The sequence below is a fragment of the Malaya genurostris genome, chromosome 3 (assembly GCF_030247185.1).
Source record: "Malaya genurostris strain Urasoe2022 chromosome 3, Malgen_1.1, whole genome shotgun sequence".
Taxonomy (NCBI): domain Eukaryota; kingdom Metazoa; phylum Arthropoda; class Insecta; order Diptera; family Culicidae; genus Malaya; species Malaya genurostris.
Window position 1 is genome coordinate 88,447,372 of NC_080572.1, and position 138,713 is coordinate 88,586,084.

At 36.4% G+C, this 138,713-nt stretch overlaps 3 protein-coding genes, 1 long non-coding RNA gene and 2 other non-coding genes across 6 annotated transcripts; all 6 read left to right on the top strand.

Moving 5' to 3' along the window:
• Window positions 1-4,599: 4,599 nt before the first annotated feature.
• On the top strand, window positions 4,600-11,617 carry LOC131435194 (transmembrane protein 198). Its single transcript, XM_058602831.1, has 7 exons — window positions 4,600-6,103; window positions 6,177-6,285; window positions 9,072-9,185; window positions 9,244-9,392; window positions 9,448-9,612; window positions 9,679-9,951; window positions 10,012-11,617. The coding sequence occupies exons 1-7, from the start codon at window positions 5,996-5,998 to the stop codon at window positions 10,198-10,200; spliced, it is 1,107 nt and encodes a 368-aa protein (XP_058458814.1). The 5' UTR covers window positions 4,600-5,995; the 3' UTR covers window positions 10,201-11,617.
• A 17,829-nt stretch (window positions 11,618-29,446) lies between these two features.
• LOC131435193 (homeobox protein six1) lies at window positions 29,447-107,474 on the top strand. The gene is made up of 6 exons (XM_058602830.1): window positions 29,447-30,362; window positions 56,648-56,858; window positions 79,856-79,983; window positions 80,254-80,358; window positions 81,119-81,174; window positions 101,272-107,474. The coding sequence occupies exons 1-6, from the start codon at window positions 30,096-30,098 to the stop codon at window positions 101,696-101,698; spliced, it is 1,194 nt and encodes a 397-aa protein (XP_058458813.1). The 5' UTR covers window positions 29,447-30,095; the 3' UTR covers window positions 101,699-107,474.
• Trnav-aac (transfer RNA valine (anticodon AAC)) lies at window positions 47,825-47,897 on the top strand. Its single transcript has one exon. It is a non-coding gene; the product is annotated as a tRNA-Val (tRNA).
• Window positions 64,555-65,534, top strand: LOC131435198 (uncharacterized). Its single transcript, XR_009230467.1, has 3 exons — window positions 64,555-65,001; window positions 65,072-65,214; window positions 65,282-65,534. It is a non-coding gene; the product is annotated as an uncharacterized LOC131435198 (long non-coding RNA).
• Window positions 107,475-117,176: 9,702 nt separating the features above from the next.
• LOC131439678 (U1 spliceosomal RNA) lies at window positions 117,177-117,340 on the top strand. Its single transcript, XR_009231162.1, has one exon. It is a non-coding gene; the product is annotated as a U1 spliceosomal RNA (small nuclear RNA).
• Window positions 117,341-125,040: 7,700 nt separating this feature from the next.
• Window positions 125,041-127,178, top strand: LOC131435190 (uncharacterized). Its single transcript, XM_058602828.1, has 5 exons — window positions 125,041-125,337; window positions 125,396-125,609; window positions 125,670-126,349; window positions 126,407-126,649; window positions 126,710-127,178. Exons 1-5 carry the CDS (start codon window positions 125,308-125,310, stop codon window positions 127,058-127,060), a joined length of 1,518 nt encoding a protein of 505 aa, XP_058458811.1. The 5' UTR covers window positions 125,041-125,307; the 3' UTR covers window positions 127,061-127,178.
• Window positions 127,179-138,713: the final 11,535 nt, after the last annotated feature.

A 138,713-nucleotide genomic window follows, 5' to 3' on the forward strand; every position in this document is an offset into this window, starting at 1 on the left:
AGCAACTGATCGTCATTTTTGAAACAATGACAACAAAACTACGAAACTGCAGAACGCGGTTAGAGCAAATCAACGCCTTAGGCAAATTCATCATCGAATATGCAATATAATGAGTTGGTTATAGTAAATTGGAATGCTTGCTCACTCAGGAGCAAAACTGCTGAATTGTCCGACTTTCTTCAAGAGAAGAATGCCGATATTGCTATTTTAACTGAAACTCATCTTAAACCTGAAATTTCTATTTTTATTTCCAATTACAGGATTCACAGGCTCGACAGGGCAACTACCAGAGGAGGGGGAGTTGCCATTGCCATTAAACGATCCATTCAGCACAGGCTTCTGTCAGCCTTTAAATTGCAACTCATAGAAGCCATCGGAATTGAGATTACAACGACGATGGGACCCATCATCATCATTGCAGCGTACTGCCCCAAACAAACCAATCTTCGAGATGGTACGTGTGCATCATTGAAGCGAGATCTGGCTATGCTCACTCGACGACAAAACAAATTCATCATTGCTGGGGACCTGAACGCACGGCATGAGCTGTGGGGAAACAGAAGACAGAATCGAAACGGATTCGTACTTGCCGAAGATTACGAAGCTGGACAATACAACATCTTCGCTCCGGATCAACCAACGCGACTTTCCAGATCGGGAGTTCATTCCATTTTGGATATATTCATCAGCAACATCGCTATAGACAGCTCTCCGGTTGTCTTCAACGAGCTCTCTTCTGACCACTTTCCAGTAATATTGACGTTGGGATCTTCACCAGAAACAGTGCCTATTCAACCTCGGAGGAACTATTATCGCACCGATTGGGTCCAATTTCAACATATCGCCGACCAACTTATTAATATCGATTTACCACTTGATTCCCCGATGGAAATCGATGCAGCCCTATCTTCCTTCCAGCATTCAATCACAGTCGCTCGTGATAGGACGGTTCCAGTACAACATATGCCGAGTTCCTCTCTTCAAATCGACAGTGTCACCAAGAAACTCATCCGACTTCGGAATATCTACCGGAGGCAGTATCAACGAACTGGCATCCTAGATAGGAAGACTACTTATAACAACTTAACTAGGATAATCCAGGAAAGGATATCTGAGCTTCGCAACAGGAACTTCCAGCAAAAGCTTCGAGAAATTCTCCCACATTCAAAGCCCTTCTGGTCCTTAACGAAGGTGCTTAAGAAAAAACCGAAGCCTATTCCTCCTCTGATGTCACCCCAGGACGCAGCTGAAGGAATACCTTTAATCACACCAGTAGAGAAGGCAAATGCGCTAGGCCAGCAGTTTGTGTGTTCTCACAATTTAGGACTCAACATTGTTAGTCCATATGAAAGAGCCGTTGCTGATAGCGTAGCTGAGGTTGACCAATCAGACAGCTTAGTTCCTGAGGAAAGTAGAGTCACTGCGAATGAGCTGATGGCTTTTGTGAAAAAATCCAAAAATATGAAGGCCCCCGGTTTCGACAACACATTCAACATTGAGCTGAAACATTTGAGTATTCGCTCATTTGTCTTCTTAGCTAAACTTTTTAACAGGTGCTGGGAGCTTGGTTACTTTCCTTCAATGTGGAAGTTAGCTAAAGTTATCCCAGTTTTGAAACCGGGGAAAGATCCTTCCTTTTCCAAGAGCTATCGGCCCATCAGCTTACTCTCTGCCCTATCCAAGCTGTTTGAAAAGTCAATACAAAGGCGAATTCTTGCTTTTGCAGATGAACAGGATATATTTCTGGAAGAACAGTTTGGGTTCCGGAAAGGAAGATCCACCATCCACCAGCTCACAAGGGTTAACAACGTCATCCAGCAAAACAAATCAGTGTCCAAAACGACTGCCATGGCAATATTGGATATTGAAAAGGCATTCGATAATGTGTGGCACGATGGACTGGTGTTCAAACTGCATCGGTATAATTTTCCCATGTATCTTATTAAAATTATCAAAAATTATCTTGCAGATAGAGCATTCCAGGTTTCTCTGAATAATGCACTTTCAGAAAGATTTACTATTCCTGCTGGTGTACCCCAGGGAAGTATCCTAGGTCCCATTCTATACAACATTTTCACATCAGACATCCCACCTCTTCCAGGTGGTGGTGTTCTGTCACAATTTGCTGATGATACTGCCATTCTTTACAAAGGTCGTGTCATTAATGCTCTGAAAAATAAACTACAGACAGGTCTGGACGCTTTAACGGAATATTTTACAAGCTGGAAAATTGTGATCAATGCAGCAAAAACTCAGGTCATCTTGTTTCCACATTCAAGATCTCCAAAACTTGTTCCATCAGACGAATGCAGAATACGATTCGGTGATGAGGTCATTCAATGGTCCGATGAAGTTATCTATCTAGGACTCACCTTTGACAGACATCTGATATTCAGGTCACATGTTGACAAAATCGTTCAAAAATGTAGCATACTCATCAGGTCTCTGTATCCGCTGATTTGTAGAACATCTAAACTATGCCTGAAGAATCAGATGGCTGTCTATAAACAAATCATCTACCCCGCAATTGAATACGCAGTCCCTGTTTGGCGGGGTTGTGCACGAACACACAAACTTAGGCTTCAACGCATTCAAAGTAAGATCTTAAAGATGATTCTAAATCTACCCCCTTGGACAAGGACTAGTGAAGTACATGAGATGGCCTCCCTGGATATACTAGAACAAAAATTCGAACAATTCTGCACGAAATTTGAAGAGAGGTGCTCAATCTCTGAAATACAAATAATTCAAAATTTGTACGTATTAGGTTAGGGATAGTTATAAGTAGGTAGACATTTTATAAATAATTAAAATAAATATTATGATTAAACATTAGTATGTAAAACAAGAGTAACTAAAACACCTAATATTAATAACGAATCGTATGAACAACAAAGATGAAAGGCCAAAGGGTCAAAACACTTGTACTGTAAAATGTTGATGTAATACACAATAATAAGATTAATAAACAGATATTTATGCAAAAAAAAAAAAAATGCAAAAATTCAATCAGTTTGGATTCTATCGCCACTGCGAGCAGATGTGTTTTGTGTCGTCTGCACAGCTAGTTTCGCTTTCGACAAGAGCGATTACGTCACAGCTGCCAGTCATTAGCATTGGGAAAAAAAACAACGGTGGAGAGCATTGCACAAAATCAGCCGTTCTAATGGCTCTAAAAGTTTTCTAAAGAACTATTAGGATTTGTTGTTCGCAAATCGTAGGGAAATATCCTCAGTTTACTGCAAATCAAGAACAGTTTGCTTAGATTTGTGCACTTTTCGCTGTGTGAAATTCACAGTAAACGAGATCAAGTGAAGCCTTCTTTGTTTTTGCGAAAAATGTTCCAGAGTTTAATGTCGTAGAGAATTACGCAATTTGACCTTTCTGAATGCTAGAAACGAGTCCCTTCAGCATATTGATAGTTTCTTTCAATAAATTATGCAAATCCGAAATGAAATAATCAACATTAAAATTCTGAATGCGGATATTTTTATAGCCGTTAGGACCGCCCATTAGTGAAAAAGCTACAAACGAAATCAGGTAGAAACAAGCCTCTCAATAAAAAGTGAAGCCTTCTTTGTTTTTGCGGAAAATGTGCAAAGGGGAATGCTTGCATAATTCATACAATTGATCAACTAATTGATATTCGGAAGTGTTAAGGAACATGTCAGTTGTTTTCGTATTCACGACATCCAGTTATGTCTCTGACATTACCCACCCGCCTTTTTTTTTATTCGTTCAGAAACACATTTGTCGCCTTGGAAATAAGTTTTTTTAACATTCAGTAAAAAAAACATCGATTTAATAATAATTAAAGAATCAAAAACGATTTTTATAGTAGGGAAAAATGTTTCCCTTGAGCGTTAAGGGGTTAAGAATCTCCATTGCGCACGACTTTGCACTCATGAATTATCATTGTATTAAAGCTGGAACGCAAGAGCCCATAAGAGATTACTGGGCTGCTCGAAGCGCCTCTACTGCAAAATTGCTACTTGGTGATTGCTTTTTAAAACAACCGTTAAATTTTTTTACACAAATTGAAATCTCTACTTGGATGTCTGTTCTCTGTGTTTAAGTGAATACATACTTTTTTAAAAAAGCTGTGTAAAGCATACAAGTGAAGATTCGATAAAATTCACTGTTGTGTAGGATTTCTCATGCATTTAATCATCATTGTAATCATCATTGCAACATCGAACACAAGAGCTCAAATTGCAAATTTCTGGGTTGCTTGAAGCGTCCCTGTAGGCGAATTGCTGATCACCGACGCTTTGCCAAACTACCGTTAAATTTCTTACACACATTGAAATCATTCCTTTGATTCTGTTCTTTGTGATTTCACCGCACGGGACGCGGTCGAATTGTCAATTTCTAACTGTTGGCCTGGATTTTCTCTCACATAATCGCTTGAGAGCATTCCCCATAGGTATTGATATAGGTTTATTTTATTTACTTTTAGGCGAAATTTTGAATTTTCATGTGTGTAGACCAAACGGTTCGTTCAAATTAAGTTCCAAACGAAAAATAATGAACATCCCTTCGAAACATAACTCCGTCAGTGACTCAAAGAAACTGTCAGGATATTGTATTCACAGATGGGGGAGGTTTTCCTTCTGACAGCACGGTCGACCGGAGAGTGCACTAGGATCCACTCGGCAGTGAAATAAAAAAACGACACGATAATCATTACCTTGGGCATGGCACAAGTTGTGAAAAAGTCGAAATTTCCTAAAGTTATCCTCCTACACATTAATTCCTTAGCGAATTTCAATCTGTAAACATCAACTTCTGTGAGATTAAATCGAAATTCAGCAGAATCGTGTCATGTGAGAACAAAAAGTAAAATCCTATTTCGGAAAAGTGAAAAATTCCTCGCGAGTTAGCTAGAATTGTATATCATATGTTATATTTCGTAGAGAATAAAGTTCGGAATATAATTTAACATTAATTCATGAGTCTAAACCTATGTTAAGCCGTCCAATTGCGGAAAGGTAGAAGAAATAAATATAAGTGGCGAACATCGAAAATATTCTTCTTGTACTAGACAAATTTCCGTCTTCCTTATTTTGTCCTGCTGTACAAATCAAATCGAGTCGTAAAGGTCCTTGACTTAGTTGTGCATCGTGCTAATTTTCTATTCGGAAGAAAGAAATGCAATTATTTACGAAGGACTACTGCCAACAATAGCAAAAGCAGACAGTTTCAATGTAAGCAAATGAGTGAAATGATCTGTCGCATTTAAAGAAGTGAGCGGCATTGCTGCGGGCGGTTGACAAAAGAGGTGTGTTTGTTGTGGGGGAAAAAATCGATTTTTCCTTTCTGTTGTTACTGTCACCTTGGGGATCAGATTTAGGTGATGTTAGCTCTGAGTGTTTACCAGCAACTGTTTCATCGAGCGAGCGGATAAGTTGGTCCGATTGGAAGTGGGACCCATTTTAGCTTCACTTCTACTCGTATTTAAATGCAGTTACGATTTGCCCCATGTGCAAGAAAATCCATCAACACTAGCCATGATGTGGGATGATTGTTTTGTATAAATGGCGCAAACTTCCACTCAAACATGTATGCAAATTGAAAAGTAAAGGCCTGTCGCCTGGTTTGTACGGTTAACGCGAGAAGGTATTTATGTGTGAGTGTTGCATAGTGAAAGGCGTAGACAAAGGACAATGAGTGTAAAGTAAATAAGCATTGAAAGTCTAGTGGAAAAGCTTCTTATTTGCAATCAGCTTCCTTTCGTATCCAGTGGTTACGATGTTATAATTTCAACTGATACAAAGGTTGTCTTCATGACAAGAGACAGATTTTCAAAACTTTCAAGTGCTTCCCTTGCTATTCACTGTATGGCCTCAGGCCGTTGGCCCCAGTACACTTTAGGAAAAATGGAAAGTTGTTGTAAAAGCATGCTAAGAGAAGCATTGAGACACTGAAGAAAACAAGTGTTGCTTTATACCGAAGGGAGTTCTACTGTGTGCCCAGCGAGAAAGTAAAAAAAAAGATGCACTACCGCCAGGAAGAAGGAAGGCACTTGCTCCGGAACGCCAGTTCCAGCGCTTCCGTGGATGCCAAGTATGGTCATACGATTGCTTGGCCATTTTTAATACAGGTAACTTCTGGCCGCAACAAAAAATATTGCCAAATGGACAGAAAAATACATTAATTCTCTCATTTCGTTGCAGAATGCCATGGAAAATCCTCTTTGTACTGCCACTACTCCGATTAGCTCGACGCCTTCTGTACTACTTTGGACAACGATAGCAGTGTTTGGGATCGTGTATACTTTACTAGGTAAAATATGTTGCATGAATTTGTAGTTTTGCGAACAAAAATATTCACCAAAGAAGGGAAATCGAATGTTTTATTTGATGTTTCAACACAACTGCGCAGTATGGTGAAATAAGAAGTTTGATTAAGATAATGTTCGTAATAGTAACTTTTTAATAATAACAAATGTTATCGGGCCTTTTGGTTGACTGTTTCCATCGGTCTCGGTCGTGATGTAAATGTCACTCTTCAAACCACAGGAATTGCCTGACATACGAGATATTTCGAAGAGGTCTAGAAATCGACCCCCTATTGTTTGATATAAGTTGTTATTTGAAATATTTACACTAAAAAACTACAAGGATCAGCCCCATGGGGTTGTTCGAGCCATTGATGTGGAACAAGGCAACCAACATTTCTAATGATCGACATTTTCAATTAATGGTCACACTTTTGAATCCGGAAATGCACGAGAGTCTGCTTAGATTGATCTTTATTAGGAACCAACACCGAACACGCGAACCCAGAATATAGACTCTAATTGTCGTGATTTGTATTTGTTTTATAGCCGACGAAATTACATCAATAGCCCAAATGTATGCAATTATATGTTTGTACACGCTTGCGATACGGATATCGATATTTAAGCTTCTCTTCGTCCAGCTTGTGTTCAAGTTTTGTATGGAAGCAATAATTTTTATAGCGTTTCTCTACTATTACTATCCTTCTGCGATTTCGGTTGAAGCGATAAACGACATAACATGGAATTTCATACGATCTTGCATGACACAAGATCAGAGCATACTAATTAAAGCTTCAAATAGTTTTATAGCACTTTTTGTCTTGCTGTCTAGCAACAACCTACCTCTAGCATGCTACGCGAAGGACTGAAACGTTAGCTATAATTTTGCTTTTATTTATCGATTGACCAATCAGAGTGATGTTTTCCCTTTGATATATCGCTTACTCCTTCAAAACCGTCGACTATGGTAGGGAAATCCGGTATGCTGGAGATTTTTTGCAGACAAAATAGGACACTGCTAGCTATTAATCAACATTTCAATGATATACAATTAAAAATACATGGCTATGAACAATCAAATCAATACGTAAAAATATTTCCAATCAAATGGTGACATAATATTAAAAATTGATACAAAATTGACTGAGCTGTAATTGTTCAAAACCTGACCACATTTCTGCGTGTATATTTCTTGAGTTTTTAATTTGCACACCTATATAGAAAACAAAAATGTGTTCCACATTAAAAGTTGTGTTTATTTGACTATCCGCAGAAATTAGTAAGTATTTTACATCAATATTAAAAGAGCAAGAAATTGAATTTTCAAAGGAATTCGTTGATGGGGGTCTGAGGCCCAAGTTAATTTTAGTAAACATAGTTTGGGAACCCCTGGTTTAGATAATTTTCTCCACACGATTTTTCTGTAAAATGTCAATGCTAAATCTTCACGGTGTGTAGCCATTAAACCATTTAAGAGCCCTTACTTCTCGTCTTGGTCGCAACTTAATTTTACCTTGAACTTTTTATTCTTGTATAGATTGACGTACGGGTGTTAGAGTGTTGTTTTTCGCTGATACCGCTACGAACTGATTATCTGGTTGTGTAGTTTTAGCGGCTCCGTAGGATGTTTCTCTTTGTTTTGCAGTGTTTACAAACGGTTTCACATAAGACGTGTTTCTTTTGTAGCTTTGTCCGTCTGGCGTTTCGAAGTCTAAGTTGTGTTTCACTACATTCAGAGTTTTTAAATGGGCAGAACAATTTCTAGGTTTTGTGCGTCTTTCCTCCACGAAACATTTCCTAGCAGCGTCGGGTAATTCATATACATCAGAACTGAACTTCTGGGCCAGGACTGAACGCTGCAACTGGATTCAAGAGCTATAATTTGTTAATTAGTTCAAAAAGACCATTGATGGTTGCTTTACAGTACTTTTATTAAAACTTGAAAGTAACAGCAATAGTTACATTTAACCAGTTCAACAGCTTGGAGACAAAATAGATCTTGTTGGCAGCTTACCATTCCAGTATCACCTTGGAGTAGTGACCGTTGACCAAATCATACCAAAATATGACCTTATCTCTTTGCTTGCAGATGAATGACCATACACGCTTTTCAGGTATTCTTCGATGCAAACTGGGATGTCATAGTCATAGGGGATGTGATGAATGGTCGCGATGTAATATTTTCGGCCGGAAGCTTGCTTTGAATCGAGTTTGAAATATGTTTCGTCATCGATTAAAGTTCAGTCCTAGTGTTTCATCAAAACAAGCGCCTTGCACACTTTTTGGACACGGAATTCTGTTTCGTGTGCCTGTTCGGAGGTTCGTATCCTTCTCTGGCAAGGATGTTCCGCGCCGTTTGAAAATAGATGTTGTATCTTCTGGGCACATCTCGGATCGAAAGATCGGGGTTGGCTTTAACGTACCTCCACACTCCATCGTGCACAGCTGACAATCCCTGGTTCCAGTTTTTTTGTTGGTCCTCTAATTATTTTCCACAATCAGAGTTTTTCTGTAGGTTTCGTCCACTCGACAAATTGTTATTGTCGGCATCTTCAGCACTTTTAAAGCTTGGAACCGGACCTCCGAAATTTCCATGTTTCTGTGCTCAATAGTTTTTGTTCTTTCGAGTTCCATTTGACGGTATTTCTGAATGCGATCGACTACTTTGATTTTACTTGCACCAGTTGTTTTCCAAGGAAGTGTGAACAAACCACTGTGACAGATTTTCGATTCCCAACACTAGAGGCGTGTTAAATTGCACTGAATTAAAAAAAACATTTCATTTTAGGATATCGATGTCTGCGGGCAATAGGATTCCTAACAGGACTCGCGGCCGGTGCCGGATGCATTGTACTGCTACAGACTAGAAATATCACAGAGTTCGGAAATCTGGCTGCGCCTGGTATGCTATATGATGCGTTTTCATAAAACAGATTATATTTGAGGGTTTTATCTTGTAGCACTTGCTGTCATAGCTGGTTTGGTTGGTGCCATCCTGGGTTCGACTCATCCAATCTCATCGACACTGATCGGAGCCTCAGCTGGTGCGTTGGTAGCCGGCGCGATAATTGCAGCCTGTATTGCCACACTACCTCATTATATCTTTGGAGTAAGTGTAACTTATGCGTTGCGAGGGATGCTGTCTGACTTCTTAATATTTGCAGGAAAATGAGCTATTCGTTTCAGTCGTGGGTGGAGCAATCATCTGTTCAATTATCTCACTTTTCTCACCAAAGCTGATGTCCATCATCGCTTCCAGTGTTTTGGGATCGGCTATGATCCTATCTTCCATTGACTTTTTCATGCATGGACTTAACACATTAGACTGGGTAGGTTATGATTTTTTTTCTGGTAGCAAGATGTACATGGATGCTGATATGAACTGATCATTTCAGATTTTTAACATCAAACCAGATCCGATACCTCCACCTTGCTGGGGCGGAGTTATACTCTGTTGTTGGCCTATTACGGCAGTGTTAGGAGTGCTGGTACAAAGCTTCGTCACTGCCTGGAAAATCGATCACCGAAGACAAATGATGCAGCGAAGAAGACGCCACTATAAGGGCCGTCAAGGATCGCGAACTCGAGAAACACGGGAAGAAGCTCGGCAGCGGAAGTATCGCTATCTGTACCAAGTTCGGACCGCCCGAGGGGACATCATTTCACAAGTAAGGTTATACTGTGCTAAGATTCAGCGTTCTTTTTAATGTACGAAACCATTGTTGCAGAACTTTGTATCCGCCCTGCAGAAGCACGTAACGCCCGACTCGGGTCCTCCATCGGAGGTGTCCACGAAGCTGGGATCCAACGATCGCAATACGGTCCGCAGCGATCGAACGCACATGACGAATCTGCCCGACTCCGACATTGACAAGCGGGATTTGAGCTACGAGAAACGTTCACATTCAGCCAAATAGCACTACTATCCCAACAAATATAATCATAGTTACGAGCAGAAGCATGAACGCACTTGTTACTAGTCCAGAAGCCAAGATTAGAGAGTAGGTGAAAGTGCGAAGCACGGTATAGGTTTGTACAGATCGGACAGGGAAACAGCTGTTTTTATACGAAAACAACCGAAAGGGGAGATTGATTATCCAGTAACGTTCTAGGGACGGAAATTTCAAATGCTGATGCAAAAGTATCAATACTGTGGATGAGCGGCATTTGAAAGTATAAAGTAATGATTTTAAACATGCATTGTATCAAAATACGAATACTAACTCAATAACTGAATCAAATTCAATACTATATAAAGATACTTAAGATTTAAACGCTACACTTATTTCGGATTATCTGAAGTAAAACTAATCATTAACCCTGGTTACATTTAAAGTTAAGGTCATTGCAGTTACCAGAGAAACAGCTACCAAAGCACAGAAAAAGGCATAGCGCAAATGTGACAAATGTGATTATTTTCTCGGAGTAAAACCATATACCAACTGCTAAAAGATGCATTTATGAAAAACGTAAAGTCATAGTTCAAAAGAGTTGTTTTTAATTAAGAAACAAAATAGAAGCAGGTATACATAAGTAAAACAAAAAACGTTATTTTGAAAATTGTAATTTGAAATAGATAACCAGTAAACGGACGGACATGTTTAAAGCGCAAAACTATTACGACATAACGCTCCGGCAGAGTGATTACCTTCGGGTTAAAGTGACACAGGTGCTAGTACTTCGAAACTCAAACATTCGTAGAAGCTTACTCAGGTTAGACCGAAGTGAGTAAATTCAAAAATTATATTTTTGATATGTTGAATCTTTACCCCATCTTTGAATAATTTGTTACTTTACTTGTTTATCATATTTTCGTCCTTCTCGTCTCATTATGTTGCTTTTACAAAATTTTTGTTGCCTAAACCAGAGTTACATTTTAATAAAATGTTTTGAATATTTGGCGGGGGTCTAATAAGTTAGAATGAATGAAAAAAGCTAAAAGTAAACAAATGATAAAGCGGAGCGTTGAATTGGGATCAGTTGCAAATACATTTTTTGTGTAACATCATTAAGATAGCTCTATGTTTCAAATGATTATTGTGATGTTTTGCTAAGTGGCGTATATCACCAAATTCCACCTATAGGTAAATTCTAAGGTACAGTAACTCTATTATTGGTATAACCATTCTGCCATGAGATATTACATGTAGTGATGAAATGCAATAGCTGGGTTATTAGTTTTGGAATGTTCAAAAATCCATGTTGTGTGCAATGGTGGGACTCCGAGTATTGATGAAAATAGGATTATATTCCAGACAAGAAAGCTATAATAATTAAATTCGATGTTCTAGGTTAATGAAAAGCTCAAAATATATAAGACGTATTTTGGAATTATTTGATTGTACGCCTTCATATAAATTCAGTATCACAAACATTTCGCTCACTTGCGGTATTATTTGAAAGAGTCGTCGATTTGGCACATTGTTACAAAGCTGATTTACCGGTAGCGACACCTGCCAATGAAAAATGGAACCAAGAAAAGGAGGATTCTTTCGGAAATTTTCATATCAGCAGTAGTGTTTTGCAACATTTTTATCGTTTATTCAATAGTACAAATAGATATCAGCAATAAAAGTACACTCGGAGCAGAAAAAAATCGACTTCAAAGAGATTATTACTATTACTAAATCTTCAGAGATGTGTGAAATTGGGTAAGGTTAGGTATTTTCGGATCAACATTTTTTTGAATAGAAACCAGTGTAATGTTGATTTCTCAAATACTAGAATGTATAGCGATCGAGTACTATTTATTTTGGATACTTTATTTGTTATTTCCAGGCATTTGAAAAATGGTATCAAACCAAGTTTAATGCTCTATTCTGAATAAATGGTAGATTTCGCACAATGAAATAAGATCAACATTAACACTTCAGAGTAAAAACATTTTCTTCAACTTCTACTATGATTTTTCAAATAAATTTGCCCGTTTTCATAAGAAATTGTTGAAAAGGTGAAGTAATTAGAAATTTTCCTACCGATTTGACAGCTCTTACTGAAAGAGTCATCTCTAAACAAGCAGCGCCTCTACATTTCTGTTTTGCGACAATATGCCTTTCAACTCAGTTGTTCTTATATCCATAAAGGCTTTCTTTCTCTCTTTCATACTATTATACATTTCATAGAATATCTATCATATCATACAATGTTAATCACATCACTTGATTTTACCTATTATCGCACGCACAGTGTACACATTAAGATTTAATTCCTAATAATTCAGTAATATTTTACAATAATTATGCAAAATTTTACGTAAATTTTCATTACAGAATTTTGTAAATATATTTATATATATATAAATATATATATTCAGAAAACGATGTTTGAAGTGATTCTGAAATCCAAGATGGCGACTTCCGGTTCTTGGATTTCAGAACCACCTCAAACATCGTTTTCTAACATCTACTCATCAATCCCGTTCTGAAAATACCCACATTGTAAACGTTTTCAAGGAATATCAAGAAACCTGAAGTCACCATCGTGGATTTCAGAACCATCTCAAACATCGTTTTTTGACATCTACTCATCAATCCCGTTCTGAAAATACCCACATTGTAAGGGTTTTAAAGGAATATCAAGAAACCGAAAGTCGCCATCTTGGATTTCAGAACCACCTCAAACATCGTTTTCTGACATCTACTCATCAATCCCGTTCTGAAAATACTAATATTCTTAGGAGTTTACAACAACATTAATAAACCGGAAGCCTCCAACTTGGATTTTGAAATTTGCACTTACTCTTCACATCCGTTTCGAAAATAGCCACATGATGGGCGGTTTCCACATTCATTAAACAAAATTTTTTTTACGAAGTAAATTCCAAATAACGTAAACTTTTTTTACGAGCTACCTCTTTTTACGAACCCCCGTTGAGTTCGTAAATGGAGGTTTCGGTGTAACCATATCTAATATATTCAAAATGTTTCTAAGGACTTTAAAAAATATCGATCTTCGTCAAGTTATACGAATTTTTCCATGACCCCTCCTTGTTAATGACACTTGCTATGCTCCCTCTCCTATAAAAACACGCTTATGACAATCTCTGAAGAGCTAGAAGTACATGTGCCAAGTTTGATAGCAATCCGTTTAGTAGTTCTGGAGTTATGCCATTACAAACATTACACCCCCTTTTTAAAGGCGCTTGCTACATCCACCTCCCGTATAGTCATATCTACGGGAATGAAAATGTTTCTATGGTATTCAAAACGTATCGATTTTAGTGGAGTTATATGAATTTTTTCATGACCCCCATGCTAATGGCACTTGATACTCTCCCTCCCCTATAAAAATACTCCCTGAACCATCTCTGAAATACAAGAAGTATCTGTTCCAGGTTTGGTGGCAATCCGTTCAGTAGTTCCGAAGTTATGGCGTTACAAACATACAAACTTACATCCAATTACCGGAGCAATGAATGTTGTTCTAAGCGTCGTCGTTCATCAGAAACATAATATATTAATAACAAAATGATTCAGATTAAAAGAAATTCAACGTGCTTTTCACTACTTTGCTAATCAAATGCATAGCATTTGAGATATTAGTTAAAATCGAATGAAAAATGCGTTCATTACACCATTCCATTTAATTCATATTTAACAATATATTTATCAGTCCAAATGGATCATGATCCGAGAACTTTCAACGATAACATGAAAATATACTATTTTTTTTTATAAATCATAATTCGTTGCTCTTTTCTAGAATCGGAATTTTGCTCGTGTAGTTCTTTGGATACTAATAAAAAAGTTCAAATGAGGAGCTTGCTACTTAAATATTCTCAGATGTTTGGCTAGAGTAGAGAACGAAAACTTTCAATTCGTGACTGTCCTTAAGGATCAAGAGTAAACCAAGTTAACTTTGGTAATTTGTGTATTACGTACATTTTATTTGGTACGTATGTCATAGATCTATGTATTCATAAATGCAGTGAATCCAGTTAATCAAAGTGGCTTGCACGATTGAGTTTCAAACAATCTTTTTTAGCAAAAATTTATTGTCAAATGAATGTTAAGCCTGACTTTTTGGATGAAATATCAGTTTTGATTAATTTTTCGTTAACGTTTGATGGAAAATTGCTTACATTTTATGAATGTAGATTTTAATTCCCTAATAAAAAAGGTAGCAATACTGCTTCAATGCATTTGTATTGGATTGCGCTACACAAAATAAACAAAACTAAATATTTTCTGTTACAAAAGCAGTTTTCCGGAAAAAATTAATAGTTTTACGATAACATTCCATATCCATTGCCTTTCGCGTGTTAAATTAAAGGTTCCTATTTTGCGGGTTTACTTATAGAAGGTACGTAAATCTTTATATCGTAATAATTTCTGCAAGAGGAAATTCATATAGGAATGTGTTTTGTCGCTAATCAAATGTGTTTGTAGAAGTAAGCTGAAACTGAAGTAATTTTTCTCGAGCAGTTTAAAGGAAAACGGAAGAGTTTCAGACTAAGATTTTCGCTTTTCTTGAATTGCAATTTTAAGCAGAATGAACTGATTTGTATATTTTTTCAACCATACGGAAGATTTATTGATTAAAATCAGGAAAAGAAGCGCCGGAATTAGTTTTTACGCACACATTGTTGACATTACTCATACGTTTGCAAAGAGTGTTGCTCCTTAAGAACATCAGAAATTCAGTTCGATATATTCATCGATGTCTATGTAAAACTGTGTTCGATGCAGCCACCATGCTACTACTTTTCAAAAGACTTTACAGCAAAGCTAGAATTATTTTGATTTTTAATCACTACCATTCCAAACAGCCGATTCGATAGAAAAGTTTCAAACTTCTGGCTCGCTTTATTAATTGTTTTTAATAGGAGTTACTTATTCATTTTCATACAGAAGTCCTTAATTCTAAAATCTACTTGTTATACAACGACAAGAAAATATTCGGTCAATGATTAAGAGATGAAAAAACAAAATTTTCTGATCCGGACAACTCATCTGTTTATGCACATTTCAAAATATGCAATTTGAATGCATCACTTGACGCCAACGCTGGAGCAAAATGCAACGCTTCGCGTATTGTCCGCCGCGCATAACGCTTCTTCAATAGCCGACGCAGTAGGCGTCGTTACGTCTGCAGATAAAAATTTTGTCATTGTTTGTTTGAACTTGAAGAAACCGTGATGTATAAACGCTTGCGGTCAGTGTTTGTGCCACTGGTGATCGTGGCTAGTGTTTTCCTGGCGTTTACTGCTTCCGTAGGACCGGAAGCAGTTCCTAACGATACAGCGTGTGTGTTTCGGAGCGAATCCGGAACGGAAATGAAGACTTCAGACAGTCAAGAGTTAGTTTTCCTTGTTGCAGCCCAATGTGTGGTGACCGATTGGAGGTTAGTAGGTTGGAATATATTAAATATTGTTGAGTTCGATTCTTCGTATTGTTCAGAGCACCTGGTGCTCTATGAGATATGAATCGACCTCTCGTAGGTGTTTAAGATATATTTTTAGGAATGGAGTATATTTGGATGTGGATTCAAGACTACATTATTGGGATACTGGATCTGATAACCTGGACGGCCAGAATATGAGTACAGATGCTACTTCAAAAAACAAACCAAGCCAGTTTTTCATCTAGATTCAAGCGGAGGAACTTCTTATTCAGATTCCGGATTTGAGTGAACGTGCTGATGTGAGAAACTTTTCGCAGTTTCCTGGAAAATCTTTTAATGAGCATTTCTTCGAAAAAACAAAAACCGAACTGACTGAAGATACCAACTGCTCAGGATAATGCAAGCATGCAGGAGTGAATGAAAAATTTTCAGTGCTGTTTTGTTAATTATTCCATCAATTTTTAGTTGCAGTTTATTGTAATAAAGTTAAAGTATTTGCTCTGAACGAATATGATTGTTTCAATTATCTTTTTTTTAATCATTAGGTAAATTAATAGGACTTTGGAAGTCGAGTAATTTTATTCTTATCAGATGTCATTTCAATTAAAAATAAAAGACTACTTGGATGAGCTTAATATTATTATGAACGTCTTGTTGGAAGAATCGGATATTTTTTTACTCTGTAGTGATCTATTCACTGTTTGTGATATTTATAGTAGGTAAAATCAAGTAAAGTGATATGTGAATGAATTAAAGTGCAAGGGACAATGTTAATTAAGGCCACAGAGAGGTGCTTTTTGGTAAAAATATACGTTAATGGTCCATAAGAACAGATCTACGATCAATTGTCATTCCTGTTTCGAGCGTTCAATGATTTATGTCATCATCCGTCTTCGTTAAGTACCGTTATCATTTATTTTAGGTGTGAATCATTAAAAATTTCACATATTTTCTACATTAAGCATCTGAGAAAACAAAAAATCTGAAATGATTTGGAGTGATAAATCTTAATCTAAAGAGAAAATTTATACTAAGCATAATTTAAATTGATGTCTAGCTTAAACACCAATAAGTTGATTTATATCTACCCTTTGGTTTTGGGTCATTATGCATAACAAATTTTGAATTGCACATTTCATTGGTAATTAAATTTGTAATGTATATTTTTCTGTTTTTTTTCTGATAGTGTGAAGTGTTGGGGTACAGTAGGAGTGCAAATGGGTCAGTTCATAAATTTGTTTGAACTGAGGTTTGAAATCGAATTCATAATTGGCTATGATGTAAGTACAATATATTTCAATAAAATGATCTGAAAATCTAACGTTTTTCGTTTGCTACTGACACAGGGTTCATCAAGCGCAAACAATTGTTCAAATACAATTATTAACAGAAATTTGAGTCACTTAGCCAAAGTGGATGAAGATCATGCTGTTTTGACATGGGTAGAGTCGAAACTCAGCAAAGATGATGAAGTTGCTACTTGTCTAGAAGAAAATATACCCTTTCTAGCAAGTAATCCGTATGATGGAGAAAGAGTCTGGAACGATTCAATGGAGATGTCAGTCGCACCACCAGAGCAACAGTTCCCGATCATGAAGACAAATTCGTTCCGTCGTTTATTAGATGCAGTTTTTCAACCGGCATCAAAAATGATAACCCAAACACAATTTGCTTTTCACCACACATATATAGCATTACCAGTTTACTTATTTATAATATATTTTTATTTTCTCTTTTTCAATTATTTAGTTGTGATTGTAAATAGGAAACCATCGTTCGCATCGCAATGTACTAGTTCTGCAGGTAAGAATTTGTCATTATCAGAAATTGTAACACTTGACCATAATTTTTTAAATTCATAGTTCCAGAAAAGCCAGCGGTAGCTTCTGCTAACAACAATATTGGAGTTATCCAACCCATCAAGGTATCAACACACGAAGGTTCAAATCAAAGTAGTAGCGAGGAATTCGAGGATGCGCTTGGCGTTATTCCAGAAAATTGGTGTTTCCCCATTTTGAAACAAGTATCGTCAACAAACGTGGAAAGTGGAGCTGCTCCAACGGCTCGAAATGAACCTACAGACTCGTGTTATCCAACTGATTCCTGCTCTGCTTCGTATAATCCTGTAAGGAAATTTTAATAGTTAATATTCAATATTCAATTCTATTTTTATTACATTCACAGGAATTATCACACAAACATGGAATGAACGTAGACGCCACATTAGTAAATCTTGCCTTTTCCGCCCTAGACCTTGCGAATTCTCGGTCCACTCCGTTTATGTTTAAGGAATTTCATCAAGAATTAGATAAGATTCTACGAGAATTACCAATTATTGAAGCATTGAAGTTTAGCGTAAGCATTTTGGAACAAGGAAATGCGATGAGAGAAAAAAATCAACACCAAGAAGCCTAGATTAGTTATATTATCCAATTTGCTTATTGTTCATTTCATAATTTAGTCAATTTATATGTAATTTGTGTAATAATAAAACATGGTTCCAACGAAAAGCAGTTATGGAAAAAAAATAAAAGCCAAGAAGCCTAAACTAGTTATATTATCCAATTAGCTTATTATTAATTTTATAATTATATGAATATGTAATTTGCTTTGTGTAATAATAAAACATGGAAATGTACATAACATCTTCTTAAGTTTTCATCCAATATCCGAACCGAACTCCATTTTGGTCGATGGCTACATCGTATTATTATATAAATAATGCTTCGCCGTGTTGATTTTCACTGAAATCGAAACCACGTTTGAAGTGTGTCCTACATTTTCAGTTCAAAGTTTCTTTCGGAGAAATTACTGCTTCGGCGAATTATCCCATTCGACGAAAAATGGATGTAGCAAGTGGCTTTGAAACGGGGGGTGTTTGTAACGGCATAACTTCGGCACTACAAAACGGATTGCCACCAAACTTGGCACAAGTACCTTAGAGATGATCATAAAGGTATTTTTATGGAGGAGGGAGCGTAGCAAGTGTGCTTAACAGGGGGTCATGAAAAAAATTTGACGAGAATCAATACTTTCTGAAGACCATAGATACTTTGTGCACAACTATAAGCTGGTTATAAGGGTATTCGTGGGTTTTTTGTTTTAATAAGTGTCACTCAAAAGGGGGGGGGGGAATAGTTTGTAACGGAATAACTCCGGAACTACTGCACGGATTGCTATCAAACTTGCCACAGGTACTTCTTGCTCTTCAGAGATGGGCATAAGAATATTTTTGAGGAAGAGATTGTGTAGCAAGTGTCCTTGACAGGGAGAGAGGGGGTCGTTATGACAAAATTTATCTAATTTGCCGAGAATCAATACTTTCTGAAGACCATTCATGCTTTTCGTAAAACTCAAATAAGATCTAAAGGGCGTTTGTGGGAGGTAGATATAATGAGTGCTTCCAAAAAGCGGGTTCAATGTGGAGTTTACAAAAAGTTTAAAGGATAATTTGTTTATATGATCGAACATAACTCCGAAACAACTCAATAGATTATTGTCTAACTTGGCACAAGTAATTCTTTCTGCTCACAGGTTGCTATAAGGAATATTTCAACGAGAAAAGGGAGGGGGTGTTTGCTAACTGGGGCAATTAGAGGCAAAATGTGATGGATTTTGCGGAGTCGCAATTTTTCGACAGTCAAAGATATTTATTACAACTAAGAGAACATTGTAGATAAATCTATAGGCGTGAAAATATAGCAAGTGTTTCTATTAAAGGAGTTCGAATTGTTTGTATATATATCGACATAATTCCATAAAACCTGTTTTAATCCACCTAGTGGTGTAATGATGCCTTTCTCATGTATAATGTTGTGGTATTCTATTCAAAATTTTTTTCTTCGATTTTTGAAAGAAACCAAGAGATTGTTTGTGCATTAACTAGTATAACATACAGAATAAAACAGTGCTTTCACTGCGTAGGTCATCCTTAAGAAAATGAAGTGGGTTCACTATTATATGCACTTCCGGCACCGGAACCCGAGAACCGGTATAATCAAAGTCGGTTCGTACGGCCACCAACTAACATGACATACAAACTCTACTAGTACGCACTCTAAATTACGATTAAAATGTTTGTTGCATCCGATAATATGCAGTAATTTTTGGTAGGACCATAAGACCTTTAAATTGACCCTATGATTGGGAATAACGGTTTAGAGTCCAGTTTATAACATTTTTCACGTTTTTTGTTCCGCCAGTGTAAGTGACGGTGTACAATATTGAACACACTTTACCCTATAATTCCGGATCCGGAAGTCTGATTCGGATGAAATTCAGGAATTCTGTATGGAACCGGAAGGCCTTTCATTTGAATCTAAGTTTATAGAAATCGGTCAAACCATCGCTGAGAAAAGTGAGTGAGATCCATTTTGGTATATATGACCACTATTTCCGGTACTTCCGGAACCGGGAACCAGGATAGCCGGAATCGGTTTGTTTAGTTGCTTACTGATAATGACTATCGATTTGTGTAGTTTTGAGACCAGTTTAGAATTTTTTTTACGTTTTTTGTTTCGCCGGTTTAAGTGACGGTGTACAATATTGAACACGCTTTACACCACGATAGGTTAAAGCCGGGTATAAATAAATGATATACAATACAATACAACACGCTTTACCCTATAACTCCGGAACCGGAAGTCGGATTATTCTTAAAAATCACACATGAGCATGATTATAACCTTACATTTATAATGACAAAAATTGTCAACGTGAAAATCCAACCAGGCCCGTACCCAGGATTTGGTTTCGGGAGGGGCCCAGAGTGAAAAAATAATGTTACTGAAAATTGCTTAAGTAGATAATTTCCGATGCGCCATTTACTGGTGTTTTTAACAGACACCTTAAACTTTTACACTGAAACTATCATTATTAGATATTTAAATAAAATTTGTGACTATGACCGAGAGAAAGTTATTATATTACATTTCTTAACGTTTAATGTTATGCCATTTCAATCCCACATGTTTAAGACCTTCTAAGGCTGTGAACCATTTTCCGGTTAATTTTAACTGTTGGTTAAAATCTGACACTTGAGTGGTTATTTTGTGTCTAGTAGTTAAGTTTAATTTAAAATTCGGCCCATTTCAAAGTTTGACGGATGGAAAGTTATTTGGGTTTGTTTTGTACTGGAAATGATTTTGACTAAAGAATTGATATTAGAATTTTCTTTGCAAGATTTTTTTCTGTGTCGGAAAATATCCATCGATCTGTCAAAAATAACTATGCTTTCGAGCAAGTTTATTTTTGACAACATCAAAATAACCACTCGAGTGTTAACCAAAAGTTAACCGCGAAATGTTTCACAACCTAAATGTCCATTTGTAGAGCACACAAATCCACAAGACTTGTGATGAATTTTGAGAAGTGGTCCGAGATAGATCCCTTACTTCAATTCGGGGAGAACGGACAGCATCTTCTAAATTTGTAGGTCATATTGGTTGATGGCCATACAAACTTACTTTAGCTATACAGGTTTCGGTATCAGGTTCAGGAAGTAGCGGTCTAAAATTCCAATACGAAATTCACATCGATTTCTCAGAGATGTCTTTAGGTTTGGGAATAGATAACAGTTCGAGTAGACCAAATCAGGTGAACAAGGTGGATGGGCAAATTATTGGAGCACTAAATCGTTGATTTTAACTATGGTAGCGATGCTCTTGTGCTGCATTTATTTATAGATGTTTTAACCTTATGGTCATTCGTCTCTTTGGGGTAGAAAAACTTTCTGATCCTATGTTCGGAGTTGGGAATCGAACCCAGGCGGGCTGCGTGAAAGACATCGACTTACCCATCACGCTATACCCGTCCCCTTACAGAATCTTGCACAACTATGGTAAGCTAGCGTACTTTCATATTCCAGTCATCCAGAATAATTAAGTGTATTTTTAATAGTATTTTTTTTAGATTTTTAGAAGTTTGCTTTATTATTTTTTCCCACCAGTGACTGATATAACAATCATAAAGCGACCCAGTGAAATTTATACGAATGTCCGATCTGATCTTGCCGACAGATCCGGATTTTTATTATTATCTAAAATTTACTGTTGAAAATAGAAGGAATCAATGAAATATGTAAAAATGAAAAAAATATTTCAAGCAACATAAATTTGTTCTTTTGTTTCAGTCAACGATCTGGTAAATTTGAACCTCTAGAAATCTGAACTTAATTTAAAGTTCGTTTATTTCAAATTAGTTCGTATGGTTTAATTTAATACTACATTGTTAACCCGGAAACTGACAGAAACGCATAACAAAAACATTTACTCTCACAAGAGAAATATTAGTCGAAACAAACAAAACTTGAGAAAATTATATTTTGTTACAATTTCGAAAGAATAAATCGCTATGGTAAACCCTAATTTGGTTATTTCTACAATATTTTGCTCTGAGTGGGAAATAAACATCGAAATGGTTCATGGAGCATATTCAGGAGTGTTCTTAGTTCTAGTTGTAGTGTATACCAGTTTTAAATTGGATATGTTTGTTTCAGTTTCAGTTCTATTATCTACCTTCCAAATAAAAATTCTCAGCTTCTGACTTGCTCTTACGGCCTTCAAGAAAACTGCATCGAGAGAAATTCCGTTTAACTCATAATCTAATTCAGGGAAGCAACTCAGGGAAGCAACTCAAGCATGTGAAAATGTTGCCGCTTGAGTGCTAAACCCGGTTGATTTGAATCTAAACGTGTGACAATCGATTGAACATTCCATGAGATGTCGTAGTAAGTTCCACTTTAGAGTTTACGGTTATTTACGGTACTACCAGAACCGGAACCAGCACAACCGAAAACGATTCGTATGGCGATAAAATAATATGACGAAAAAATTGCAATAGTTTTGAGTCCAACTTTGAAGCTTTTTTTGATTGTCATCTTCAATATCGCTATGATTTTCAAAAACTTGTCACCCTGTAATTCCAGAATCGGATAAAATTTATTAATTTTGTATGGGACCATAAATCCTTTAATTTGAATTTATGTTTTTGAAATTCGATTTGGCCTTTTTTGAGAAAACGATTGAGCTTTGAGAAACGATTCGATACTGGAAACGGAATTCTAAAATCGGCATAGCCGAAGTCAGCTTAATCCACCTCAGGAGCTGTATAATTTACATTTGATTCAAACTGTTCAAAAATCAGTGTATCTTCGTGAAATCGTAGTGCGAATTAAATTTTTTGGTACCTTCCGGATCGAAAACTGAAAATCGCTAAAACTGAAATAAGTTTATGTGGTTATCGACTATCCAAATCTACAAACCCGATAAATCTGATAAATTTATGTGAAATGGACATTTTTATACTAATCACCCTGTATCCCCTAAGTCGGAAGTTAGATCTGACTTTTATAGGATCTTAAGACCTTTTATTTTAATCTTTTAATCTTTTATCTCCTAGATTTCATTTGAATCTTACATTGGTTTAGCCATCTACGAGAAAAATCAGTAACACTATTTCAATTTCGTTTCACATGTTACCCTGTAGTTCCGGAATTAGAATTCGGATTCAAACGTAATTCAGGAACCTTGTTTGGGAGGATACAACTTTTCATATAAATCAGAGTTTTTAGAACACGGTTGAGTCATCTTCGAGAAAATTGAGTGAAATTATTTGTCACACACGCGTTTGCTGATCTCGACGAACTGATTCGAATGGTATATGCGTGTTATGTTCTTCCAGCATTTATTTCTGTAAGTAGTTTAAATCAATATAATTATGGAACTGCTTTCAACTCTAAGCACGCGAATCTATAAATAGAAGCAAAATTATAGCCAACGTTTCAGTCCTACGCGTAGCATGCTAGAGGTAGGTTGTTGCTAGACAGCGACAAAAAGTGCCATAAAACGATTTGAAACTTTAATTGGTATGCTCTGATCTTATGTCATGCAAGCTCGGATGAAATTCCATGTTATGTCGTTTCGTCTGAGAAATTGACAACTACCCCAGGGTAGATTTTTAGTGTTTAAGATGTATTTCTAATTTATATAAGATAAACTCGATTGATAATGAGAAAAGGGGCTGGGGTCCACTAGGAGATTGATAGTACCTATTAGCTCTCTCCGGACTGTACCAGCCTAGATGCCGTGTGGAATCCGGCGGAAAAAAATGAACCAAGAATAGATCCACTGGGTTCCTGCTTCCATGTCGTAAAAGGCGATAATTGCAGGAGTTTCTTTTTTCTTTCAGTTATAAGATATTTTCAATGTTTTACTTCTGATTACTCTATTTTACTAAATCATCTCTTTATTCAACCTATCAATTTCCGTCTAGCTTCGGAGAAAAGTTTTATTAGGAATGATTTCTTCTTCCATGTTATTGATTGTCTTTCAGGATTATAAAATGAATGATAAAAATGAACCATTGCGCAAATCCGTTTATATTACAAAGTTAATAACAGAGATAACATATATCGGTATATTGAATACATAGTAAAAAACACTTGATATTAATATTGCAAACAGTAAATTAATATTTTTCTCGGTAGCCGGCTGCCCAGATCAACTAATATAACCAATTAATAATTTCAATAAACAATTCAAATAATAAAAATAATAAAGAATCGGAAATAATAAGGAATCGAGACGCGTGTGAAATCTGTTGACCTTTGTTTTGTGATTTAAAATGATTTTATAATATCTGTTTAGAATATTTCAATGCAATGAATCAACTTTTTTGTCTAAATCCTATTCGCTCGTTTATTTTGTATCACGTAGTTTCATTTATAAAAACGTGCTTAATCCACCTAGCAGTGAGATGATACCTTTTTGCCTTTCTCATATAGAAAGGTTATGCAATCACTTGAAAAACCGACTAGTGAAAATTGGCCCGGAGGGCCAAGTGTCATATACCATTCGACTCAGTTCATCGAGCTGAGCAATGTCTGTGTGTGTGTGTGTGTGTGTGTGTGTGTGTGTGTGTGTGTGTGTGTGTGTGTGTGTGTGTGTGTGTGTGTGTGTGTGTGTGTGTGTGTGTGTGTGTGTGTGTGTGTGTGTGTGTGTGTGTGTGTGTGTGTGTGTGTGTCAAATAATCTCACTAGGTTTTCTCGGAAATGGCTGAACCGATTTTGACAAACTAGGATTCAAATGAAAGGTCTCGTGGTCCCATACGGAATTCCTGAATTTCATTCGGATCCGACTTCCGGTTCCGGAATTATAGGGTAAAGTGTGTTCAATATTGTACACCGTCACTTAAACCGGCGAAACAAAAAACGTGAAAAATTTTCTAAACTGGTCTCAAAACTACACAAATCGATAGTCATTATCAGTAGGCAACTAAACAAACCGATTCCGGCTATCCTGGTTCCCGGTATCCGGTTCCGGAAGTACCGGAAATAGTGGTCATATATACCAAAATAGATCTCACTCACTTTTCTCAGCGATGGTTTGACCGATTTCCACAAACTTAGATTCTAATGAAAGGGCTCATGGTCCCATACGAAATTCCTGAATTTCATCCGGATCCAACTTCCGGTTTCGGAGTTATAGGGTAAAGTGTGTTCAATATTGTACACCGTCACTTAAACCGGCGAAACAAAAAACGTGAAAAATTTTCTAAACTGGACTCAAAACCACACAAATCGGAAGTCATTATCAGTAGGCAACTAAACAAACCGATTCCGGCTATCCTGGTTCCCGGTATCCGGTTCCGGAAGTACCAGAAATAGTGGTCATATATACCAAAATGGATCTAACTCACTTTTCTCAGCGGTGGTTCGACCGATTTCCACAAACTTAGATTCAAATGAAAGGTCTTCCGGTCTTATACGAAATCCCTGAATTTCATCCGGATCCGACTTCCGGTTGCGGAATTATAGGGTAAAGTGTGTTCAATATTGTACACCGTCACTTAAACCGGCGAAACAAAAAACGTGAAAATTTTTCTAAACTGGTCTCAAAACTACACATTTCGATAGTCATTATCAGTAGGCAACTAAACAAATCGATTTTGGTTATCCTGGTTCCCGGTATCCGGTTCCGAAAGTACCGGAAATAGTGGTCATATATACCAAAATGGATCTCACTCTCTTTTGTCGGCGATGGTTTGACCAATTTCCACAAACTTAGATTCAAATGAAAGGTCTTCCGGTCTCATACGAAATTCCTGAATTTCATCCGGATCCAACTTCCGGTTCCGGAGTTATAGGGTAAAGTGTGTTCAATATTGTACACCGTCACTTAAACCGGCGAAACAAAAAACGTGAAAAATTTTCTAAACTGGACTCAAAACTACACAAATCGGAAGTCATTATCAGTAGGCAACTAAACAAACCGATTCCGGCTATCCTGGTTCCCGGTATCCGGTTCCGGAAGTACCAGAAATAGTGGTCATATGTACCAAAATGGATCTCACTCACTTTTCTCAGCGATGGTTGGACCGATTTCCACAAACTTAGATTCAAATGAAAGGTCTCGTGGTCCCATACGGAATTCCTGAATTTCATCCGGATCCGACTTCCGGTTTCGGAACTATAGGGTAAAGTGTGTTCAATATTGTACACCGTCACTTAAACCGGCGAAGCAAAAAACGTGAAAATTTTTCTAAACTGGTCTCAAAACTACACAAATCGATAGTCATTATCAGTAGGCAACTAAATAAACCGATTCCGGCTATCCTGGTTCCCGGTATCCGGTTCCGGAAGTACCAGAAATAGTGGTCATATATACCAAAATGGATCTAACTCACTTTTCTCAGCGATGGTTTGACCGATTTCCACAAACTTAGATTCAAATGAAAGGTCTTCCGGTCTTATACGGAATTCCTGAATTTCATCCGGATCCGACTTCCGGTTCCGGAATTATAGGGTAAAGTGTGTTCAATATTGTACACCGTCACTTAAACCGGCGAAACAAAAAACGTGAAAATTTTTCTAAACTGGTCTCAAAACTACACATTTCGTTAGTCATTATCAGTAGGCAACTAAACAAATCGATTTTGGTTATCCTGGTTCCCGGTATCCGGTTCCGAAAGTACCGGAAATAGTGGTCATATATACCAAAATGGATCTCACTCTCTTTTGTCGGCGATGGTTTGACCAATTTCCACAAACTTAGATTCAAATGAAAGGTCTCCCGGTCTCATACGAAATTCCTGAATTTCATCTGGATCCGACTTCCGAATCCTGAGTTATAGGGTGCGTATTAGAAGAGTTTGTGTGTCATGTTAGTTGGTGGCCGTACGAACCGACTTCGATTATACCGGTTCTTGGGTTCCGGTGCCGGAAGTGCATATAATAGTGAACCCATTTCGTTTTTTTAAGGATGGCTTACGCAATCAAAGCACTGTTTTATTCTGTATGTTATGCATAAACAATCACTTGGTTTCTTTCAAAAATCGAAGAGAAAAGTTTTGAATAGAATACCACAATATTATATGTACATGAGAAAGGCATCATCACACCACTAGGTGGATTAAAACAGGTTTTTTTTTATCAATCGGAATGTTTTTTTTTTGCATGACTAAAAAAACGCGAAAGGTAGATGCATAAACGAGTGACTGCATACTCGACAGCCGGCTGTCCGGAGTTTTGTCAATTTCGGAGATTGACTGTTTCGTGCATTATATTGCCAGCACAAAGTAACACATAAAACGATAATACTTTAAAACATTCTTGGTAGCCGGCTACCCAGAGCAATAAACACATGATAACATTATTAAAACATTTACTAACAAAGTATCCTCTCCTGTGATGCATGTGGGAATGCAGAGGATTCCTCGGTTCTTAGTAGCAACATGCATCGAACTAACAATCCTTTCCCTCCCAAGTAGATCTGCATTCGGACGTGGCCGGCGTCGGTATTGATCAGCATGCATGGTTCAATACAGTTTGCACAGTGTGTGTGTTATTCCCAAACATGTTACTTCAAAAAATCATTTTGCAATCTCAATTGGTCCAGATCAATAACGGAGTAGCAACACACGGGCGGTCTCTAATGCTAATGCTAATGCTAATGATAAACTCGATTGATAATGAGAAAAAGTTTATCGCTGCAACCGAAATCGGAGAATGGTAGAGAAACTTAACGCTATAAAAATAACTGCTTGCATACAAAACTTGAACACAAGCTTGGCGAAGAGAAGCTTTAATATCAAAACCTTATCGCAAGTATGTACAAAGATATAATTGCATACATTTGGGATATTGGTTTAATTTCATCGGCTATAAAACAAACAATGTTCGGTGTTGGTTTCTAATCAAGATCAATCTAAGCAGACTCTCGTGTAATTGCGGATTCAAAATTGTGACGATGATTGAACTGTTTGATTGTATATCATTAGAATTTTTGGTTGCCTTGTTCCACATCAATGGCTCGAACAACCCCATGAAGCTGATCCTTGTAGTTTTTATAACATTGTGAGATAACTAGGCGATACGAAATTTCAAATTATGAAGTCATCCAACATTGAATAGTGGTGTAATAATGTGAAATAATGATCATGTTTTGAGACGAATCAATTAATAAACGTTCAGAAACATGACGAACTGTAAAACTTGAAACGAAAATGTTTCCTAAACTGGAAAGTGAATTTATTTTTTAGTGGAAAAAACGATTGCTGAAGGATTTAATAACATTTCAACCATTTCGCAGTTTGGTTCAGGTACGTTGAAAGATATGATTCATGTTCAAAGTTATGAGGTGAAAGGGTGAAATAAAAATAGGAGCTCAGATAAAATAGGGAGCCGTTACCCTACATTGATTTGAACTGTATTAATTCAAGGTGAATTTTTCAAAGGGCCGCATCAGTAAATGTCAGTCTCTTGTTGCTCACTTTCTCTTTATTTAAAAATTAAGCGTTCTTGCCATAATCTTTCAAATTTTTGTGTAGAATGATATTAGAATCATTTTATTTTCAGTTAGTGCTGAGAAATCAATAAAAAACTTTATAACCAATGCCACAACTATCGAAAGAGAGAGTAAACAAAGGGAAACTGTCACTTGCTGATGCGGTCTGTAGAAAAATTCTCTGTGAATTGGGATGATGAAGCAGAAATGCTGATTATTAAATGCATAACGATCCACACACTTGTTTACACAGAATGCCAGCCTCTACCTCAGGCCCGTACCTAGGATTTCATTTCGGGAGAGGCCCAAAGATTAAAAAACAATGTTACTGAAGATTGCTTATGTACCTAATTTTCGGTGTGCCTTTTACGGGTGTTTTTAACAGACACTTTAATCTTTTCCACTGGAACTGATATTGTATTACATTTCATTACGTTTACTGTCTTGCTATTTCTGTAACACATGTCTGAGACCTTCTAAATAATTATATATCTGTTTTTTATTTCGGGTGGGGCCAGGGCCCCTCGGGCTCCCCCTCTGGTCACGTGACTGAAAGGATTTTGAGTAGGAATATATTTCACCGTTTGTTTCGGAATACGCTACGTATTTATACTCAAGACTTGTTTGACTAGACAAAATGTGTTCCATTATCTCTCCATTAAAATCTCATTGAAAATTGTGCATTTCTGTTCCAATGCAACGTTGCTGCATTAAACCCTACCACACTATACACCATTTCTTCTTCCGGATTGGTGCAAATGAATAGCAGTAATTGCTCTACAGGTAAAAAACCATTGCCGTGGGTATCAAAGCGGAGTTGTTATCTCCGATCCCGAGAGATTTATGATTATTGGCTCCAAGCTCCACCTTCATTTCAAGAGCCACACCCCTCGCTCAAACGAGCATGCGCTGTGTGTTCTCAGCCTTATCGTCGTACCGAACTGATTGAGTGCCGAGCGATGTGTTGGTGAGTGACAACCAGAGTTTGCTGGTAATACACACAAGTTCAACGGTCAGGATCTCAGTATGAGACGATCGCTCGTGGCATTCGGAAGCATCTAAGGTCGGGCATCTCGGGAATGCAATCAACGTGTGACGATCGGTGAAATTGATGGAATTATTCGGTGTTGTCGAGGAGTGCAATGTTGCGGTCAGTGTGATCTCACAGTGGATGGTGTGCAATTTGAGCCAACAGAATCTGCGAAGATTAATGTGTTGATTAATGTTCCTCGCATTGCGCTGCTGTTGCGACTCAGAAAGTATTAGATCAGATCACCGTCGGATTTTGTGACAGAATGTTATGTTGATCAACATTGTACACGGTGTACAATTTTGGCTATTTCAAAAGTCGAGAGTAGAGCTATTTTTAGCCACCGCAATAAAGAGCACGAAACGTCGCGATATTTGACGGGTGAATTTCTGGCCGCGCACGGCTACAGCATGTGAAAATGTAAACAGTGTTCGGCGAAGCATTTTAGTCGGAGTGAAATTCTAGAACGTGTCACCTGGAACGGAAAGGTGATCATCAGCTCGTGCATCTAACAGGCGCATCATATGCTATTACATCGTGCTTTGGTGTGTTTCAACGATTTCGGTGAAAATTAGTGATTAGTTGATTGCGGGAAAAAGTATTGGTAGGCAATAATTAGGTTACCAACTGTAGGATTTGTTACCCAAATCGAGTTAGCATGCTGCAGCATCCGAGTAGTGATTATTATGAGCTATCGGCGGCCAGCAAACAAACGCCCCCAAATTTTAGTCCACAGGGTGCCGTGTTGGCGACGATGGCTGGTGGCGGTAGCGGGAGCGGTGCTGGCGTTGGTGGGTTGAATAATAACAACAACAACAACAATAACAACAACGATAATGATCTGGATTTGATGGGCCAGAATGGAGACCGGGAATCAATGCCCAGTTTTGGATTTACTCAGGAGCAGGTTGCGTGTGTTTGTGAGGTGAGTGTTGACATTTTTCAAGGATCGCTAAACCTTCACATTTCTCTTATTCATAACCAAATTGTTAGCTTGAGTCCTGCCAAATTATTTTTCTTGAATCTGCAAACTGTTTAGCTAGTAGAAGCAAGCAAGTGTTCGCATATTAGCTTGAGTTTTGAAAAAAATTTTTTCGTGAAGATGCAAACTGTATTGCAAGTAAAATATTTGTTGTCTGTTGTAACAAAACTGTGTGTTTTCGAGCAATGGCAATGAAGACAAGCTAAGTAATTTCAAACATATAGTCCAGTATGAAACGAATTGTAAATCTGGAACAGACATGTACTCAAACAGGAATCAATTCTACTAATAACTAAACATTGCATTTTCATGCACATATTCGGAGCAGAAGATTGAATATAAAGTTACTCCTCAAATCTTCACTTTTCAATATACTTTAAAAGCAAAACTAAGCGTAAATTAAAATATGTTGTATAATTCATTGAAAAAGCAAGGCATTCTAATTTACTCTTACATCGATGATGGTTTTCAATCAAATTTTTAATTCAATTGATGTCTATTTCAAAGTATCATGGAATTACATGTCGAGTAAATTTCTTTATTAGTTTCTGTGCAGTTATTAGAAAGAAACAATTATTTAAGTGTTTTATATATTCTTATGTTTTAACAACGAAGACTCAGTTGACATAACAGTGTTTCAATAAAGCGTGTTCGGATTCAAATTGCATCACAAGAAACATTCAGGACATCAAAACGAAGTTATAATTTAACTTTTTCCACATTCACTTAATTCAATTTCAATACTATATCCAAATGCACCAACCATCTTCTTTACACTACTCATAAGGTCTTGTACAACGTTTGGACAAACATTGCGTGGAAATCCACTTTTTCATCATATCTTCCTCCGATTGCACTTTCTTAAGATGTTTCGCCTGCTGTATTATAATCCAGTACTTTTCAATTGGCTACAGATCCGGCGTGTTCGGGTCCTTCTGCCGGAAGTTAGCCTCATTAGTTTCCACTCCAACACATCTCTCGAGTTATGGAACGAGGTGAAATCCAGCCAGAAAAGCGTGTGACCTTAGAAGTGTAAGTAGCCGCTTTTGGAGGCATTCCTTTATGTATTCGTGCCTATTGAGCGTACTGGTTATCACAAGTGGAGTGCTACACTTTCCACAAGAGCAAATTGATTGCCAAATCATGTATTTTTTTGCAATATTTGACACCTTTTGTTTCCTAACGAGCGAGTTGTATGTGATGCATAGCTATTTGCATTAAACTTGTTTTTATTTCCGGCGAACGACCGTAACTAGGTTAAAGTCGGGTATAAATAAACGATTTCGACTTTGGAAAGCTCTCCTATATCCAAAAAATATTTGCGAATGTGTTAATTGTAATATATCTAGCAAATTCACTTACGAATCATTCGATCAATAATTAACGTTGAGTTTTATACGCGTTTTGACTGATATTGGGTTTAGGTTTAACAAATAGCTTTAGTTTATCAAACTAGCCTGGGAAACTCATGTAACCAGTGCGGTAAAACTTCATCTTAATCGAATATTTTTTGATGAAAATTAAATTTATGGCCGTTTACTGTCAGCAAATCCTTTCTCATTCATTTTATCTCTGTTGCCGAAGCTCCCAGAATTCATCGTCAATTGAATAACCGTACCTAGTCACTTGAAGTTTCGCTTGCTCAGTTTGTAGTGCCAGTAGTCTACCTATTTCATTGTCTTCCTTATCTTCACTGTGGGTAGTGAGCAAGTGCAAATGAATAGGCATAAACTTCAACTCGATAACACAAAACTCTCTATAAACGATAAATAGAACTCGACTATAACGATAAATAAAAGGTGGCGGTTCTCATTTGAGTTTTCTATTATCACCAGCAAGTTAAAATCGATAATTTCGACTGTTTGAAATGTATTGAGATGTCTATTTTGAAAATGATAATGTGACTGGTTTACCTTTCATCCTTATCTTGAACCAATTCGAATGTTTACATGAATCTCACTTAAATGCCGCTCTGTCATTCAATTGTGAAAGATATTTTGTTACTTCAAAAGATAAACTGACGGTGGTTAAACTGAGCTTCGGTTGAGAGAGAAACGAATGAAGAGCGGGATGATGCCCATTCGGTGCGAGAATGTGAAGTTTACTGCAGTAGAGTGCTCGTCAGTGTGTGCACACATTCGATTTCAATTGAATTGAATGAAGTTTTACAGCACTGCATGTAACTAAGTTTCTTGACTGACAGTTCTCTCCGCGTTTCTTGACTGACAGTTCTTTCCGCACTTAGCCGAGGAAATCTCCGCAGCTAACGTCTACCCAGTATTATTCGTCGAGGGCGTCGATTCCGTAACATCTAGCTTCTTCAATCTTTTCAAATAAAACTTCCTTTGTGAGAACTTTCCTGACTTGAAATGAACAGACTTGAAATGCACAGACTCTTTTGGTAGCTGCAGCAAAACGGTTTACAAATCCGAAACAAAACATCATCTCGGTGTCCTCGAGCACTGCATGTTTTGGTACGCGGTGGTGTTCAACACGTACTCGATGTAGACAGTCAACGCAACCGACTACTTTGATTGCTGTCAATGTTACTTGTTACTCGATGTACGAAGAATATTTTTCATAACATTGAGTATCCGAGCAAAAAAAAAGTAGCCTGTTGAGCCAATACAAAATGACCTATGATTCTTATGCCGTTTTTCATTGAAAAACACTGGTGGCGTGGATTGCTCTGATTTTGCACTTTCGAGCAGAAATGCAACATTTTGACGGTGTTTCATTGCCATTTCTGCTCGAAAGTGCAAAACCAGAGCAATCCACGCCACCAGTGTTTCTCAATGAAAAACGCCATTAAATGATTTTCGTTTGCAAATGAGGTATCATATCCTTTGTGGTTTAACATCGATCACCAATCGAACCCTTTGTATTCCAAAACTCACCACATCGAGAGTTCTTTCAGATCGAATTTGCAAACTACAATTAGAGATGTAATTAGTCGATCGTCCTGGGACGACTGCATGTTTTGGTAATATTTGTCGTCCGATTTTGTCATCATAGAGTTTAAAGAAATTTAATCTTTCTCTTTAGTCTAGTGATCTTGCATTTGAACAATAAAAGAAAGTTTACAATTTAATTTTAATGATCATACTGCTTGCACGAATCCTAGTCCGTATATCAATTCCAATCATAAACTCCGTGGCACCCAAGGAAGAGTGAGATGAGGCGTCGTACTTCCGCTTAGTGGAAGAAATTTCAATAATTCTTGTCTTCTTTATTTTTATCCTACCGTATGAACGATGGATCACACTAGCACGATGTTGGGTTCGGTCAGTAGAGTTTGAATGGTATTTTGATAAATAATTATAAGGAAACATGATGCAATCAGTGTGTAATTCGTGCAGATCGTCATTACATCACAACACAGTGCAGCAACTCATAAGACAGTTTACTTTTCTTTACGTTTCGTCTCAGACTCGTCAGTACAGAACAGTTCAGATTGAACTGCTTAGTGCAATCTTACACAGTTCAACTTGAACCGCTAAGTAGACTTAAAGTTATTGCTATTTGCAAAACACTTTTTAATTGGCACCGATGTGCCATGTCTTCACTGACGTGCCGAACGAAAACGTTGTTTTCGGCTAATACTGGCCGTTTCAGGTATTGAAATTTAGGGGTTAACTGTTCAAGTTTGCACTAAGCAGTTCAATTTGAACTGCTCTGCACTGTCGAGTCTAAGACGAAGCTCAAAGAAAAGTAAAAACTATTATGTGGCCTAAGCCCAAACTTAGGTTAACCCTGATTATCAAACAGATTTTTTTCTTAGCTTATTCTTCTTTCCTTTTCAAATCTTGTGCGAATCCGAATCAATTATTCTTTTCGATTACGGACTTCACACACCCATTGTTATCAAAAAGCAAGCTTTGGTATTACATTCCTTTTGTGGATTTTGACCTACTGTTTCAACAAACTTCGAAACCGATTCTTAACGTACAGAACCATTGCATGGCTGGTGCTACGATCCTACTGACACAGATGGCGTTTTTCATTGAAAAACACTGGTGGCGTGGTTTGCTCTGGTTTTGCACTTTCGAGCAGAAATGACAATAAAACACCTCAAAAAAACTGCACTTCTGCTCGAAAGTGCAAAACCAAAGCAATTCACGCCACCAGTGTTTTTCAATGAAAAACGGCATGAGAAATCTTCCAGGCCGGGACTCGAGCATATGACAACTGGCTTATAAGACCAACGCCCTATGCATTGAACTACCAAACCGGGCATTGTTATCAACAGGTTATAATTATTGTGAATAGCTGTATTAGGCTTTTTTCATTTATGCACAGATTACAAGGATGCTTAAGAAATCGCAGCCCTGGAGACCCCTTGTGTTACATACCATTCGATTCAGCTTGACGATATTCGAAAATATGAGTGGTTGCATATCTGTGTGCTTTTTCTTACACCTTTTCTATCCACTCAATATTCTCGGAGATGACTAAGTCGATTTCAAGAATTTTAGCTTCGTTCGAAAGCTACTATTCCTTTAGCTTTGACCAAGGTTAAAGATCAAATGAGTGGCAGAATGCAAAAATCGATTGAGTGAAACTTAATGTAGAAATCCATATAAATACAATGAGTGCAAAAACCTTACACGGACTTGCAGTACAAAAAATCGTTTCATAACATTTTAATTGCAATAACCGGACAAGAAGATTAGAATGCTAAAACCGCTTTTTTGTCCAGTTCTTGAGCTTCAGCTTGAGCGACCACCCCTGGTTGCTCATACTGATCGGGATTAGCTGAAATTGTACAGGGAGTTTCTAGATGATCCGACCTGGGACTGGTAAATCATCATTCAATGTACATGTTCTGGTAACTCCAAAATTCATTGATCAGTACCGGAGCCGGCCAGGCCCGAATGTAGATCGCCTAAGGAATGGGAAGGAATGTTAGTCCAACACTTGTTGTTACTAGAGGCCGTATATACTACTGCGCACTCCACAAGTGTCAAGGGAGGAGGATACTTGTTAGTAAAAATTTCAGTATTGGTATTATTCGTGCGCGACTCAGTATGTTCCGGTTTCAAGATGCTTGGATGTACCACTAAACTCACTGACTTCCCGAGTGAACGTTTCAACAATATCAATATTCAATATTGAAGTCCCGGGAAGTCTTGATACTCACATCTTATTCGTATCACATCTCGTTACGAAAAATTCTTTTTTATTTTCTAAATGAAATTACCTGCTACAAAATTAACGAGTGAATAGGATTTAAACAATCATTTAAATTACCAATCATTTTAGATCGTCAAACAAAGGTCAACATATTTCACGCGCGTTTGATTGGTTATAATTTCCACTTAAACACTATTTATGTTTATTATTAAACACGAAAAATTTGTTTTATTATTAATTTGTTATATTGGTTGATCTGGGTAGTCGTCTACCGAGAAAAAATTATTAATTTATCATCAAAACAAGTATCTATATTATTTCTGTTATTACATAATAATATTTACTGGATCTTCGCAATAGTTGATTTTTTTCAACTAGTTTATAACCGTAGAAGACAAGCAATAACATGGAAGAAGAAAAAATACCAAATATCAAACAAAACTTTTCTCAACAGCTAGCCGGAAATTGATAAGTTGAATGAAGTTTAATGAAGAGATAATTTTGTAAAATAGAGTAATCAGATGTATCTGAATAACTGAAGGAAAAAAGACACTCCTGCAATTGTCGACATGGAAGCAGGAATCCAGTGGATCTGGGCTGGTACTGTCCGGAGAAAGATAATAGGTACTATCAATCTCCTAGTGGACCCCAGTCCCTCGGATGTTCCAGTTCTAGTAATTAAGTTGTTTTGCCTTCCTAAATCCGTGTTAGGTTTTTGCTCTCAACTTTTTTTTATCCATTTTTTGCATTTGGTTTGAACCTTTTGACCTAAACGGGTTATGTTTAAGTGACTGGTTTAAGTTATGTTTAAGTGACTGATTCCAAACTGAGTTATGTTTATGCGACGTAACCGATAATTTTATTTTTCTCGGAGATACCAAAACTTATTTCGAAAATATTGAAATGGCTCATCCAAAATATTCAAACGGCTCACGGTGAACTCTTTCGGTTCTGAATATAAAATCGACTCTTTCGTATAAGTGACGTAACCGACAAACCATACTGCTTTCTCAAAGATATCTCAACTGATGTCGAAGAACTTGGGTCCGTTTGATAGCTTTGGCAAATGTCATTCTAGAGGCATGGGATAAGAGCTTGTTGGCTCCCACCTATCATGAATTAATGAGTTTGAATACCATTTCTAGAAAAAAGAATGTGTTTAAACAATTATAATAGGAATGAACAAAAAAAACCAGGTCCACAATACTTTACTGTCGTCGTTGGGGAGGATGTGAGCGATGCGGACAGGACGATTCAAGTGGAGAAATTCGGTCGAAATGTACTGGTATGGCAAGCAATATGTTCCTGTGGTTTGAAGTCAACAATTTTTTACACTACCGGAACTATAAATGCAGAAATCTATCGATCTTAGTGACTCCAGAAGAGATTGCTGCCTTTATATAACAAGCATAGTACACCTCCACTGTTTTGGCTGGATTTAGCGTCGGCTCACTATGCCAAAACCACTCTCAATTGGCTTGCGGAAAAAGGTATAAATTTCGTTGAGAAAAATATCAATCCACCAAATTGCACTCAGCTTCGACCCATCGAACGTTACTGGGCAATTGTGAAGAGGGTCTTCAAGAAGACTGGCAAGATAGCTGGGAACATGCAGGAGTTCAACAAAATTTAGGCTCAAGCGTCCAAAAAATGCGATGCAACACTTGTCCGGAACTTGATGAAGAGCGTTCGATCAAAAGTTCGAAAATTCATGAAGAAATAACTTAAATTTAATCCGGTTTTCATTATACTCAAGTTTAACCTCGTACAATAAATGATCATTTTTTAGATTGAATAAAATATCGTTTTTTATCAAAATTTGAAAGAAAAATTTGTGGATAGCTTATTTTCGATACACTCCTTAGGTTTGATATTGTTAATGTATTTGTATATAGATGTTTGTCATTAATTAAAATCAGTTTTTTACTTACTATTAGATAATGTCAGTTGACTTTTCGGGGCTTCCGTGCGAGAACATGAATAGTAAAAAAGTACTAATTTGAAATACCGTTGAATTCCATTAATAATCCATGAATTACAACCGAAATAAGTATCAGTATCATTATGTCTGTTATACTTCGTAGAATATTGCACACGTAATATTGATGAAATTCAATGGTATTTCAAATTAGTATTATCATAGTAAATATATTTCTTTCATCAAAATAATGTTTTAGCCAATTTCTTTTGTCAGTTGTTTCCAAAATTCAATTTTGTAAACTTAAAACAATATTATTGGTTTGCTAATAGCACCTTCGACTATTGATGCACCATCACTGCTTTCGTAGTTGATGAGAACTTGAACTGTTCTTTATTTTTTGTATCGTTTGTGTCATTGTGTAGCAATGACAAAAAAACTTTGTTGTAGCAGAGAAATTCAATTTGAATTGGAAGGTATATATTACTACCTTGATCCAGAAGTTCTCGCAATCATCACCGTGTGGCGCTCTCAGTTAGATTAGATTAGATTTTTTTTAGTTTGTCACATCTGTCATTGACATTCTATCAAATTTTGAGCTTGATATCTGTATATTTGTAAAAGTTACGCTGTATTGAGTAAACCTGGGATTGTGCGTATCCTCGATTTTGCACAATTTTCATGGAATTGGAATTGAATTTTCAACAACGAGTTTGCATTAAATTTTGCGTTAAAAACGGTTTCAATGGTGCGAAACTAACAGATGATGAAGCCGGAAAAATAATGTACACAAACACTATGGTCTTTTAAAAACCTGTTTTAATCCACCTAGTGGTGTAATGATTCCTTTCGTATTACAAATCATATTCTCATGTATAATATAGTGGTATTTTTCAAAATAGTTTTCTGTGATTCTTCAAAAAAAAAACGAAAAGATTGTTTGTTTGTACATCACTGTACAGGGTTGCACAAATTTGGTCTCCGGTTACACTGCATCGGAAAGTAGATTTATTTTCGCCTAGTAGTTTTTCATCATGGAGCACAAGGTGTATCGCTCACCGGGTTTTTATTTATAACTCGTTTTTGAAGAATCATTTTAACGGTCGTCGTATGAAATAAAATTTACGGGCCACGTCCGGACACCAGAGAATGATGAACGAGTTCGATCGGCTCTTGTGAAAAGTCTTGCGCGTTCGGATAAGAAACATGCGGCTGCTCTTCAAAATTCTTGTCGTTCTTTTCATCGAAGTCAAAGAAGATTCATCGTTTCCTTCATATAAAATCGCTATCGCTCAGATGTTGAATCCGACAGATTGTGGAGCTCGTTTTCGTTCTCGAACAAGATGCTCAAATGCTAGGCAGTGGTGAGATTCCTCTAAACGATATAATGATGAGCGACGAAGCCTACTTCACCTGGTTGATGCGGCAAATAAGCAAAATTGACGTAATTATGCAAAGACGAATCCGTTACAGGTGGTTGAGAAGCCCCTCTAGATTCTTCATAAACGAGTTGTAAATAAAACGCGATGAGCGACACTTCAGTGTTTCATGATGGAAAACTACTAAAATAACATAAACCTTCATTCTTCTACTTCCCAATGCCGTGTTCGGTTTCTCCCTCCCTTGTTTGGTTTCGGTGTAACCGGAGAACGAAATGTTTCAGGTTCGATGTCCAGCCAGCGACTGGCACCATTAAAGAAGGTGACAAGCGATTATAAATACACTCTCCTACTCAATGCTTGATCGGAGAAATAGGTATAAAGCGAGAGGACTAGTGTTTGATGGATAGAGAAGATGTTTGGATATAAGGTGTCGGTCGGGTGACTGCCAGGATGTAGACCATGTTCGATGTACGTTGCTAACCATGTCTGTGAGTTTTAGTGTGGCTAAAGCAAGATCAGAGTGGCGAAATGGTAGCGCGTATGCACGGAATGCATAAGAACGCAGGTTCGAGTCCTGTCTCTGAGCGTATCTTTTTCCAAAAATTCATCTTTTCTGTTAGTTTTTCTTTCACTTGGCTTCTCCAATATATATTTCCGCTCAGTCATTGCAAAAACTGAACTGACATGTTCCTTAACACTTCCGAATATCAATTAGTTGATCAATTGTATGAATTATGCAAGCATTCCCCTTTTTCACATTTCCACAAATAACAAAGAAGGCTTCACTTGATCTTGATTACTGTGAATTTCACACAGCGAAAAGTGCACAAATCTAATCAAACTGTTCTAGATTTGCACTAAACTGAGGATATTTACCTTCGATTTGCGAACAACAAATCCTAATAGTTCTTTAGAAAACTGTTAGAGCCGTTAGAACGGCTAATTTTGCGTAATGCTCTCCGACGTTGTTTTTTCCCCAATGCAAATGACTGGCAGCTGTGACGTAATCGCTCTTGCCGAAAGCGAAACTAGCTTTGCAAACGACACAAAATACATCTGCTCGCAGTGGCTGATTCAAACTGATTCAATTTTTTTGAGAGGTTTCTTTTTACGTGATTTCATTTGTAGCTTTTTCACTAATGGGTGGTCCTAACAGCTATAAAAATAGCCGCATACAGAATTTTAATATCGATTATTTTATTAAGGATTTGCATAATTTATTGAACGAAACTATTAATATGCTGTAGGGATTCGTTTCTAGCATTTAGAAGGGTCAAATTGTGGAACTCACTACGATATTAAACACTGTTCGGATCATTTTTCTCGAACGATTTGTTGTACAGCAGCAGATATTTTGTTCTTTTCTTCAGAACGCGTTCTGATTGGCTGGTGTTGACATGGGTCAAATGAGATAGGGTTTTCAATAGTGTACTATTGAAATACTTCAATGCTTTTGCTATACACGTTTAAGTTGAAAAATTTCTATTCTATTGGTAGTTAGATTATATAAATCCTTTCATAGATCACTGAGCTATGAGCTTTCAAAATACGAGAAAGGCAAACGCGCTTTATGTATTATCCTCTTTGATACTCGTTTATACCAAACATTTCAGAAAAGATTAATTTTGAATTATTTGAGATTATGTCACAAAACTGAATATTTTGTCATAAAATTGTGATCATATTTCCGATGGCATGTAGCAAAAATTATGTTGATTCGTTAGATACAACAAGAGATATTCACGATCAAAAACTTATCACTCTCTCAGAGGGTAAATTTTGAAAAGGCACCCCATAGTAAAGTAAGTCGTATTCACGACAAAATGTCTTCATCGTTATCAGTATCACTGTCTGATAATCGGAATCAACATTTCAACAAAGTTAGGCTCGTTTTAATGCTACTCTGTGTTCATTAAACAGGTTTGAACTTCAAATGGCTATCACTTACGGTTCCGGTGATATAATGGTATAAGTGACAAAAACGTCAAAACTGATTACCGCTCAGTTTTCTCGGATATGGATTATCCGATATTAATAATTTTAGGCTCGTTAGGTGAGTTTATTTCGTCGGTCGCATCGAAATTCCATGTTTCGTGATGTATTTGAAATTTACTTAGTGATACCGTCGTAATGGAGTAATACCATCAATAAAAGCAGCTAATAATATTAACATACATGCTGCAATTAATAATAATTATAATGATAAGAAAAACATGTCGAATCACAAAGTGCTTGAAGCTTGAATATCTTACACAGAAGTGCAGGATTTTGCTACGCCAATTCGAACGCACCATTGAAACACTGCGCCAAATGCTGCGCTCTTGTTACTTCTATAATAATCAAATTCATGTTAAATAGCGTTTTATTAAGTTTAACCTAATTAGTGCATGAACATACCATGGAACCGGTATTTTTCCCAACTCTGGTGATAAGGACTGCTGAAGGAACATTCCGGAAAGTTACAAATTGACAATTTTCCCCAATTTGAGCATCCTCAAGCATATGAACTGACGAGAAACATTGATGTACATGCTCCTTTAATATTCCGAATCACCCATCGCTAAACTTCCCAAAGGTACAAGATTGCCAATTTTTCTATGATTTTTAAGGTCTCATTGATACGCGTCATTTATAGTTAAAAATTCCTGTAGGACCTCTCATCGGGATCAACGATTTTAGAAGTAAATCAATCGGCACTCATGTCTGATCTTGCTCATATGTGATTTTCTTCCACAACACTCAAAGCTGATCGAAAATCAAAGTCCTGGCATTACATTCCTTTCGTGCAATTTAGCCTTTCTGTTTCAACAGACTTCGCAGCCGATTCATAGCTGACACTAAGAATCCTACCAGGTTGAGGCTCGAACATACGGCAACTGGCTTGTGAGACCAGTGTCCTATGCAGTGACCCTCCAACCCGGGCTATCGTCCAGCGATTTGATCTTACAGAAATCAGTGAAATAGTAGCTCAAAATCACTACCGATTATGTGTGACGGAAGATCGAAGTGATTCAAAGATCACTGATCAACTGATCTTAAAAGGATTAGATCAGTAGTGATCTTTATTGGTAAAGATCACAAGTGATCATCTTCACTAGTGATTATGATTTGATGATTTTTTGATCTTGATTTTTCCCGACCTGATTCAAGAGTATGTTCGAAGTTAACTGTCTGTTAAGTTCAAGAATTCAACTGCAGGATCTTTTACATTTGGGTATGGCTTTCTAATTAGATGAAAAAATGATACCTAAACTATTCGTAGATTCTCAGCAACACTTTGTGTCAAATAAGCATAAAAATCAAACTCGTAATATTTTTTGAATAAATTCCTAATTCTGTTCATTTATTCGGCATAAAAGGTAATTTGAAATGTATGTGTGAGATCAGTTTTAAAGATTTATAACCTTTTTGTGTGGAATTATGCCGGTTTTACTTATTTTTTTTTGTGCGGAGTTTTTCTGATCCGAAGAGTTGAATAACCATGAGGTTAAAAGTCTCATAATTCAGAAATTGCGGAATCGGAAGTTGAATCTGAATAAAATTCAATTCATAATTCAAGTTACCATGAATGAATAATTCAAGTTACCATGAATGAAACATTAATTTCCAAAGCTTTTTATCAAAAAATCTCTGTGTGATTTTAATAAGTGATTGAGCGTTATATGTACGGCTAATAAGTGCAACTTATCGTTGAAACCCCCTTTAATTAGTTTTGAATACGAAAACAGAATTAATACTTTGTATGCCAAAATCGGACTTGAACTTTCCAGAGCAGAAAACGTTTAGAGCCTTTTTTAGTGCAAGAACCGGGCAAAAAGCTTTGAATAGGATAACCGGATAAAATCTTAGCCGGTACTTTCAGAGTAAATGTGTTGATTTTTACATGGAAACTTTTTACGATTTTCGAATACGGGATATTGATGACGAACCTTTCATTTTATTCTAATTGTATAGAAATAAGATATTTTTATTTTGATCTTATTCGATAATATATGTCTATTAAAATATTTTTCGGAATCAAAATTCATTAAAGTGAATTATTGTTATTATTATTATTATTATTATTATTATTATTATTATTATTATTATTATTATTACATTGTTATTTTAATTCATCCCGGATTTAACCATTAATGGTCATTCACCGGGTGGTTAAAGTGTAAAAAATTACTCCAACTATCGATCAGGTTTGAAAAGTAGTTTAATATAACTAAAATTACTAACGTGATTACTCTCTCTTTATTCTAGATCATAAATTGAATGGGTTTTTTTTATGTATGACCACGCAAACAATTTTAAATAAATTTTAAGGTGGTGTTGAGCAAGATCGCATCAAGATTTTCAAGAAAGAGATAGAAGAAAACTTTCGAATGATTGAATAGTTACAGATACTTTTTCCCGCTTCTGAAAACCTAATTATTAGCAATATTGTGCCGTACGCCAAGGAAAGTAATTAAATAAATATCAGAAAACACAACTGCCGAAAAACGTAGGGATTAATATTCTTATAAAATTGCATAAATGTTATTAAACTGGACCACTCGAACCTCGTTCATGGCTAAATGCGCTGAGAACGTACGGAACGAAAATGCGCGAACGAGTTCAAGTGATAGCAACTAAAGCTCTTCGCCTACGCATGGTTGTCTTCTGAGAATGAGAACAAATTTGTCTCAGCGCATTAAAAAGAGCGCGTATGCATAAGGTCTGTTGCTACTCTGTGTAATATACAGTTCCCACATTTTAAAATATAATCGCGATTTTTTAATTCACGGTGCTCGGTTTTTTGATTCACAATCGAAAATCTTGAATCTAATTTTCATGCGCAAAATGGGCTTATTTCAGCCTCTGGTTTGAAGTTGAGGAATTGGAGAAATTGCTCGATCAAGACCCGTCGCAAACGCTAGAAGAACTTGCAAAATAACTCTGAGTTTCTCAGCCAGACATTTGCCACCGTTTAAAACCAATGAGAATGTTCCGAAAGGTAAGGAATTGAGGGCCGTATGATTTGAATCCAATGGACGTCGAGCTCCGTTTCTTCACGTGTGAACAACTGTTCCAACGGCACAAAAGAAAAGGTTTTTTGCCTCTAACTGTTACTGGTGATAAAAAGTGGGTCAGTCTATGGATACTCCGGCTGTGCATCATCATCGACGGCCGTTCAGAATATTCATGGCCTGAAGGTAATGCCCTGTATATGGTGTTACTAGCTGAGTGTGGTATATTATATATTGCAACCCTGTGAAAGGATTACGGGAAAGGTTACCAATAACAATTGATACGTTAGAGCCGAACATTGCAAGAAAAACGGCCTAAATATAACGATTAAAGTAAATTTGCAACATGACAATGGGAAGTCTTAACCCACACGCAGTATATCCCAGACTTGGTTCTTTCCGATTACTATTTGTTCCGGTCGATGCAGCATGGCCTGGCTAATCAGCACTTCTCCAATTATGATTCGAATTTTTGAAAGGGTATCCGTGAATTGAAGGAAATACGGGAATAAGTAGTGGCTAATGATGAATGATACTTTGAATATTGAGTTTGTAACGATTTTTTTTGTCAATTCATAAACCCTAATATGAAAACAAAGTTTCATTTAAACATGATCATTTGTTAAAAAACGATATGAAAAAGTGAGAAAAAAAATCATGTCGTAGTGTGAAAGATTGAACAAGTGTTTCCGGCATATCAAGAAAAGCCCCAACTGACAGCGAATACTTATATGAATTCGAAGCAAAATTTTCATCAATTTTCATATTTAATTTGCTATATACCGATGCAGTCATAGTATCACATTCATAGTATTGAAAAATCATTTGTAGATTATTTATCATATGTTGATTACACTTCTAATTTGTGACCGTCGTAACCAACGGTTTGTTTTCCCAAAATCCAACCACCAGCACAGCAGGATATCTCGATGGGACAGCTATCGGTTGAACGATTTATCCGAAATAGACAAATGTCGTGCGCCTCGAGCTGCATATCTTGTTCCGTCATCATAATAACCAAAGACGGATCACAGCGTGACACAAAAATTCGTCGTGATATGATTATGGTGATTTCATTCAAATCGAATTCCAAGACGGTAGAAAAGTTGTCCCAGCAAGTTTGCGCTTTCCATGCCCCAGTCCAAAACACACTTTACGAACTGAAAAAAAATGTCATTCTGAGGAGATTGAACGTTCCCGGTGGTACTTTTTCTCCGTGCGTTAAGATACACTTCGGCTAGGTTGTGACAAAAACTGTCTAAAACTATTTTTATCACTTTTTCACGTAAATAGAGTTGAGTTACGTTCGGTGCCTGCATACACTATCTTCACCGGCTGCTCACTGAGCACCGTAAGACGGCGGCATGTTGGAGCTCGATTTCAATAATAACAACAAAAACGAAATCGGCGAAGCGCAGAGAACTGAACGTCGTCATAGTCGTTGACGATCGAATGATGGATTTTCAGTGAGACCTCACCAACCGACCGACCGACCGACCGACGTCCGTCCGGTTTGCTGTTGGAGATGGGAATTTTGATTGAGCACTGCGAGCAAAAAGTGTAACCCGATACGGATTACCATTTGGCGATCGTCGACCTAGTTGTGTTTATCCGACGTCGGAGCGGTCCTTCCCCGACGGTACGACGAACAGTGAATGCTGATGCACAGTACATACCGACAACTTAGCTCTATAGATAGGGCATCTCGTCATCCTCATCATCACCATCATGACACATGGTAACGGTTCTACTCGATAGAAAGAGAAGCTGAACAAATGCATTTAATTTCTCCGGTGCATAGGCGGGGTACGGTTGGTAGAGGAGATATATAACATACACAGCAGAAGGGTTAGGGTTTTGAACATTCCCGAAAGTACGTCACAAAAGGAGTTTCTCTTTTTATTCTCGAGTGCCAACTGCTTAAACCCTCGAAGAAGCAGACAGGAAAATGAAACGTCGAACGAAAAGGATGGTGGATGTGAACATAGGAGCAATTCCTTTTTGGTATTTTTTTCTTTCCTTTCAACAACATTCTCTCTCCTTTGTCTATAGAGATCAAATAGTATTATTGATTTATAAGATTTTTGAGAGCAATTTATTCTAATTCAGTTCTGTTGATGTTTTGATGACTCATAAAGACTTAGTTAACATGATTAATTTTTCAACCGATGAATCAATTTGGTTAAAACTGAATAAACAAGTTTGAACTTTATCATCTCTACAGAAGCTCCTTGAATTATATCATCAATCAGATTAGCCTTTTCAACGCATGTCAACAACTTCCACACTTGAATGTGAAGTGTCAATTCAATCATTATTCATAAATCCCTTTTACGCTTTTTTCCTCCTCCTCCTCCTCCTGCGGTATATTTTTCTCCTACTGGCATCCAGCAACATGAATAGAGTGCCGTTGTTTACAAACGAAAGAACCATTTAAACTCCGAGAAATTAGTCAAACAATAGGCCCAAACTGCGATGCGACGTAAAATTAAATTTAACTCGCTCGGTTGCAAAAAACTGAGAGCTACGAATAACCAAAACAAAGCTAAATCCGAACGATTCTGCATCAAGGACCTCATTTGGCTGACACATGGGCACATGCTGCGTTGAAGCTTGGATGGGTTTGTTTGTGCATCGTAATGGGCAAATGTCCGAATGCGATTGAATACATCGTGGTAAATTGCTAATGCTGCTCTCGAAATTGAGTGTGTATCTCTTGGATGGGTTATAACCACATTCTTTCAGTCACTGTGAGAATCCAAAGTTTTTAAACAAATATTATCTATCAGTCAAGAAGTGCTTGATTTGAAATTCCTTGAATTTCATCCTCCTAAATCGAGGAGGATGAGTGCGGTAAGAGTTTTAAGCTTCAACAGCCAATAACATGTAATTCTAGAAAATTCAGAATATAAAAAAAATCAGAAAATTTCGTCTTTTAAAAGTATTTTATTCTTGATTGGGCATTACCATGACAGAATTTTATTTATCTTGTTGTTATTTTTTCATGCAGTTTTTGTTATGATTTTTAATATTTTAGCTCTTATTTCAAACTAAATAATGTCAATTTCTACTATGGAGATTTGGTTTCAATCAGTGTTGGTGATTGCCGAAAATTTGACAGAAGCTGCTCGATTTTTATCTATATTGTATACAACATTTTCAATCCGGTAGAAGATGCTACAAGAACTCGAGTCTCTCAATGCATGAACCGCGAGAGAATTTTTCTACACTTTTTCGCTCCACTTCATACTCTTTACAGTCTGATAATGATTGGTGCTGTGTGGAATTTACCAAGAGACAATCGCAAGTTGACAATTATCGCACAAAATCGAATCGATGATTCGACTTGATGATTCTCATACTAGGTTGCAATATTTCAAAACCCTTGTGTGGAGCATTCACATACATTTTCATAGACACAACTTATACAAAGGTTATATGCACATAGTTAGAATAAGCGGCAATAGTTAAATGATCCTATCGCAATTATCCACTTCCCATACAGAATCGGATCGCGAAACGAGAATAAGCGACCGTTTGTGGCTTCAGAGAGGATCCCCACAGCAGCGAGCTAACCTTTGATTCTCAGACAGGTCATCGAGAGAAATTCGCTCTCGCACTGGTGTCTATTCTATGTTAAATGAGTCATGCCGGGTTTTTGTTGCGGCGATGATATCCGTCTCTCTTTGATGGCACTGATTGAATTATGTGAAGAGTTGCAAGTAAGCGTTCTTTGATACGATAAAAGCCATCCTTGGTTTCAATAATAAAATTTGTTATTGGTTTGCAAATCATTTCTACTCGGGACCTCGGACTACTACTTTCCATTTGTCATAACATTTATTTTATTTATTGTGTTCAAGAAGCAAAGATATACAATAAATTTCAAATGGTTTTTCTGGACGAACGATATGTTTACTTGTGCAATTCCAATCTTTTTGATTTTTAAAATCTGACAACGGCTTCACGTGTATCCCTGTTTCCGTGGTGTAGTGGTTATCACATTCGCCTAACACGCGGAAGGCCTCCGGTTCGATCCCGGGCGGAAACAGATAATTTTTATGTAGCTGTCATATTCTATAGCGTTGGATGTGTACGTTATTCTGAAGTCGGGAGATCGAAGTTCGAAACCGGTTATCACCATTAAAAGTATCTTTTATAGCCAACTATATGATATTGAATAAAAGTGATGAACTGATACAAATAAACCTGAAATAGTTATAAGATCATGTACAAATTAAATGTATTTTATTTAATGCAATTCATAATAGCAACTCGCTTGATTAAAACGGTGTTTAGACTAACTAATGAATACCAACAACCTAATATGATAAAGACTGTCCCAGAAAGTATGGACCCACTTTGATCTCGCTGTAAATAATTCACAAGTGTTAGATATTCAAATTTCATTCGATATACTGCTAATATTAGACTACAACAACAGAATATTATTCTCAACATTTGCTACTTAGCCATTGTAGACTAGTTGGCGCACCTTCTTACGAACGTTCCTCATTAAATTCCGTGCAGACTTCTGGGCGACAAGTTTTGACACTTTTTCCCAATCTTTTTCGAACTGTTGAATGGTTTCGGCTGCCGAGACATGTTTCCTAAGATGTGCCTTCGTTAATGCCCAAAATTCCTCAATTGGTCGAAGTTGTGGGCAATTTGGTGGATTCATGCCTTTTGGGACGAAAGTGACATTTTTGGTAGTATAACATTCTATCGTCGATTTCGAGTAGTGGCAAGAAGCAAGATCTGGCCAGAAGACAACAGGGTCCTTGTGGCTTCGAATCATGGGTAGAAGTCGTTTTCGTAAACATTTCTTGATGTATGCTTTCATACATCAAGGAATGTTTCCTTGATGCTGTTCATTGAAGCAATGGTGATGAAGGGTTTCGAAATCTTACCGCAGCTACAAATTGCTTGCCAGACCATAGATTTCTTACCAATTTTTTCGACTTCAATCGATGTCTCGGACTGGTTTAACACTTGCTCTTCTCGCACAGTATAATATTGTGGTCCCGGCAAGGATTTGTAATCGAGTTCCACTTATGTTTCGTCGTCCATGATTATGCAGTTCAAATTTCCAGCAAGAATCGTATTGTACAGCTTTCGAACCCTCGGCATGATCGATGCTTCTTGTTTCGGACTACGTTTTAGTTGTTTCTGCTTCTTACAGGTTCGAAGATTCAAACGTTCTTTAGCACGAAGAACATTTTACTTCGAAGTGCCCACTTTTTTGGCCACATCCCGAACTGAAACCTCCTTCTTTTGCTCGAACGCCTTCAGTATACGTTTATCCAACTGAGGGTTGACAGGACCTTATTTTCGACCCGTTTTCGGTTTATCCTCAAAGGTGCTATCCTCACCGAACTTCCTGATTGCATTTCGCACGGCTTTTTTCACTTACTCCTTCCATTTTTGCTATCTTTCTCAGTGATAGTCTGCGTTCTGTGCACCATTTGTACACAATTTTTTGACGTTGTTCTGCTAAAAGTCCACGCATTTAGAAGCAAACTAATGAAAATGAATAAACAACTGCACAAGTTGTTAGAGAAGAATGTAAACAACAGGACGCAGTCATAAAAATTGACAGATTCTGAACCATTGCAGCGGTTTTTGGTAGCGTCCATACTTTCTGGGACAGTCTTTAGTAAAAACTCATTCATAATCCACCTAGTGGTGGTGTGATGAAACCTTTCTCTTTCATCGAGACAGTCTCATTAAATTTTGTTTTTCCTTTTTATTGAGATTTTTGACACCGATTTATTCAGATTGATCCGAGTAGTTCACAATAGCATTTACGTCACATATTCAGCATCATTTCTCAAACCAAGCGCTTGACATTTGGGTGCCAAATAGTATCTTGTCAATTAAATAGTATCATAAAACCATTTATTAGATTATACTCTCAGCCAATAGTATTCTGCCGTTCCATGCATAAATTTATACATAAGTCCCAGAAAGTCGATTTAAGAACAAATTCTTCTAGACGACAAAAAAGCTCAACCTTTCATTAAATTGAAGATATTTGACATAAAAAAAATCGATTTCGTAATTAATCTTTAGAACTTTATCAATGGCTCAATATTAGCTTTCAAACAAGCCAAAAATTGTTAAAATCGGTGTTAAAACGTAAACAAGCTTACGACCTACTAGTCGCTTTAGACACTGTACTTTGGCACAACTTAAACCACTCAAGTAGAGTGATAACTTCACGTCTGCTTAGCGGTTTATGTTGAACTTATGAGTGGCGTGGCATGAACTGCTATACACCGATGAGTCGAAGACGAAACGTAAAATAGAAACCGTAAAGTACAAACCGGTTAGGAGCTGTCCATAAAAGACGTCACGCTTTTTTTTGACAATTTTTGACTCTCCATCCCCCCTTTATCGCAAATTGTCACAGAAGCAAAGACCCCCCCCCCCTATGTCACATGTCACAAACTCAAAATAAATAAAATTCATTTCAATACATTCTTAATATGCATGACAAACCATACAAATATGAGGGAAAAATCGATTTATTACATGCTGTCATTAGATTAAAAAAAAATTTCTAAAACTACAAAATCTTCGGAATTATTTTATTAATATCAATTATTCAAATTAACAAAAGTATTTGGTTGGAATTGATGAAACATTTAAATCATTTGTTTTATTCCTTCTAGGGGTTCACAGATATATTATTGTTTTAGATAAAGAATAATATTTCCTTAGTGTAGCATACAGGGCTGAGAAAATAAAGACCAAAACCTCATCAAAACGAGATCACTGCCGGAGAATCTTTTCATGATCAGTTGATCAGTGAATTTTAAATCACATCGATCAATATCGGTACTGATCTTCCGTCACACAATGGGTAGTGATTTTGAGCTAAAATGATTCTTGATTTATGTAAGTTCAATCATTGGATGATTCGATAAACTTTGATGTTGGTGGAGGAAAATCACATATGATCAAGATAAGACATGACATGAACTCCGTTTGAAATCGTTGATCTCCAGCCCTTTCTCAAATGGAGTTCAATTGAATAAACTGCATCAGAATCAGATAAGAGAAATTATCATGATATACTATTACCAATGCTAGAAAATCAAATTACTGAAAAAATGGTCAGTGCATAACTTAAGTTAAACCGTTTGAAGGCATCTTTTTTTTTTACTCATATTAGGAGAACTAATCCAAAAATTATAAAAAGTTCCACGTTATTTCTAAGGTTGTTATTTTTATTGTAATAGTTTTCCAATAGTTATTATAATAGTTTCCAATTGTGTAATGTATTGATTTGTGTTCATTAAGGGCATCGAAATTGACCCCATCAAAATGCAATAGCGATATCGTGGACAAGATTCCTCTTGAACTAGTTACCAAAACACAATCATCCTCTTCGATTGCGCACAGCCAGCGAGTGCGAGGTCTACCCCACAGTCGACGACCTCTCCCAGGTTCTCTGCTGAACATCACGTAGGCCATTCTCTTTTCCGGCAATCTTGCTACATGTCCAGCCCACTGTAGTCTGCCGTGTTTTATAAGCCTTCTAATGTCTGCATCTTTGTATAGTTGGTACAGCTCATGATTCATACTTCTGCACCATTCTCCATTTTCTTCTTTGCCGCCGAGTATTTCTCTCAAAGACGCCGAGTACTCGAACATCTGCTTCATTCAACGATCATGCTTCGTTTCCGTATAGAACAACAGGTAGTATCAACGACTTGTATAGAGCAAGTTTTGTGCGTGTTTGCAAGCTACGAGACTTCAGTTGGTTCCGGAACCCGTAGAAAGCATTATTAGCAGCTGCAACCGGTGTTGGTTATTGTCGAAAATTTGACAGAAGCTGCTATATTGCTATCTTTATTGTATACAACATTTTCAATCCGGTAGAAGATGCTACAAGAACTAGAGTCTCTCAATGCATGAACCGTGAGAGAATTTTGCTACATTTTTTCGCTCCACTTCATACTCTGAGTATTTCACGCCCTTAAAAAAATTTACAGTCTGATAATGATCGTTGCTGTGTGGAATTTCCCAAGAGAGAATCGCAAGTAGACTATTATCGCAGAAAATCGAATCGATGATTCAACTTGATGATTCTCATACTAGGTTGCAATATTTCAAAACCCTTGTGTGGAGCATTCACATTCATTTTCATAGACACAACTTATACAAAGGTTATATGCATATAGTTAGAATAAGCGGCAATAGTAAAATGATTCTATCGCAATTATCAACTGCCTGTATAGAATCGGATCGCGAAACGAGAATAAGCGACCGTTTGTTGCTTCAGAGAGGATCCCCACATCAGCGTGCTAACCTTTGATTCTCAGAAATGTCATCGAGAGAAATTCGCTCTCGCACTGGTGTCGATTCTATGTTAAATGAGCCATGCCAGGTTTTTGTTATTGCGATGATTTCCGTTTCTCTTTGATGGCACTGATTCAATCGTTGAAGAGTTGCCAGTGAACGTTCTTTGATACGATAAAAGCCATCCTTGGCTGCAACATGCCTTTTTACCACTCGGCTAATATCATTATCGCATGTCACTAGTGTTCCAAGATTATGAACTCGTCAACAACCTCGTATAGTACCCCATCAATCCCCACCTCGATCAATCTAGTATAAGATTTCTAATTGCAAATGAAGTGTCAAATGTGGCGCAATGAGATAGTGAATTTACTTTACTGAAAATCGAATACAGATGGAATTGAAATGAAATTGACTGCCGTCTATTTTAGAGTACCTGAAAGGATTCATAAATTCGTAGGTACAGCATGGTTGATTTACCCAACCCAAAGTTGTTGAGGTAGGTAGTTTTTATATGTACTTTACCCTATTTTAATGGTTATATTCACGTACTTATACATTTTTTCTATTTTCGTTACACTATACTGCTGGTAAGCTGAGCGTAGAACAAATTTTCATGTTGTAGAATCTGTTCAGCCAGTCTTTCCGCTCCCTGAAATCTCCAGAGAAAACGAATCAAATAAATTACGAGAAAATATGTACTTCCTCTTCCTTGCAGACGCTAAACTGTGAAGCATGATTGCATTTCGAACAAATGTGTTGATTGCTACCTACAACGAGCATGTGTTTGGCTGGTTTTCTTAGAACAGCATCATAAATGTAAAAACAAGTATAGAATGCGAACCATCCCACCACATTTGACGCACCAAACCGAAGCAGACGTCGCGTCTCGCTTTGTGGAATATAAAGTATGCATTTCAGGAACTCTGCACATTGCTGCTGCATTCCATTCTGATCTTGGCTCTATGCAGTGTATGTTTTGACCAGTTGTCACTAAATAGCTGTACTAACTAACTTGTCGTGACGATGATACATTGCTCACAAATGGTTGAGTTCGACTAGAACATTTTGGATCCCGAATTAGGAAATAATTTTCAAATATCTATCCTATTCTGTCTATCAAACTTTACATACAGACTGTTCCGATGATGGTTTTAATAATTGCAAAATGTCAAAGTACCGACCTTAGCAATCATGATTCATGTTGAATCAAAGCATTTTTTTCAACAGAACTAGAATCTAGGTACAAATTTGAATTCCACTAGATGGTTTTTGCTGTGAGTGTGTCGTTCGCATTAATCATATGACACACGGGAAATCCAGAGAAAGACTACTCCCTGATAGTCACGATAATGATAGTGGCGTGAAATATGAGCTGGCGACAAGGAAACAGTTGAATTAATCCAGTTTATGTGCTGTTGGTGAACCTAACCGGTGCGAAGGGGAGAAATGCATGAATATTGGGTAATGCGTCATTATCGTTGTTGTTAAATCATCAGAATTAGACCACATTTAGAATTAATAATATTTACTGTCTACTGTTAGATGAAGTTATACACATTTATTGACGTCTTGATAGACGTCAATTTCGACAGATCTCTGTGCTGTTTAAGTGCAAGATTATTTCTACAAGCGAGTGTAATACAAGACTTATAGATACCGTAGGTTCACAGAATTGTTTCCCGTTTTTTTTTCTGAAATTGAAATTTACTTCTTTAATTTTTATCAAAAATAAATTAAAGAAACAACAACACCTAAGAACAAAAATCATTTATGTTTTTCCAAATTTATAACTCGAATATTTTTTTTCGATTTTGGCGAATGATTTTTTTGCTTCCGGGAAAAAATATCCGTTAGGTTAGGTGGTCCGTGGCTTTCAGACTTTCAGAGTATATTATTTGGACCTCCCTGTTTATTGAGAGGGTGTATGTCTGAACCACACTGTATGTTGATACAAAATATTATCTTCAAATAATATTATCTAAATGCGCCAGGTGGGTGTATTTTTGTATGTTTGCCTTTCTTATATAGAAAGGTTATGCAATCACTGACTTTCGACTCGGTTAGTAGAGTACGAAAAATGCGGTATGTGTGTATGAGTATGTGCGTGTGTGTATGTGTAAGTATGTATTTATCATTTTGCTGCACTCGCTTTTCTCGGAGATGGCTTAACCGATTATCATGAACTGGGATTCAAATAAAAGGTCTTGTAGCCCCATACAAAATTCTTGAGTTATTCGAATCCGATTTCCGGTGCCGGAATTACATGTGAAAAAAATTAAAATAAGTGCACTAACTTTTTTTCAGAGAAAACTGAGCCAATTCTCACAAAATAAGACTCAAATGAAAAAAAAATTGCCTCATACAAAGTTTTATACAAAAATGAAAAATATAATTGAGAGTATAGAGTTTTATTCGGATCCGACTTCCGGTTCTGGAATTACAAGATAATGGCCCTTATTACCGGTGTCACTACACGGTGAAAACCAAGTGAAGTGACTGTGACCCTTATTATGGGTATCACTTCATGGTGGAAGTGAATGTAGGTCCTTATTACGGAAGTCGCTTCAGAGACAAAAGTAATTACTTGGATGAACTTGATGTCATTATGAACATCACGCCACCAAAATTTTGTTGAAAAAATTAGTTTTTTCCACCACAGCGATCACTTCACTATGCGTGATACTGGTAATAGGTAAAATCAAGTGAAGTGACATTTAAGTGAAGTGAATGTGAAAGTGGAAGTGAAAACGGTAATAAGGGCCAATATGTGTAAATTTGTGAGAAAATGTGCACTCAATTTTACTCTGAAATTTCTTAACAGATTTTCTCAAACTGGGATGTACAGGTCATGTAATTATTTGAAAAGTCCCGAAAAGGCGATCTGGATCCGACTTCCGGTTCCGGTATTACAGCGAGATAAGTGAAAAATGTTCAATTTCATAAGAATTATTTCGCAAGTGATGGTGAAACGAGGTGCACACAAATCTTGATTCAAATTAATGGCGTTTTCGTTTTTAATTTGCGCTACACCGGTGCAGTGCTACACTGATGCATGAATAAACGAACATAAATGACGAAAACATAAACAGTAACCATTGACGATTCCATTGCACAGAGCTACACCAAACTTTTGATAAGTGCTACACCAGTGGTATCGGTGCAGAAAAAGTGTAGCACTGTTGTAGTGCAATTGGTAAAAACGAACGGTTTAGGTGCAGCTTTCGCAACACCAGTGTAGTGCAATTTAAAAACGAAAACGACATAAAGCTCTCATTGTCTTATAATATACTGCGCAATTTCATCCAGATCCGACTTCCGGTTCCAAAATTATAGGGCGATAAGTGTCGAAACATTTGAATCGTCATTCAAAATGATAATGCAAAACTGGTACGCGTCGGTACGTGGGGCTTTCACAACCCATGGGTAAATTAAATAAAAAACAGAAGTAAAATATTGTATAGCTCGTTGAATAGTCAGAAGGATTTATGATTCGAGATGTTTAGATAGGTATACTTTTGAAAAGTGGCGTCATCAACAATTGCGAGCATATTCCAATTACCAAGCATCGTTACATAATATGCTACTCCTTAGTTCGAAAATATTGTTGATCTTATACTCATCAACTGAGACACCCTGCAGCAGTTGGTGATCAAATGGTAGCATATTAATTTGTGCTTGTGATTTTCCCACTTCTTCGGTACATGTACAGCGGGGTATAATGGGCGGGAAATTTCCACCAGCGTGGCTTTAAGGGGAGCTGTCGTAACTGGTGATTTATTTGATTTAAATTTAAATCGCTACTTTGTATGTGTGTTAGCAGTTGAGCTTGATTAGGCGAGACTAATGAAATCTAGAGACTAATTTAGAAACCGGGAAACGAGTGCATCGGGATTGCGCACACAATTTGACATCTACAATCTCGATGCAGATGCATTTCGGATACATTACGGTGATTAAACTCGGCTATCCAAGTCGCAAAATGTCAACAAACTTGAATGCAGCCTATGGGGGTCGCATCGCATTGCACCAACTGGTCACATAAAATTTTATTAATAGGTAGTATTTTTTATGTCGCCAGTAATTCGAAACGCATGTTTGGTTAGCTAAAAAAATAAAGGTAGAACCGAAGGGTTTGAAAGGAAGTGTGCAATATTGTTGTTGGCGATGGTTTGCTATTTTCTACCAAACGAAGGCTTTTTTCGAAGAAAATTATTTTCCCACAGTTTCGATTCAGGTTGCATTGGAGCTAAAAAAAATGCTTTCGTATGACGTTTTCGTTTCGATGCGGCGGTTTGCATTTCGAATTGAATTAAGCGCGTGAGAAACGCATGTTATCGAATTTTTATACATACGTGAATGGACTTGGTGAGAATTGAGTTTGAAAGGGTTAATGACTGTGCTGATGGTAAATAATTCCATTTGGTTATTTTTTCATTAGCGATATGAAATTTTTCCGTTAACAGATTTTTAAACTCTTTGCGTTATTTGCAGGTTTTACAACAGGCAGGAAACATCGAACGGCTGGGCCGATTTTTGTGGTCACTGCCTCAGTGCGACAAACTGCAGCTGAACGAATCCGTGCTCAAGGCCAAAGCCGTGGTGGCGTTTCACCGGGGGAATTTCAAAGAACTGTACCGATTACTCGAGCACCATCAGTACGCTCCCCACAACCACGCCAAACTGCAAGCCTTGTGGCTGAAAGGTGAGTTTAGTAATTGACGGATAAGGGTACCCGCATGGGGCCGATTGCTGTGTCTAGTCTGTATGATTATTTAGTGGAAACAATAATTTTAAACTCCACCAATTCCATGCTATTGATGGCACCAAAACATATAGAAATGGCTTCAGTAGTCATACCAGTTCCAGTGGTCATCTCTTATACGAAACCCATTTGTTGGAGTGAGATCTGCTGTCTCTGTTCGATAGATTGTCTTTCTGGATAATCCGAAAATAGATTGAACAAGTTTCGAACTATTTGTTCTGCGGTATTGTTTCTTAGAGTCGAAGCAAGGATATTGTATCCGATATCTTTACTAATAAGTTGGCTGTTGGTAAAATAGTTCTTTATGATATGAGTTTCAAATCAAAATCTACTGTCCAATCGAGCGTTAATGGTCAAATGGTCTAACAGTATGATTTTATCCATTATGGTAAAATCTTTGAAGTTTTCGATATTAATCGAATGCTTTTGGTTTTGGTTTGAAAGCTATAATATAACTATTATTAGAGTTGAATGGCGCTTGGGTTCATTTGTAGTCGCACGATTGAATTATAATCTATTTTTTGGACAAAAAAGGTTGGAAATGCCCCTGCGTGCATATACAAATAATATTATTCCATGATCAGTACCCCTGATCAGACTGATTGCAGACGAATCAGGGTCATTTCGCCGAAAGCCGTTTCACCGAAAGTCATTTCGCCGAATGCCATTTTTCCGAATGCCATTTCGCCGGAAGCCATTTCACCGAAAGGGTCATTTGGCCGAATTCTGAAATCGTTTAAAATCGTAATTAGAATTGATTTAAAATAAAGACGATGAAAGATGATAGCGTTAACGCCCGTTTTGTTGACCTACAATTGTACTTCTTGAATAAAGATTGATTCTTGTACACTTGAATAAAGATTGATTCATGAACCTCAGAACGGAGTTCCCAAGAAAACTTGTTGACTATTAGCTACTAAGCATCAAAGCAATTGCATAGGTGTATCTACCAAGCAAATGTTTGTGGTATTTTCCGTTTATTAAATGAAAATGAAAAAAATATCGAATGCGGCTACATCACATCGTTTTGGTTCATGTGCTGTCCGACCTCACTACCGCTCGCGGCCTAACTAAAGCAAAGAAACCTAGCATTGAGTAGACCGGGCAAACGAGGCGGTTACAGGTTTGTATGCAAGAGGCCGCCGCTTCCGACGGCGGGTCGGCGGCCGACTCAGCTGACGTCGGCTCGGCGGCTTTGTGCCATCTTGGCTTCGGTTATGTGGCTGCGCCACATCAGTTATACAGGAGACATAACATACAAGAGACATGACCCTTTCAGCGAAATTACCCTTTCGGCAAAATGACTCTTTCGGCAAAATGACTCTTTCGGCAAAATGACCCTTTCGCCGAAACAACCTGGGGCCACGATGCCTGAAATTCAGATGACGAGTTCAACTCTGTAGAAAGAGGTGCATCACAGGAGTACAAGCTTTTTTTTAATGACTTCTTGTGTGAAATTCGGCTTCAATCATTCCTTTCCTGTCAATTGACGAGACAATGAGAAGTTTCACGCATTTTCTAAATTCCCGCGTTGTTATAAGAATGTTGTTTTGTTATCTGGAACATCAAACGATCAGTTTTATCATTATTTTGCCAGTGCAATGCATTGTCCACCTTTTAAGCACCACCTTTGAAGAATAATACACCAATGGAACAAAGTAGTTTAATAACTTTGCTGGCTTGAAGACACTTTAGTGATACTGCTGCTATTTTTTAGAACAGGTAAAATCTCCTGTCTTTGAAAATGACAATTAAGTTCAGTAGACAGTAATCAACAGATTCGAAATAGCCGAGCATTTTGTTCATTATTTATAAATAGATTCAGACATGAAAACGTGATTAATCCACCTAGCAGTGAGATGATACCTTTTTTTTATCAATCCTCATATGTTTTCTTCGGTGTTTTAGTTCTCATGACATTATTTTAATCATCGTCGTTTTAAACGGCAAATTGAGATTTTAATCACTCATTACCCTGTTATGTCGAAACTTAAAATCGTATCGAATTTCAATCTTAACGTGTGACAATCGATTGAACATTCCATAAGATTTCGAGTTTTTCGTCATTATTTATGGTACTTCCAGAGCCGGTATTCAGGAACTAGCATAACCCAAAATGATTCGTATGGCCATAAATTAATACGCCAAACAATTTACATTTTCTATATCGGTATGAATTTTAGAAACTCATCATCCTGTAATTCTAGAATTGGATAAAATTCTCCAATTTTGTATGGGACTTTAAGTCCTTTAATTTGAATTTTTCTTTTTGAAGTTCGATTTGGCCTTTTTAAGAAAATGATTGAGGTTTGAGAAACAATTCGATACTGGAACCGGAATTCTAAAATTGGTGTAGCCGAAATCAGTTAAATTCACCTGAGGAGTGTGTAGACATCTTTGAGAAATTGTAGTGCGAATTAAATTTTGAGTACACCTCGAAAAAATTATCTAATTTGTTTAGGGTAGGGAGAGATTAAGTGTTTTCTATGTTTGTCTGTCCCCTGTGTGTAGGTAGTAACTTAAAGAGCCAGGAAGACCTATTTCCTTGGTCTCTGTTTAGTAAAGAAGTGGAATTATGTTTGAAAATTTCCAGACTTTCTGCCGAATCTAATTTCCATGGGTTGGAAATTTGTCTTAAAATTTTATGTCATTTGTAGTGAAATCATGGTTTTCGGAAAAGGCATGTTCAGCTACTTTCGACTTGAAATGGTGTGATAAACCCCGTTCCAGATCATTGGATGCTTTCCCTATTTCCGCTATGTGTTCCTTGAAACGGATATCTAATGATCTCTTTGTTTGTCCAATGTATAATTTATCACAATGAGAACATGAAATTTTGTATACCCCCGATTTTTTCAATTTGTCAGTAGGATCTTTAGTAGATCCTAGTAAAGTTTTCAACTGGTTGCTAGTACTACTGAACACTAAATCCAAGCCAAAGGGGTTTAATTTTGATTTAAGTGGATATGCCATGTTAGAGTTGAAGTCTACCGATAGTCTTTTCAAGGTTTCTGATAGGGGGGTCAAAGTTGTAAGTGATAATTTTTTCAATGATCTTAATTTCTTATCGAGGATTGTTTGGATTGAGCGCTCCGGATATCCATTGAGCTTTCCAATTTCGAAGATAAAATTTTTCTCTTTCACTACCGCATCATCTCTGAGAGGTAATGTTAGCATTCTGTGAAACATATGGTGAAATGCTGCCATTTTGTGTTGGTGAGAATGGTTAGAAATATTAGGTATAACTCGCTCTGTATTGGTTGGCTTCCTATATATTTGGAAAGATAAAGTTTTCGCCTCCCGTATAATAAGAACATCTAAGAAAGGTAAACTCACCTGCGAGAGGGAGACAAACAACAGTTTACCTTTCTTAGATGTTCTTATTATACGGGAGGCGAAAACTTTATCTTTCGAAATATATAGGAAGCCAACCAATACAGAGCGAGTTATACCTAATATTTCTAACCATTCTCACCAACACAAAATGGCAACATTTCACCATATGTTTCACAGAATGCTAACATTACCCCTCAGAGATGATGCGGTAGTGAAAGAGAAAAATTTTATCTTCGAAATTGGAAAGCTCAATGGATATCCGGAGCGCTCAATCCAAACAATCCTCGATAAGAAATTAAGATCATTGAAAAAATTATCACTTACAACTTTGACCCCCCTATCAGAAACCTTGAAAAGAATATCGGTAGATTAATCTCTCCCTACCCTAAACAAATTAAATAATTTTTTCGAGGTGTTCATACCTGTTGTAGGAATCTACCTACTTCCGTTTCATATAAAAGAAACAACATTGCAGCATTCTTTCAATAACTAAACAAAACTATCACACTGAAGATGAATATAAATTGTATTCGAAATGTGCATATGTGATGTGACGTTTATTATACAAGATTTATAGTGTCGTGAGATACATAGTGAATTTGTATAGTGACGTGATATACTTATAACAGAATTAAATGGTAATACTTAAAAAATTTATCCTTGTAAAATCATTCTGTTCAAACACTCAAACGAAAAGTTAATGACTAGTTTGATCAAAATCGGTCCAGCCATCTTTGAGATCTCGACCTCTTAGTTGACAACACACACACACGGACATTTGCTCAGTTCGTCGAGCTGAATCGATTGGTATATGACAATCGGCCCTGCGGACCTCGGAAATTTTTTCTAAAGTTTGAGCGAATTCTATACCTATTTTTATATATATCAAAAAAGGTAAAAATAGTTGATGAAAAGCAAACCGAAGTACATAAGATGTTACTGAGAAAAACATGAGCGCTGCTATTATTTCGAACAGCATTGCACGTGAATGGAGGTATCGTAAAAAAAGTTTACGTAAACGGAGTTTTCGGTGTACCAGTAATAAAAATATATCAGCTATAGATAGAGATACATTTTTTCTGTTCAATGTAAGATTCGGACAAACTTTAATAAAACAGTTTCAGATGCCTTTCATTCAAACTGTTTATTTTATAAAAAATCTAATTGTAATTCTTAACACAATTTCTAACGATATCATACAGATTTAGCTTTTAAGCAAACTTTTCTCTTCTATTTGTGCTTTGCATAAAGTTTTGTAAACTGTTTTCGTAGCCAATAGCCACATAGATTGAAATTTCTTCAATAAATTCTTCTGCACAATTATGCAGTATATCACAATTATACGAATTTGTGGACAGTTTGATGAGCTGACAAAATAATCTTAGTTCAAAAAAACGAAAAACATATGTCTAGTCAATAACAAAAAAGTTTGTTGAAGGGGTTCTTCAAGTGTTCATTTCCTCTAGGCGGTCATCCCATTAGAATGCAAATAAAAACTAAAACAAAAGGCAAATATGTACAGTCAGTCCAGATGATTTTGATTGTTTGTTTAGAACCCTTTTAGCCTACCTAAAAATTGCCTTCCACACGAAGGAAATGCGCATAATATGCTATCAACATGTTGCCATAGGAAACGGCTTCCTTTCCATCCGGTCGAAGTACATCATCAGCAAGCCGCGTGTCAAACATGAGGTTTTCATTTAATTATTTTTATGCACTTCATTTAGGCTTCCTTCCTCGACCCGACGGTGCACCTAACAGAGCTGTTGTCCTGTCCGTAGCAAACCCCTCGACTAGTGACTTCCGTCGAATGTTGTTTATTTTTGGATCACCCAATAAATATATACAACCAGCAAACGAAGCGTTAATAATCTTTATCTCATTATACACTGCCTGTCTTCCACAGGCTCTTCCAAAGTCATTGTCTCGTTAGCAACCTGAAACCTGTACGCACGGGTGTTGATCCTTCTGGTTCCTTGTGGTTGCGGCGGATGAACGAATGTTTCATTTTATGTTGTGAAATCGACGATTTGCCGTTTGAGGGAGAATTTCCAGCAGAAAATAGACGTATTAGCTGCAAATATTGCAAATGTTTATCAATAACATTTATTATTTTCTTGTTTGATAACTGACATCATATGTTTGATATGTTATATAATCTTTTTTTGTCTATTCAATGTCGTTGTTAAATACAACCAATTTTTTTGGAATACCGATTGCCACAAGAGAATTATGTGAAAGACGCTGCATTTGTGTGCATATATTAAATTATTTGCACAGGTCGTCAAATGGTGAGATAACTAAGTCCTCACAAGTCCCTATCTCATGCCTCCCCGAGCGTCTATGATGACATTTGGTCAATAGAATGGCGTCGACTGGGTGCTATCGCCTTCTGCGTTAGTAGCAGAATGAGAGGGTGCGAAATGGCTTGTAGGTTGAAGCCCATCCTAAAGTGCAATGTTTATCATAGTATATTGTAACATATAATTCTGTCGTTTATTACATCATGTATTATTAGTATTATTTTTATTATCAGAAGAGCGTAACTTACACTGCGACATTAACTGTTATATTATATCATAGCATATTGTTTCATATATTATCGTCTTACACTATTTTATGTTATTATGGTATTATACTGCATTGCATCATAGCATATTATATTATATAATTATATTATATTTTATGATATTATATTATATTGTATTCTACTATATTATGTTATATTGTATTATGTTGTATTATATTATATTATATTATATTATATTATATTATAGGGTTTATTATGAGTAGTACTACGTACCTCTGCGCAAAATATAAATTTGTTTTCCTTATAAGTTATCATTATCATTATCAGTTATATTAAAGTAATCTTTTAACTAACTATCAAGGTCGTCACAAGGTGAGCTTGGTCCTCACTGGTTCCTGTTTCATGCCTACACGTGTGTCTGTGGTGACAATTGGTCGATGGAATGCGTTGAGGGCAGAATGAGAGCATGAGAAATGACATATAATTTCAAGTAATATAATATCATAGCATACCGCAACATATCATTTTATTCATTCTATTATTTATTATATAATTCATTGTACTATATTAGATTCGTTTTTTATTATTATTTTCATTATTATATTTACTGTTATTATTATTAATTTGTCATCAATAATAATAACATATATTATTTTTATAGATGTGGATATTATTATTGTTATTAGAAGAGAAATATTCTACTTCCTGCAGTATTGCGAAGATAGAAGAGCATAACTGACACTCTACACTAAATGTTATTTTATATATTGTTTTATGATATATTATATTATATTGTATGACATTGTATTATATTATATTAAATTAAAATATATTATATTATATTATGTTATATTGTATTATTTTGTAATCTATTATATCTTTTCATGTTATATTAATTTCATTACACTATGTTTCATTGTATTTTTCAATATAAAACATTTTGCACGGGGTCGTAAAGGGTAGGGAGCATCAGGGCATCGGACGAATTGACGACTGGACGAGGGATTGTGGATAGCCAGCCCAAGTCACTTGAAGGAAACTTGTTTCCTTCTGAAGGTTTGAAATGAGTCTGACGCGCCCTTCTCAAACAAACCATCAGGCGGGTTCAAGCATGTATAGCGAAATGCTTCATCCATGCACTGGATATTATGGTTGGAAGAGCATCTTTTATTCCCGCGGAATACGAGTAAGTAACTCTACTTACATATCCGCCCAACCCTTTTTGTTCGCTTTTCGGTAACAGCTATAGTAAGAATGTGAATGGATGAGTCATATCGGGGCTACTGCAAGTCTACCCGCATCCACTGGCAAGTCCTTGAACTGATGGTGGCTTCACTTCACATCACATCACATCACATATATTAAATTATTTGCACAGTTCGTTTCCCGCAGTACACACATATAAATAAGCCCAGTATTAGGTTTTTTATCGTGATGACACAAATGAACAAGTATTCATCCTTGACAGTTCAGCGGTACTGTTTACAAACAAGCTTAAACAAAAATCGAAGAGCACATCTAAAACAATCATCTTTACACTTTGCAACTAGTCACTTTTATTTAATAAATATCAAAAAGGAACCGTATTCAATCGTGAACAAATGTTTTAAAACTTTATTTAGGCGATACGGACCGTACATGGTCTGATCCAATTTGTCAATAAACAAACAAAAGAAATTTCTGTTTACAAACTGTACTGCTGAACTGTCAAAATGTGTTCATCCGATTGAGGTAAGCAGTGACGGTAAAAAACGTAAAAAACCTAATATGAAAACTAGTGATGCCACGTGTGCAGATTTATCTCTAAATTTACAGATTTCTGATTAACGTTGCAAATATTTGAAGATTTTACTTCACAACAAATGTTAAATGGATTCTGCAAAAGCTTTATTGCACTAACTTTTTAAAACTAGCTTGAAAATTTAACCTGGCATCCCTGATGTGAACGGCATATGGCATTTATACTAATATTAGTGTGTGAGCAAAAAGTTCCTGTCAAATTTTTTTAGTGCTAGAGTCTAAAAAGTCATAACACTGGCAATACTAGATTTTCTCGACTTATTTCGCATACAGTATTGGGCAAAACATGTGCAACACAAATCGAGCAATCTTAAAAAGTAACAGTAAGCAACTGAAGTCGGAGGTGCACTAAAGTTTTAAAGTTCTACCATTCATCAATAATATGGTTCGGTATTGATTTTCAAATCAATTAATTAAGTAAGTTTGTCTTTATATTAAGAAGAAATACATTGAAAATGATGTAAAAACTTTTTACAATGCAAACTAGACAACATCAGAATTTGAAATCATGTTCACTGACTCTGATCAATTGTCATAACTCATCTTGAAGACCCTCAAACAAACAACAACATCGAAAGTATAGAAAGAGATGCATTAAAATGCACCAAATCCTACAACCTTTCTAGACAAGTGAGTGTAAAACGATTTTGGTATCTTCACTGAAACTTGTCATCTATCAGAAACCCATTCGTTTCAGATGACCAGCTTGGTTAGTGGACGGAAGATGGGAGCTGCTCGGTTCCTTTCGAGACAATTTGATTACAAGCTCCACAAAACAAACACTCGGACCTAGCGACGGTTCGAATGTCGTTTGGGTGGTTTCGATTCTCTTGCTTTCTTTCTTTGTTTCTTTGAGATCGTCGCAGTCTGATAACATAAGTCATCCGATGTGAGCCGTACGGACTAGAAATCCGAGTTCTGAACTGAACGTGTTGGATTTGAACCTTTTCCAGTGGTGCTGCCTTTTTGTACTCATTTGTTTTCAGGACAATCTGTGCGGTGTGAAGTCCACGGATAGAAAAAAAATGTAATTCATGGTTGTGATAAAATGGATTAGTTCGAAACTTCAGATTTAGCATTCCGACCGGTGCCATAGCGTAAGAAATTTGTTTTTCTAATATTTCCCATTATTTAAATACGTCCAAAAACCAGGTTTGAGCAAACGAGTTTGATTAAAAATAATCATCAATATAAAAATGTTGTGAAATGCGTTGAATTTTTAATTAATAAGACTGTAATTTTAAATGAACGATTATTTCTGCTTCCATAAAAGCTTAAGATATAAAGAATACAGTGAAGTTATTTCATATTCAATGTTACGTTATGTTATGTGCTTCAAATATGTGCATGCAAAAGGATGTAAATTTACAAAGTATTTATACGGTATACGATGGTATTCTTTCAAATGCTCTGACTCTTGAAAAAAAAACAATAAAAGTCGTCCTACAAATTGAAACAATTTTGAGCCAAATTTATAGAATTTGTACGGTTACGACATCGTCGCTCTAAATGATGGTTTGAAATATTGAATACTCTTATCCCTGTTATTCCAGGACCGAAAGTGGGATTGAAATAAAATTCAATAAAGCTTGCTTCATTTAGAGTTGGAACAAACTTTTGCTCATATTGTGGCGCTCCTGGACGGATTTGGAAGTTCTTGGCGTCAGTGTCGGGAATTTTGTCAGCTTCATGTATGATTTTTGACATTCCGAAAAACGACTGTACTTTGTAAACAATCAACATGGAAGCCGAAAGAAGGGAAAAAATTGTGCACAGTTATTTGGAAAATCCATTGTGGTCTGCATCTAGGCTAGCTAAACAGCTGAAATTGACCAAAAATACCGTATGGCGCGTTAGCAAACGGTATAAGGAAACATTGACGACGATTCGGAAGCCTCAAGCCAATCTTTGGAGCGGAACTGTCGACCGGAAACTGCGTGGTAAGATTTTGAAGACGATTAAGAGGAATCGTAATCTGTCGGACCGTGATTTGGCCAGAAAATTCGGCGCTGCCCATAGTGAGGAGAACTCGACTCCAGGAAGGAATCAAGTAATAAGACGAGCTAGCGAACAGCCAAATCGAACCATAAAACACAATAGTGTGGTCAAAATTCGTGCTCGGAAACTGCATGACCAGGTGCTGACCAAGTTCGACGGGTGTCTTCTGATGGACGATGAAACCTATATCAAGGCTGACTTCTGACAAATCCCAGATCAAAAATTTTACTTGGCAACGCCTCGGGGGGATGTTCCAGCCAAGGTTTGGCCGACAAATTTGCAAGACAATTTATGATTTGGCAGGGCATTTGCAGCTGTGGCAAAAAACGAAAGTTTTCGTTACAAATAAGACAATGACATCGGAACTATACCAAAAAGAGTGTCTCCAAAAACGAATTTTGCCGATCATTCGATCCCACGACCATCCCGTAATGTTTTGGCCAGATTTGGCAAGCTGTCATTACAGCAAAGTCGTTCAAGAATGGTATGCAGAGAAAGGGGTCCAGTTTGTTTCGAAAAACGTTAACCCACCCAACTGCCCCCAGTTCCACCTTATTGAGAAATACTGGGCAATCATGAAGAGGAGACTCAAGGCAAAGAGAAAGGTTGTCAAAGACACCAATCAGATGACGACCTGGTGGAATAGAATAGCTAAAACGATGAACGAAGAAGCAGTGCGACGCCTAATGAGCCGTGTTACAGGAAAAATTCGAGAATTCCTTCGAAACCGTGACGAATAATTTTATCCGTATTTTTTCTTAAAAGTATGAAAAAAAGGTACATTTGTATAAAAAAAGATCTTGAATTCAATAATAAATAACTGATATACAGGCAATTGTCTTTGTTCCAATTCTATCTGAAGCAAGCTTTAACCTAATCTTGTGAAAATCGCTTGTGCCATCTCCAAAATATGTGAGTTCCGGAAACCGGTATATCCTAAGTCGGTTCGTATATTCAGCATCTTACATAACCTACGATTTACTATAGTTTTAAGCAAAGTTTAAGAAATTTTGTGTTTTATTTCATAGTCACTCTTAAAGACTGTGTGAAATTTTGAACATCATCGCGCTGTAACTTCGGAACCGGAAGTCGGATTTAGACAAAATTCTGAAATTAAAACATTTAATTTGGATCTAAGTATGCCAACATCTGGGAGAATAAAGTACCGTTTGGAGTAGTTTAAAAAAAAATTCGGTATGTCTGAAACCGGTATCCGGGAGCCGATACAACCGTACAACCGAGGTCGGTCTGTATGATCAACAATATGAATCAGTTTTGAACCCAAATCGAATGATTATTTACCTATTTTGCATCGTTACTCTAAATGATAGATTGAAATTTTTTACACTCATTACCATGTTCCGGAACCGAAAATCGGACTCGAACTAAACTCAGGAGCTAGAGAAAATCAATAATGGAAAATAATAGAACCAGAGCCTGGGGACCGGAACTGGTTCATAAGGCTAGCAGTTTACATAACCTACTAATTGGAACAGTTTGAATGCCAATTTAGCAATTTTATTGGTTTTTGCGGGCTAGAGTCATTTTACCGAGGGCCATTTCGGTGAATACTATTTCGGTGATTGCCATTTCGCAGAAAGAGTCAAATAGCCGAATACTATTCTACCGAAAAGGGTCAAATAGCCGAATACCATATTACCGAAAAGGGTCATTTCTTCGAATCGTACAATCGTTTCAACATTGTTATGGAATTGATTTAAAATAAAGAAAAGTGAAAGTATTTGCACTCGATTTGTTGGTCTGAAATCGGATATGTGGAATATTTTCTATTTGAAATTACGATTTATTCGTTTTCCATTCTAATTTAGAAAGAAGCTTTTCAGGATTGAAATTTACAGATTGATTTATAATACTCAAAATGGAATTTCTTCTTGGAAACTAGTTAAACTATATTAACTACTTAATATCAAAGCATTTGCTAGGGGCTGGGGGCCAATAGAAGAGGCCGTGTGAAATTCGATGGCAAAAAAGTAGTCACGAATTGATCCATTGGATTCCTGCTTCCATGTCGTAAAAGGCCACTAATTTAAAAACTTAATAACGATAGTTCCAGTTTCAGATTAAAGTGTCTGTTAAAAACGCCTGTAAAAGGTGCAGCCTAAAATTATGTAACAATCATCAATAACGTTATTTTTTATCTGAGGGTCCCTCCCGAAACGAAATCCTGAGTGCGGGCCTGAACGTTGGGTATGATCTGCAACTCTTAAGCAAGGATGGCTTTTATCGTATCAAAGAACGCTCACTAGCAACTCTTCACACGATTCAATCAGTGCCATCAAAGAGAGACGAATATCATCGCAGCAACAAAACCCCGGCATGGCTTATTTAACATAGAATCGACACCAGTGCGAGAGCGAATTTCTCTCGATGACATTTCTGAGAATCAAAGGTTGACACGCTGCTGTGGGGATCCTCTCTGAAGCAACAAAAGGTCGCTTATTCTCATTTCGCGATCCGATTCTATACAAGCAGTTGATAATTGCGATAGAATCATTTTACTATTGCCGCTTATTCTAACTATGTTCATATAACCTTTGTATTAGTTGTGCCGATGAAAATGTATGTGAATGCTCCTTACAAGGGTTTTGAAATATTGCAACCTAGTATGAGAATCATCAAGTCGAATCATCGATTCGATTTTCTGCGATAATTGTCAACTTGCGATTCTCTCCTGGGAAATTCCACACTGCCACGATCATTATCAGACTGTAAATTTTTTTAAGGGCCATGAAATACTCAGAGTATGAAGTGGAGCGAAGAAATGTCGAAAAATTCTATCACGGTTCATGCATTGAGAGACACGAGTTCTTGTAGCATCTTCTACCGGATTGAAAATGTTGTATACAATATAGATAAATATCGAGCAGTTTCTGTCAAATTTTTGGCAATCACCAACACTGCTCTTAAGTAGAACGCATTCTGTTCAACATGCGATTCCGTTTTGGAATTTTTGATTACTATTTTCAGTATTTTCCGAAACGGATTTCGTAGACCGGTTAACCGAAGTCGGATCGAATGACCATCAAATAACATGACCAACAAATTCGAATTCGAAGCTCGCCGTCGTTCGGGTTTTCTTGAATTATTTTACCACACGGGACATGATCAAATTGTGGACTCCCAACTGTTTCCCGATGCACGGGTGGAACTGGCCTGTATTTTCCACTTCCGCGTCAATCATTTTTCATAGAAGCACTTCTAGCTTGTAAGTCATCACGACAGTCGCTTGACAGATTGTGTCAAAATTTTGCACATTACACTCTAAACTAGTTTTACCTAAAATTTCAAAAAAATTACCTATAACTAAAAAGTTATACACAAAAGAAAGTGTTGCATTTTATTTTCGATTACAGCGTTTGTACAAGGTACCAACTTAACATTGAGCCTGTTATATGTATTGTGGAGGTCCTGGAAGCTTGCTGTGATCATATATAAGAAATAGTGTAAAAATCTGATTATTTTGAGAGCTCATTAAATAAAATGCAAATAAACTGATCTGACATCCGATAGAGCTGTCAAGCAGATTCATAATTCAACCCCGAGCAAATTGTTGCGTAGATTTAGCTGAGATTCATGAACGCTCGTTTGTGTGTCCGCGTGCAGAGCCTCGAATAAACACCACTGACGGGGTGGCCAAAGATATCACTCTCCCGTAGATGGACTCGCTGATAACAACACTGAGAACGATTATACCTAAATAATAATAACAATAATAATAACACCACTACGGCAATCATAACGATCTTGAAGATCCACAAGAATCGGCCAGTTTCGGTGTTCTCAGATTTTGTCGTCGTTGCTTTCACTACGGTTCTCGTTCCCGGACAGGAGGAATGAGCGATGGAGGGGAAGTTTCACTGAGTCAGAAGGCTTTGGCTCTGTGGTCTCGCACTACGGGTGACAACATATCTATGGTGGCGGCAGACAATCGGATAGCGACGACGCTTTGCCGTGAGACCAGCTGGCCCTGCACCGAACTGGACTGGTGCGTGTGTGGGGTGTGGTGACACAGCCGGTTTGCGGGATCGGTGGCGCGAGGAGCACGTTGCACAGGGTATCAGATATCAATTTCATTTTATTACTCGTTTTGATAAACGTGCTGAATTCACTCACTGCCTCTTGCTTGGTATATGCCTCGGACTTGAAATAAAATTGTTTTTTTTTGTTTTCTTTTGTTTTGATGATCCATCCATGCACGGCCCGGAGAGGAATGATGCTGCGTGCCCCCGGTCGTTTATATTGCGCAGATATACGGTCGTGATGTTACAACCTAAGCCATCGGATCAGCTGAAAATGTGTAGACGCGTTGTGTGGCTGGCGGATCAGATTCAATTTTATGGGCCTTGCTCGGATTGCTGACAGCGACAGTCTGCATGCGCCCTCTCTCTTGGTAACCGTTTTCGGTAGGAGAAATGTTTACACTGTGTTCACACACGCCAGGAAAATGGAGTCCGGGATATTCGAAATTTGAATTTTCCCAGGTTTAAATAACAATGTTTCCGATCATTACTCAACGAAAGTAAGGCGACGTTTCAGAGTTTTGAGCATCCCTACTCATCGGAAATTCGAATAAACTTCGATGTTTCCCGCTGTTGGTTTAGGTCAATTATGCAATTTTAACACGTCGGTCAAAGAGTCCCCGGCATGACCGACGTATGGTGTCACTAATTGAACATCCCTCTGGTGTGTTAATCAGAGTAATCTGACAAAAGTTTATAACGTTCGCGGTTTACTAATGTGTTAGCTTTTATGACCCCATTTTTGGAAAACTACAGGAACACTGGAGAGAAAAAAAAGAATTGTGTTGTTGAAACAATGTGCAATAAAAACATTACTATGCAAGCAAATGGCTTGATTATCATTATCCGGACTCTGGAATAAATGAATCAACCATTATTTACTGGTACAATGATGAATTCAAAATTAAGCTGTTCTTTTGAAAATCATAGAAAAAGCTCATTTCATCGTCATGAAAAATCGATAAGTGTTAATTCTGGCATCGTACAGATAGCAAAAGAAAGTGTATTCACAATTTTGTATGAGCACTTGAATATGAAAAAAATAGTTTGCAAAGTGAATATCACGTTTTCTGACAGTGTGTGAACTTTTCCGAACTTTGTTGTCAATTTTCTCGAAGATGAGTGAACCGATTTCAACAATTTCAGGCTTATTTGAAAGTTACTATTGAATTGTGGAATTAGTTACTCAAATGCACATTTTTTATGGCTACATTTTTCTTGAAGATGTATTAACGAATTTCGATATACTTAGGCTTATTTGAAATCCAACAATATTTATCAAATTTGAAAGAGTTATGGTGAACATTTCCGGTTCGAAAGATAAAACCGTAAGGGTTAAATCCGGGGCGAAATAAAACAACTGACTGTGAATTATTTCCATAAATTCAACCTACAAATAAAACTCAAATGTTCGGTGATGGTAGTGTCTAAGGAAATTCATGATTTATATTAGAACTAGTGTTCGATAAATTGATTCAAAACATTTTACCTCTCAGAATATTGTGATATTTGGTACAATCGTTCTTCGTCAAAAAGTATTAGAACTGTATTTTTTTTCATTTTGCCATTTTATAAACCAAAACAATCGATTTTTTTCGCTTTTCTTTAAGAAAAACTCCTTTTAATAAACCTTCATAACTTCGCTAATTTTATGATATGTTGTCTAAAAATATCTATAATTTGCATGAAAAAAGGCGTGGTGTAAGTCAGTAACTAAGTGAGTGAGTGAAGCAAGAGTTTTGTGTTTGAAAACGCTAATTGTATATGTTTTTGCGGGTATTCATGGTTTATAGATAGAAAGCGATGTATAGTTTTTTATATTTTTTTTTGAAAATAACTTTTTGCATAACATATTAAAAAAAGAGAAAGTGAAATTTTTTTTGAGTTAATTTTTTATTTAATTTCGACTTTATTGGCCAAATTTCTAATCAAAATTTTCAAAAGAATACAACTCAAAATCGGGAAATTTCGATTCGCTAATTTTTTATATGTCATGTAAAAAAGTCCTAATTTAAAAAATCGCCATCTATCTACAAACCATGAAAACAGTTAAAAGTAAATCAATCAGCGTTTTCCAACCCAGAAATCCATTTTCTTATATTTTTTATATTTTTTGTGAATCGGTTCCGTGGTTACGTGGTTTAGTTTTCCAATGAAATCTATTTCTAGATTCACCCTAACATAGTGAAGCAAGTCACCCTAATATCAGAATGAAAAACTACGGATCTAATATTTTTCGATGGTGAATAATTGTACCAAAAATTACGAATTCCTGAGAGAACGTACATTATTGCTGAATAATTGAATTGCTCGAGTTTAGCTTTCATTCATAACTTCTATTGTTTAATGTATATGTAGGTATTTCGACGAGATCGGAAGCTGTTCAAAGCATGATTTTATCCTAATGCTACTCATAATTTAATCTTTTCTGTGATCTTTATTTTAAGACTAGTTTGTAAGGAAAATTTTACAAATTATTTTTGCTAATCCCTAATCTCAATAACAATTTGGTTTTCCGACAAATCGAAAGGAGGTGCCGTTTCGTTGCTTATACGTTGCTGTATAAATCTCAAAGCTTGCAAACATGGTTTTTGAAACAGGAGCACTGCATTCACTAGTTTCCGTTGTTGAGTGGTAGTCCTTGTTTTTGTTTGTTTTGTTTATTTTCGCAGTTTCAGTGCAAGGTTTGCCGTAGTGTGCAAGTTGTTCACAAAACTGACATGTTACCAGTTGATTTTCATACGTAATCAGCGTTTTACACGGATGTATCCCGTCTTGATCACAAATGATGGAAGATGGAATTGCTTTACGTAGTTGCACACGTACCACTCGCACGCCATTCCGAATACCCGGGAAAAAATTCCGCCATACTTCCCTTTCGATAGAAAGAACTTCACCGTACTGCGACATACTTTTACGAACAAACTGATCGCTGGTCTGCGGGGGAAGGTCATGTACGCGTACTTCTATGGCATTGTCCATCATGTACACAGGGATTTTATATTTAACATTGTCATGATCAACACTGTGCACCCCGTTATCAGCCGAAGCAAATGCAATTGCATCTCTTTCACGTTTGAACATAATGTACACACAGTTAGACGCCTTGTTGAATTGAATCTCACTTACATCATTAACGTTTAGATGCATTCGTTCCTTAATCAAGATTTCCATTTCGGTTGCTGCTGGTCTAACTTTGCAGCGCTTGAAATCAATACAAATTGAATTTGGTCTTGTAGGCCAAGTTTCAGGCTTTTTTTTAAAATAACTATTTATTGGAATTAGAGTTAAAATTAAATTATTAAGATTTAAATTGGGTGTTCAGCCACAAGTGGTGACTTTTCAGCCCTATTATATGTATGATTTGGTTGTTACCATGAGGACATCATTTGCTTCCGCAATTATGAGATTTTTAACTTATATAATAACTTACTAACTAAAACAGAGCGCGAATCGATTCAATTGAAGATTGCATCGATTTTTGTCGGAATTTGCTTATAATATTATGTGACATTACATCTAATGATTCTATATTTGCGAGTCTGTGTAACTCATTTGTACTAAACCAGGGAGGACGCTTCAAAATCATTTTCAGAATTATTCTGAATCCTTTGAAGCGTTTTCTTCCTGGTGGAACATCAACTTGACCAAATTGGTACTGCATAAAGCATGGCTGAAAATTTGTTTATAAATTAACAACTTGTTTTTTAGACAGAGCTTAGAATTTCTGTTTATAAGAGGATATAAACATTTAATATATTTATTACACTTTGCCTGGATTCCTTCAATGTGATCCTTGAAAGTGAGTTTTTGCTGCATTTGGTTTAATTTTCCATTTTGACAGATAATCACTGAAAATATTAAAACTTCTTTATAGGCGACTGCAGATCACTCTTAGATTTCTATCTGTGGCTAACAGTCTTGTGTCGTCACAGAATAGCGATTTCTGACAACCAACGGGTAGATTTGTAAGATCAGAAGTGCGAATAGTGAAAATATTATACAAGATTAGAGCTACGCTCGAACCCTGCGGAACACCGGCCCGTACGGGTAGCAATTCAGATTTACAATTCTGATAGCTAACCTGAAGAGTACGATCAGTTAAATAATTTTGAATCATTTTGATCAAATAAATAGGAAACTGGAAATCAGACATTTTTGCTATTAAACCTTTGTGCCAAACACTGTCGAATGCTTTTTCTATGTCTAGAAGAGCAACTCCAGTGGATAACCCAGAAGATTTATTTGCTTTTATCATATTCGTTACTCTTACAAGTTGATGAGTAGTTGAATGTTCATCAGGAAATCCAAACTGCTCTGGTAAAAAAATTGAATTCTCATTTATATGAGACATCATTCTCAACAAGATAATTTTTTCAAAAAGTTTACTGATAGAAAGAAAGTCGATAACTTGATGTTTCTGCTGGGTTTTTATCAGGTTTGAGGATAGGAATTACTTTAGCGTTTTTCCATCTTTTTGGGAAATAAGCTAATGAAAATCACTTGTTGAAAATTTTAACCAAGAGTCTCAAGGCAACATCGGGAAAATTTTTAATAAGAATATTAAAAACTCCATCATTACCAGGAGCCTTCATGTTTTCAAGTTTCCTAATAATTGATTTAATTTCATCAAAATTCGTCTCAATAATGTCATCTTGTGATAACACTTGGGTTGAAATATGCTCATATTTTAATGAGACTTCAATTTCAATAGGACTCACAACGTCAAATTAAAATTGTGGACACTCTCGAACTGTTGAGCAAGTTTTTGAGCTTTTTCTCCATTCGTAAGAAGTATTTGATTTCCTTCCTTGAGAGCAGGAATTGGTTTCTGAGGTTTCTTAAGAACCTTAGAAAGTTTCCAGAAAGGTTTAGAATATGGTTTAATTTTTTCAACTTCATTAGCGAAATTTTCATTTCGCAAAAGAGTAAATCTATGTTTGATTTCTTTTTGTAAATCCTTAACTATGTTTTTCATAGCAGGATCACGAGAACGTTGATATTGTCGTCGACGAACATTCTTCAACCGAATGAGCAGTTGAAGATTGTCATCGATGATAGGAGAATTTATTTTAAATTTGAGCTTTGGGAACTGAAAGATTTCTAGCTTCGATAATATAATGATTCAAATTATCAATTGCTGTGTCGATGTCCGCAGAATTTTCTAAAATAGTTTCATGATCCACATGATTTTCAATGTGAGATCTGTAATCCAACCAATTAGCTCTATGATAGTTGAAAATAGAACTAATTGGATTAATTAAAGCTTCGTTGGAAAGTCTGAATGTTACAGGAAGATGGTCTGAATCAAAGTCAGCATGTGTAATCGGTTCACTACAAATGTGACTTTGATCTGTTAGAACCAGATCAATTGTAGACGGGTTTTTCACGGAAGAGAAATAAGTCGGATTACTGGGATGAAGAACTGTGAGGTAACCAGCTGAGAGTTGATTATGAAGTATTTTACCATTACTGTTATTTTGCCTACAATTCCACTGTACATGCTTAGCATTTAAGTCCCCTATTACGAAAAAAATCGGTCGATATCTTCTGAGTTTTTGCAAATCGCCTTTAAAGAAATTTAATTGTTTGCCGGTGCATTGAAATGGCAAATATGCTCCAGCGATGAAATAAATTCCATGAATGGTTTCAACTTCGATTCCCAAGCTTTCAATAACTGTAGTATTGAAAGAAGGTAAAATTCGATGTTTAATTTGCCGTTGGACCAAAATGCAACTCCACCACCCATTCCAGTAAACCTGTCAAATCGATTGCCAATTCCAGTAAACCTGTCAAATAGATTGCTTTTCAATTTGACATTTGGTTTAAGAAAAGTTTCTGTCACAATGGCAATATGAATTTTGTGAACTTTGAGAAAATTATAAAATTCATCTACACTCGATTTTAAAGATCGAGCATTCCAATTTGAAATATCCAAATAATTATTTAACATCACTGTTAATTTAAAATTCATTATAATATTATTTGCAAATTGCCATCCGATTTGAAATGCTTCAAAAAGTGATGAAGTCGAATTCATTCGGATGATCATTTGAAAAAGTTGATCTTGTAGGTAGATCATTTTATTTTCAGTTATATCGCCTAAATCGACTTCATTTAAAGAAGCGAATGGCGATGAAGGAATATTGGTAGGAAGCTGCCATTAGAAGAAGATGATTTTTCCGATCTACCTATTAATAAATTTTGTTCGTTAGAAGATGAACTGGAAGGCGTTCTTGTGTTTTGATTATTTACTTTAGAAGAATTAAGTGGTAATTTTCTACCTGTTACCAAAGCGTAACTGTCATTAGAAGAAGATGATAACGAGGTCGATTTACCTGTCAATAAATTGTTTTCGTTAGAATACGAATTGGAAGGCGTGCCTGTTTTTGTGTGCCTTAGAAGCATCAGGCGTGGCATTTGTAACGGTTTTTTGTTTTTCAGGTATGTTCTGTAAATTTAAGGTCGTTGATTTAACTTGTTGTCTAAGCAAACGAGCGTTTAAATTTTTTTCCCTGACAGGACATTTCAAATAATTGGATTTATGATTTCCATCGCAATTTGAACATGAAAATTTATCAGTGGTTTCATTCATTGGACAAACGTCTTTCGAATGAGATTTACCACAATTCAAACACCGTATATCCATATGATAATTTTTGGTTCCATGGCCGAAGCCTTGGCAACGACGACATTGCGTTAAGTTTGCAATACCATTATACCGTTTATAATGTTCCCAATGAATTTTAATGTGGGAAATAAAACGTACTTTTGATGTGGAACACATCTTTATTTTCTTTATAGGGGTGCAAATCAGAAACTCAAAGAAAAATACACGTAGAAATATGATCAGGTTTTAAACACTTGCAGCTCAGTATATTTTGTATCAATTATTAATATTATTTAATTATTTGAATGGAAATATTTCTAAGATTTGATTTGAATGTATCAAGCCACGTATTTTCAATTATAAATGATTGAAATTTTAATTAGTAGCGAGCAGTGTCGTATTTTGTCTGCTAAAAATCTTCGGCATATCGGATTTCCCTGCCATAGACGACGGTTTTGAAGCAGTAAGCGATATATCAAAGTAAAAGCATCGCTCTGATTGGTCAATCGATGCAAAAGCGAAACTGTTGGAAGCACGCGAATTTATAAATATAAGCGAAATTTTAGTTAACATTTCAGTCCTACGCGTAGCATGCTAGAGGTAGGTTGTTGCTAGACAGCAAGATAAAAGGTGCCATAAAACGATTTGGAGTTTTAATTGGTATGCTCTGATCTTGTGTCATGCAAGCTCGGATGAAATTCCATGTTATGTCGTTTCGCCTGAGAAATTGACAACTACCCCAGGATAAATTTTGAGTGTTTGAGACTAATTTCTAACCTATAAAAGATGAACTCGATTGACAATGGGAAAAAGTTCAACCGAAATCGCAGAATGGTAGAGAAACTTAACGCTATAAAAATTATTGCTTCCATACAAAACTTGAACACAAGCTTGGCGAAGAGAAGCTTAAATATCAAAATCCGTACCGCAGGCATGTACAAAGATATAATTGCATACATTTGGGATGTTGGGGTAATTTCGTCGGCTATAAAACAAATACATATCAAGACAAACAATGTTCGGTGTTGGTTCCTTATCAAGATCAATCTAAGCAGACTCTCGTGCAATTGCTGATTCAAAAGTGTGACGATCGATTGAACTGTTTGATTGTAGATCATTAGAAATTCTGGTTGCCTTGTTCCACATCAATGGCTCGAACAACCCCATGGGGCTGATCATTGTAGTTTTTCTAAAGTTTTCAAACTTTGTCGATTAAGTGTATTAAGTAAAGTTCATGGGAAATTCCAGAGCGTGGTTTAGAAGTACCATTCGCTCTTTTTTTCATAAGTATTACTTGGGAAGTGGCAAAACCAAGCAATTCGTTTAGTTCATTTTTAATTTATTCAGTACTTTGATCATTTGATAAGCCTTTCAAGGCAGCCTTGAAGGGTCTGTCTGATTTTAGAAATCCTTAGTTAAAGTCATTCTTCTGTCTTTCAAATGGGAACAGTAAAAAAGTCATTCAAACTCGTTTAATTTTTACCGGCTTGGAGTCAAAATTGAACGATTTTGATACCCTTATGTTGGGCTCCTCACTTTGCATAATTGAAACTTCAAAATTTCTAACGGAAACATCTATGATTGATAATTCATGATTTCAAAAACCTGAAAGCAAACGACTTTTCGTCACGGGTTGGCGGTTCAATGCATAGGACGCTGGTCTTACAAGCCAGTTGTCGTATGTTCGAGCCCCGACCTGGGAGGATTCTTAGTGTCAGTAGGATCCATAGTACTAGCCATGCAATGATTCTGTACACAAAGAATCGGCTGCGAAATCTGTTGAAACAGAAAAGCCAAATTCCACAAAAGAAATGTAATGCCAAGACTTTTTTAAACGACTACTTTGATGAAACTTGCACCAGTCGCTCTCTACACTCTCATTGAACATAACTCAAAATTGAGTGACACATCACTCAAATTCATAAAAAGTGCACGTACTTTAAACTTGAGTTACCACCTATCTACTCATTTTTGCGTTATGGGACGAAATTGTCAAAACTTGAGTAATTTTTACTCTAAATAAGAAAAAAATATTTTGTTCAAAATTTGAGTAAGTTCAACTCAAAATTTGAGCTCCTTGCTCTCAAAATGAAGAAATTTTTCTTCGTTAATTTTCATATACAAAGTTATTCTTCTTGCTTTTGAATGCACAAAATAGTGATTCAAAACGGTTTCCTTTTGATATCCTTATGTTGCGCTTTCCACTAAGCATAATTGAAACAACAAAACATCTATGATTGACGTTGATTCATGTTTTTAAAACCGGATCTAGAAACGGCAATGGAAAATGACGTATTCTTGCATTCTTTATTTCGATAAGAATATTCCGAGAATGAAAACGCACTGAACTGCAAGAAGTATTTTTTCACTCAAATGTTTAAAAACTCAACGCTTACTCTAATGTATGAATAACTCATGGCAAAGATGTTCGATTCTCAACACTGGAGGTGCGCTAGGGGCGCGCGAAGGATTCTTACCAATTTACTTCTAGTCATCATTTAATTATGAAATTGCAATATTTTTCTTAAATATACGTCAACTCTTCGGAATGTTGGGTTCAATAATGTTCAGCTTATCTTTTTTTTGTTTTAATTTAATTCTTGTTCTATTTTTCTCATTCCAGCTCACTACGTAGAAGCAGAAAAACTCCGGGGGCGGCCACTAGGAGCCGTCGGCAAGTACCGCGTCCGGCGTAAGTTCCCTCTGCCCCGAACGATATGGGACGGAGAGGAAACTAGCTACTGTTTTAAGGTAAGTCAGGTGTTTTTTTCTAGCGAACAATGCCAGATCTATTAGGCTTTATGTATAATTCCTAAATCCTTATTGTCTCGTTCCTCCGTTCCCGTTCTAATAACGTCGGTAAAAGCCGTTTGACGTAGAAATCTTATTAAATGCATTCCGTCAATCGCAAAAAATAAAACAAGAAACGAAACGCATTGAAGCAGTGCATTTTATTCGATGGAAAACATTCAAGAGTATTTTAGATCATGTTTTTTGTCTCTTTTCCTCCCTATCTTCCAGGAAAAATCAAGATCGGTTCTGCGAGATTGGTACACGCATAATCCGTATCCTTCACCGAGAGAGAAACGGGAACTGGCCGAGGCTACCGGATTAACTACCACCCAGGTAAGTGACGGTTGAGTTCGGTTGATGGGTTATCGCTGATGGTGGTTTGCTGCCAGCGAAGGGGAAAATCCTTTTTCCTAGCGCCCCTTCGGCTTTCATCATTTTTACGATGGAAAAACAATGGCCATCGGAATGGGAACAGGGAAAAGAATTATCTAACTTTTCGGATTGTTATTGTTGGCTCGGTTTCATTGCTCTTTTCCTACCGCCAGCCACATTCAAGAGATCATCATCGAAACTAGGTGGATTGAAATCAGATACTTTGTTTCGTGCACCATTTTTTTTTCTCTGGCTTTGTTTCACATCAACGGAATCAACGAAGCGTGGTTTGATTCATTAGGAAGGATATCTTGAAGAAGACTATTCAAAAATAATTCCATTGTCATGTGATCTGGCTTCGTTCTAATTTTTGCCTTACACGTCGTCAAGCACGTGTTGTTAAACCTTTTCTTCGATTTCCGACGAAATTATGCCTATAGACGGTGACGAGCAAGTTTATGGATTAATAATTATTTCAATAGAAATGTAGCTTAAATCATCATCAGGTAATGAATGTTAGATAAGTTTGTAAAATTACTAACGATATCTTTATCAATCTCATCGAATTGAGAACTGAAATAAAGGAAGCTTCCAATGAAAGAGCAAAGAAAGGCACCATAAAATTTGAAAAAAAAAAATTACTGTAGTAGTAATTTATAGCTCTCATTTTAAGTGTTTGGTACAACCCACAGGAAATTGATTTCTGTACTGTCTTCCACAGGTCTCCAATTGGTTCAAGAATCGACGTCAGCGGGACCGAGCAGCGGAGCACAAAGAGTAAGTATTTTTTTTCCTACGTCGAATGCCGCTCCGAGCGACAAAGGAAACATTTCTCATCTAATCCAATTTGTTTGACACGAAACAATAAATTTCAATTTACAATTTCATTTTGTGTAATTTGTCAACTACAAATTGTGTCAATTGGAATAATGAAAAATGTTACCTAATTGTTGGCATTGTCTTCGATGGAAGGCAAGGCAGTAAATGTCCTTGCTCATTAGCACTTCTGTATGTGCCCGTCGTACCAATCTAATCAAGGTGAAATCTAGCTCACTATAAGTGATCTTGAAAGACACAAATGGAAGATATTTATATCGAATAGATGTTATTGTTCGAATCGTACCGAAGAGGCAAATGTCAGTCAGTGTGTATTTTTTTTCCTGGTTTGGGTCGTCTCCCTCGTCTTCGCTCCGATGATTGCTTCCTTTCTACTGTGGCAGCAGCAAAAGCAGCTACAGCAGCAGCAGCTAAGAGAACAAAACTTATGCCTCCGCTGGAAAAGGGAGATAAATAAAATGTAAATAAAAATATCAAATTTCAGCCACCACAATATGGATTTTCACTCGCTCGGTGTGCCCCTGCTCGCTGAATATGTGCGTGTCTACCCGGTTTCTGTTAAAGCTATTGTGTGTTTTATGTTGCAAACATAATGTGTTTGTAGGTACGTCTATCGACAAAGTCAGTGGAACCGAAACGCTTTCCTAGTTGCCCCAAACGACCGAACGAACCTCGGAATCTGGTGCAGTTGGTAGCGCTTCAAGACGGCAGTTTCTGTCGATTTCTTAGTGGGGTTTCTTTGTATGCGTGTCTGTGAAACGACGTATTTATGGATTCCTCGAATGGCACTTCTCCAAGCTGGTTCAGGATGAATGTGTTATTCGAAATTGAAACTGTTTCCTCGATCCAGACTCACTATAAGCATTCGTACTACGTGTTCAGTAAAACATGATTATTATGTTGCTCTCGCGTTGATTTTACATTTAAATTGAATCAAAATTCTGTATTTGGATCGAGCTTAAGTTTTCCATACAATTTTTTTTACTAGAATGCAATATGTATGAGTTTTTTGCCACTCTAATCAGGTGCATACCCAGAACTTGGAAGGTTCAGAACATGTTTTTCATCTTAAAGACTGTCCCAGAAAGTATGGACGCAACCAAAAACCGCTGCCATTTCGCAGTGGTTCAGAATCTGTCAATTTTTATGGCTGCATCCTGTTGTTTACACTCTTCTCTAACCACTTGTGCAGTTGTTTATTCGTTTTCATTAGTTTGTTTCGAAATGCGCTGCGCTGCTGTGATTGCCAGTTTTGAGTTTTATAATTTTCTGCTCTAATTTTAAACCTGACAAGAATTATGCTTCTAGGACTAGAACACTCCTGAACATGGTCTGAGAATAGGATTGTCACTACATAATAAAATATTGAGTTTTTTTAATCTTTTTTTTTTATTTAACAATATATTTAATAAGGCACACTGCTTTAGCTCTTAGATTCCGAAGGCAATATTTTGTTTTTCTGTTGTCTACATTTGATAAACTATTATAAATTCAAACAAGAACAATTATTTGTTTTGTTAAACTTTGAGGCTTAATTTTGCCTTTCTCATATAGAAAGGTTATGCAATCACTGTGAAAACCGACTTTTGAACCGAGGCCCGGAAGGCCGAATGTCATATACCATTCGACTCAGTTCGTCGAGTACGCAAAATGTCTGTGTGTGTGCGTATGTGTGTATGTAACGTTTTTTGTATTAACTTTTTCGGAGATGGCTTAACCGATTTTCACAAACTTAGATTCAAATGAAAGGTCTTGTGGTCCGATACAAAATTCCTTAATATTATTTGGATCCGACTTTCGGTTCCGGAGTTATGGAGTAAATGTGCAAAAAAATGAAAATATGTGTTCTAATTTTTCTCATAGATGGCGCGACCGATTTTCACAAATTTAGGTTTAAATGAAAGGTACTTTCAGCAGAACAACGTCGAAAAAATTGTGTACAAATGGTGCACAGAACGCGGACTGTCACTGTGAAAAATAGCAAAAATGGAAGGAGTAAGTGAAAAAGCCGAGCGAAATGCAATCAGGAAGTTCGGTGAGGATAACACCTTTGAGGATAAACCGAAAAAGGGTCGAAAAAAAGGTCCTGCTAACCCTCAGTTGGATAAACGTATACTGAAGGCGTTCGAGTAAAAGAAGAAGGTTTCCGATCGGGATGTGGCCAAAAAAGTGAGCACTTCTAAGTCAAATGTTCTTCGTGCTGAAGAACGTTTGAATCTTCGAACCTATAAGAAGCAGAAACAACCAAAACGTAGTCCGAAACAAGAAGCATCGATCAGGTCGAAGGTTCGAAAGCTGTACAATACGATTCTAGCTGGAAATTTGAACTGCATAATCATGGACGACGAAACCTACGTGAAACTCGATTACAAATCCTTGCCGGGACCACAATATTATACGGTGTGAGAAGGGCAAGTGTTAAACCAGTCCGAGAAATCGATCGAAGTCGAAAAATTTGGTAAGAAAGCTATGATCTGGCAAACAATTTGTAGATGCGGTAAAATGTCGAAACCCTTCATCACCACTGCTTCAATGAACAGCGAAATATACATCAAGGAATGTTTACAAAAACGACTTCTACCCATGATTCGAAGCCACAAAGATCCTGTTGTCCTCTGGCTAGATCTTGCTTCTTGCCACTACTCGAAATCATCGGTAGAATGGTATACTACCAAAAATGTCACTTTCGTCCCAAAAGACATGAATCCACCAAATTGCCCACAACTTCGACCAATTGAGGAATTTTAGGCATTAACGAAGGCACATCTTAGGAAACATGTCTCGACAACCGAAACCATTCAACAGTTCGAAAAAGATTGGAAAAAAGTGTCAAAACTTGTCGCCAAGAAGTCTGTACGGAATTTAATAAGGAACGTTCGCAAGAAGGTGCGCCAGCTAGTCTACAATGGCTAAGTAGCAAATGTCGAGAAAAATATTCTGTTGTTGTAGTCTAATATTATCAGTATATCGAATAAAATTTGAACATCTAACACTTGTGAATTATTTACAGCGAAATCAAAGTGCGTCCATACTTTCTGGGACAGTCTTAAATCAGGTGCGTACCCAGAATTTTGAAGGTTCAGAACATGTTTTTCAACTTACATACGTATGGCAATATGTATATAATTACTTCAAATTTGGTTGGTTATAAAGCCGTTTGTTGGAAATTATCCATTCTATAATTGACTTAAATATCGAAAGTACAGAGTTTCCACAATATAGGGGAGACTGGGACTAAACCGGACACTTTTTGGAAATTGAATAAAAAACATTCTTTTCAACTAGGTTTTTGGCCAACTCTATCCGTATGTAGCTACAATTTCCAATTGGTGATTTTGAAAACTATACATTAGTTTTCGTACCAAATCACGCAGCAGTGACCCACCCAAAATCGGCGTGTTTAGCAACCTCGTTGGTCGATTTAGTTTCTCTTCTCTCCGCTACGTTTTCTGAACGCTACCAGAAAAATTAAAGCGGATAAAATGGTAGACGCATAGAAACAGACTATGTTTCACAGAAAGATATGACATAACATAACAACATATATGTTTTTATACACCAATCGTATCTAAACTGATTTATCTAATTTTTCTCAAGGTACCTTCATGATATAAGCCTTCAAAGTCGAGATATTCGGGGAACAAGTAGAGATATGTCATTCCAGACATTGCAATTTACAGCAGGTCTTCAATCAGAAAAAAATACAACATGAGTGTTAAACTCAATCAAAAAAATTTCACTAAATATTCTCAAATAAATTTCAAAGACATTGTCAGGTGGATTGTTCGAAATTCGTCACCGTGTCCTATAACAGTAAATTTGGAACGAGAAAATAGTAAAAAACTTACGTTTTAAACGTACTGTCCTCAGTAGAGATGGTCGGGTTTCGAGTATTTGTACCCGAAACCCGATCCGAACCCGACGGGTATTGTACGGGTTCGGGTACAGAAATAAATATGTTAGTTCGGGTCGGGTCTGGTACGGGTGTCGAATTTTTTTCATTTTCAACGGGTACGGGTCGGGTTCGGGTTAAAAAATTTGGTCGGGTTTCAGGCTCCGGAACTTTTTTCGGGTTCGGGTCGGGTACGGATAACAATTTTTAATTTTTTTCTCGGATACGAGTCGGGTGCGGGTAAAAGTTTTTCATTTTCGATCGGGTACGGGTCGGGTTCGGGTTTGAAAAAGTGCTTACCCGACCATCTCTAGTCCTCAGCCGTTAATTATTGTTGCCAGTAAATAAAACATTTACGGCAAGTTTTGCTTGTCAAGAATGAGTGGAAAAATAGGCTAGGCTAAATTGATCATTCGGTGAACCAAATAATAGCTATCCATTTGTATGGGATCTAGGGGTGTTATTATTTGTATTTGGTTGAGACGCAAGGAAAGCGCTGCGCTGCTGTGATTGCCAGTTTTGAATTTTATAATTTTCTGCTCTAATTTTAAACCTGACAAGAATTATGCTTCTAGGACTAGAACACTCCTGAACATGGTCTGAGAATAGGATTGTCACTACATAATAAAATATTGAGTTTTTTTAATCTTTTTTTTTTATTTAACAATATATTTAATAAGGCACACTGCTTTAGCTCTTAGATTCCGAAGGCAATATTTTGTTTTTCTGTTGTTTACATTTGATAAACTATTATAAATTCAAACAAGAACAATTATTTGTTTTGTTAAACTTTGAGGCTTAATTTTGCCTTTCTCATATAGAAAGGTTATGCAATCACTGTGAAAACCGACTTTTGAACCGAGGCCCGGAAGGCCGAATGTCATATACCATTCGACTCAGTTCGTCGAGTACGCAAAATGTCTGTGTGTGTGCGTATGTGTGTATGTAACGTTTTTTGTATTAACTTTTTCGGAGATGGCTTAACCGATTTTCACAAACTTAGATTCAAATGAAAGGTCTTGTGGTCCGATACAAAATTCCTTAATATTATTTGAATCCGACTTTCGGTTCCGGAGTTATGGAGTAAATGTGCAAAAAAATGAAAATATGTGTTCTAATTTTTCTCATAGATGGCGCGACCGATTTTCACAAATTTAGGTTTAAATGAAAGGTACTGTGGTCCCATACGTAATTCCTGAATTTCATCCGGATCCGACTTCCGGATCCGGAAAAATAGGGAGAAGCGTGTTAAAAATTTTATATCATTACTGAAAAGAGCGAAAACCCGTAAAAAGTTTTCTTAATCGACCTCAAATCTTCTTCAATTGATAGTTTTTATCAGTAGACGGTCAAACAAACCGATTTCGGTTATTCTTTTAAGAAACGAAGAAAATTATTTTGAAGAATACCACAGTATTATATATGATAGTATGATTGTTATGAGAAAGGCATCATTACACCACTAGGTGGATTAAAACAGGTTTTTCTTCTAATATTCACTCCTACAAAGCAAAGTAAATATTGTGAAATATGATGAATAGCTAAGAAACAGAAATCACTTCCGGTGAAACGAGTGAACACGTTGTATCGTGTTAATGTGGTGAAAATTTGAGTATTTCGCGAGAAAGAAAGGATTTTCAACCAGTACTTTGGGAACACCATGTTGTCACACAACGAGGTTTTCACTTGTAGTCCAATGTAAAGAAAGTCCATTGGACTATAAACGAAAATAAACTGGTAATATAGCCTAAATTGCTGTGCCATCAATCGGTGTCATCTCAAGTGAGGTGACGCCACCCAGATGCTAAGAAGAATAAGGAGAAACAGAATCATAATAATTGGATATATTTTGAATAGGGGCGACCGGGGCTGGTTGGCCGAGTTTTGGTTTCGGAATTTCTGAACTCAATCTGGTTAGACTTTTTGATAAACTGTTTACGCTGTCTTGTAGATACATCTTTTGAGCACGTTTGAGATTTTTTTTTTCGTTACTGTAGAAAGATCAGGGAAAAGGTTATAACAATCAAATGCAAAGAAAAAAATCGGCCAACTAACCCCAGGGCCGGGGTAGGTTGGCCGAGCATGATGAAATATGTGAAACACATCAAATGCACCAATGGAAATCGTTTATCAGTGGAAACAAGTTAGTGCACATCAAATAACTCCTCTTTATTTGTTATTTTTTTTAAATAATTAGGTTTGGTAGGTTTGGATAACCTGTTTGAAGCTCTCGATCCTTTTTTTCGCTAGCATACGCTTACGTTTGCTTTCATTTTTTCCTTCTCTAATGCTGCTCTAATCGGGGAATCTGTCAAATTTTAGGTTGATCGACGTTTGCGACCTTGTTTCTTCTTTGAATCAGCTCGTGCAGTCGCCTTGGGGAGAGGTCTTACGTCTTCAGCCCATTGGAGTTAATTTTTGTCAAACTAGCATAAAACCTCCTCATCTTTTTAATACACATTACAATCATCCAAACAATACATTTTCCTTAAATTTAGTTCCATAAAACCTCCTTTTCTTCTGATTCAACATTACAATCGTCCAAAAGACACACTTGTCTTAAATTTAGTTCTATGGAAATTAAAACTAATTAGGCAGTAACCTTAGGTATGGTTTCTTGATATACGATAAAAGAAAGTCGAAATTATTGGAACAGTTTTGGAATATGCAGCGCATTGCTAGTAGCCTTACAAACATCTCGATAGACAAATAATAAATCTAGACCAATCAGTTTGCTTCGGTCAAGGTACCTTGGTGGGTTTAAAGGATATTTTCATGGAAGACGACGGAAAGTGGACCGGATTATTTATTGGGATTCATAGTAGAATATTCATTTTACTCTTGAACTGAATTTTATATATTGAGCCACAGAGAAAATTAATGAAAATTTACCTCAATTTTGAGTATCGAAAATCAAAGTGATCAATTGCACTTTGTTTAGTCGTCAACGAAACGAGACAGTACAGATTTTCAGTTCAAGAGTTATTTTTGAGAAATCGATCGATTCCACTTCTAACTATTTGAGTTGCTACTCTCGGAACATCTGGAATGGGTAATTGGAAACCAATGGGGTCAACAGAGCTTCAGTCAATCACCTATCGAGCAATTGACTATCCTGTTTTGTTGAGTATCAAATTGATATTTCTAGTCGACCCAAATCTCCGGAATTCGTAGTCGGTTTTTAACAAAATACAATAGCAGTTATTGTACCCCATATACACCTTTAATATGAGGGGGATGGAGCTCAAAAGATGATTGATGAAACCTATTATCTTTCTCCGAATTGCAGGAGTTACTTTCAGTTTTCAGAACACTATCACTTCGAGAGAATTGTTTTTATATATTTCCTCGAGTTATTGAGAATAGTCTAATCTAAAATGATCTTCATCTTTTATGATATTTTTCGTTCGTGAATTCAATTCATACGCGTTTCTCATAGCTTATTCTCATAGGGTGATTCGTTAGCGGAGCTTCTATTGAAACTGTGTTGCCTTTTTGTTAGTAGTTTTTCTTATTTCGCATGCTGTGACTTATTTAAAGAATTTAGTTTTCTAATGCATATTATAAGCCTTTGGTGATGGGTTTAGTTTGTTCGCATCAGAGCCGTAGTGAGAATTTCTGGTGCCCGAGGCGAACTCAAAAATAGTCGCTCTCGCCAATTTTTTAACGAACTTTATAAAGACGAACACACATCACTTCAATTTTCTCCAAGGATATCTCAAGTAACATTTTCAATTTTAGTAAATACTTGTCTTGAGTATTACATCATAAATCGCGCTTTGAAACTGCAAACTCTACAAAAGCCTTGTGAAAACTATTTTAAGATCATATTGCAGCCAAGTGGGCAGTTCTTCATAAGGTTCATAAAACAAGATGAAGAGCCAGCATACCTCTGCGTTAAATTTATATCGAAATGATTCAAAATTCAAGAAAGTCTTGAAACCTGCTTTTCATAGTAAGAAAATTAGAATTAGATTTTATTTACGACTTTGAGACTTTTACAGAGTTTCTGAATCTGTTTCATTTCGATCGTGAAAGCATGGATAAAAACAAAAAATAGATTTAATAATTATTTTTTGTGATTTATCGTCATCAATCGGCTAAGTTGCGTCAAAACTAGTGCAAACGTTCTGAAAGTGAAACATATGTCAATCGTATTTCCTCCTTTTTTGTATCCTGAAATTTATTTGAAATGGCGGACACGAACTTTTCCTTAATGTAAATTACACCTAACCTCAAATGTAATCAGTCATATAACCCACATCACATGTGTCATAGAAGCCAAGCATTGACACGAATGAAGTTTGATGAGAGAATTGAATTGATCCATGATTTTATAAAAGCATCAAAACGACCTTTATTTTAATACTTGCAAAAAGAGGAATTGATCATAGCTGTGATGAAACCATAGGAGGGGTGTGCCCGAAATTTATGAAACCGAAAAAAATGGTACCAATTTTCTAATTAAATACTAAAATAAAAAGAAATTCTACTGACTCTGGAAATTTTGAGATTTCCGACATGAAATTTTTTTTTATGCCAAATGCCTTAGAACTTAAAACTTCAGGATCTAAAATTAAAAAAAAATGTTTTCTAAATAAAGAAATCTAAAATTTAAAATTTTAAATTTTGTTCTTTGAAAAAATCGACTTCAGGATATAGTAAAATTTTGAGTTTTCTGAAATAAAAAATAAAAAAATCATGCCAAATATAATAGATTTGCATGAAACATCAAGATCTATTGTTATATAAAAAGGCGGGTGGGTAATGTCAAACATATAACTGGAGGACGTGAGTTTGAATAAAACTGACATGATTATTTCACATTTCCGAATATCAATAATAGCTGATTGTATAAATTTTGCAGCTTTCACTGCTTCTCCTCCAGAATTGCAACGGTGCATCTATGGGTTCTCAAAGTGGTCGATATAGACCCCTTGGGGTCGATATCTTTTTTGCGGGGGTCGACGTAAATGAAAACTGACTATGGGGATCGAGGTCTAGAAATCGACCCCCTTTTGTTTGATATAAGTTGTTATTTGAAATATTTACGCTAAAAAAGTTGTGTTTATTTGGCCATCCGCAGAAATTGGTAAGTATTTTACATCAATATTAAAAAAAAAACAAGAAATTGAATTTTCAAAGGAATTTGTTGATGGGGGTCTGAGGTCTAAGTTAATTTTAGTAAAGGGTCCATGACCCAAAATAGATTGGGAACCCCTGATCTATACTGGAGTATGACTATTGGAAACAAACATATGCAACCGCACAAATAACACAGAAACCAATAAGTGTTGAACAATACAACAAACAATGATAAAGTCGTTATGTTGTTATAAATTTACATCCTCAGTGAAGGAAAACTTCGAATAGTTCCTAAGGAATATTTGAGTACTTTTTGCATCTATTTATCTACATCAGAGCCTGAATTCTGGACATTCAGGAACTGGAACTGAATTTAACGTTATCAGGATTCAATTCCAGAGTCTTAATTTTAAATTTTTAACCGCTATTCTGATGGTATCCTGCAGTAGGTTTAGGTCCAGAATCCAATCCAGATGAAGCTTTTCACCCCGCAGATCTGTTTTTGCTGCTGCTGGTTAAAGGTGGCTGAGACTACCTCAAAACCGTCGTCCAAGCAAACAAGCGTCATGAGTTTTTGAGATGGTTATGGTCATATCAAACTGTTGTAAATTCCATCAATTACTGATTATATTTCTGATGACATGGAGAACGAAAATTTGTGAAATGCAATCAAAAATTTTCGCTCAAATGGTACGTTCCACTGATTATTTGGAGATTTTAAGTTTATTCAGGGGTGAACACGTCGATATTTAATAGTAATTTGGGTTCCAGATATTTTGAGACTCTCCGGTTTATTCGATCTCAGTGGAATCTTAGTTCTTGATCTAATAGTGTAGGTCGACCAATCGTGATGAGTTAATGACTTGCGTTTGCTAGTTTTAAAATTGAAAATAAAATTATTTTCTATTCATTGAAATTTTCTCCACGGAAATAAAGCAGCAACGTAAATTATCGTTTATAGCCACAACAAGTTTATCAAGATCATCAGCAATCATGAGAAAATGGTTATTTTATTAGCTTCTGCAGTCACACGCTAATGGGTATCACCCTATTCATTAATTTTCACCGAGCTCCGTCTGTTATTCCGCCCACTCTCCCGGAAGAAAACACCAATGAAAAAGTATGCTATCACTCATCACCCATCATCGTCACCGTTTTTCCCCCCTTCCAACCACTACCCTGACACGCCTGTCGTTGGCCGATTGGACTTTTGTTGCTTTACGACTTTGTTTTCCTATAGGGAAAGGTATGTGGGAAGAAGGGCAGTAAGGGGAAAGCCTTCAGCGGCAACAACGGTTTCAGCCTGGCCGCAAAACCATCAAACTTTGTCGCTTCTTCCTGATTTTGTCTTTTCTATTGCTCGTTTCGATGCTCTGCTACCTACTACAGTATCCCCCCTTCCCCTCTCGTATACGATAAAAGACTTGTGTTCTTCGTAAGCGACGGTTCCAGCGAATGCTAAAATTCATACGCCGGCTCTGGCCTGGTCCACCCTCTCGGCGACGGCCGTTTCCCCTCGACGGAAAGTTTGCGGCTCGAGTGTACATCTCGGTTGATATTTGATATTCCATTAAATTCGCTGAATGGAACGAGTGTACACTCGTTTCGGCTGCCCCGCTGCTAGGCACTACACACTGAAGTATGGCCGGGACTAACAAACGGAAAGTCGCTCTCTCTCTCTCTCTTGCTCGCCAAGAGAGACCGAACATCACCGCGTGTGTATGGGAGTAAGTAGGATGGAATTGGACCTCGTCGCTCAGTTGTAATATTTCATACAAATATTAACAGGATCGTATAGAACTCAGTCACTCACTTCGAAGGTACACATATGTGTTTGGATGTGTGAAATTTTAACGAGAATTCTCATATCGTTGTTACGGTGCTTGCTGTGTACCAACGGGAGAGAGGGTTTGGGTAGTGCGATGATCACACACGTGCTATTGACGGTGCATCTATTTTGCATAGTTACCACATGGTTGTCCCTCTTTCTGGGTGGCACCGGCACAGGGAGGATAACTTATGCATATGCACTTAACCATGCATCGTATAACAACTCTATTTTGTAGCCGCCTTTAGTTCGGTAAATATTGGTTGTTTGTTTTTATGTTACTTTGTCATGCGAAATGGTTCAAAATTGACGTTGGTGTTTGAAGTAAAAAGCACAGCAGAGTCGCGGTGCTACATTCCGATGCGGAACTTGGTCTTATGTTTCAACAGATTTCGCAGCCGAGTCGTAAGTGTACCGGACTAACCTAGTCAGGACTCGAACTTACGACATCGATCTTCGAAGACTGTGCGCAGAAGATCGATCGTAGCGTTGGCTGTGAGCCACGGAGCGCCGTCTTGTTGGAACCAAATGGTGTCCAAGTCTTCCTCTTCAAGTAACGGGAAGAACCAATCGCTAATCATGGCGCGGTAGCGATCGCCATTGACCATGGCGGCGGATCCTGCCTCATTTTCGAAGAAAAAAGGCCCAATGATGCCACCAGACCAAAATCCGCACCAAACCGTCACTCTCTGAGGATGCATCGGCTTCTCCATGATAACGTGCGAGTTTTCCGTCCCCCAGATGCGACAATTTTGCTTATTAACATACCCACCGAGATGCAAATGTGCCTCATCCGAGAAGATGATTTTTTGGAAAAAAATCGGCGTCTTTCTCAAAGTAAAACTGCACTATTTTCACGCGTTCCTCAAGCGTATACACAACCATTTTCGTTCAGCGGAAGGATAAAACTAAGTTTCTGTCAAATCAGAAGTGACATTAAGGTTACCAATGTCGAAATAACCGCTAGTTAAAAAAAATTAGATGGCGGACCCGTTCTAGAGGCCATGTTCATTTATTTGACATTAGATAGCTCTACGTCAAATTGTGTAGCGTAATACGTTGAATTTACATTTTTCTATAGTTGCACACACCGAGAGAAAAAAAAGTAAAAGTAATTTAATTTGGGTTCCACATCTAAAAATATGATTTAGTGCGCATTGGTAAAAAACGGACAAAAATGCAACGATTTTTTGGAACATACCACCTGGCTACAAAGCATTTTTTTGTGTAAAAATTCGGTCCCAGCATATTTTTGTGTATAAATTCGGTCCCACGTACTTAGAAGGATTGCACGAAACGCTATCATGTTAATTTAAGGCCAAGTTCTCTTGTTGTACTGCATTATATTCAGCTTTAACTATATAACATGAGCCCGAAATTTATTTTTAGTAGACCGGATGGAGTGTTTTTAATGTGAAAAAGTCTAAAAAGTCGGATGAAGTGTTTTTAATGTGAAAAAAATCTAAAATCAATTGCAAACAGTTTTAATGGCAGCACGAAACTTGTTGTATCGTTTTACTCCATTCTCTTGTTATAATATTCAGTTGAAATTTGATCTTCAATACAGAAGTAGATTGAATATGACCTATCATCATTGTTCCATATTACGTAGAAAACTTCAGTGATCCAAGTACACACAAAAGGAACTGACAATACAAGCCCGTTTAACCCGTTTAACTCCAATTTATTTCTTAAGTTGTATCTTTGGTTAAACTTTCTTTTACATTCCGAAAGGAGGCTGATTGCTGTTGATTAAAATCGATTGAAATTACGTAGAAGGCCCTAAAAAGTAGATTACAAATAGATTCAATGACCGCATGGATAATGTTTTACCCTTTGACCCCAATTTGAACAGCACAAATAATTTCAAAGAGATATTCGATATCCTTACACCTATTGATTGGAAACATCTCTACGCATCGATCAGAGTAGATAAAACTATATATCTTAGATAATTGGAGGTCGAAATTCTAAATTGAAACGCGGACGATGTCTAATTTTCCCCATTTTTCAAGCCATTATTATTGTTTCCTCTAACAGAGATGACAGTTTCGTATATGTACATAAGAGAACAGTTTCAATAAGATTTCCGCACTTCAATGTGTATGTTCGCGTTTATAGAAATTGGTCGCTCAAAACAAGAATCAGTATCGACTTGTAATCTAGATTTCTCACTGTATGGTACTTCTTCTTCTTCACTTCTGGGTGGCGTCACCTCACTTGAGATGACACCAATTGATGGCCCAATGGACTTTCTTTTAACTGGACTACAAGTGAAAACCTCGCTGCTTGACAACGTGCAGTCGCCAAAGTACGGATGAAAATCCTTTCTTTCTCGAGAAATACTCAAACTTTCACCGCACTAACACGGTACAACGTGTTCACTCGTTGAGGGTTTCACCGGAAGTGATACGGAGACACTGACGGCGTTTCTAGTGAGAAACGTGTGTACTTTTTTCCATTAGCTACTGTAGTTGTGTTAAATGCGCAGGCAACTATATATGTACGTTTTTGGAGCATTTACGCTCTTCTTCTTGCACTTAGAGATGTCGGATTTTTTTGAATTACTCGAATATTCAATAATCGAGTAAAATTTTCAAACTAATCGATTATTAGGTGTAAAATCGATTACTCGGCTGATTATTTAATTATAATAGGATTTTTTAAATCTTTCGTTTAGTTTAATAATCGAATATTATTTTCGAACTAATCGATTAAATATCCGTTTATTATCTGGATTGTTGATCGATTATTACTCGATCGACTTTACGTTATCTCTATTTGCACTCTATGCAAGTCGATAAATTGGTAAAGTAGACTGCTGTACGCATAAGTAAGTGCCACTGGTTCATCTAAGGATTAATAATGCCGTAGAGCAGGTTCAGGACTCTTTGTGATTCAGTTTGGTACATCGTGTACTCTACACTAGAGATATTTTCATCGAAATTCTGCTGTTTCTTTGCATGCGAGAAAAACGCAAAATGGTCTCGATCATGGAGTGTTTTATGAACGTGATATGAAATTTTCATCATCTACACCAATTTTTGTATCCCCAAAAATATCTCGCAGGTACACAATCAAGATTCTGTGGAACATATAAAAAACTGTGACCTTAGATATTAAAACAAATGTTAGCAGTGATTCTGACAATAGTTATTGAGTCCTACGCCAATAGTGGGGTGGGGAAAAAATCCGCATTTTTTTAGTTATAAAACCTTCCCAACGTAACAAATAAAGGAAAGAAAAACGTTGGAGTCTGGTTTTTTATATGCAGAAAGGTTGTGCAAAATTTGATAAAAATTGGTGCAGTAGTTTTTGAATGACGATGGTCACGGACGTTCAAAACCTGCTTTCGAGAAAAACGCGTTTGAAGGTTTTTGTCTATAAAATCAATGGAAACAATTTATTACTCAAGGGAGCCCGTAGGATCTAACATTTTGAAAAAATCATATTTTTTCTGTTATAATAAAACATATTAAGTATGTTTTGTCACGTTTTTAAGTCAGTCGAAGCAGAAATCTTTGCCTGTGCGCCGAACTCTTACTTTTTCGCAGTATGAGATAAGCTAAGATAAAGGCCCATAACTCGTGGAGTTTTGTTCCGTTAGGCTTGAAAATTTCACAGAATATTTTTGAAATGTTTTACTATAAGAAAAAAAAAAGATTTTTCAAATTCCCCTTAAACCCGAACCCGACTTGTACCCGATCGAAACTAGAATACTTTTACCTGTACCCGATCCAATCCCGGAAATAATGTTTCTTCCTAAACCCGAACCCGACCCGTACCCGATAAAAAATTAAAATATTTACTCGTACCTGACCCGAACCCAAAACCATTCGACTATTCGGGTTGGAATACCCGAAACCCGACCAAATATTTGAAACCAAACCCGACCCATACCCATTAAAAATGAAAAAAAGATCGTCACTCGTACCCGACCTGAATCCGATGAATATATTTTTTCCTGAACCTGAACTCTATCTATACCCGTCGGGTTCGGGTTCGGGTCCAGTTTCAGGTACGAATACCCGAGACTCGACCATTTATAGTGTACTTATACTAATTTATACCATATATATGTCTATATGCATTATTAATTAGATGATGATTGTACAAGACAAAATCAATTGAAGCAAGAACACCGGGACATCAAAGCGTCTGACGAACCTATTAAATGGTGTATATGGCATTGTAATGAATTATATTGTAGTGTATTATATTATATTGGATTATATTATATTATATTATATTATATTATATTATATTATATTATATTATATTATATTATATTATATTATATTATATTATATTATATTATATTATATTATATTATATTATATTATATTATATTATATTATATTATATTATATTATATTATATTATATTATATTATATTATATTATATTATATTATATTATTTGATAGTACACAATAGTATGCTCAATTATATCGACAACGAGAAGGGACTGGGAGTGCATCAGGGTATCTTACAAATGAATGACTGGATGAAGGAGCGGGTTGCTCACCTGAGTCACGTGGGAGAAGCTTTGTGTTACTCCTTGAAGCTCTATAATGAGTAAGACGCACCTTTCTAACAAGTGGACGGATGTTTTTGCTGGAAGGCCTCCGGTCCTCAAAATTTATTTTGGCCTTCTTAACAGCAGTTATATCAAAGCTATCTGATAATCAAACTCGGATCTACTGTAAGTCTACCTGCATCCACTGGTAACTTAGGTTTGCGAGAATCGGTTTAGGCGTTTTTGGAATTTTTTGCCATTATTTTTGCCTTGGTTTGATGTACGTCTCGTCGTTCATTACGAGTTATGACATGATGTCCGGTCACGCCCCAAATCTAAAGGTTCTGATTGCGCTGGAAGTAATCCCTCATCATTCTTGCGTTCACAGGGATGCATTTCTTCCCTTTTCTTCCGTTGTCTGGGTCTAATCAAATATACTATATATCAATATGGATCACTCTTGCGATTCACGAGGGACATCACAGTAAAGTGCAGTGGCAAAAAATGTTACGAATACACTACAAATTTTTTAATGCACATATGACGGTTTTCTCAATCAGTACACTGAACCAAACAACTCCAAATATGTTATATGGAATATTTCTCGATATACACTACACGAAAAAATAAGCTGTATATACGGTTTAGAATCGCAATCTGATACTAACTCGGACGAGAACATTTTGTTTTTATAAAAATCCCTATTCATATAAATATATGTGAAATGTGCACGCAGAACTGAACAAATTAATCTTAATATTAGTTCCAAAATTTTACCAACGGTTACGGTGATAGAAATATACAATATCAGGTTGTTTAATAAATAAATAAATAAATAAATGCTTCAAGTTTAGTATATGAATAAACCGTAATAATAAGCCTCAACGAGAGCTATCAACTGAAGTAAAAGTAATAAGTATAACTTGTTCTTTTGCTTACTGTATTGTACTTATCATACTATTTATTGACAATTTTTCAGTGCTTAATAAATTTTCTATGAGTCGAATTTTGGAAAGGTTCGTCTGTTGAATGATATTCAATTACTTTTTAGAAAATAAATATCGAAATTTCAAATTTTGACTAAAAGTTTAAACTATTCGCAAAACAGTTCACAGCAAGGGGCAGATCGCTTAGTACATGCACTTTTATTTCATAGACAATTTAGGAATAAAGACTGTCCCAGAAGGTATGAACGCACTTTGATTTCGCTGTAAATAATTCACAAGTGTCAGATATTCAAATTTTATTCGATATACTGATAATATTAGACTACAACAACAGAATTTTATTCTCAACATTTGCTACTTAGCCATTGTAGACTAGCTGGCGCACCTTCTTGTGAACGTTCCTCATTAAATTCAGTGCAGACTTCTTGGCGAAAAGTTTTGACTTTTTTTTCCAATCTTTTTCGAACTGTTGAATGGTTTCGGCTGCCGAGACATGTTTCCTAAGATGTGCCTTCGTTAATGCCCAAAATTCCTCAATTGGTCGAAGTTGTGGGCAATTTGGTGGATTCATGTCTTTTGGAACGAAAGTGAAATTTTTGGAAGTATACCATTCTACCGTTGATTTCGAGTAGTGGCAAGAAGCAAGATCTGGCCAGAGGGTCCTTGTGGCTTCGAATCATGGGTAGAAGTCGTTTTTGTAAATATTCCTTGGTGTATATTTCGCTGTTCATTGAAGCAGTGGTGATGAATGGTTTCGAAATCTTACCGCAGCTACAAATTGCTTGCCAGACCATAGCTTTCTTACCAAACTTTTCGACTTCAATCGATGTCTCGGACTGGTTTAACACTTGCCCTTCTCGCACCGTGTAATATTGTGGACCCGGCAAGGATTTGTAATCGAGTTTCACGTAGGTTTCGTCATCCATGATTATGCAGTTCAAATTTCTAGCAAGAATCGTATTGTACAGCTTTCGAACCCTCGGCCTGATCGATGCTTCTTGTTTCGGACTACCTTTTGGTTGTTTCTGCTTCTTATAGGTTCGAAGATTCAAACGTTCTTCAGCACGAAGAACATTTGACTTAGAAGTGACCACATCCCGAACTGAAACCTCCATCTTTCGCTCGAACGCCTTCAGTATACGTTTATCCAACTGAGGGTTAGCAGGACCTTTTTTTCGACCCGTTTTCGGTTTATCCTCAAAGGTGTTATCCTCACCGAACTTCCTGATTGCATTTCGCACGGCTTTTTCACTTACTCCTTCCATTATTGCTATCTTTCTCAGTGACAGTCCGCGTTCTGTGCACCATTTGTACACCATTTTTCGACGTTGTTCTGCTGAAAGTCCACGCATTTCGAAACAAACTAATGAAAACGAATAAACAACTGCACAAGTGGTTAGAGAAGAGTGTAAACAACGGGACGCAGCCATGAAAATTGACAGATTCTGAACCACTGCGAAATGGCAGTGGTTTTTGGTTGCGTCCATACTTTCTGGGACAGTCTTTATGACAATTAATTTTCTTTTACATTCTAGCTTTCCCTGCTAAGGGCATATTCAGGAGTGTTCTAGTTCTAGATGCATAATTTATGTCAGTTTTAAAATTTAAATCTAGAAATTAATACAAAATAATCTGGCAGCCCCAGCAACGTTTTATCTGTGTTTCAAATATAGAAAAAAATAGAACGGCACTGTATATCAGTTTTAAATTTGACAGTAGAACTGGTCGAATAAATAAAACAAAAACGGATTGCTGGGGATACGTTTGTTTCAGTTTCATTTACATTATAGACCACCCATATGAATCTTGCAGCTGCTGAATTTGCTCTAATGCTAAATTAAATTCAATGTCATGAACGCAATCAAAAAAATATCACAATCAAAGTAACTTGTAACACACCTTATTGCCTTCACAGCCTATAGGTAATGTTTACAATGGCATAACTCCAAAACTATTGAACGGATGGCTATCAAACTTGACACATGTACTTCTTGCTCTTCAGAGATGGTCATAATCGTATTTTTATGGGGGGAGGAAGCGTAGCAAGTGTCATTAACAAGGAGGGATCATGAAAAAATTCATATAACTTGACGAAAATCGATATTTTTTAAAGTCTCTAGAATCATTTTGGATACCGTAGATATTATTTAATGGAGGATGGATGTAGCAGGTGCCTTTAAAATGGGGAATGTAATGTTTGTAACAGCATAACTACTGAACGGATTGCTATCAAATTTGGCACAGATACTTCTTACTCTTCAGAGATGATCATTAGAACATTTTCAGGAGGGAAAATGTGTAGAAAGTGTCCTTATCATGGGGAGAGGAAGTCAGCGCGAAATTTATATAATTTGAAGAGAATGGACATTTAGACTAGGAGGGGCTTTTGAAAATAAATTTTTATCTCCCAAAAAAAAAGAGTGACAAGAATTTCAACGTCGTAGTAGATAGTATTGCTGTTGTTAATTTGTTTGCAACGCAATTTTCTTTAAATAATTTAAAAAAATCTGGTTCCGTTTTACCGGGGAATTCAAAGAACTAAGGGAAAATAATCTTTATCTGCCTATGAACGCAAGTGTATTTAAGTGTTAGAATAACTTCGAAACAATTAAACGAATCGTCACCAAGTTTGGCACATGTACCAAAGATGGGAATCGATATTTTTTGAAAAGCACAGATACTTTCTACACTACTCAGGGTAATCATGGAGGAGATCTGTAGTAAGTTCACTGACAAAAAGTAAGTTAAATCATAATAGACTGTAAGGTTATTTTGAGGGTGAGAGTGTGGAGTAAGTGCCCCAAGCATGGAAAGTTCAAGGGAAAATTGATCAGGTTTTACGAAAAATTGGTACTTCTTTACGAGTACAGCATATTTTTAGCAACTAAGTGAGGTTTACAAAAAAATTCACAAGAGGAAGGAGAGGGGGAGTAAGTATTCTCAACATTGATCTGAATTACCGAATTCATACAATCAAAGTGCATTTTTTATGTAATTTTTATGTTTTTTAACTGAATCGTTATTCTTTTGGTTTTCCTTCCCGAAGAACGACCAAAATGGTTAAGGCCGGGGAAAAATAAATGATATAAAAAAAAGTTTTTCGAAGTACGAATGTAGTACAGCCTTTCGTTATAAAATAATCATTGTCAGATGGAAAATTTTGAGCATTTACGTGGAAATAATGATATCATAAAAATTTTTACAAAGAGGAGGGAGTAGCAAGTGTTTATAGCTATAGAAGCCAAAGGTATTGTAGATCGAACGTGACGAGGAAGTACGGAAGTACGTTACAAGCACATACATACATATGGAACTTGGGTTACTAAGAAGGTATTTATAGAGAGAAAGGTGTTTTAAATGTTTCTAACAAAACGGTTCATATATAAATCTGACCCAATTTGTCGAGAATACAATAAAAAAATATGATTATTGTGAGATCTAAAATGGGACACTGATCATTCGCAATCTGAACATGAACGGAGTATTGTTCAATCGGGATGTCGTCTAAGTTGTGTTTCATTACAATCAGAGTATCAATGGGGAGGACAATTTCTAGTTTTTTTTCGGCCTTGCCTTCACGAAACATTTCCGAGCAACGCCGGTTAATTCAGCAAGTTATGCTATAAAACGTTGAACACTGCTGGATTAACGTCGTTTCGTAGCTCTATCAACAAAACAATTAAAGTTTAATGCTAGTTTTTTTCTGGGACTGGGATAAGGTTGCTGCCAATCCGTTTGTTAATCCCATTCTCTATCTTTCGTTCACAGCACTGGCGAATCCGACAAACAGCACCTGGACTCCTCGAGCGATTCGGATATGGACGGTCCAAGTTTGGGCATGCCAGGTTCAAACAGCGGATCTCAGCATGGAATGGCCGGTAGTGCGTCGCAAGCGATGCATCTGGGTCCAGGAATGCAAAGCGGCGGCCTCTCGGGAAGCAGTGGACCTCTTTCGAGTTCATCCGGCCAGGTGGGCAATCCTAGCGGACTCGGTGGTCTTGGTTTAGGTGATCATCAACCGCAGCCACTGTCGACGAGAAACAGTAACTTGATGAATATCCCGGCCGGTAACAACAAAGCACTCGGGCAACTGTCGTCCAGTTCGCTAACGGCGGCCTACTCACACCTGTGGGATCGGAGTAACGTAATGGGGTCGATGCCGATCTACGATATCGGAGAGTATCAGCATTTATGATTTTGAGTAGCAGAAAACAACTGAGGGGGCTAGTTGTGTGATTTTGTGTGTGCGACTCTGACGAATTTTGGCGTGAAAAATGAAGTCTTGGTCAATGCCGGAGCGGGGTAACAGTACTATTAGTGATATTTGCTACGTACGATCAATGTTAGCACAAGAACTTTCTGAACTGTCAAGGAATAGGCTTATAAAAGGCTTTATCTCGTATAATATAACTTTTTTCCGAGTTTGTTTATTTTGTTAGGGGATGTGTAATTCAAACTAAAAGCCATTCACTTTTCATTTGCACGTAAGAAATGGTTGGAAAGTACTGAAATATGTCGAATTCATTGATAGAGAATATGAACAAAGAGAAACTGTCATTTTTACTTTGAAGCTATCGAGCTATGCTAAAGCTTTACACTTTAAGACAATTTTCATTTGACTACAACAAGATATAAAACTGTCCATTAGAAGTATAAATCAGTAGAAGAATCAAAATGAAACTAATCTGAAAATTGTTCTGTTCAAACGAAACATAAGATCCTTTACCAAAGTGAAGTCTTATTTCTCCAGGAGAGATTATATCGTTCATCATTTCATTTCTTATACTTCAAATACTCAGAACCTAGTTAGGGCATTCGTTATTGCAGATATATCATTTTGAGATGTTTTTTTTTTTAGAAAACTGCAATACTACTACGAGATAGATCTTTTGTCGGCAGTCGGTGAAATTTTGGAAAACAAAAAAAAAGAATTATAAAATGTACGACGTCCGGTGTATTTATTTGATACGATGGCTTTTTAATCAGTATGTAGATCTTTTCAACATAGATCAGTGGGGCAATGTGACATATCACACAAATATGCAAATGTTAAAAAGGGATGTGATTGATTAGTATCTATTGTTTATAACTGCGTTTGGCATGATGAAGTATATAACTTCAAAATTTAGATGTTGGAAAATCACTTTCCATGTAGTATAAATAGACGGTAGAATGCAAGCCCCTTGGAAAAAATGTGATTTAGGTGCGAAAATCGGAGAAATACTTCAAGTGCAAAACTCGGATCCGAGCTTAATCTTACAGCAGAAGTCGTAATATAGATATGTTGGTACGTTTTTTTATATAGAACATTCTTGTAAAACGATTCTTGTTTCTAACCGTTCTAATGAACAGTCACTTTTCAGATTCAACTATTAGCCACAGTAGACAACGGTAAAACCTGTTTCACCAGGCTTGATTGATTCTTTTGGGGTCCTTAGTTAAAAATGTGTTATTATGTCTAAATGCTCTTTAAGGTTTTACTTACAATATTAGGAAAATACAACCGTTGTTTAAAAACTCAAAATCAATTTTCTTTGCTATCGCTAGATAAATCTTCATGAAAAAACATCCTGTTTTTCCTAACTAAATAAACTGATATATCTTTTTTGAGTTTGTGTTCCATGACAGCGGATGACTGTGACAATGACTGCTTGCCGAGGAATGTAGATTGCCCCTTAAACTTCTTAAAGGTAATATAACAATTACAAAGAACATTGGTTTGATTTGTAGCAGACCGTTCCTCGACAGGGATCGGGCGTAGCGTTATAGGTAAGACTAATGTCTTTCGTTCAGTCTACCTGTCTACAATTACCTACCGCGCCTAAAGGATCGTGGAGGTTTTCCTACTTGAATAACCATGAAGTTGAAACCTCTATAATCGAAATATAAAGTCCCTTCTATAGATCACTTCAATCAATGTAGTATTTTAAAGCATATGCTGCAACTAATAATATGAACAACTGACAAACAAATACACTAAGCGGATTATTACACAAGATATATGTGTCATGTAAAATCTATTGCAAACTTGTATCAAAATCTTTGTTATAATCCGAGTCGCGCAAAGAGTGAAGTTGAAAGCATCACTTGAACCGAATCAAACGAACAAGCCAAATAAACATTCAGCAATTGTTTCTTGATTTTAGTTGAATTTCTTACCTGCGAGCACATTTTTTAGATCAGCGAATTGCCAATAGTAACTGGGGGTTAGATCCAGACTACACGGTGGATGAAAAGACAATTCGAAATGGATTTCGTTCAATTTAACCATCGTTGCCATCGACTTACGAATCGGTGCATTGTCTTGGTAAAAGTGTTTTATTTGACATATGAGGTCGATTTTTGCATTCAAACGATCTAACAACGATATAAAGTATTCGCTGGTGACCATTTTCGCTATCTCAATATAGTCGATGAAGATTATAGTTTGTGCACCTCGAAATACTGCGGCCAACACCTTCTCAGCTGAGTGTGATTGAGTGCTTGGACGCTTTCGCCGGCTGCAGTTCACTCAGATGATCGTTTTATTTCTAAAGTGATGTGATTGATCCATGTTTCATCCATTGTCACATATAAACGCAAAAAAACTCATTTTTGGTCGATTGTGAGTAAACGTGGCACCCACTTTGAAAGGAGCTTTCTCTTGGTCAAATGTTTATGCATAATTGTAAACACGCTATCATCATTACAGCCTCAGCTATCTCACGCAATTTCAATTTACGAAGGGATATAACCAATTTGTGGATTTTTTTTTATTTTTCTGGAGTAACCACCTCAGTTGGACGACCAGAAAATAGTTCTTTCCGATGAAGCATAGTCCGGATAACACTTTTGAAGCCATTGCTGAGCTTGAGCAGCATTTTTTCATCAATTTCACTTAAATGGTAGTCACCTTTTTCTGACTTATCGGAATGTCATGAAATTTCACACACAGTCTCTTGACTCCACAAACGTCATATACATTAGAAAACGATAGCGTCACCTGTGTGTCAGTCACACGGTTTATTGAGTGATGTGTTATATATTTCAACGTATTAGATCTCGACTACATGAAATAAATTAATGTTTCAAAATCACAGTTCTTAAAGCTGTGTACCGGTAAATTGATATTGTCGATTTACCGATTTCGGTAAACTGGTCGATTGCTGTTAAAAAGGCAATTTGGAAAAAATGTATATCGGCATAATACAACGAATTGCTGAAAATCCGGGATAACAACATTCCGCGAAGCACACTTTTTAGTGAAATTTTTGACAGTTCGTACCCGGTACTTTCTAACATGACTCGCCGTTTGGTGGAGCGCGAGAGTAATTGCCATTGTTATCATTTCGAGCAAAGTGTGCAATGAGTAGAACAAAATCAAATGTCACTTATTTTGCTACCGTTTGACGAGTTGTTGGGTTAAAATATGAAAACTGTGTAAAATTTGTCGAAGAAAATTTCCATTCGGAACGTTATTTAAATTTCCGAAGCAAATAGAGAGTAATCAAATCACAGACTAACAGACAGGATCAGTGCGGTAAAATTTCATTTTCAATCGAATAATATAAGATGAAAATGAAATTTATGGCCGCTGACAGTCAGCATATCCCAACTAATTTATTTGACTTTTGCTGCCATTTTCAAGTGAAACTCCCAGAATTCATCGTCAGTTGATTAATCGTACCTAGTCATTTGAAGTTTTGTGTGCTCAGTTTCGAGTGCCAAGTGGTCTACCTGCTTCAATGCCTTCGCTCTTGGTAGTAAGCGAATTCGAACGAATAGAATTATAAATGGAGTAAAGTATTAAAAATGAAAACTAAAGAAGGAAACAATTAATTTATGTGTATTCTGTGATTGATATTTCAGCTATCTGGTTTGTCTTTCATCTATTATCTTGAACCAATTCGAATGTTTACATGAACCTCATTTGAAGGCCGCTCCCACACTATTGAAAGAGATATTTTGACATTCCAAGAGATCAACTGACGGTGGTTAAACTGAGCCTCGATTGAAGAGAAACGAGTAATGAATTGAATGCTGCCGTCCGAGCCGTCAGCAAACATTGTGTGTGTCAGAGAGTGAAGCTTACTGCATTAGAGAGATCGTCAATGTGCTCCACATTCAGTTTCAATTGAATTGAATGAAGTTTTACAGCACTGGACAGGATACTCAAATTAGATTCTTCAATCATTTCAACGGTCATTTCGAATATTCCTTTAGTTGGGACAGTACTCATATGTGTCATGATGGCGCTACGTTACCCTATCAAAAACATCCTGTCTGTCATCTAGACTGTGTTTTTTTTTCATTTACCAACAGAGTTGCCATTCATACAGAATTACCTGTAATGTATTGGTTTGTATACGTCCATGCGAATTTTATGCAGGATACAGATTTAATAAATATTGCCAAAACTATATACATAATTGTGCCTACTTCTCATCCTCCAACGCAATACAAAATCGAACCCGTTTTGTTTCAATATTTACTTGCTTCTGGTCTGCCACCACTTAATTTCGGGTGAAAACTACCAACACAATAAAAAATAGTCTAGATGAACAACGTTGAGTCAAATAAATGGTTACCTTCCAACATCGCGAAAAAGTTAAAATATTATAAAATATATTATATATATATTATATATTATATTATATTATATCTTGTATGGCAAGAATTCGACAGAAACAGAACCGTTAATAACCGCTAGGCGAAATTCTCTGTCGGAAACGGTTGTTGCGTTGTTGCCAGACTTTTGCCGGAATTCTGGCAGAATTTCGACAAAAATGGCAGGCAGACATAGCCAGCCGTCTGGGGGGAAATCTGACCGCCGCGTACAAGTGGGTTTTATGTGCATCTATTAAGATGTAAATTTTTCTAAGTGTGCTCCTCCAACGAAAGAATCATGTAAAATTGCATTCAAAAGCATGTAAACAAAAATCATTTACAGTCTATTCAGCTGACTTCAACTGCGAAATAGACTCGAAACCTAAATTTACATGTCAATGTAATATTTTATTTTCATCCAAGGAAATACGGTTGAATTAACGTCATGTCGAAAAACTGATACGTTATTTACAAATTTGATCCCAAATTGAATTGAGAATTCTTCACATGTTATCTAATTTTATGGATTGAATGGCGGGACAGGTTTCAAATATTGCCTAAAAGTTCTATTACTATAAACTGCTCTGCTATCATGATATTCGCTCAAAGTATGGAATGACAATCGAAGTATTCGTTCCGAATTTCCGCTTCGACATAAAACAAATCGCTCTTAACATGTGAACAAAATTTATAGTGCGATAATCCCTCGCTAATGCTACAAAACATAACACTCATTACTCGAATTTTACATACTGAAATTAAGCACACTCGGGTCAAAATAAAGAAATACAACATATTCTACATGCTTTCGTAGATTGGATTATAGAGCAAAGCAAGGAGTATTTATTTTTGTAACACTTGAAAATACCAGAGTTTACATTTTTATTACAATTTTGGGATTAAAATGTTTTATTGATTGTTTAAACGAGTACAGGTACATTTTCATTTCTAACTGTCACAAATACTAAGGACCTAAAGTCTCACCAATTTCATATAGTTTTCTAAGGACGCCCAAAGAAGCCAACAGAAATAGGTATTGAACTTGAAACAATTTGCTTTGTATGAATTTTAGACAGTTTAATCTACACACATCCAGAATAAAAGTACTTTTTGCCGGTTTTGTTTTAGTGCTGACGTAAAAATTTACACTAGTTCCCATGTAACTGCAATCTCATAGGTTAGGTTTATCGGCGGAAACGATGAATTTAGTTCAGTAAACTATTGTACTCTGATTTCTTTAGAGCTTAGGAGTTAGTTTTCATAGGTATATTTTAATTATTATCACCGGTTCCGAAACCATTAGACAAAAAAAAACTAGCCTGTATCTTTTATTGAAATGTGAAATGCAATAACTAATCAAAAAATCACTTATCTCATTATATACTCAGTATTGAACGAGCTTCAAGTAATTCATTGAACCAGTAAAAAGAAATCCCTGAAAATTCTCAAATCAACTGACTATCCTCGACCACATACAAAAGCGTTCGTGAACAAAAATGAGTTTCTGTTGGTACATGTTGGAACAAAACAAATCGTTAGTGGGTTGATAAGTATTTAACAGATTCTCACAAAAGGTTCCTGTGCGGTATTCGCCCTTCCATTGCTCGCTGTCAATCATATGAAGAAACACGTGTGAAGCAGAAATTCCCACAGTAGGCACGTGAACCACTGCAACGCATCATGACAAGAGACAGGCAGGAGCAATTTGGCAAAGGTAAGGAGTAACAAGGATTTTTTCCCATTATTTGGCTTGTTATAAATATCCAGCTGGGTAGCTCACTCGTTATTTTAATTTGAGAGGGACTGATGTGGTGAAATTGGCGTTCACGGAATGAATTGCACTGAAACAATGCACATATTGTTGGATCAGTCAATTACAATCCGCGCCTAATACGATGTACACACTACACGTGTTTGGTGACAACAATGCTAATTGTCGCTGGTCAACAGTAAGTCGTTCCTACTGAACATATGGGTTCAGTGAATGGAAGACGACAGTTGAAATAAAACTCCAAAGGAGGTTGAAAAAATTCAACCGTTTGATTAGTAAGCGAATGTTACCTTAGGCTGTGAACCATTTCGCTCTTAATTTTAACTTTTGGTTAAAATCTGACACTTGGGTGATTATTTAGAGTAGTTAAATTTAACTGAAACTGCGGCCCATTTCAAAGTTTGACGGATGGAAAGTGTTTTAGGTTTATTTAGCACTGGAAATAATTTTGACTAAAGAATTGATGTTAGAATTTTCTTTGAAGATTTTTTTTCAGTGTCGGAAAAACATCGACCTGTCAAAAATAACCATGCTTTCGAGCAGGGTTATTTTTGACAACATCCAAATAACCACTCGAGTGTCAGATTTCAACCACGAGTTAAAATTAACCACGAAATGGTTCACAGCCTTAGTAACCATTTCGGTCTGGAATAGGAATACTAAACTTCGTTATTTTTGACGGTTTAGATTCCGTGGGAATCCAGGAAAACGTTCCTAATCCGCAGGCTCTGGCACACTTCAAACTAATGACAGGTAGGCCGTTTGAACGTGTTTGGATGTGGTTCGGTAATTGCAGGAAAACTCAACGGTTGCTCAGTTCCGGTAATGAGTAGTGTTTTGTTTGAACACGTGGCAGGGGCATATAATGATACACGTGAACATGCCTTCGTGTTTGTAATTATGCGCTCCGCGTAATAGACTAAGTGGAAATAATTGTGATATCATTTACAAGCTTCCCACCCCATTAACTCATTCACTTTCAAACTACATGCAACTCGAAATAAACCAAACCGAAAGGTAACTTGTTCAAATTCAAGGCTTTATGAAATATTATTGCTATTTTCAAGTAGTTGAGAGCTACTATCATACTATACAAATAACGAATAGTACTGGTTTGTGAAAATATTCTAAAATTATTTTCTTTTCAATCATGCTATCATGTGATCTTATAGATTGTTTATTGTTGTATGAATCAATTTTCAACTGTTAAGATTTAAGCTAGGCGTATATTCACAATTCTGTTATTCAATGTATGGAAAATTGTAAACCTACTTGCAATGTGGAACGGGAGCGAGGTACACTATTAGAAATAATTTGATTAATTGTTGTGTCTGTATCGATGTAAACTTCAGCTAAATTTACTGTGAAGATGATGATAAAGACTGTTCCAGAAAGTATGGACGCACTTTGATTTCGCTGTAAATAATTCACAAGTGTTAGATATTCAAATTTTATTCGATATACTGATAATATTAGACTACAACAACAGAATATTATTCTCAACATTTGCTACTTAGCCATTGTAGACTAGCTGGCGCACCTTCTTGCGAACGTTCCTCATTAAATTCCGTACAGACTTCTTGGCGATAAGTTTTGACACTTTTTCCAATCTTTTTGGAACTGTTGAATGGTTTCGGCTGCCGAGACATGTTTCCTAAGATGTGCCTTCGTTAATGCCCAAAATTTCTCAATTGGTCGAAGTTGTGGACAATTTGGTGGATTCATGTGTTTTGGGACGAAAGTGACATGTTTGGTAGTATACAATTCTACCGTTGATTTCGAGTAGTGGCAAGAAGCAAGATCTGGCCAGAAGACAACAGGATCCTTGTAGCTTCGAATCATGGGTAGAAGTCGTTTTTGTAAACATTCCTTGATGTATATTTCACTGTTCATTGAAGCAGTGGTGATGAAGGGTTTCGAAATCTTACCGCAGCTACAAATTGCTTGCCAGACCATAGCTTTCTGACAAAATTTTCCGACTTCAATCGATGTCTCGGACTGGTTTAACACTCGCCCTTCTCGCACTGTATAATATTGTGGTCCCGGCAAGGATTTGTAATCGAGTTTCACGTAGGTTTCGTCGTCCATGATTATGCAGTTCAAATTTCCAGCAAGAATCGTATTGTACAGCTTTCGAACCCTCGGCCTGATTGATGCTTCTTGTTTCGGACTACGTTTTGGTTGTTTCTGCTTCTTATAGGTACGAAGATTCAAACGTTCTTTAGCACGAAGAACATTTGACTTAGAAGTGCCCACATCCCGAACTGAAACCTCCTTCTTTTGCTCGAACGCCTTCAGTACACGTTTATCCAACTGAGGATTAGCATGACCTTTTTTTTTCGACCCGTTTTCGGTTTATCCTCAAAGGTGTTATCCTCACCGAACTTTCTCATTGCATTTCGCACGGCTTTTTCACTTAGTCCTTCCATTTTTGCTATCTTTCTCAGTGACAGTCCGCGTTCTGTGCACAAATCGTACACAATTTTTCGACGTTGTCCTGCTGAAAGTCCACGCATTTCGAAACAAACTAATGAAAACGAATAAACAACTGCACAAGTGGTTAGAGAAGAGTGTAAACAACAGGACGCAGCCATAAAAATTGACAGATTCTGAACCATTGCAAAATGGCAGTGGTTTTTGGTTGCGTCCATACTTTCTGGGACAGTCTTTATGCTTTGAATTGTAAATTTAACTGAATCACAATGCTTATTTCATGTGCATCTACAAAGACATCAATTCAAAATATGTTTTCTAAATGTGTACTTATTAATAAACTTTCTAACTATTGAGATTGCGGATAGAACTTGTTGGGCGTTGAGCGTTTGTTGCACAACATACTGAACGAAATACACGTTCAGTTTGTTTGGAGGGGTTGTTGTTTTCTTTCATACAAAAATAGTGTTAAAATTGAGTGTTTTCTTTATATAAAAGAAAAATGTGTTGTTATTCTAAGCGAAGTAGAAGTATTCTACAGGCATGTAGTGTTTATTTAGAAAAGAAGATTAGAATCTGTGTAACTCAGTTTTCCTAAACCAGGTAGGAGACTTCAAAGTCGTTTTCGGAATTTTATTCTGAATCCTTTGAAACATTTTCTTCCTGGTGGAATACTAATTGGATCAAATTGGTACTGCATAAAGCAAGGCTGGTCTGAAAAGTTTTTTGTTGTGAATACGACTAACTTTACTATGGGTCGCCTTTTCAAAATTTACCCTTTGAGAGAGTTTGCCTTTCTCGTATTTTGAAAGTTCATAGCTCAGTGATCTGTGGACGGATTTATATAATCGAAAATTTTCAATTTGAACGTGTATTGCAACAACATTGAAGTTTATCAACGTGTGAGTGATGATTATAGAAGCAAGACACACACATACATGAGAGTAACATCTGGCCGAGCACACAGCGTTACTACACCAGAAGTCTACCAACTGAAGTCATCAGTCGTCATGGGAGAGTTGCTCAGTTAGGTTGTGGGAGCAACATCGAAGACTTCACGCTGGAATGAAGCGAACGGTAGTCGCAGCCGGGCCGCGGCCACACAGCCAAACCACACCGGAAGCCTGCCAGCTCAAGTCATCAGTGTACACGCCAAGAAGCATCTCGGATCTGAATGCAGGTCCTGTTGGTCGTGACAATTCAAAGCACTTTTCTGTGCTACAAGTGTTCGTGTGCAAGTGTTCTTTGGCGAGACGCACTTTAGAATACGTTGAAAGCAATCGGTTTCTTATAATTTTCACCCTCAATAGCACCACGTTTGGCTAAAGTATCGGCTCTCTCATTGCCTGGAATGAAGCAATGAGCCGGGACCCAGACTATAGTTACTTGATAATTATTATTTATTATGTCATTCAGGTACTGTTTTATTTTGCCCAAGAAAAACGGTTCATTTTTGTCAGCAGCGTGTGAGCGAATGGCTTCAATTGTACTCAGACTATCTGTGAAGAGAAAAAAATGGTTTGGAGATAATGTGACGATTACACTCAAACTATAAGGAACTGCTACTAACTCTGCCATATAAACAGATGCAGGTTCATGAAGCCTAAATGAAGCCGAAACATTATTTTTGAATATACCAAACCAAGTAGCCTCTTCAGTTCGTGATCCGTCCGTGTAAAACATTTCCTCAGAGTCAATACGCCTGAACTTACTTGAAAATATTTTTGGGATTTCCATCGAGCGTAGATGATCCGGAATTCCACGCACATCGCGCTGCATGGATGTGTCGAAAAATAACGTTGAGTCAGGGATATATAGGAGACTGACACGGATAGATAGGTTTATGTTTATAAAGGGTGATTTTTTAAGAGCTTGAGAACTTTTTTAAACAATAAAACGCATAAAATTTGCAAAATCTCATCGGTTCTTTATTTTAAACGTTAGATTGGTACATGACATTTACTTTTTGAAGATAATTTCATTTAAATGTTGACCGCGGCTGCGTCTTAGGTGGTCCATTCGGAAAATCCGCTTTTTTATCGACAAATTTTGTTCAGCGATGAGGCTCATTTCTGGTTGAATGGCTACGTAAATAAGCAAAATTGCCGCATTTGGAGTGAAGAGCAACCAGAAGCCGTTCAAGAACTGCCCATGCATCCCGAAAAATGCACTGTTTGGTGTGGTTTGTACGCTGGTGGAATCATTGGACCGTATTTTTTCAAAGATGCTGTTGGACGCAACGTTACAGTGAATGGCGATCGCTATCGTTCGATGCTAACAAACTTTTTGTTGCCAAAAATGGAAGAACTGAACTTGGTTGACATGTGGTTTCAACAAAATGGCGCTACATGCCACACAGCTCGCGATTCTATGGCCATTTTGAGGGAAAACTTCGGAGAACAATTCATCTCAAGAAATGGACCGGTAAGTTGGCCACCAAGATCATGCGATTTGACGCCTTTAGACTATTTTTTGTGGGGCTACGTCAAGTCTAAAGTCTACAGAAATAAGCCAGTAACTATTCCAGCTTTGGAAGACAACATTTCCGAAGAAATTCGGGCTATTCCGGCCGAAATGCTCGAAAAAGTTGCCCAAAATTGGACTTTCCGAATGGACCACCTAAGACGCAGCCGCGGTCAACATTTAAATGAAATTATCTTCAAAAAGTAAATGTCATGTACCAATCTAACGTTTAAAATAAAGAACCGATGAGATTTTGCAAATTTTATGCGTTTTATTGTTTAAAAAAGTTCTCAAGCTCTTAAAAAATCACCCTGTATTTTTAATATATTTACATTCAACATATTTATTACACTTCGCCTATGAGATCCTTGGAATTGAGTTCTTTTGTGATACGTTAAACCTAAATATTTTACATGACATTCCTAGCCAATCAATTTGATTACGTGATTATAGTTTGGTTTAAGAAAAGAAGCCAAAGGGAATATAATTAATTGTGTTGTCAGGTAATCTCTAAAGATATTTGAGCTTTTTTGTAGGCGACTACAGATTTTTATCTGTGGTCAACAAACTTTTGTCATCACAGATAATAGATTTTCTCATAATTAACGGGTAGATTTGGAAGATCAGAGGTAAATATACACAGATAAAAATATTTTGTGAATTTACATTTATTTTCATGCACATATTTGGAGCAGGTAATTGAATGGAAAGTTACATTAAAAAACCAAGCGACTTGTAAATATACCGCCTTGTTCAATGAAAAGGTAAATGCATTTCAATGTTATTTTACATCAATCATGGTTTTAAATCAGATTTTCGTTTCAACTGATGTCTGTTTAATAGTACTATTGGTTTACATGTCGTGTAAGATTCATCTTTTCTTTCTGTGTATTATACATGATTGGTGCTAAGCTTGGAGCTTGAGGAACACCTACTCGTATGGGTAGCAATTCAGAATAACAATTCTGATAGCTAACCTGGAAGGTTCAAATCTGTTTAATGCACAATCCAGTAAAAATTATTTGATTATTTGATTTGATATTTAAAATGTAGTGTAGTACTCATATCACATTCAGATACCAGAAAACTGTTATTTTAAATATTGGTTGGAGATTTTAAAAATTTTTATATAAATCATTAGAATTCTAACCATAAAAACATGAACATTTATTTCAGAAAATCTGCATAAAAGTTCTTCTTATTCTTCACTTCTGGGTGGTGTCACCTCACTTGAAATGACACCGATTGATGGCACAGCAAGTTGGGCTATATTGCCAGTTAATTTTCGTTTCTTTTCACTGGACTACAAGTGAAAATCTCGATGCGTGACAACGTGGAGTCGTAAAAGTACGGGTGAAAATCTATTCTCGCGAAATACTCAAATTTTCACCGTGTTCACTCGTTGAGGGTTTCACCGGAGGTGGCACAGCAGTTCAATGGCTATAAAAACCTCCAGCTACCGTTAACATCGTGGGTGTGGGTTTATAAGGCTTACAAAACGGGCATAGTTGACAGATTAATTTATATCAAAATCATAATTCATTTTGCTTTGTAGTAAAAAATTCTAACCAAAAAAAATTCTCTCGCATATTCAAACTACTTACACTTGAAGGACTCACTATTCATTATTTTCAAAATTGAATTTTTCACACCGGGAATACAAGTACATTATTTGATGTTTGGCCAATTCACGTAAACAAACTGATGATACTCTATTCATTTTAGGGGATGTTCGCATAACATTCATTTTCGTCACGTATAATATTCAATTTGACATTTGGAACTATTTTACGTGATTTTTCAAGTGATTCGAATGTGAATTTTTATTTGTGTTTCAAGATAATGAGCACGCTTACTTGTAGTTCTAAAGAATAGAATCAAAAGTAGCACTGTTTCGTAAAAACTATACCTACCCAAAATTGAATACAACGGGTGTTACGACATTCTGGGTAAATATGCTTCTCGAAAAATTTGAGTAGATATTACTCCCTTTTGTTGACATTTGTAAATGAGTATAAAGTACCAAAGACATTGGAAATCTATTCCTGCTTCACAGTGTATTTATATTTTTAAATGTAAACAAGCATTTTAATGTATTTTACTTACCAACTAGAGCCTGATACGGCTCGCTATCTAAAACACTTTGTGTTTTCCATCCTGAATTTTGGTTAAATTTTTACTACTCATTCGGGTCGGGTACGGGTACAGGTAATTTTTAATCGGGTACGGGTCGGGTACGGGTAAAATTTTTTTTTATCGGGTACGGGTAATTTTTTTTTATTATTGATCGGGTACGGGTCGGGTACAGGTAATTTTCTTAATTTTTAATCGGGTACGGGTAAATTTTTTTGCTGATCACTCGGGTACGGGTCGGGTTCGGGTATAAAAATTTCTATACCCGACCATGTTCAAAACTCTAGTAATGAGAATTATTTTTCTTATCTTCAAAAAGAGCCTTTCGCATGAAATACCCTTATCATGTTGGTACCGAATTATGAAAACTATGCGTTCCTATCGTAAAAAATATGACACGCATTTGTTCCCGGGTTGGTGGTTCAATGGATAGGGCACCGGTCTTACAAGCCAGTTGTCGTATGTTCGAGCCCCGACCTATTTTACATTGAACATTCAGATGGCTTGTCACTTATAACGTAAATATCAGTACATTGCATATGCACATTTAAAAGTACTTAGATAACAGCAGCTTTTACAATTAATACTGGAAGAAATTTTAATATTAATCGCTTAAAATATTTTCATTGAAATATAATCAGTTTAGATAATAAAGATTCGATAAAATTATATAATAAATATGATTTATTTCATGGAAATTAAATATCGTTCGTATGAAGCAAAATAATTCTATGTTTTTTTTTAAATAAAACAAATTCCTTCGCTAGCCTTCGTTCATGAACTGAAAGATTATGTTCCACGATCCACATTTCCATCATCTGAAAACATGTTATGAGACATACTAATAATAATGAAGTGATCCGATTACTTTAGATGCAGATTTTGTATTGTTTTTTTGTTGAAAGCGGCAGAAAATGGCAGAGTTGTTCAAAGTTGGATTAGGATACATTCAGCTAGTGCATCCACTGTATATATGTAGAAACGCGAAAAATTTGCTATTAGTTTATGAACTATCAGTGTGCTTTACGCCGTGATGCAGGCAGAAAATATACAAACGACTTTGTTAGCTTTTGCTCGACTAACATAGAACTGAACAAATGTTTTTTGGCACCACCGTTAGGATAGCTGCAAAGCTTTATCCAGATGAAAGCTTCGTTCACTCTGAAGAAGATTCACACCACGTGCTTGAAATAATATGTTCAGTTGGATTATTCGCAACGCTGTGATGGATATCTGTTTTAAAATGACACGCTATCGTATAATTTGAAACTGTCAAAAATAACACTGGAACTTAATGAGCTCAACGCGAAGATTTATAATCTGTTCTACATTTGTCTGTTAATGTATTGGTATTACGCCAACTCACTGTGACGTTTCAAGTCAGAAACAAACAAACAAAATAAGCAAATTCGTCGAGCAGTTTTAAATCTGTTTCAAATTTGTGATCGAAAAATAGAACTAGATCTCAGCGTTGTGATTGACATGGTTTAGTGGTAGATCTAAAATAGATCAACCCATACGTAATAAAACAGCGTTGCGAACAACCTTAGTGAAAATAGTTTTACTTGATTGAGAAAGAACTAAAAAATGATGATCTTCGCATTTACCTATGATGAATTTTGGTTAAGGCTATACGACAGTAAACTTAAATGAGGCTGTAGATACTACTCTTGTTTCAAAGGGAATTTTATCAACAGTTATAGGTCAGTTTTATAGAGGTGAATCAAATCCGTTTTGTCGCTTTAGTAAGTATTATTTTTCCAAATGCTTTATCAGTTTCAATTTAGATCGTAAGTGCTACAATTGATTTTACGAAATCTTTCGAAGTTAAGATCAGATTAAGATGCCAGCCTAATTCTGTATTAGAATAATGAAATATCAAGATGCAAGAAGTAGATTTAAATCTTGGTAAATCTGGGTGAAATATTTTGAAAATCTGTCGATTTCTCGGTACATTCAAATAAATCTTCATTATTATTGGTTTATTATTCGGAAATATCTGCGATCTATGATACAGAATCTTTGTAGTAAAATGAATTGAAAAATCTATGGCTTTTAGAAAGAAAAACCGAATATACCCTTAGTAATCCTGGTTCGGCTGGATATAGAAAAAGCTTGAAAAAGTATGCAGCAGGGAAAGCTTTCCCATGCAATATTCATTTGACTGACATTTTTTTCATACTACTCTTTCACTCTTGTTCCGTGAGTTGGAAATATTCTTTCTCATCGATCGCTAGCGCACTGTACCGTCTGCCAGTGGGAAGGCTGCTGGCAATCTCAGCAAAGCATACTTACCTGGCATAGGGGTTACCGTGATCAAAAAGGCGGTTCCCCCAGGGCGAGGCCCTTCCATTGCACATCGGTCGGGTTGACCTCTGCGATTATTCCTCATGTGAATAACTCGTATGCGCAATTTTTGGTAGCCGGGACGTGCGTACGCGCACATCCCGACCCTAAGGACAATAACAACATTGAATAATAGGAAAGGATTGGCACCAGCGATGCCAACAGGGTTGCCACATTTAAATCTGCATTTTTCAGAAGAAAAATCTGTAAATCTGTATCGGAAGCTCAAAAACCTGTATTGAAAATCTGTATATAGAAGTGATAAGAAATCGAAGCACAACGGAATGAAAAAGTCTTCAGAACTCAAATTTAAAGAAACCAAAACTTTTCTTAGTCTGAATTTTATGATTTTGTAGTTGAAAAAACGCTGGAAGTTGTTTTTTGCGTTGGAGCCTCTCGAAATAATGATTTGACGAAAAACTTTCAAAATCCAATCTGAAAGTGAAACTTAATCTGATTGATCAATTGGCAATCTTTCTTCTTTACTACCTTACGTTTTGGCCGAGGCCATCATCTTTTCATCTTAGAAGCAATTTTTGAAAGCATAAGCAATTACGCTACACTAGTTGTAAATAAAAGTAAGCATAAACAAATCTTTATTAGCAGATAGAACATCTGTGTTTACTGTCTTTAACATACTCTTTTACATTTAGTTTTATCGTCTTTTTAGAATTAACACACAATCAGGATAATGTTTTCACTTTGAAAAAATAATCAATACCATTATTTAATATATTTTAACTTGATCTTTATTCAATTGTTAATCCACGCTATCGGAAATCTGTACAAATCTGTATTTTTTGCCAAAAATCTGTAATCTGCATATACAGAATCTTGGTCACAAATTTATCTGAAAAATCTGTAAAATGCAGATTAATCTGTATATGTGGCAACCCTGGATGCCAATCCTACGGATTTATCCGTAGATCTACGGATTTTTATCTTTTCTACGGATCTACGGATGGACCTTTAAAAATCTACGGATTTTTCATTATTTTAAAATAATGCATTTTTTCCAATCAAAGCAAGGAAAATGCTTGAATATAGCAAGGAAAATGCTTGAATATTGTCGCATCAATTATCCAGATTTTTTGTATGTTCAATTATAAAAACTATCAAACATCTTCCGGCACTGAGTACTCATTTCAAGGAAGCCCGTCTTTTTTGCTTGGCATTCCAAGTTGATGATTTTACGTAGTTTTTTTTATTTATTGATTTACTTGTATTTGATACGTACTAATTTTCATTCTAAACATTTATTTTAGATACATTTAGTGAGTTTTCCCCATATAAGTTCACGGCAAGCTCGTCTGAAAGAAGCATGTACGAGTATAATTAGACTTGGAGTCAAATCTACGGATTTGACCTCAGGAAAAAGTGGCATCACTGATTGGCACATTGTCGCAAAGCTGATTTACCGGTAGCGACACCTGCCAATGAAGAATGGAACCAAGAAAAGGAGGATTCTTTCGGAAATTTTCATATCGGCAGTAGCGATTTGCAACATTTTATCGTTTATTCAATAGTACGAATAGATATCAGCAATAAAAATACACTCGGAGTAGAAGAAAATCGATTTCAAAGTGATTACTACTCCTTTTGTTAGTGCAAACTACGATTAAACATGGAAAATCTTCAGAAATGTGTGAAATTGGGAAAGGTTAGGTTTTTTCGGATCAACATTTTTTTAAACAGAAACCAGTGTAATGTTGATTTCTCGAGTACTAGAATGTATAGCGATCGAGTACTATTTATTTTGGATACTTTATTTGTTATTTCCAGGCATTTGAAAAATGGTATCAAACCAAGTTTAATGCCCTATTCTGAATAAACGGTAGATTTCGCACAATGAACTAAGATCAACATTACCACCTCAGAGTAAAAACATTTTCTTCAACTCCTACTATGATTTTTCAAGTGAATTTGTCCTTTTTCATAAGAAATTGTTGAAAAGGTGGAGTAATTAGAAATTTTCCTACCGATTTGACAGCTCCTACCGATTTGACAGATTTTTACAACTTCATGCAGATCTAATACAGAATACAGATTTTATACAGATTCCCTAAATTTAATACAGATTTCACAGGAAGTTATAAAGAAAAATTAAACTGTTTTCGTCTGAGCTATCTTTTAGTATTTGATTGCAGTGACGAGATGAAAGTTTATTAATCAACGGACAAATCACAAATTAAAGTAAAAATTTGTGTGCAGATATTTGATGATCAACACAAAAAAACATTTAGACAGAGTGAGCACGAGAAAGCAGAGCCAAACTTAGTACTGACCAAAGCGAGTAATGCACTTACAGTAAATCAAAAGGACCTTGTCAGATGGACAGCTGAGCAGATTTATCGCTTGCACTCTAACAGGACCCCTTTGGCTAGCTGAATTAGCAGGGCCCTTTGGCTTGCTGACATTAGCAGACCAAAAGAGGTAAGCATATCCTTCTGCTGGTCTGGTATTTAATAATGGTTGAAAATACATTCATATTAAATTTTGTTTTTACATATTTTTGTGAACTATGAAGATATGGACAATAAATGCTCATTGAAAATCTTATTCTTTAACCATAATCTGTTGAGATAGCGTTCAACCAAATACAAATTATTTATTTATTATTAAATAATAAATACAAATAATAATTTAAATTATTATTTGTATTTGGTTCAACATCATTTCATTATAGAAATTTTATTTTATTAGTGGATACAGATAAATACAGATTTTTTATACAGGGTAATACAGATTTTCTCTGAAAATATCTGGCATCTCTGGTATCATCTGTAAGCAAGCAGTGCCTCTACATTTCAGTTTTGCGACAATATGCCAATTGAGAATATCATATACAATTTGATGTTAACGCATATCACAATCGCATAACGAATATAAATACATGCAAACAGCCAGGGATTAATTTGTGAATCTGGCATCTCTGCACACTGCGAACGATGAATTCGATCGCAGAAGGGCATATCTTCAAATGCGAGCCTCTCTTTATTGACGTTCTTTTTCAATTATTGCTGCGCTTTTAAAGAAATTTTCTCAGTTTCTAATAATTTTCGAAAGATTAAGGATTTTGCTTGAGAGTTATGCGAAATGCTAATAGTTATAAAATATTAAATCAATCTGGTATTTTGCGAATCGCCAAATAAACAAAGAGAATCTGTCATTTATAGCTCGGCCCTTTTTTGTGAGACGATAGTACAGAACGAATGGAAATGTCAAAAAATTTGTCGCTCTCTTTTTCGTCATGAAAATATCACAAAATGGAGAAATGGCAAAGTTTCAATTGTGAATCGTTTGGTGGAAAAATTCAACCATCTCAAACGTGCAGATTGCGAGTTCAAAAACATTGCTATAGGGTAACAGAGGTATTTTGGCCACTTCATATATTTTGGCCCATCTAACAAACTTTATCGATTTCATCGGATTTTATCGATGTTAAGTAACTCATTTTGCATCAATTTGAAGCTAATCACATTAAATTACCTATTGCGGAAGTGGTTTTTAAAGATATTACAATATATGGTGGATATTTTTATTAAGTGGGCCAAAATAAAATCAATCCTAAAGTGGGCCAAAATACCTCTGTTACCCTAATAGTTGAGTATATTTTATGCTTACCAGAAACAATAGCATCAGTGGAACGCATATTTTCTGCAGTCAATAAAACTTGGACCACAGATAAGACGTGCTTGGAAGTGGTACACTGGAAGCGATACTGATTGTGAAGTGCATTTTAAATTTCTACAATTACCTCAAAACAAAACATGGACTGCTTCGTCAAATTTCATCAAAAGAGAAATACGAGACGGCAACTGCAGAATGATCGAAATCGAAGGCGATTGAAACGATACAAATGTATACAATTGATGATTATTTCATGATTCGTATGTTTTGTTATTTTCAATTTAACTGAAATATTTATTTTATTTCCGCTGAAAAATAAAAAAAAAGACATCGAGATGATAAAAAAATATCATCTGATAATAGTTTTCTTTTGTTTTATTCATCATTTTTATATAAAATGTGTAATGAAAAACTTACTGTTTTTTTAAGCCGATGTACTATATTTTTTGTTTTTACCTTTTTGTATAAATATAAAAAATAGGTATAGAATTCGCTAAAACTTTAGAAAAATTTTCCGAGGCCCGATGGGCCGAATGTCATATAGCAATCGATTCAGCTCGACGAACTGAGCAAATGTCCGTGTGTGTGTGTGTGTGTGTGTCTGTATGTGTGTTGTCAACTAAGAGGTCGAGATCTCAGAGATGGCTGGACCGATTTTGATCAAACTAGTCGCAAATGAAAGGTCTCCCCGTCACCCAGAACGCTATCGAATGGTTTTGAGATCGGATGTTTACTTTTTGAGTTATACGTGTCAAAGTTTTATGTCAAAATATCTGTCACAATTGACCTTGAAAACAGAATATATTCTCTGACTTGGATTCCGCACGGTAATACCTATCCAACAAGCCATAGATTGTTAAAATCCGTCCATTTTTAACGGAGATATCGAAATTTTTGTGTAGGCGACTTTTTCCCCTATTTCAGCAGTAGAAGTTTTGAGCGCTGTCTGCTAAAGCAATGCTTGGGAGCAACATAAAACACGATTTTTTGTACAGTTACATACATTTGTTTCTAAGTGCGTTGAGAAATAATGTCGCTGATAAAATTAAGCATTTCAAGGTCGCGACGTTCTTTAAGTGTTTGAATATTGATGAACATGCAGCGTGCTTCATATGGTGGTATGAGAAATGCTGTCCAGTTTAATTTACGAAGTGCATATAAAAGAAATTGTTTTTGAATAGATTCGATATCCCAAAATAGGTCTGACATATGTACTGTATAATAATTTAATTGTGTATGGGTCCTGAAAGTTATGACTAAAGCGTTTAAAAAAGCCCAGCATGCTATTTGCTTTCTTGATTATGGTACTGTAGTGTTCCACAAAAGTGAGCTTGGAGTCTAAGATTACGCCTAAATCTCGTACAATTTTACATTTTTCTACAAGTTGATTTCCTAGATGTATGTTCATAGATATAGTTTCATTTTTCCTGCTGTAAGTTATTGAGTTACATTTTTTTACATTGAGTTGGAGTAGACTTTTGCAGCACCAAATGTGGAATGGATTGATTTTGTTCTGGAATATTACAGTTTCATGTGTTTCATGTCGTCTGCATATATAAGCACTTTCAGATTTTTTAGTTTCATGTCGTCTGCATATATAAGCACTTTCAGATTTTTTAGTATTAGGGAATTGTCGTTTATATGTAAAATAAAAAGGAGAGGCCCTAAGTGAGAACCCTGAGGTACGCCAGAAGTTACATTAATTGGTTCAGACAGAATGTTTTGGAAGCGGACTACCTGTACACGATTCGTTAAGTATGATTTGAGCCATTCCAGAAGATTATGTTTTATGCCATATTTTTGTAGTTTGTGTAGAAGTAATGGTATGTCAATACGGTCGAAAGCTTTGCTAAAGTCAGTGTAAAGAGTTTCTACGTAGTTGCCAGCGTCCATTGCATTCACAGTGAATGTCATACATTCTAAGAGATTTGTTTTGGTTGAGCGGCCTTTAAAAAAGCCATGTTGTTTGTTTGTTATTACATTTTTAAGATGATGAAAAAGTTTTTCGTTTACAATTTTTTCAAATAATTTTGGAATGCATGAGATAATGGCTATTCCACGGTAATTCCGAATGTTAGATTTTGCACCAGATTTAAATATTGGTACAAGAGAGGAAGATATCCATGCTTTAGGAAAAGTACATTTATTAAGTGATAAGTTAAAAGTAGTTGTAGTGGTAGTGTAAGTTCTTCAGCAAGATTTTTTAAAAATATTGGTGGTATACTGTCAGGTCCAGGCCCTTTTGAGGCGTCTAAGTTTTTCAGTGCTGTCGAAATGTCATGTTCTGATAGATAGTTTACAGAGATGGAGTTGGAAAATGCAGGTATGAAAGAGAAGTATTCACGGTCACGGTCAGTTTCTGAATAAGATGTATATACTTCTTGAAAAAAAATTGCAGATTTCTGTACTATTTTGCCCTACATGTTTAGTTTAGTTTTTGTGTAGTTAAAAAACTACAAGGATCAGCCCATGGGGTTGTTCGAGCCGTTGATGTGGAACAAGCAACCAAAATTTCCAATGATTGACATTTTCAATTAATCGTCACACTTTTGAATCCGCAAATGCACAAGAGTCTGCTTAGATTGATCCTTATTAGGAATCAACACCGAACACGCGAACCCAGAATATAGACTCTATCGTGATTTGTATTTGTTTTGTAGCCGACAAAATTAAACCAATAGCCCAAATGTATGCAATTATATGTTTGTACACGATACGGATATCGATATTTAAGCTTGCGATACGGATATCGATATTTAAGCATCTCTTCACCAAGCTTGTGTTCAAGTTTTGTATACAAGCAGTTATTTTTATAGCGTTTCTCTACCATTACTACCATTTTGCGATTTCGGTTGAAGCGATAAAATATTTCTCATTATCAATCGAGTTCATCTTATATAAATCATAAGCACTCAAAATTTACCCTGGGTAGTTGTCAATTTCTCAGGCGAAACGACATAACATGGGATTTCATCCAATCTTGCATGACATAAGATCAGAGCATACCAATAAAAGCTTCAAATCGTTTATGGCACTTTTTATCTTGCTGTGTAGCAACAACCTACCTCTAGCAAGCTACGCATAAGACTTAAACGTTAGCTATAATTTCGCTTCTATTTATAGATTCGGGTGCTTCCAACAGTTTTGCTTTTGCTTCGATTGACCAATCAGAGCGCTGCTTTTCCTTTGATATATCGCTTACTCCTTCAAAACCGTCGACTATGGCAGGGAAATCCGGTATGCCGGAGATTTTTTGCAGCCAAAATAGGACACTGCTAGCTAATAATCAACATTTCAATGATTTAGAATTAAAAATACATGGCTATGAACATTCAAATCAATACGTAGAAATATTTCCAATCAAATGGTGACATAATATTAATAATTGATACAAAATTGACTGAGCTGTAATTGTTCAAAACCTGACCACATTTCTACGTGTATTTTTCTTGAGTTCCTTGTTTGCACCGCTATATAGAAAACAAAAATGTGTTCCACATTAAAAGTAGTGCAATGTTTCGTTTTCTCCTGCGACTGGAAGTAAGATTGATTCATTTTCAATGTCAGAAATGAAGTCCGCATTACGTTGATTGAAGTTGCCAAAAATATATTTAGGAGTAATAATTTCTTTAGAAGTAATGCAGGAGTTAATGGCTATGAGGACTCCACCTCCAGATTTTTTCTGACAGAGAGATAAATCCTTAAATTACCTTAAATTACCCTAAATTATAAAGTGGAAATTACTTCGACATATCATGGAATGTTTAATCGATTGTTACACTTCTAGATTCAAATTCGATCCGATTTGCTGTTTCGACATTACAGAGTAATGAGTGATTAAAATCTCAAATTGCCACTTAAAACGACGGACATTAGAAAACTGAAACACCGAAGAATATTCATGCAAAAAACACATGCGGATTGATAAAAAAAGGTATCATCTCACTGCTAGGTGGATTAAGCACGTTTTTTCTGTGAAATGTACTGTATTTCGAGAAAATATAAATCCGAGCGTTATGTATGATTCATATCGATTACACCACTCTTTCGTTTGTGTGTGCTCTAACGACTTACTGTTCGTCAGTTCGCTCGCGTCTAATCACGAACAGTCGCGACTGGCCTGTAGATACAGAGTGACCGGATTCAATTCATCGTTAAATATTGTAATTGTTAAAGTTAGAAAAAAATGTAGAACGGCAGTTCAACAGTTTAAAATAATTAATCTAAAGTTTTAAATAGTTGTATAAACAAACTACGTACACTGTGATAAATTGATAGTATTCTCTTCGCAACCGGTGACTCATAGTACCGAAATAACACGCATGTTGCAATACATTTTTTATGTACTCAACCAATTGTCTCGAACCGTTTCAGCCATATTTTGAATAGTTGTAGAACAAATATCTTCCAGTTAGCTCAATTTAAGATTTAGAGAACTTATCATGGATAACATAAACAACCTTCCAGAAGAGGTAAGTTTTTCTATCGTCGTCGGAATCAGCGTGCGATTTACGAAACCTATTTTTCCAGTTGATAGAACACATCTTCGACTACCTCAACATTCAAGACACAAAGAAAGCAAAAGTCGTTTGCACTCTGTGGTACAAGATTCTGCATGGCATTCGATTCCTACGCAAATGCAAGCTATCGCTAGGTCGTATGTTCGATGATGATCTGGGAGAGTGGGAAAAAAACATCATACGGAGCTACCGGAACATTTCAATAATGCAATGCGACGATCAAGGTAACGATGCGATGGTATAAGATAACGTTCAATTTAAGTATCTGTACGAACCAACTTCAGAGAACCGTCTAGCGGAGCTATTATTTGAATCGGAATGGGACCTGGAAAGCTTGGAATTGTTCAGTTCATTCGAAAGTTGCCGAATGGTTTTTGGGAATCGTTTACCACAAATAGTGAATCTTAGGGAACTCTCGTTAATGTTTGAGGAATGCCACAATACAGAGCCAAATTCAAATACGTGGGAACTTCGGCATGATAGAATTGAAAAGCTCCGACTCAAAAATCCTTGCGTATCGTTACCCCTTAAACCAATACTGCCAAATTTAACTAGTCTTCAGCTACAATCGAATTGTCGCGCCGCTTATCAGATAATAGAATCCTACTGTAGACAGTTGCAATATCTACAAGTGTCGTTCGACAATGCTGAGGTGATGGACGACATGGTGTCGCTAAATTTCCCGGCTCTCGAACACCTAGATGCTCAGCTGTTTCAATATGACGATAAAGAAATGCAGCTGCGATATGCTCGAACACGCAATAAACTAGTGGAAGAAGAAAAGGATGAACAATTCGTGAAAAGCATGGTCAAATTAAAAAATCTTGAATTAGGAAGCAATCTAATGCTTTTTAGAATGGGTACGTGGCTCTCCAAATATGCCAATCAACTGGTAGAGTTATCTCTGGTGTATCTACAGATAGACCAAGAGCAAATCGAAGTGGTTGAAACGATGTCGATTAAGGTATCTAGTCTTGGCTTGGTTTAGTTAATATCCTCTATCTATTTACTTTACCCACAGATACTCAAAATAGCATATTGCAGAATTCTAACGCAATTCCAGACTCTACCAAAGGTAAACTTTCCTAGTCTTACTCGTCTTATTCTGATAGGCAACACATCGGATATTGTGTTCGACAAAGGACTTTCCGAGCTGAAATCGTTAAAATTGTCTATTGGTTCACAAAGTAACCACAAAGTGTTGCACAAAATATGCAACAATTTACTAAATCTGGAACATTTGGAAATAATGCTGCAAAGAAAGGTAAATAACATTCCGCTGTTCGATTAGCGTATATTGACATATAATTTTTCACAAACCAAGCTAGTGAACACATCTCTTCGATATCTTGGCAAGCTGACGAAGCTAAAGTCGTTAGCTTTCTACAACTATAAACCAAATGCAATACTTTGGAAGCACTGTCCTGTGGTACCTAGCCTCCGAAGAATAACTATTCACGAAAGTTTTTTGAAAATTCCTACAATCCAGCATCTAGCCAAACCGTTCCCCGGTCTCAGTGAACTATTTTTGGAATGGTGCTATATAGAACAGCAGGGTGAAGAATGCAACACGGAGCGATTTGAAATCATATCATGCATGGAAAGCAATCAAAGAAGCCTCTGCCACCAGCAATTGAAATCATTTTTTCCGCAGTGCACAATTTCAATGCGCTAGAAAATGCAATGGCCACGGCAATGCTCATTCGTTAACCGATCATCTTGGCGGAAGGCAGGTGGATTCGGAAATGAGACTATCTATGACTCCCAGAGGGGTCAACATTATTTTACATATCTCAGGGGGTAAACGATGAAATAAATCATCATTTTGCGAATTTTTTCCAGAATTATCGTTCAACAAAATAAATTCAAATGTTTTGCATGATAAAAAGCATCATTCGAACAACATTTTGAATTTTTTTCGTGGAAAAATATTGAGAAATAAGTCGGCGAAGAGGTATTTTTGAGAACGCTTCTTAAAAATCACGATTTGCGGTGTCCACTGTATCTCAGCGCAGACTAATCAGAAGTGGACAAATGAACGCATCAGAGTTACAGTAGAAGTTTTTCTAGACCCCAACGTTTCTGCTTGATTTTTTTTTTAATTTTTCAAATTTTTCAGTACCGTAAAGTGGTAGGTTTTTTGCTATTTTCCCGTTTCAAAATAAATTTTCTTGGAAACGGTGCAGAATATAGAAAAATTCACCTGACAATGTCTTCGAAAATTTAGTCGGGAATATTCTGTGAAATTTTCAGAATGATTCATTGAGTTTAGCGGTCGTGTTGCATTTTTTTCTGACTACAGAACTGCTTAAAATTGGAACGCTCGGAAATGCATACCTCTACTTATTCATCAAATATCTCGGCTTTGATAGCTTGTATCATAAATCTACCGTGACAAAGTCTAGATAATTTAGTTTAGATGCGATAAGTACATAAAAACATATACGAGGTCTGTTCAAAAAGTACCCGGAATTCTCATTTTTCTAAAAATTCAAAGTAATCCCCCCTAGATATAATACACTTATGCCAGCGTTTTCTCCAGTCTTCGAAACACCCCTGATAGTCACTTTTTGTAATGCTCTGTAGCACTCTCAGCGATTCTGCCTTTATCTCTTCAATCGATGAAAAACGCTGTCCTTTCATGGGTCTCTTCAACATTGGGAACAGGAAAAAATCACACGGAGCGATATCTGGTGAATAAGGAGGTTGGGGCATGATTAAAGTTTTGTTTTTAGCCAAAAAATCACGAATTAGCAATGATGAATGAGCAGGTGCGTTATCGTGGTGCAAAACCCATGAATTGTTATTCCATAAATCGGGGCGTTTTTTTCGAATTGCTTCACGCAAACGTCGCATTACTTCAAGGTAATACTCCTTATTGACGGTTTGACCTTTTGGCAAGAATTCTAATGCACTATGCCATTATAATCGAAGAAAACAGTAAGCAAAACCTTGACATTTGATCGAACTTGACGTGCTTTTTTCACTCTTGGTGACGTTGGGTGCTTCCACGTGGACGATTGTGCTTTTGTTTCGACATCATAACCGTACACCCATGTTTCATCACCAGTTATGACCCTTTCAAGTAAATTTGGATCGTCGTTGACGTCGTTTAACAGCTCCTGAGCGATGGTAATGAGTTTGTTTTTTTGATCAAAATTCAGCAGTTTTGGAACGAATTTTGCTGCCACTCGTTTCATGCCCAAAACATTTGAAAAATATGATGGCATGATCCAACTGATATGCCAACTTCATCAGCAACTTCTCTAATAGTGATTCGGCGATCATCCATAATCATTTTTTCCACTTTTCCCACATTTTCATCGATTATTGACGTGCTGGGTCGACCGGAGCGTTCGTCGTCTTCAACGTCTTCGCGGCCATCTTGAAAACGCTTATACCACTCGTAAACACTTGTTTTTTTTCATAGCAGACTCACCGTAGGCTCTCTGTAACATTTCGCACACTTGGTTACATTTTATTTCATTTTTCAAGCAAAATTTAATACAAATTCTTTGACTCTTCAATTCTTCCATTGTTTAAACTAACAAAAATCGCCGAGCTCAAAAAAACACGTCTACACCAGCCGCTACAAGACAGAATGTAAACAATGAATACAGCTGAAAATTTCACCATACATTAGGGACATATGTACCAACACAATAAAAAAAAAATTGACCACCGGACTCTCCAGACGCGCGCAATTAAAAAATTCCGGGAACTTTTTGAACAGACCTCGTATGTTATCGCGATAAAAATAAAGTCTTGTATTTTTCTGTGAAACAAAGTCAGTTTCAATGCATCCACCATTTGTTTTTGGTTTCCTGATAGCATTCTGAAAAAGGAGAGAGAAATAAAATTTGCTCGACAAGGCTGCCAAACACACAGACACATCTTAGTGAAAGTTGAATATTTTTTCATTGTTCATTGGAATCCATGTAATGTCCAACCCATACGATAGAATAATGTGATAAAACTTCTCATCAAAATAATAAAATGTATGCTGGTAACCCGGTACAGTTTGCTGATATACACTGAAATGAAAATCTTATTTATATTCATTAGATTTGTCATATGAATCATATGCCGAATATAATTCATAGATATTATATAGAAACTTATAATCTTTATTTAATGTGTACGTCAAATCTAAATGGACGTTATCATAATGAAAGTTATAAAAATATCCCATATAATTTATATGGAAATCCGATGAAAGTCGTGAATCGTACTGCTTGAAGCTGTAGGAATAGTTGTGTCCTCGATATTCGTCAACTGCTCCAGACCATTTTTTTTCAGGAAGTTCCGCATCTCAATGTAATTTTAAATCGCTGAAAAAACAGCTCATCCAACTTCGTTCAAGGATATGCGTTAACGGACCATGAAATATATATCCGGTACGTTTCATTACTCTATCTGTCTAGTAAGATTCATTTTTTTTTATTTTCAGTCTCGGGATCTCACTTCTCTTTCGCAAATATCATGAGGTGCTCCCTTACCGAACGGAATACTAGTATTAGCTTGAATCTTCAAAGAAAAGTAGTAGTTTGCAATTATCTACTATTCGTATGACCTCCATTGAAAGTTATATATATATATATATATATATATATATATATATATATATATATATATATATATATATATATATATATATATATATATATATATATATATATATATATATATATATATATATTATATATATTTTACTAAACTAGTCATATGGTATATATGAACCTATCTAAATAAATTCGAAGTGAATATAATATGCGCTTCATAAATTGTTCCAATGTATGTTGTGCGGATATCTAGTAATGGTTATAAGACGCGCCAATAAATTTGACTCAGACTGGAAATTTCATTCGTTATATGGAAATCCTGTAAAAATAATGTTAAGAAGAGTTTTATGTTTCATAAGATTATCTCATATATTTGACATGATGTTGAACACATCTTGTAACTATTATTGGAAATGCTAATAGTGCAAAATCATTAGAATATCATATAATGTGAAAATGAAAATTTAGCTCAGTGTACGAGAGAGTACAAGAGAAATACGATGCGCAAAGGGAATTGAAAAGCCACGTGGTCGATTTAAAACTCAACACGTGGTCCTCTATCCTCAGACCTTAAACCTCTCTAAAGTAACAAACAACGAAGAAGAAAATGTTGGGGATTGTTTTTTTTATATGTAGAAAGTGTGTGCAAAATTTGAAAAAAATTGGTTCAGTAGTTTTTGAATGACGATGGACACGGGCTTTCAAAACTTGGTTTCGAGGAAAACGCGTTTAAAGGTTTTTGTCTATAAAATCAATGGAAACAATTATTTACTCCAGGGAGCCCGTAGGGTCTAGCATGTTCAAAAAATCATATTTTTTCTTTCATAATTTATTATAAGAAAACATCTCAAAAATGTTTTGTCAAATTTTGAAGTCAATCGAAGCAGAAATCTTGGGCCTGCGCGCCGAGATTTCGCTTCTTCGTAGAATGAGATAGCCATAGGTAAAGGGCCATAACTTCCAGAGTTTCGTTCCAATTTCACAGAAAATGTTTTACTATAAGAAAATATAAAGAAAATAATAAATAATTTTTCAAAAGTGCTAGACCCTACCCGCCCCTTAACAATTACCCCGAAATCAGAAAATGCGTTTGCCGAAATTTCGGAACATGCAGGCACGTTCCCAGAGGGGGGACCCAAGGGGCCCTGGCCCCTCCCGAAATCGGAAATTATAGATTGCTTTTTGCATACTATTCCCGCATTTATTTCTTATACATAGAAAACATTAGGGTTAAAGATTTTGGTTTCAAAAAAAATCTTTGGGAGGCAAAACGGCGGAGGAAGCCAAGCAAAAATATTAGATGATATCATGAGTCTAGTGCTCCTTTAGATTGCACCGTGAAATTGGGGTTTCGAGAGTTTCGTGGCGGTCGAGACTCTACTGCCGATGAAGCCCGTAGCGGTAGGTACTTCGATGCGCTTACAAAGGACTATGTCAAAACTACACGAGATGGAGCTGGATGTTTGGAAATAGAAGGTGTGCGATCCAACAGATGAACAAGGATTAGTACACAGCGCACTTACCATGGTTTAAGTAAGGTTCTGCAGATGAAAAAGATATCCGCTCAATGCCGCGGATACATACTCCAAAAACTAAAAAAACGAACGCGAGCTCACTTCGGAAACGTGTTAGACTATGCTGCAGCAAATTAGGTTGGACTTTTCAATAACTGTTGAAGAATCCTGGATTCATTATTACACGCCATGAAATGTAATGATTATCCGACAAGGAACTAAAGCCGGAATGAGTGTTCCGAGGTAGTCTAGGGAGGCTCAATGGGTTCATGACATCGGTTATCTGGAAATGTTATGGCATACTTTTCAAGAACTGCCTTGAAAAAGGAAAAATAACCCATCGACAGTGAATCAATATGCGTGCAATATTGGAGCGAGTGAATAACAGTGAAATAGACAGTTTGCCTGTACATAAGAGCAACGCCATCATCAACGATTTAGGGTTCCAATTGCTTCCCCATCCTCATTATTCACCCAGTTTGGCTCCCTCGAACTATAACAATCTTCTTGCGCTTAGCTGTTCCAAACTATCAATAAATCGATGTGAGTTTCCTTTTGGAGTGTTCGACTGCTATTTCCGGAACCTGAAATTGGGAATTTATTTTTGATCTGGGCCCCTCCCGAAACGAAAGCCTGGGTACGGGCCTGGGAACATGTATTAGCTTTTGCCGAAATTCGGCAAGACAGCTGTCGTTGACGTTTTACATTTTCGCTTGGCACTACGCAACTATTTTCTAAAGAAAAATTTCGAAGAAATTTTCCTGTGTTTATTAAACAAAATAGAATTGGTCTGAAAGGAAAAGGTAAGATTCTACGTTCTATTCTTCAAATTATTGTATAATAACATCAAATTATTGTTGATTATTTATAGAATGCACCTTCCAGATCCTGCTTCCACTGTCGGGAGGACATTATAGGGTATGCCGAAGGAATTGTATATTTTACAATAGTATGTAGTCTAAACTTGTGTGGGTTTCTACGAAAATAAAATGAAATGTCAATCAATTGGATTTTTGAAATTTAAAAAAAAACGAATTCTTTGTTTACTATCAATTGCTGAAAGGTCAGTAGTTCATAAATTCCACTTCGTTGCTTCTGCTGAATATGCAGTAAACGTTTTGCCGAGCAGACAGTAAATTTTTTTTTCGCTGACGATTTCGATAATAACTGACGTTCGTTAAATTTGAGATTACCGAGACTCTCAGAAATTATATTTGTTTTGCAGAGATGAATACCAAGTGCTCGGCGGTGGTGCAAATCTCGGGAATTATTTTGCCCAGATTTAACGAAAAAAAAAGTGTGTATGTAATTCTAAGTAATCACAAGAGGTGTTTTGGGCTTTGGATGAAAATTATTCAGCCCAAATGTTTTGCAGTTTTCCTTGTATGTTAAGAAATATTTGTTGAACCAAATGAATTAAATACACGGACATTTAACATTTAATTGCAGATTGCCGATTGCAGATTGCAACGAAATAATATTCTAGATTTGATGCTTTAATAGTGAAAAAATTGATCCAAACAAAAAACATAAAAAAACAACCGAATTTATAAATATACACCCAAACCTCCGTTTACTTAAACTTTTTTTACGTTACCTCTTTTTACGTAACTCTTTACGAACAAAATCCCAAATAGCGTAATCTCTTTTTTTTACGAACAAAATCCCAAATAATCAGATACATTTCAAACATGGTTTTCCCGTTTCAAAAATATCCATATTATAAGGGTTTTCAAGGAATATTAATTAACCGGAAGTCGCCGTCTTGTAATTCAGAACCACCTCAAACATCATTTTGCAACATATACTCATCAACATATAACCCATGCCGAAAATACCCATATTGTAAAGGTTTTCACGGAATATAAATAAAACCGAAGTCGTTATCTTGGAATTCAGCACCACCTCGAACATCGTTTTCCGACATCTTCTCATCAAACCCGCTCCGAAAATATCCATATTGTATGGGTTTTCAAGGAATGTCAACAACCGGAAGTCGTCATCTTGGAGTTCAGAGCCACCTCAAACATCGTTTTCCAATATGTATTTATCAAATCCATGCTGAAAATACCCAGATTATAAAGGTTTGTAACGAATATCGATGAACCGGAAGTCGCCATCTTGTAATTCAGAACCATCTCAAAAGTCGTTTCGCAACATGTACTCAACAAACCCATGTCGAAAATACCCAAATTCTAAAGGTTTTCACGGAATATCAATAAACCGGAAGTCGCCTTCTTGGAACTCAGAACCACCTCAAACATCGATTTTCAACATGTACACGGAACCACCCGCGATCCCATTTCAACCAGAATATTAGTTGATTTTCTCAGTCGGTGTTGAACAGTCGTTCGCACCGCACGCGTATAGCTCTTGGCTCCTGGAATTTTTTTTCTGGCTACCTAGAGTTTCATTGATTCAAGGCTTCAGTCTTTTTCAAGGCTACCTGAATCACTAACTAAGTGATACAAGGAGTGATATTAGAGTGACTAAGAAATTAATCAGCCTTTTTTAAGGCTAGCTAGGAGTCTAATCGAAGACTAATTTAGCCTAGTTAATTTAATTTAAAATTTCATTAATTTCAAAAATGCCTGCGTCCAACCGGAAAGGCAACAAGCCTAAGGCTAAAAATAATTCAATACGGAATAAATCACAATCCGTTATTCAACATTTTTCTAATAAAATTCACGATCTTATAGAATCTGAATGTAAAAATAAAAGACAACGGACGGATTTCCCTTCCGTTCATTCTATGTCGTCTAACAATATTTACGAGATTCTTCCTGAATCCGATTGTAGCGACATAGAAGAAAATTCTTCAAAAATTCCCAAAATTGACGCTTGTCGTTCTGGGAAGAAACATCAATCTATGCCACCAGTGACGGTGATGATTTCCGACTTCAAAGCATTCCGTACTGAGCTTTCTACTTTTCTCCCGGAAGTAAAAGTCTCATTTCAAATCGGACGAAGAGGAGAATGTCGAGTCTTGGTGGATGGATTGGAAGATTACGAACGACTTATTCGATATTTGTCCGAGAAACTTCATAAATTTTATTCATATGATATAAAATCAGACAGACCCTTCAAGGCTGTCTTGAAAGGATTATCAAATGATCAAAGTATTGATGAAATTAAAAATGAACTAAAAGAATTGCTTGGTTTTGCCCCTTCCCAAGTAATACTTATGAAAAAAAGAGCGAATGGTACTTCTAAACCACGCTCTGGAATTTCCCATGAACTTTACCTAATACACTTCAATCGAAGTGATGTAAACAATTTGAAAACTTTAGAAAAAGTACGTTTCATTTCCCACAATAAAATTCATTGGGAACATAATAAACGGCATAATCGTATTGCAAACTTAACGCAATTTCGTCGTTGCCAAGGCTTCGGTCATGGAACCAAAAATTGTCATATGGATATACGGTGTTTGAATTGTGGTAAATCGCATTCGAAAGACGATTGTCCAACGAATGAAACCACTGATAAATTTTCATGTTCAAATTGCAATGGAAATCATAAATCCAATTATTTGAAATGTCCTGTCAGGGAAAAAATTTTAAACGCTCGTTCGCTTCGACAACAAGTCAAATCAACGACCTTAAATTTACAGAACATAGCTGAAAATCAGAAAACCGTTACAAATGCCACGCCTAATTCGGCACTGATTTCTTCGAAACAAAAAACAGGTACGCCTGCCAATTCGTCTTCTAACGAAAACAATTTATTGACAGGTAGATCGACCTCGTCATCATCTTCTTCTAATGTCAGTTATGCTGGTATATTAGGTAGAAATCTATCACCTATTTCTTCTAATGTAAATAATCAAAACACAGGACCGCCTTGCAGTTCTTCTTCTAACGAAAACAATTTATTAATAGGTAGACCGGCCAAATCATCTTCTTCTAATGGCAGTCTACCTACAAATATTCCTTCAATGCCATTCGCTTCTTTAAATGAAGTCGATTTAGGCGATATAACTGAAAATAAAATGATCTACCTACAAGATCAACTTTTTCAAATGATCATCCAAATGAATTCAACTTCATCACTTTTTGAAGCATTTCAAATCGGATGGAAATTTGCAAATAATATTATAATGAATTTAAAATTTAACAGTGATGTTAAATAATTATTTGAATATTTTAAATTGGAATGCTCGATCTTTGAAATCGAGTGAAGATGAATTTTATAATTTTCTCAAAGTTCACAAAATTCATATTGCCATTGTGACAGAAACTTTTCTTAAACCAAATGTAAAATTGAAAAGTAATCCACATTATGTGGTTCATCGATTTGACAGGTTTACTGGAATGGGTGGTGGAGTTGCCATTTTTGTCCAACGGCAAATTAAACATCGAATTTTACCTTCTTTCAATACCAAAGTTATTGAAAGCTTGGGAATCGAAGTTGAAACCATTCATGGAATTTATTTCATCGCTGGAGCATATTTGCCATTCCAATGCACCGGCGAACAATTAAATTTCTTTAAAGGCGATTTGCAAAAACTTACAAGATATCGATCGAAATTTTTCGTAATAGGGGACTTAAATGCTAAGCATGTCCAGTGGAATTGTAGGCAAAATAACAGTAATGGTAAAATACTTCATAATCAACTCTCAGCTGGTTACTTCACAGTTCTTCATCCCAGTAATCCTACTTGTTTCTCTTCCGAGAAAAACCCGTCTACAATTGATCTGGTTCTAACAGATCAAAGTCACATTTGTAGTGAACCGATTACTCATGCTGACTTTGACTCAGATCATCTTCCAGTAACATTCAGACTTTCCAACGAAGCTATAATAAATCCAATTAGTTCTATTTTCAACTATCATAGAGCTAATTGGTTGGATTACAGATCTCACATTGAAAATCATGTGGATCATGAAACTATTTTAGAAAATTCTGCGGACATCGACACAGCAATTGACAATTTGAATCATTATATTATCGAAGCTAGAAATCTTTCAGTTCCCAAAGCTCAAACTAAATTAAATTCTCCTATCATCGATGACAATCTTCAACTGCTCATTCGGTTGAAGAATGTTCGTCGACGACAATATCAACGTTCTCGTGATCCTGCTATGAAAAACATAGTTAAGGATTTACAAAAAGAAATTAAACATAGATTTACTCTTTTGCGAAATGAAAATTTCGCTAAAGAAGTTGAACAAATTAAACCATATTCTAAACCTTTCTGGAAACTTTCTAAGGTTCTTAAGAAACCTCAGAAACCAATTCCTGCTCTCAAGGAAGGAAATCAAATACTTCTTACAAATGGTGAAAAAGCTCAAAAACTTGCTCAGCAGTTCGAGAGTGTTCACAATTTTAATTTAAACGTTGTGAGTCCTATTGAAAATGAAGTCTCACTGAAATATGATCATATTTCAACCCAAGTGTTATCACACGATGACATTATTGAGACGAATTTTGATGAAATTAAATCAACTATTAGGAAACTCAAAAACATGAAGGCTCCTGGTAATGATGGAATTTTTAATATTCTTATTAAAAATCTTCCCGATGTTGCCTTGAGACTCCTGGTTAAAATTTTCAACAAGTGTTTTTCATTAGCTTACTTCCCAAAAAGATGGAAAAACGCTAAAGTAATTCCTATCCTAAAACCTGATAAAAACCCAGCAGAAACATCAAGTTATCGCCCAATTAGCTTACTTTCTTCTATCAGTAAACTTTTTGAAAAAAATATCTTGTTGAGAATGATGACTCATATAAATGAGAATTCAATTTTTTACCAGAGCAGTTTGGATTTCGTCATGAACATTCAACTACTCATCAACTTGTCAGAGTAACGAACATGCTAAAATCAAATAAATCTTCTGGGTTATCCACTGGAGTTGCTCTTCTAGACATAGAAAAAGCATTCGACAGTGTTTGGCACAAAGGTTTAATAGCAAAAATGTCCGATTTCCAGTTTCCTATTTATTTGATCAAAATGATTCAAAATTATTTAACTGATCGTACTCTTCAGGTTAGCTATCAGAACTGTAAATCTGAATTGCTACCCGTACGAGCCGGTGTTCCGCAGGGTTCGAGCGTAGCTCCAATCTTGTATAATATTTTCACTTCTGATCTTCCAAATCTACCCGTTGGTTGTCAGAGATCGCTATTCTGTGACGACACAAGTCTGTTAGCCACAGGTAGAAATCTAAGAGTGATCTGCAGTCGCCTACAAAGAAGTTTAAATATTTTCAGTGATTATCTGTCAAAATGGAAAATTAAACCAAATGCAGCAAAAACGCAATTAATTATCTTTCCTCACAAGCCAAGAGCTTCTTTTCTTAAACCAAACAATAATCACATTCTTAAATTGAATGGCTTGGAATTGACATGGTCTGATCAAGCTAAATACTTAGGTTTAACGTATGACAAAAAACTCACCTTCAACGATCACATTGAAGGAATCCAGGCAAAGTGTAATAAATATATTAAATGTTTATATCCTCTTATAAACAGAAATTCTAAGCTCAGTCTAAAAAACAAACTGTTAATTTATAAACAAATTTTCAGACCAGCCATGCTTTATGCGGTACCAATTTGGTCAAGTTGTTGTTCCACCAGGAAGAAAACGCTTCAAAGGATTCAGAATAAAATTCTGAAAATGATTTTGAAGCGTCCTCCCTGGTTTAGCACAAATGAGTTACACAGACTCACAAATATAGAACCATTAGATGTAATGTCACATAATATTATAAGCAAATTCCGACAAAAATCGATGCAATCTTCAATTGAATCGATTCGCTCTCTGTATTAGTTAGTAAGTTAGTATATAAGTTCCTTTTCCCCATTACACAATATAAGTAGGTTTAGAATTTTCCCTACACAAAAATCTCAGAATTGCGGAAGCAAATAATGTCTTCATGGTAATAACCAAATCATATATATATAACAGGGCTGAAAAGTCACCACTTGTGGCTGAACACCCAATTTAAATCTTAATAATTTAATTTTAACTCATATTCCAATGAATAGTTATTAAAAAAAAAAAAAGTTGATTTTCTGAATTCGATTGGTTAAAATTTGGTACAACTAATCGATTGTTGTTTTAACTAAACTGTCATTTTTGTTTTTCGATTAGCAGAAACGATGGTTGAAACAACTAATTTAACTGTTTGAAAAAAAATGCTGTCAATTAGTGAGGACACATACCTTTCAATTTCAACAAATATTTTAGTTGAAATAAGTGGTGTTGTTATTGAAACAAAATTCTGTTAGTTGAAAAATAAATCGGTTT

What these genes read in the sequence shown, in the direction of transcription:
- LOC131435194 (XM_058602831.1), top strand. Translation starts at nt 5,996, where the DNA reads ATGCACTACCGCCAGGAAGAAGGAAGGCACTTGCTCCGGAACGCCAGT. An exon ending in CGGAAATCTGGCTGCGCCTG is followed by an intron (nt 9,186 to 9,243) that starts GTATGCTATATG and finishes TTTATCTTGTAG; the next exon opens with CACTTGCTGTCATAGCTGGT. An exon ending in GAGGGGACATCATTTCACAA is followed by an intron (nt 9,952 to 10,011) that starts GTAAGGTTATAC and finishes CCATTGTTGCAG; the next exon opens with AACTTTGTATCCGCCCTGCA.
- LOC131435193 (XM_058602830.1), top strand. Translation starts at nt 30,096, where the DNA reads ATGCTGCAGCATCCGAGTAGTGATTATTATGAGCTATCGGCGGCCAGC. An exon ending in AAACTAGCTACTGTTTTAAG is followed by an intron (nt 79,984 to 80,253) that starts GTAAGTCAGGTG and finishes CCTATCTTCCAG; the next exon opens with GAAAAATCAAGATCGGTTCT. An exon ending in CCGGATTAACTACCACCCAG is followed by an intron (nt 80,359 to 81,118) that starts GTAAGTGACGGT and finishes TGTCTTCCACAG; the next exon opens with GTCTCCAATTGGTTCAAGAA.
- LOC131435190 (XM_058602828.1), top strand. Translation starts at nt 125,308, where the DNA reads ATGGATAACATAAACAACCTTCCAGAAGAG. An exon ending in TAAACAACCTTCCAGAAGAG is followed by an intron (nt 125,338 to 125,395) that starts GTAAGTTTTTCT and finishes CTATTTTTCCAG; the next exon opens with TTGATAGAACACATCTTCGA. An exon ending in TTGAAACGATGTCGATTAAG is followed by an intron (nt 126,350 to 126,406) that starts GTATCTAGTCTT and finishes CTTTACCCACAG; the next exon opens with ATACTCAAAATAGCATATTG.